The following is a 121896-nucleotide window of genomic DNA, read 5'->3' as shown; positions in this document are numbered from 1 at the left end:
TAGTTTTCGCGTGTCATTTAATCGATCTGCAGAATATTTATTCCTATTTTGATGAACAAAAATATATATTTGGTCAGCAGAAATTGATACTTGGTTAGCAACTTATGGTAACCAAGTCATCGTTAATCAATTATTGTCAAGCAATCAGTGGGTAAGCGAATTATTTAATTTTGGATTACAATTTAACTGTTCCGCAAAAATTGGTTAGCTGAAAAATCAGTTGATCAGCATATGTCTAACCAACCTAACCTACCCTATGCGGATCAGTTGAACATAAGGAGTGGTCCAGTAAAAAAGTAGCTGTGAATTATTATGGTATATTTTTTTTGCTAATTATGAAGCAATTTATTTTTTGTTGCAATTGAGTTAATATACTATAAAATAAAAATATAAAATAAAATAATAGCGATAAATATGAGATTGTTTGAGTTTTCTCTTTTTTATTGCAATGTACATTGTAACTTTTTGAACAGTACAATTTGATAATATTTGTTGGCCGTTTTCTACAATGCCACAAATGAAGTTCCAGTTTCATAACTTTTTTTATGCTTTTAATAACATCATCTAGCGAATAAGCTATTCCAATAAACTGGAATTTATCCTGGGTAGTTAGGAAGTCTCTCCAATCTAATCTATGACAGAGGTTTTTCTATGGAAGACAAATCTCTGTAAAAATGGCAAATATACAAAAGTAGAAAATCCATGAAACTACCTCAAAGTGAAGTCAAATAAAAAAAGTTTTATATAGAAGGAAAAATAATATAATAATGTATTAATTCGCTTATCAAACTTTTAGAAAAAACGATCTGTATGAGAAATACCTTATAATTTCCTTCAAAAGACACTGCCCAAAAAGTGTCATGAGAGATGTAATATAAAACGCGAAAACTCTAATTCACCCTTTTATATTAAATACGAGTGTATTTAATTGTAAAGAATAGTATCCACAGATCACTATAGAAATGAACTGCTTACAAATTATTACAAAATAAAATGAAAAATCCACATAATCTGCTGCTACTTTTTTCCGGACCACTCCTTAATTAAATGTTGGTTTCTGTTAAGGCCGCAGTTATAATCTAACCTAACCCAGTTTTCTAGTAGCAGTTGATATTTGTGAAGGTCGCAGTTCTAATCTTTTTTTTTGACCCAGGGGGAATCCGTTATGGACCCCACTGGCCCGGGAGAAGCAAAGTGGCTATGTCCGACTCCCACGGACTAGACCCCCTGGGGTGTTCCGCCGCGCACTTTGTGGACGGGGTTTCGGGAACGCGACTGTAGGTGTAGACTTCCAATAGCAGTTTTAACCTAACCTAACCTACTTTTCTAGTAGCATTTTGTTTCTGTAAAGGTCGCAGTTCTAACCTAACCTAACCCACTTTTCCTAGTATCAGTTGGTTTTTGTAAAGGTCGCAGTTCTAAGCTAACCTAACCCACTTTTCTAGTAGCAGTTAGCTTCTGTAAAGGTCGCAGTTCTAACCTAACCTAACCCACTTTTCTAGTAGCAGTTGGTTTTTGGGAAGCTCGCAGTTTTAACCTAACCAAACCCACTTTTTTAGTAGCAGTTAGTTTCTGTAAAGGTCGCAGTTCTAACCTAACCTAACCCACTTTTCTAGTGGCAGTTGGCTTCTGTGAAGATCGCAGTTCTAACCTAACCCAACCCACTTTTTTAGTACCAGCTGGTGTCATAAAATGTTATCATCGAATGAAATGTACGCTCACATTTGGCTGCTCGTATCACGTGGACTGACTTCGCTCCGCCTGCAACTCCGCCGATTTTTCAAATCAAACGTAACCCACCTTATTATGTCAGATAACCATTCCTTTAATATGCATACCTCTCAACTAAACTGTAGAAACTAAAGACATGTTTTTTCTGCTATACAATTTTTAAATCTTGCTGACCAAATAATAATTTTGCAGCTCAACTATTTATTAAGCTGATAAATTATAACAGAAGCAGACCGATATTGGTTTATAATGTTGACCGTTTGTGAATTATTTGCTGAACATGAGTTGTAGCTTGATTTTTATTTATTGCCAGCAAAATATTATTTGTCTGCTGTCCAAATGATTTAATGGCTATTTTCTTGCAGATCAGTTTTAAAAACGGCTGATCATTTAATTACTTTCCTTAGTTTTCTATTAAATCGTCACGTGATCACCGATCACCTGTCATTTCATTCCATGATCACATGCCATTTTGAATTTCTTAATTTTTGGTATGATCATGTTGAAATAATTTATCCGAAAACGCGTTTGACGTGATAACGTCTTATAAATCGATGAACATCGGTAGCATGCACGAAAAACCGGGCAAGTGCGAGTCGGACTCGCGCACGAAGGGTTCCGTACCATAATGCAAAAAAAAAACTAAAAAAAAGCAAAAAAAAAAAACGGTCACCCATCCAAGTACTGACCACTCCCGACGTTGCTTAACTTTGGTCAAAAATCACGTTTGTTGTATGGGAGCCCCATTTAAATCTTTATTTTATTCTGTTTTTAGTATTTGTTGTTATAGCGGCAACAGAAATACATCATCTGTGAAAATTTCAACTGTCTAGCTATCACGGTTCGTGAGATACAGCCTGGTGACAGACGGACGGACGGACGGACGGACGGACGGACGGACGGACGGACAGCGAAGTCTTAGTAATAGGGTCCCGTTTTACCCTTTGGGTACGGAACCCTAAAAGTGTCACGTTGTGGACAGATCTCCATGGTAGGTAACGTTACGGCCAAAGTATGCAATTTTTCATCAATTTTTTTCTTATGACGTTATCACGCAAAATTATCGTCCGTAAACCAACTTTACAGACAACCATATTTTTTTTCTAACACCAAACCTTGCTGGTATTGCCATTGAAATTGATGGTCGGTTCCTTCTACATCGAGAGTGGTTTGGCAATCAAAGAAAAATGTATCTCCCAAGGCTGCCAAAATGTATGCACACCTCCTGGAATTGCGCAAACTCGGATTAGGTATACGTAATTAGATTAGAACCAAATGAAGGTATTAAAACGATGTCCAGCTTGCTGGGAATTAATTCCCCGGACCGCATTTTTTGGACATAATTTGACTGGCCTATACCAGGCGTGGCTCACTGCGCGATTTCGTCGCGTCGCTTCAAGTACAAGGGGACCACAATTTTGGTGTCTAGCAGTACCTAGTAGTTGCCGCACACCGCTGTCGTAATAGACGCTTTTTGTAAGAGAGTGAACCTTCTGTACAGTGTACATAGTACTGTAGCCGCCGTGCAGGTCAGGATCTCGACGACTCAAATAAATGCTTCGATTTGAAGTAAACTATTATAATCCTCCAAAGTTACTGATTTACAAGGGTTCCTTACTAAAGGGTTAAATGCAGAAGTGGTGTGTTATTGGTATGGAGGCTGATGAGAGAGTGATTTGCATAGAATAATTTTACGGTTTAGACTCACTTGTTTTTAGTCACTCGCGCGACATGTTTCGCCCAACCTGTTTTCTCGGCGCGCGCGTAGCGTGCGACGCGGCGAGCCGCAGTACGCGATACACGGCCGTCGTGAACGCTGCTCGCACTGTTAGTGCTTGAGAAAGGAGACCTAAACTCTCCGAAACATGTCGCGCGAGTGACTAAAAACAAGTGAGTCTAAACCGTAAAATTATTCAATGTTAGTATGTCTCAAAACAGTTTAAATTCGATGAGTGATTTGCATAATTTGAACAGTAGAAAATGGTGGTTTAGATTTAGGTGCCTCTAATTGGCCGCGATACAGGGTATGTGGAGCGCTCCTATTGGTGCTTTAGAAAAAGCTTCGGAATACTAGCCGAGCCCGACGGCTGCGTTTAGCTACTGCATTAGGAATATTGATTTTATACAAATAAAAGATTTTATACAAAGAAATGAATTATCACCACTCGTCCATCTGGTCCCAGCCATAGTCCCTTGCCCACCAGGTCTGCTTGGGTCTCTTGGTGGTGGTGGTCATGGACACCACGGCCTGGGGCCGGAAGCGGTGTCGCTTGGTGGTCGGCTGCGGGCGTGTCGTGAAGTCGTCGTAATGTTCGAACATTCCGGCCCCTGAAATAATAGGTACATAATAGAAGATAGAATACTCTTTATTGGCACACCTCAGTAAAAACCGGCCAAGTGCAAGTCGGACTAGCGCACGAAGGGTTCCGTACCATTACGCATAAAACGGCAAAAAAATGACGTTCGGTCGAATATTCGGTTGGGCTAAAACTGCCTAAAATGCTGAAGCACAGAATAATTAAGGCAAGTTCATTCACGTCCGCGGTCTGTACTCATAACGTGTTTTTTTACTCGTCGACTGTAATTCTTGAATTAAGATTTCGTATACCAAACTGCATTTGGGTACTTTTAATGTATGGGCTCCCAACTCAACTATAATATTAATTTCGATACAGTTTAGTCAACTATAATGAAATTGACCAATCTCAGCTCGCCGCGGTCAAGAGGACGAAACAAAACCATAGCTCAAATTAATTATTTATTTTCGGTTGTATTAAAGATAACGATAAAAAATAGTTTATTCAAGTAGGCATATTACAATGCGCTTATGAACGTCAAATAAACCTTTACCGGCTCCAACCGTACACCTCTGCCCCGAGAAGATTTAAATCCCCCCTCAATTGGAGGAGGGTATCCCAATATGGGACCGGCAACAAACTCGGCGGGACACATCTTTTCAAAACATTATTACATCTTATAATTAACATGCTTTACGAGTAATTAAGAAAAATACAATTTAAATTACTATAGAATTATTGTAGAAACAATTGCTTCATAAGTCAGAAACGCGCATGTGACACCCTTAATATAGGAACATCCATAGGCGACGAAAACCGCTTAGCGTTACTTGTTAGTCTCCATAGGCTACGGTGGCTAAAATCGCGAAAAAAACTGTTTAATAATTGAATTTAGCGCGGAGCAAGTACCAGGGCCTCATAAGTTACGAGAAGGTGTCGATGACCGGGGCGGAGGCGCGTTCCAGTATACAGTATGAAGGTATCGCGGCTGCTCGCGTATCCTAGCTGTATACTAGACTTCTGGTTTGTTTACTTAGTTTAAAATATTATTTTTGTTGACTCTTAGAAAAAGTATTGTATTATACAATAGTGATATATCTAATCAAGCTTTTCAATCTCGTACCTTTACTTAGGCAACTCAGCAAGCTTCGTTGCCTAAACACGGTACTCGACTGAAAAGCTCTCTATTATATCACGATTGTATAAAATACTATTTTGACCCTTCTCCCGACCAACCGGGAATGTTTATGAAAAGAAACGGAAACGTCTCATACCTACCTGATCGCGAAGTGCATCCGCGCTAACTAGCGGACACCCTTAAAAAATTGTTTATTCGGTAAATAACAGTTCGAACCGAAATATTCGGCCGAATACGAACATTGAAAAATATGCCGAAGACCGAAAAATTACCGAATATTCGGCCCATCTCTAACATTGGGGAGACACTCCTGACTTTCGGGGAAACTCGGCTCCGCTCGGCTCAGCATTGCTCCGAGCAATTAGGGTTGACACAACTTGTCGTCCCTTTGCGTGCACGACCACAGATAAGATAATTACTTGAATTTTGACAACCCTAAATAGCCGAAAGGGATACTTAGTGCCATAAGTTAGAAAGGGATATCATGGTCGACCCTGAATCGCTGTCAAACTTTGGTTTTGTAGGAAGTGTCCTTTCTATACTAAGCGTCACTTGCACCATTCCACTAACCCGGGGCTAACCAGTTAAATCTGGAGTTACCATGGTTACCAGTACAATTTGACACTGGGTTAACAATTTAACTGCTTAACCCCGGGTTAGTGGGCTGGTGCAAGTGGCCCTAATAAGAATGGTACTTACGTTTAAGCATATATTTCTTCTCGATCTCATGCAGCATGTGCTCAAGATTATAGACAAGCCAGTAGAAGTTCTCGATATGCTTAAGAAACATGATGTGGTCCGTAGTGAACGCGTCTAAATTGTACAAGTCCGTGGTTATGGTCGAATTGTAGATGTCCACCATTCGTCTGTAGCACTCCTAAGTATAATCTGATAGTTATTTATTTAGAAATTTAAATCAGGCAACAATGCCCATATTACGTTTACAGACTAACATACATAATGTATTTTATAAACTTAAAACTAAACACTGGTCGACAAAACGGCGTGGCTCCGTTGCATCGGCTGCTCTTTGTGTCGGATTCGGCAGTTTGCCCCGGAACCTCCGAAACACGACACCTTTCGGCCAGAAGTTGGCGCGCTCGATCTCGTTCGGTCGGTGCATGGTATAATAATATACTCCGCCTGGTACTCCATTCCCGTCTTTTCTAGGTCACCTAACTGACACGGGCCTACGTCATCATGCGACAGCGCTATATGATAATATGCGATAGCGCTATATATAGCGGCCATGTTGTTGTGACGTAGGCCCGTGTCACTCTGGGAATGGAAGACCATGATTTATTAGACTATGGGTGTACTCTGTATCTTTAGGTATTTAAATAAAAGTAAACAAACCCTACCCTCAAAATGACTCCTTAAGCCAGTTGAGGGTAGATGAACACATTACCCGATCAAATATTGTAGGTTAAAGTCAGGTCGTTCAGTGACTGATCCAGGCGGTTTTGTAATTTGGTCGGTTAACCAATAAATGTTTTAACTGCCCGAAAGTGCACAAAATGTTTGTTTATTTTTATTTAAATACCTAAAGATACAGACTATAGTTAGGGCCACTCCAGACTAGCGTTGGCGTCTTGCCAGCGCCCGCGTCAGGGCAAGAACGCTGTGCAGACGCTGGTAAGACGCCGACGTTCGAAAGACGTTAGAGACGTCGCGTCGTCGCTGGCGCTCGATAAACGCTGCTGCCGTAGCGCCGACGTTGACGCAACGCAAAAGTTGCGTCGCCCGCTGGCAAGACGACGGTCGAAAGACGCTAGTATGGGGGGGGGGTTTCTGACCCCGTAGACCATGGTATAATAATATACTCCGCCTGGTACTCTCTTCCCGTCTTTTCTAGGTCACCTGACTGACACAAGCCTACGTCATCATGCGACAGCGCTATATGATAATATGCGATAGCGCTATACAAAGTGGCAATGTTATTGTGACGTAGGCTTGTGTCACTCTGGGAAGAGAAGACCATGTTTTATTAGACTACGCCGTAGACAATGTTGTATGTGTGGCATGTGCCAACCCAGTGGCGGATTTGCAGTGTTGGCCGGGTGGATTTCAAAATCCTGCGAAAACTTATGGTTCGGTCTTTATAAAAAAAACTAGTAGGTTGTGCGAGTTGCAACTTTTTTATATGTTTTTAAGAACTATTATCTTCATGTTCCTTCAATTACCATCTCCAATAACTTAATAGTTTTTTTTATATAAAATGTTTTATGTGTCTAAAATCATCACCGTCTACCGGAAAAATCGGAACCTTATTGTTTGCAGTGAAAATTATAGCATACCTATCGTACGATTGCGATTTTTCTTTTACTTATATCTTTTCCATGTTGTTGTTTAACACATGGGAAAATATGCAATAATTCCTTCACCGAGAAAGTACATTTAAAAATATTTAAAATTTTGTCACGAATATTCGTCAACACCGTCATGGTAATGTCAATGTGAGCTTATCTCCGTGTATGAACAACGAAATACCGCTAAAGGTCCTTGCCCTATTTTTCACTTTAATATAGAATGCCAAAAATGATTTCACTATAAAGTCACATCATTGAATCGTGAGAAATATTACGAACAAATTTGTAAAACGTAGTTTGTCACAACAGAGCATCATCACCGTTATGCTTTGGTTTAAAAAAGTTACTAATGATATATTAGAAATAATTATTGAAATGAATGGCAAACTACATGAAGTTTATTGTGTATCATAGACATTAACTACTATTATTCGTATTCTAGAAATAAAAACAAGAAACTCTCAAATCGTCAACACCATACCCATCATCACCGGGAAAAAATGACGACCGGTGATGATTTCATGTGTATGGTGATGACGGTTCTCAGAAACTTTTCTAGTTATTTTGCTATAATTCATTATGAAATTAAGCTGTATGTTTGAAAAACGTTCTCTATGTCTTCTAACACTATATAATGTCTACCTTATAAATGTAGAAGAAGATATGACTATTTTTTTCACACTAGAGGATGGTTAGTTTTAAATAACATTTTGACTGAAGTAGGCAAAATTTAGGTCACTTAGAACATACAAATGTTTATTTTTTATTATCTAATAATGTAAATCGTGCAACTTAGAGTCTGTAATTGCATGTTAGTCGTGTTAAAACAAAGTATTTAAACAAGCAACATATATTAAGTTTAAGCGACCATAGGCTAAGGTACTGGCTCACTATCGTAATGGCCTTATGTTTTTTGATAATATTATATTAATTGATGTATATAATTACAGCAATTAATAATTATACCATTGGGTAGTCACCGGACCCAATACCTAACATTTTGTAACTTATGACATGCATTACAAGTAGGGGTCTTGCAACTTATAAAACACTGATTATATATTAATGTTTAGCTATTAAACAATATATATATGGATTTAAATCATTATAGCTATTTTTAAAGTTAATTTATAAAACAACCAAAATACAAACTTATGCAATGAATCAAATTATCAAAAAAAAGTAATATATCATAAAAATTAAGCTCACTGGTAAGCCAGCAATTTTATAATATGATATAAATACCAAGTTATGCAGTAGATAAAAGAAGATGCGGGTTTAAACTGATAATAAGAGTACAATATTGTTAATATGATTTAACATTGAAAAAACCCAAAAAAATAAATGAATACATAAATTGCCTATTTCGGAATATAAATTATTTAAAATTATACAATAAAAATACTTGTTATATATTTATTTATATGAATAAAATGTATTTTTTATAATTTTCTAAAAATAATTTATGTAGCTAGTCTTATGTTCAAAAACATGTTATTTGTAATGTTTATTAAAGTTCTAAAGCCTTACAATTAAAAAAAGTTTTTGTTTTTTTAATACGTTTTTAATACATATATAAATTCGTTCCCAAATCGTCATTACCGTACATGCAGTGTCATTACCGTCTATAAAAGAGTCATTACCATACCATGATTGTCATCACCATCTTGCGTTTTTATTTTCCGAAAGCGATAACTTCAAATATAAGCCACAAATGATTGTATAAATACCATAAATATCCTCAATATACAGCCCCCTATTACTTTACCCAGCTAGAATCGTGTTAAATTAAACATTTAAAAAAAATATTTTTTTGTATGGTGAAATTTTTGGTGATGAAATCCACCCGGCCGCCCTAAGGCCCCAGGCCCTGTAGCTATGGTTGCCAGATGGTCGGGATTTGGCGGGATTCTCCCGATTTTTAGCATGTGTTCCCGATTCCCGACAAAGTGAAAATTGTCCCGAAAAACAGCTTCACGATATAAAACAATAATTTCAAGTGCCGAACTGTCGTCGAGTGAGCGAGCGACCCGCGTCCAGTTTTTTGTTTTTGCTAGATCTCAAAGAATTTATACTATTTTTATATAAAAAGTTAAAACGTCTATGGGCAGAGCAGCTGTCGTAGTGCCAGTAATGTAAAATATCGTTGTTTTTAATATAATTACTTTAATTTGAATGCTTTTTTTTTCCCCGACCCAAGTCCCAAAATCCCGAAAAACAGATACTTTTTCCCGATAATAGCGCCTTTCGATCTGGCAAAACCCTACCTGTAGCCGCCCTTTCTCAGCACCCATCTATGCGCCTTGTCTTGCTAACCCAGGCCTACTGGGCCTTAGGGCAAATCCACCACAGTGCCAATCGCTAACTTCTATTCTTGCTGTCAATATAAATATTTTATTCCGCTACTTTTGCTTTCGCTCTTTCTCCTTCCTAATTTTATTCATAGAAGTATTGTAAAGGCACGATTACCTTCCACATCTACATTATTATTAACATGTTATTGTGCATTCCGTAAGTATGTCTATCTAATTTGATTCGCCCCTCATCTGCTCGAAGGTTAGCTGGAAGAGATCCCTTATAAGTTCGCCTTTGTACCTTTATTTCTGTATATAGTATGTAAACCTGTGTTGTGTAGAATTAAGTGGTTACTACTACGTATTACTGCTATAGAAGCTATAGTTCGTTTTTTTAGCATTAGAACAAAGGTAAACATTTTTGACGTGTCTTTTTGTTGAACAACACTTTTGAAAAATAAGTCACGGCAAATATGTAATAATTATGAATCATAAATACGATTATTTACATTATTTTGCTTTCATAAATAATAAGTAGTTATAGTTACTGATTTAAAAAAAGGTTTTTTCAATTAAAAGACACGTCAACATCGCGTAGTCTTTACCTAATGCTAAAAAAACTTTGACGTGATAACGTCTTATAAATCGATGAACACCGGTAGCATATGTTGTACGAAAAAGAGTCACGTTGTGGACAGATCTCCATGGTAACGTTGTGGACAGATCTCCATGGCAACGTTACGTAATTTAATGGCGTAATGGTAATGTTTTCTTATGACGTTATCACGCAAAGGAAAATCTCGTCCGTAAACCGTATCACCGTCTCCCGTACCGTATCCGTAAACCGTTTCATATATATCTCTCAGTGACTTAAAGGTTAGCTGGAAGAGATCCCTTAACGGGATAAGCTCGCCTTCGTACACATTTACTGTACGCTCTCTGTGTTATGTACTTGTTTTGTGCAATAAAGTGTTTACTACTACTACTACTACTATACCGATTTTACAGACAACGATTTTTTTTTGACTAACTTACCTCCATAGTCCTCAAGAGGTAGCCAACTTCATAAGCCGGGGTGTGGTGCGAGTTCTGAACTATGGGGTCCGTCCTGTTGTATTCTAGCTCGATATCCCTCAGCGTACCTTCCACGAAAGCTATTATCATGTCCAGAGTGCGCTCCGCGCGCTGCGTCCAGCTTATCGCTGTAATAAATAGTTGATTGTTAACCAAGGGATGAAATTATGCCTTTCACCCGAATTAAACACTCTACTTTTCATTTCGAATACGAGGAAAGTAAAATGCATGTGCTTTTTTAAAAACATTACTAAGTATACATTTTTATAGTATTTTCTGAGGGTACTATCAATTCATAATTTAGGCAAAAGTATCGTTATTTATGGAATGGGGAGTCAAATATCAGAATGGAAATTGTATAACAAATTCATTTATACCCAAATTTCAATTGCTTGTCGTAAAAAAATCATAAAATCGTACTTGGAACCTAAAATGCACTAGTGCAAAAACGTATCATTTTCTGCACACCTTTTAGAAACACAATGACCCTCTTCTTCAGAGCATGAGAAAAGAAAAAGTTTTTAACTTATCATCAACCGACACGGCGTTTTTAGGGCTCCGTACCCAAAGGGTGAATACGGGACCCTATTACTAAGACTCCACTGTCCGTCTGTCCGCCTGTCACCGGGCTGTATCTCATCAACCGTAAGAGCTAGACAATTGAAATTTTCACAGACGATGTATTTCTGTTGCTGCTATAACAACAAATACTAAAAAGTACGGAACCCTCTGTGGGCGAGTCGGACTCGCACTTGTCCGGTTTTTTTAACTCCGTTAACTTCGGGGTATGACTAAGTACATTTAAGGAAATTAAATGGCATGACTTATTCCCACCGAGGGTTCCGTACTTTTTTACTATTTGTTGTTATAGCGGCAACAGAAATACATCCTCTGTGAAAATTTTAACTGTCTAGCTATCACGGTTCATGAGATACAGGCCGGTGACAGGCGGACAGACGGAGAGACATACAGACGGAGTTTAGTGGAGTCTTAGTAATAGGGTCCCGTTTTTACCCTTCGGGTACGGAACCCTAAATAGGACCGATTTCACTACAAAACCAGTTAGGTACTTTAATAAATGCTAAAATCGTTATCAACATAATATGGGGCATTATCTATGAAAAGGGACCTTATTGTCGATGGCGCTTACGCCGCACAGCGTCGCGCGGCCTTGTATTTATATCGAAGCATCGTTTATAATGGCGTAAGCGCCATCGACAATAAGGTCCCTTTTCATAGATAACGTCACATATAATGATTATATCATTATCACTTACAACATAAGCTTAAAATAACGACAGCTCGCAACATGGTTCTTGATTATAGCAGGTAAATAATTACGATAATGTTTATTACGATAATCAAAAACAACCAGGTGTGAAATAGTTATTTAGGGTTCCGTATACATAGTCTGACAAAAAAGAGTAAAAATTAAAAAGTGGCAATACCTACTGTAGCGTCGTCCTTCTCAATTCAATTTTTGAATTTATAGAAGAAAACGAGACTACACTACAATATTGCCATTTTTCAATTTCTACTCTTTTTTGTCAGACTATACCTCAAAAGAAAAAAACGGAACCCTCATAGGATCACTCGTGCGTCTGTCTGTCAGTCCGGCCATTCCCCTCCCCCCCTTTATATCCGGAAATACTGGGTATGAAATTTTGAAAAAAATACACAAAATAGTTCTTCAGTCAAGCGTGAGTCGGACTCAATTACTTAGTTTTTGATCCGAAACCTAAGGCTTTTTTTAAAGACATTTCATTCACGTTCCACATAAAAAAATGTGACGTTCCACGGCAAAAGGTACCTTACGGCGGCTGGCGCTTACGTCGCATAGCGCCGCAATAATATTGGAGCGACGTTAATAATAGCGTAAGCGCCAACCGCCATAAGGTACCTTTACCGTGGGACGTCACGAATACAGTGTAAAAAATTGGGTAAAGTACGGAACACTTGGAACGCGAGTCCGACTCGCACTTGACCGGTTTGTTTAATGCTGCATTTTACTTGATAGTAGAGTCTGTCTAATCTAACTTTGCAGACTTTGCAGTGATGAGGTTGGGAGTGCCACTATTTTACTAATTTCACCTTCCCATACAAACGGAGTTTCGTTCTCATTTTTAGGGTTCCGTATCCAAAGGGTAAAAACGGGACCCTATTACTTTTTTTTCAATTTATTTACACATCTCAAAAACATATACAAAGAACTTAAAACTAAGATGCGCCACAGAAACTTATGAAAGTTTATACGTGGTAAGACTAAGACTAAGACTCCACTGTCCGTCTGTTTGTCACCAGGCTGTCGGCGCGATTCGGGAAATGAATTAGAGATTAACTAGATACGATATAGTAAAGATATGTGACGTCCCACGGTAAAGGTACCTTATGGCGGTTGGCGCTTACGCTATTATTATCGTCGCTCCAATATTATTGCGGCGCTATGCGACGTAAGCGCCAGCCGCCGTAAAAGGTACCTTTTCCGTGGAACGTCACAATAACTTTACTATTTCATATCTATATTTAATTACACAAACGGGTCTACCGCGATATAATTTCATTGTTTTTACCTTTAATTCCGACGTTTCAGCTGAGTTGCACCAGCTGTGGTCACGGAAAGACTGACGTCCTAACAAATGTCAACGGAGATATTAATAAAACACCACTAAACTACCCGAAATTAGTTTATAAAAATGTTCGGGGTAGACAAAGAAATGATTCAGAAATGAATGATGAGTGATTCAAATGTTGAAACCAGCGGATATATCTTCGGACCAGTGTACGGATACTGTGAGTGTTGCGTGTCGTGCCGTGGACAATAAACATTAAACTTTAACGGGTAGCTGCAATTTCTTTGTCTACCCCGAACATTTTTATAAACTAATTTCGGGTAGTTTAGTGGTGTTTTATTAATATCTCCGTTGACATTTGTTGGGACGTCAGTCTTTCCGTGACCACAGCTGGTGCAACTCAGCTGAAACGTCGGAATTAAAGGTAAAAACAATGAAATTATATCGCGGTAGACCCGTTTGTGTAATTAAATATGTGTACAAAACGCGAGAGTTTAAAGTGTTATATTTCATATCTAGTGAATCTCTAATTCATTTCCCGCATCGCGGCGCCAGCCGCCATAAGGTACCTTTTGCCGTGAAACGTCACATATCTTTACTATTTCATATCTATTGAAGCTCTAATTCATTTCCCGAATCGAGCCGTGTATCTCATGAACCGTGATAGTTGAAATTTTCACAGATTATTTATGTCTGTTGCCGCTATAACAGTGGTGGGCAAAGTACGGCCCGCGAATGGATTTTATCCGGCCCGCCGCCGGTCCTATGAAATAATTAGTATATGGCATAGGCCCACGATTATCACAAATCAAAAGAAATTTTGGCTACAATTCTGGCCCTCCACTTAAATTTCCTAAATTTCTTGCCCCCCATGAACAAAGCTTGCCCACCACTGCGCTATAACAACAAATACAAAAAAAATGAATTTTTAACAAGCAGAAACGTCTGCGAACGATGCTATTAAGCTTAGAATATATTTAAAACTGGAAAAATTACCGTCTTGGGTGAGACTTGAACTCACGACCCCTTTTTTTTTTTTTTTCTACGTGGAGTAATTAATGCATTTAGGCATTCCGCCTAGCCGGGGAACTAGGACGGATATGTCGGACTCGTGGCCAAAGGGCCAAATACCGACTAAACCCTCCACGGTATGCCCGTCTCGCAGCAATGGTGACGGTGAACACGGGATCGCAGAGCATTCTACCGCGAACACCGCCTGCTGCCGACAGCCGAGGCTGTCCCCTCCTTGGACCCGAAGGCCCTAGAGCCGAAGCTCCCCCTCTCGAAAGCAGTATGCAGGGCGACACCACACACTGATCCCTCATGACAACCTCCACGCCGGGAGGAGATGGAAAAACAGAACTCACGACCCCTGGATCGATACTCCAGTGCTCTGCCATCTGAGCCACCAAGACCTCATCCATAGCCAGCAAATTAAATACTAAAAAGTACGGAACCCTCGGTGGACACATACATAGGTACCTATACAATTACATAAGGTATATCTATGCCAATAATTAGTTTAAGTATATATATAGCACCAGCATATAAAACAAATTCACTGTAGTTTTTTTAACAATGGTATCTAAAGCTACATTAAACTAATTACAGGACTAGATATACCTTATCCTATTCATGGTATAATAATATACTCCGCCTGGTACTCCATTCCGAGATTCGCGTATGACCTAACTGACACGCGCCTACGTCATCATGCTGTTTACAGGTTCTCAAACTTTGAAATGTGGGAGAATTTTAACCAACGGTGAAAATTATTTTAACGGCATTAATTTTAAGTTATTTATGTAGAAACATAGTAAAATAAAACAAATCTTATGTATTAAATTAAACTTTATTTATCTATACAAGACAAACGTTTAAAAAACTAATTCACAGTTACACATTAATTACCAAGCTTACGACGTGAAAAGTTTGGAAAACACTGCGACTGCTGACACTGAGCGAGAAGGAAATAACAATTAACACGCGTTCGACAAGGATGACGGTCAGGGCATGAAGTTATCTAGATCCGAATTGTCAAATGTGTGTCAAATGTCCACAGCGCTATCCTGTGTTGCCAGTAGTATAAACAGAATTACCCGAAAGTCTGAAATTTCTTTCGTGAATCGGAAGATATTGCTAACGAGTAATTAAAAATGACGTGTTATTGTAAAATTTAAGCTAAAATACATATAAATGAAAATTATAAAATTATAAAGAAATATTTTAACTTATTAACCATAGGTATAATGTACCCATGTAACATGTTATGTTGAAATAAAGTGGCAATGTTATTGTGACGTAATCGCGTGTCACTCTGGGAATGGAAGACCATGTTTTATTAGACCATGATCCTATTGTAAGTACAAAGTTTCAGAGCAATCTAGCTAGTCGTTTTATAATGAAAACGTAACAACTTTTGTATGGAGAAATGAGCTTGCTACGGAGCCCTATACTATATTAAGTACCTTCATACGGCCCGACTAAGGAACTCTTGACCGATTTTTCGTCTGTAAGGGCACAGAATAAATAATAGTACTAGGTACAGAAGACTCACTCTCTAACAAAACGCGTCTGGTTCGATTAGGGTTGCCAATTTTTATTGGTGGAATATAGTATTTTCCAGAATAAGCCATCAAAACTATAGTACCTACATTTCAAATAAATATAGTACTTTTAGATAAAATACTAAACATGAGTGTAATATACGTTTAATCGGAAATATAGTATTTTAGCGTACTATATATTTTTCCAGAAGCATATAGTACAGAGAGCCAAAATATAGTACAATACTATATAATATAGTACGGTTGGCAACCCTAGGTACGATCAGCACAGATATGGCCGCTAGGTGGCGACAGCGCCACGCGCGGCTCATGGCTTTCCCCAAAATTGGGGCGGAAGGGATGTACTTTTAGCCACCTGTAGCAAAGCGACGAAATCGCGGAGTGAGCCACGCCTGGTAAGGGCCACTTGCATCATCCCACTAACCCTGGGTTAACCGGTTAAACCATTAACCCAACCCAGTGTAAAATTGTACTGGTAACCATGGTAACTCCAAGTTTAACCGGTTAACCTCGAGTTAGGTTAGGCAAGTGGCCTTAATATAACCTGTATAATAATACCACCATTTATAATTTACCTTTTGTCCTCTCCGTCACCTTGCAATATAATTGAACTGTTTTTGTCCACTCTAAAACAAATAAAATGAGTTTCTGCGAAAAAAAACCAACTATATATCGTTTTTTTAGCATTATATATAAGGTAAACAATATTGGTGTGTCTATTAATTGAAAAACACGTTTTAAAAATAAGTCACGGCAAATATGTAACAATTATGAATCTAATACGATCATTTATATTCTTCTGCTTTCATAAGTAATAGTTACTGGTTTTTAAAAAGCGTTTTTCAATTAAAAGACATGTCAAGATTACCTTCTTGCTAAAAAAAATGTCTTTAAATAACCCGACTGGTCGGATCAAAAACTAAGTAATTAAGCCCGATTCACGCTTAACTGCACATTTCTAATAGGTTTTCCTGTCATCTTTAGGTATTACCTATTTTGTGTATTTTTTTCAAAATTTTAGACTCGGTAGTTTCGGAGATAAAGGGGGGATGGTCAGATTTTGCCTATATTCTTAAATTACTCCTAAAATATTTGTCTTAAAATTATCTAAAATATATATTTTAGATTCTCACAATGAGCTCTTTCACACGATATAGTTTGCAAAACTTTGTTTTTTGATTGTCTCATTCACCCCCCAAAAGTGCCCCCTATGTTTAAAATTCATTTATTTACGTTACATGTCCGTCTTTGGGTCACAGACTTACAGACACAGAGAAAATAGGCTGTGACAGACGGACAGCCAGACACACGACTGATCCTATAAGGGTTCCGTTTTTTCCTTTTGAGGTACGGAACCCTAAAAACGAACTATATATCGAGATCCAACATAGACACAGAATGTACCAGTGTGCGCCCCCTGTGACTGTAGGAGTGTAGGAACATGTTTCTCTATAAAAAGGGAGTCAGTTATTTTTTTATATTATATACTCTTATGATTAATATTTTTTTGATTTAAATTTATTTTTAATGAGAAGAACTACTTTATTGTGTCAAATAACAAATTATCAAGGGTATACAGGGCGATTCAGGAGACGTGAGCAGGACTAACACTGCGCATTTCGTAAATTATAAGCAACTGTTTCGTGTGAGTATTAGTGAGGTTAACGTTAATTTTCTAGTCGTGTTAAAAAAAAAGTTATTAATTTATTTACGACATGCATGGTCACCCTAAAATTAGAATAATAAACTATCGATATTCTGTGTCAAATTGAATGTCATCACGGTCTGGTTACTTTTGAAAACTCGTATCTCACTCAAGTATGACAGTTTATTTTCTTTATAATCAAAATGCTGTCATTACGGTCAAGACTTTAAAGAGGTTTTATGTTTATTAATTACGTCTTGTAGGGTAACCATGATTGCAGAGAATTAAATTTGTCCTCACTAAAAAGTTAAAAAATAGGAAAAAGTGTGGTTGTTTCACCTAAATACGACGGTGATCGATCAATTATCAGTTACTGAGTGTGCAGGATTAGTCCTGCTCACGTCTCATGAATGATCCTGTATAAAAATCATACAAAAATAACTTAAATATATCTAAATATTAAAATATTTTAATGTAAAAGACCTCCACGAGTTGTAACGTGTGCAAAGGTGCCCATCACACTTGCCGCGTTACCACGTTGCATGGATAGCGATGGCCAGCCTTTGCACCAGGTACGAACCCGCGCGAGCATCAAGTTCAAATCATAAGTATTAAACTGATAAAAAACCGGTCCATGTCCGTCTGTCTGTCACCAGGCTGTATCTCATGAACCGTGATAGCTAGACAGTTGACATTTTCACAGATGATGTATTTCTGTTGCCGCTATAACAACAAATACTAAAAAGTAAGGAACCCTCGGTGGGCGAGTTCGTCCGACTCGCACTTGTCCGGTTTTTTTTGTTTTAGTTTATAAACTTAATGTAGGTAATTTGCTGTTCGAAATAAACAAAGAATCCTAGTTGTCTAAATTATCTTCTGTTTGGGTCTGTCTCTACTTTTCCAAACGACACGACCAAACATCAACATTTCAACGATAATGTCTAGAACGATAATTCGGACACCGTAGGTCACTTTAGGGCATCGCGGTGAGCTAACTTAAGGCGTGTCCAGACGGGGACAATTTTTCGCTAATCTGATTAAATTGTCCGGTCAAATCAGGCTGTGCGGACGCAAACGCCAATTTGGCTCACCGAATTCAACTGCCGATTATGACCGATATTACCGATAAAGTGGCGGACGCAAGAATACCAATTTGTGACGCTAGCATTCGCGTTTGGGGGCATATTTTTAATTTAGAGCGCTCAAATATCACCATAAATATAAAATTGGTGAAAGTTGCCAAATTGGCGTTTGCGTGCGCACCACCTGATTTGATCGGACAATTTAATCAGATTGGCGAAAAAATGTTTCTCGTCTGGACAGGCCTTTAGCCCGATTATAAGTGATTGACTGCACCTCACCTTGAATGCCCTGATAAAATAAATAAATAATAGATGCTAAATTAATAACGGACTTGGTCAGTCGGCGTGCAGTTTTGCGCACAGATAAACCATTCAGTGTGTAATTTACTAATTTATCTTTCAAAAATGTTTCTATCAATCGTGATCGTGGCTGTGATTGTGATTTTATTATTCATGAATTTCCATAAATGTAACTATTGGGCAATAAGGGGGGTCAAACATGAGAAATGTTTCCCTTTGTTTGGAACCATATTTCGGGTTATCACGCAACAAATCTGTTTGTCAGAGTACGTCGCAGAGTTGTACCATAAGTATCCCAAGGAAAATTTGGTTGGATTCTCCATCTGTGGCATGAATGCCCTCGTTGTGAGGGACCCTGAACTCATCAAACAAGTTTTAACGACAGACTTCCAGCACTTTTATCCAAGAGCTCTAAATCCGAACAAGAGGGTTATAGAACCGATGCTCAAGAACTTGTTTTTCGCGGATGGAGATCTGTGGAAGCTGCTGCGGCAGAGGATGACGCCCGCCTTCACGTCCGGCAAGCTGAAGGCGATGTTCCCTCTGATCGTGGAGAGGACCGAGCGGCTGCAGCGCACCGCCGCCGCCGCCGCGGAGCGCGGCGTGGAGGTGGACGTGCGCGACCTCATGGCGCGCTACACCACCGACTTCATCGGCGCCTGCGGCTTCGGCATCGACACTGACTCCATCAACGATGATACGTCGATTTTCCGCCAACTAGGTAAAAGCATTTTCAATCCAACAAAAAAAGAATTCATCATTTCTGCACTAAAGTGGGTATTCCCAGAAAAACTTAAGCATTTTCGTTCATTACCGTTACATATTGAACAAACTACGCTTGCCTTGGTGAAAGGGATCATGATGAAAAGAAATTACAAGCCTTCAGGGAGAAATGACTTTATTGATCTGCTTTTGGAACTAAAAGAGAAAGGTACGATTGTTGGAGAGTCGTTGGAAAGCAAAAATCATGACGGGTCACAGACAGCTAAGTTGGAGATGGACGAGGACCTGATGGCAGCACAGGTGTTTGTGTTCTTCGCGGCGGGGTTTGAGACGTCTTCGTCAGCGACTAGCTATACTCTGCACCAGCTGGCGCTGAACCCTGACAAACAGACCAAGTGCCAGCAGGAGATCGACAATGTACTCGCCAGATATGACGAAAAACTTTGCTTCGACGCCGTCAAAGAGATGAAGTACTTAGAAATGTGTTTCAAGTAAGTTTGATACCACTTTGTAACCGTCTTTATTACTCTAAAGGTCTAAAGGTTGACTCACGCTAGACCGTGCCCGGACCGAGGCGTCCGACATGTCATTTTGACTATGACGGCGATCCGTGATCACGGGGTGCTTTCCATAGAAAACGAAACGCCGGAATAAACGAGGCCACGGCCCGGTCTAGTATGAGTATACGTAAATTCGTAAATCATCGACGCTGTCTCATTAGATAATAATATTAATATTAATATTAATAGCCTAAGACGAATGATGAATAAAGAGTTAATAATAAAATCATTAGGAACTCTCCTCCTTTGAAATAAATTATATAAGGCGTAATCGAGACCTAAAAACATAATTTCTAATGCAAGAGCATTTGTGTATCACGATCGCTGTTTTCTTCTTCCAGAGAGGGTATGCGAATGCTTCCATCTTTAGGCTTCCTCATCCGTCAGTGCGTGAGACCGTACACGTTCCCCGGCACCGACGTGAGCATAGACGCCGGTGTGTACGTGCTGGTCTCCGTGCAGGGTCTGCACAACGACGAGCAGTATTTCGAGGCCCCGGACCAGTTCCGACCGGAGCGTTTTAGTGAAGGCGGTAGCATCCCTAAACATGTTTACTTGCCTTTCGGTGAAGGTCCACGAGCTTGTATAGGTAATAAAATTACTTATTTTTTGTTTATTTCTGAGATCAGTTTGGTTTAGGGGGTGTATAAGGTCGCACCAAGGTGCAAGTCGTCCGATACGTCATTACTAAACTTAGGGCTGATTTAGACAGCGCAATTCGGGAAATGAATTAGACATTCACTAGATATGAAATGGTAACGATATGTGACGTTCCACGGCAAAAGGTACCTTATGCTCATATAATAATATAATAGCGTAAGTGCCAACCGCCATAGGGTACCTTTTGCCGTGGAACGTCACATATCGTTACTATTTCATATCTAGTGAATGTCTAATTCATTTCCCGAATCGCGCCGTTGCATGCGATTTTAGTTATATTGCGGACTGTTGGTTACGTCCAATTCAACCGACCGATCAAAACCCGCAATGTAATGAAACTCGCATGCGAGTTCTCGCATCGTCTAAATGAGCCCTAATGAATATTAAATAGAGTTGGGCGGGACATGTTGCCAGACAGAGTGATGGCAGGTGGGCCAAAATTTTAACAGAATGGTGGCCGCTTTCAGATGAAAGAAATGCCTGGCGTCCGTTTGGCTCGTTAGGTGGACGACATTCTGAAGGTTGCGGGTCACTTCTGGATGAGATTGGCTCAGGACCGGGATAAGTGGCGTACTCGGACAGGACGGACAGAGAGAGGCCTATGCTCAGCAGTGGGCGATAAAAGGCTGATATGATGATATGGTCAATGTGGAAAATAGGCAGTAGGGGAAGCGGGGCAGCTTGGGACACCTTTTTTTGAAATTGATTTTAGGCCCCAAAATTAACTCAAAATACATTTTTTTGTACTTAGTAGATGATAAATTTACTAAGGTTTACAACGTATATCTTTTTTTATTAAATTTATGGCCAGTAAAAGAGATATATGGATTTTAACAAGAAATGGTATTTTTTCAATTGTGCCCCACCTGCAGGGCACTTTGAGTACCTAATACTGGGTAATTGTGATGGCCTAGGTAAGTACTAGGTACTTTGATTTGATTAATTTATTAAATATTGAACCATTAAACAAATAAATATAAATATTGCACTTTGATACATTACGTGGGACACTTTGATACATCATTTTGGGTACTTTGGCACGTGAATCAAACTGCCCCGCAGAGCATACCTTACAGAGATCAACTCAGTTAGCTGACCAGTAGTAAACTTTTATAACATTATAAAACGTCTATTAAGTGCGGTGCTATTAGAACATATACTTCAGTTATTAAGCAGGTGCGCTAAAACTACGAAAAAAAGCTTTTAATGAAATCAATGTCAATTTTTGACAAAAAACTACCTACTTGATTTGTTTTAACTTTTCTTTGTCAATTTTATTTCTTTTTGTACGTTCGGCACTATTCACAAAATAATTTATATAAAAAAAAATCTTAACATAAAAACTGGCAGGGGTACTTAGGTACACTATGGGGCACTTTGATATGTTCAAAACTGCCCCAATCTTTATTGTACCAAAGTACCCCAATGGTCAAATAAATTAAAAATATATAGTATTATTAAGTATTACCTACTTTAAAATAATAAGCTAACTTTATTACTGAATAAACGTACTTAGCGCTCATTATGTTGTTCATCCGATAAAGTCTAAAATTTCGCAACACAACTCGATAAAAAAACATAATTTAAGTATTTACTATGCGACCGCCGAAACACGTTTACCTACACCCTTTTACACGCACCAAGCGACAACGGCTGGCAGGAGAGATGTGCCGAAAGCTGGTGCCTCACTCACACATACAAAGCCACGTTTTAGCATTGTAGAAGGTGAACATAAGTTTTTAGTTAAGGAATTAGTGTGGGTGTTCAAAACTGCCCCTTGTGCATATCTGCCCCGCTTCCCTAATTAGTTACAGATATCCAGTCTAAAACAATTTTCTAGAGTCAGACCAAGAAAAGTCTGCAAAGATTTTGATAGCACACAAACTTCTATGAAATTATGACGTATAAATAACACTTGCACTGCGCGTGCTATCAAAATCGTTGCAAACTTGTCTTGGTCCAGACCAAGACAAGTTTGCAACGAAGTAGAGACTAGTCTCTACTTCAAGGTATCCCAGATTGATAAAAATTTGGTGACCACATCTGCTGATTGAATTCATATTATAAGAATTTTAATTTTACTGCCAGGTGAGCGTCTGGGCCTAATGCAGTCGCTGGCGGGGCTGGCGGCGCTGCTGCGCCAGTGCTCAGTGGCGCCCTCTGCTGGCACCCGCACGCCCCGCGTCGACCCTGCCTCCTTCATTGTGCAAAACGTAGAAGGTGGACTACCGCTCTCATTGGTGCCTCGCAAGATCCAATCAGATATTCATGTGAAGTAATGTGGTTGGCGATGTTTAAATAGTTTTTTTCTGAATAAAAAAAAAGAAGGAAAAAAAAATCAAATTTTGGAAATTTTATATTAAACATTCAGTTTTCAAAGTCAAATGTAAATTTATTTGTAAGCATATAGGTAACAGTATTGGTACAAAAAGTACGTGAAAACGCTATGTTTCGTCGATAGGCATACAAATTTGAGATTAGGTAGACACATACCAATTAAAATACCTACATTAAAATACTTACATTTAAGTTATTATCTACATCTACAGCTCACAGAACCACTAGTTTACATGTTATAACATGCTTTACTTTTCTGAAGTTTACCTACTTCTATAGTCTGTGCGGAAAGCGAAGAGTCGGGAAATGTATGGGATCCAATACATTCTACGACTCTTCTCTTCGCACAGTCTATCAATAGGTATTCGTATCCAATTAGAAAAAGAAAGCTGATAAAATGTGCCTACTTTGCTCCTCACTGGGTAATTAATTATGCTCCAACAGTTATTATTTATTATACACGGTGACTAAAAAATAACTGCACTTCCGTCGCCAGGGAGGTTTTAGGATTATACTGAGCAACTTTTACTATGGGACCAACCCCGAAATCTGGAAAAAAAATTGACTCTCCCTAAAAAAATGAACCAGCCAAAATGTATGAAACGACCAAATTTTTTATCGCAATTCCGGGTTGGTTCCATAGTAAAAGTTGCTCTGTATAATCCCAAAACCTCCCTGGCAATGAGAATGCAGTTATTTTTTAGCCATTCAGCCAGCGTATTATGGATGGCTTTATCCATCTTTATCCACGTGATAAAATAACTGTCACTTTTTAACACCGTGGGATAGAAAGTGACGGACACCGTTTTATCACGCTGTCACGTAGACAAGAACGACCATCATATCCGTACTGTATATGAAAACTAATATCACATCCTCATTATGTTACAACAATTTTGGAGCAAAGTAGGCACATTAGGGCCACCTCACACTAACGTCTATTGAGCGTCAGTGTCTAGTCAGCGCTATGTCGCGCCAGCGTTGCGTCGAGCAGCAGCCATAGAGGTTGATTAGACGCCGATTCTATAGTCTGTATCTTTAGGTATTTAACAGTAGCTAACAAGCTTAGCTACCATAGCTGTATCATTTTTTTCCGTGCAAATTGGCGTTTCCGTCCGCACCACCTGATTTCATCGGACAATTTAATCAGATTGGCGAAAAATTGTTTTCGTCTTGACAGGCCTTTAGTCCGGGCATAAGCTATTGACACCTCTCTTTGAATGACCTGATAAAATAAATAGATGCTAAATTTAATCACAAACTTTGTCAGTCGGCGTGCAGATTTGCTCACAGATAGACCATACATTCAGTGTGTAATTTATTTTAGAAAATGTTTTTACCTGTCGCGATCTTAGCCGCGATTGTGATTTTATTATTCCTGAATTTACATAAATGTAACTATTGGGCAATAAGGGGGGTCAAACATGAGAAATGTTACCCTTTATTTGGAACTATATTTCGGGTGATCACCCTACAGATCTGTTTGTCAGAGTACGTCGCAGAGTTGTACCATAAGTATCTCAAGGAAAATTTGGTTGGATTCTCCATCTGTGGCATGAATGCCCTCGTTGTGAGGGACCCTGAACTCATCAAACAAGTTTTAACGACTGACTTCCAGCACTTTTATCTAAGAGCTCTAAATCCGAACAAGAGGGTTATAGAACCGATGCTCAAGAACTTGTTTTTCGCGGATGGAGATCTGTGGAAGCTGCTGCGGCAGAGGATGACGCCCGCCTTCACGTCCGGCAAGCTGAAGGCGATGTTCCCTCTGATCGTGGAGAGGACCGAGCGGCTGCAGCGCACCGTCGCCGCCGCCGCGGAGCGCGGTACGGAGGTGGACGTGCGCGACCTCATGGCGCGTTACACTACCGAGTTCATCGGCGCCTGCGGCTTCGGCATCGACACTGACTCCATCAATGATGATACGTCGATTTTCCGCCAACTAGGTAAAAGCATTTTCAATCCAACAAAAAAAGAATTCATCATTTCTGCACTAAAGTGGGTATTCCCAGAAAAACTTAAGCATTTTCGTTATTTACCGTTACATATTGAACAAACTACGCTTGCCTTGGTGAAAGGGATCATGATGAAAAGAAATTACATGCCTTCAGGGAGAAATGACTTTATTGATCTACTTTTGGAACTAAAACAGAAAGGTACGATTGTTGGCGAGTCTTTGGAAAACAGAAATCACGACGGGTCACAGACAGCTAAGTTAGAGATGGACGAGGTCCTGATGGCAGCGCAGGTGTTTGTGTTCTTCGCGGCGGGGTTTGAGACGTCTTCGTCAGCGACCAGCTATACTCTGCACCAGCTGGCGCTGAACCCTGACAAACAGACCAAGTGCCAGCAGGAGATCGACAATGTACTCGCCAGATATGACGGAAAACTTTGCTTCGACGCCGTCAAAGAGATGAAGTACTTAGAAATGTGTTTCAAGTAAGTTTTATACCCCTAAATGCTTCGTAAGCTGGCCATACACATTAGGGTATGCCTGCGCAGTTTTACCTGTGCAGTTCAACTGCGCAGTTAAAAAGGAGCGTCTATGGCAGTTTTTTACGACTGCACAGTTGACCTGTGCAAATATGAAAATAGATATTTTTTACCTGTGGGCTCTTGAACTGTACAGGTAAATCTGAGCGGGTATCGTACGAATGTCAATTAGGACACCTATTCGACATGTTTGATCGCGTGTTCGTATGAGTAAAATTCGGTCAAACTTGCGATAACTGCGTAGTTGGGTTGTGTTGTGTTAGGACAACCTCTAAATCATCCACGCCGTCGCATTAGATCATGGATAAATCGAATGAAAGCCTGTTTATTCATATGAGAATAAATATGTTTTAAAACTGAAACAAAACTATATTCCCATAAAGGATGACTCACGTTAGACCGGACCGTGGCCGGGCGTGAGCTTCATTTTCTATGAAAAGCACCGAGTGATCACCGATCAACCGTCATAGAAAATGACACGTCGGACGCCCCGGCCCGAGCATGGCCTGGTCTAGCGTGAGTCATCCTTAGGGCGTTATCAAGACCAAAATACATATTTTAAAACGCAGAAACCATTGTGTTACAAATGCTGTTTTATTCTTCCAGAGAAGGCATGCGAATGCTTCCATCTTTAGGCTTCCTCATCCGTCAGTGCGTGAGACCGTACACGTTCCCCGGCACTGACGTGACCATAGACGCCGGTGTGTACGTGCTGGTCTCCGTACAGGGCCTGCACAACGACGAGCAGTATTTCGAGGCCCCGGACCAGTTCCGACCGGAGCGTTTTAGTGAAGGCGCATGCATCCCTAAACATGTTTACTTGCCTTTCGGTGAAGGTCCGCGAGCTTGTATAGGTAAGAAAATTTCCTATTTTTTGTTTATTTCTGAGATCAGTCCGGTTTAGGGCGTGTATAAGGTCGTACCAAGGTGCAAGACGTCGGATACGTCATTACTAAATTTAGGGCTGATTTAGACGGCGCGTGAACTCGCATGCGACTTTAGTTACATTGCGGACTGTTGGTTACGTTTACGTTCAATTCAACCAACCGATCAAAACCCGCAATGTAATGAAACTCGCATGCGAGTTCTCGCATCGTCTAAATGAGCCCTTAAATAGAGTTGGGCGGGACATGTTGCCAGTCAGAGTGATGGCAGGTGGGCAAAAATGTTAACATAATGGTGGCCGCTTTCAGACGAAAGAAATGCTTGGCGTCCGTTTGACTCGTTGGGTGGACGACATTCGGAAGATTGCGGGTCACTTATGGATGAGATTGGCTCCGGACCGGGATAAGAGGCGTACTCGAAGACAGGCCTATGCTCAGCAGTGGGCGATAAAATACTGATATGTCGAAATCCAGTCGAAAACAATTATCTAGAGTTAGCCTGCAACGATTTTGATAGCACGACACGCAGTGTAAATGTTATTTTAAACGTCAAACTTCTATGTAATTATGACGTATAAGTAACACTTGCACTGCGTGTGCTATCAAAATCGTTGCAAACTTGTCTTGGTCTAACTCTTCTTCTGGTATCCCAGAATGATAAAAAATTGGTGATCACATCTGCTGATTGAATTCATATTATATTATAAGAAATTTAATTTTACTGCCAGGTGAGCGTCTGGGTCTGATGCAGTCGCTAGCGGGGCTGGCGGCGCTGCTGCGCCAGTGCTCAGTGGCGCCCTCTGCCGGCACCCGCACGCCCCGCGTCGACCCTGTCTCCTTCATTGTGCAGAACATAGAAGGTGGACTACCGCTCTCATTGGTGCCTCGCGAGATCCAATTAGATATTCATGTGAAGTAATGTGGTTGGCGATGTTTAAATAGTTTTTTTCTGAATAAAAAAAAGAAGAAAAAAAATTCAAATTTTGGAAATTTTATATTAAACATTCAGTTTTCAAAGTCAAATGTAAATTTATTTGTAAGCATATAGGTAACAGTGTTGGTACAAAAAGTACGTGAAAACGCTATGTTTCGTCGACAGGCATACAAATTTGAGATTAGGTAGACACATACCAATTAAAATACCTACATTAAAATACTTACATTTAAGTTATTATCTACATCTACAGCTCACAGAACCACTAGTTTACATGTTATAACATGCTTTACTTTTCTGAAGTTTACCTACTTCTATAGTCTGTGCGGAAAGAGAAGAGTCGGGAAATGTATGGGATCCAATACATTTTACGACTCTTCTCTTCGCACAGACTCTATCAGTAGGTATTCGTATCCAATTAAAAATAATATTTAAACATTTAAAATGTGCCTACTTTGCTCCTCACTGGGTAATTAATTATGCTCCAACAGTTATTATAATTATATGAAGACTATATGAACTATATCATATCCTCATTATGTTTCAACATTAATAGTACCTACCACAATACAATAGTTTTAAAATTCAAATTCGAATTTTGGAGCAATGTGTCTAACATTAGGGTACCCGCACACTAACGTCTATTGAGCGTCACCCATACAACCATTTCCAGTCGCCGTTACGACGCGGTGTTGACACATCTTGTGTCGACACCGTCTGTTTCGGTCACAATTCCAGTCGCAGAGTCGTCGCCGTGTCGACACAGTTACCAGAAATGGGGAAGGGTCGACACATGACACAAAGTGACATAAAGTGTGGTCGCCGTGTGCACACATTGTTTCGGGTTTGCGACTACTTTATGCCAAAATCATTCGTTCATTCGTTCATTTTGTTCCTGTCAAATGGAAACTGTCAGATGGAAAAATACTTAAATAAAAATAAGTGACATTAATACGCCATCTCTAAAACGGATTACAAGACGTAATTATATATTGTTTGCATTTATATTACAATAGGACTTAAATTATTATGGGGAATTAAACTGCTCGAGTGATTTGATAAACTAAGTGTAATATAATCAACGCGCCACCACATTGTTTTAGTTTAGCCGGAAATGAAATTGTTTACTTCTCAGTGCCTGTGTTCATAACTATATTATTTGAAGCATTTTTAGTACTTCGATGCGTATACTATACTTAAATAACAGAAATAACGCTTTACATACTACGAAACTTGTTAATTATGATGTATAAATATGGTTTAAGGCTGAGAAATATTGCAGTCACAAAGTAGTTGCAATGTTTCGACTTTGTGTCGACTCTGTGTTGACACATGACACGCGCTGTCAAAAGTAATAACAAAGTTACTGGTATGTTACTGGATTTGCAAAATGGCTCCTTGTGTTGATTTGTTTTCAGATATTCTCAAAGTGTAAAAATGCCGTGGTCAGAGATGGGCATTAATCGATTAACTGTTTATTCGACTAATTAATGGAATAAAAAAAGTTAATTCTCAAATTTTAATCGCGATTAGTTTAGTCGACCTAACATAGATTGAAATTGAATTAATCTAAATATTAATCTAAATATTAATCGAATAAATTATCGATTAAATCTCGATTGAAAGTTGACAGGGGGCCATTTTTGTATGTAAAAATAATAGAAATGTCTTGCATGCAGATGGTAGCAAAACACTTTGTCATAAAAGTCGAGATGGGTGTCGATATATAGGTTTTAGGGAGTGCCGATTTCGAAAATAATGACCATTTTAGAATCCGAAATGGCGGCCATGCACTGTGTCATAAAAGTCGTCATGGATGTCGTTTTATACGTTTTGGGGGGCCCCAATTTTGAAAATGATGACCATTTTGGAATCCAAAATGGCGGCCATGCACTATGCCATAAAAGTCGTCATGGGTGTCGTTTTATAGGTTTTAGGGGGCGCAGATTTCGAAAATGATGACCATTTTGGATTCCAAGATGGCGGCCATGCACTATGTCATAAAAGTCGTCATGGATGTCGTTTTATAGGTTTTAGGGGGCCCCGATTTAGAAAATGATGACCATTTTGAAATCCAAAATGGCGGCCATGCACTACGTCATAAAAGTCGTCATGGGTGTCGTTTTATAGGTTTTGGGGGGCGCAGATTTAGAAAATGATAACCATTTTGGATTCCAAAATGGCGGCCATGCACTATGTCATAAAAGTCGTCATGGATATCGTTTTATAGGTTTTAGGGGGCGCAGATTTCGAAAATGATGACTATTTTGGATTCCACTTTCATGACAAAATACGTAGCCGCCATCTTGGATTATAAAATGATCATCGTTTTCGAATTCTGCACTCCCTAAAACCTATAAATCGACATCCGTGACGACGCAAGTTATCTTTATTTTCAGATCTAACAAATTGCTACAGAATACAAAGGACTAAAAAGAAGCGAGGAGGTAATGAAACAAGCAAAAATACAGATGATTCCTCGACGCAATTGGGTGATTCTTAAATTGTGTCCAGATTTTTTTTGTCATAAAAGTTTTTATTTTTCACATATTACTCTCACAAGTTCCGTGACATTTCGACCTTGTAATTTTTTAAGTAAATGTTTTTGTTTATCTATGAGGATCTCACTAGAATAGTATAATCAAGGTATGTTTATATTTGATGAATGAAATAGTAACGCAAAAAAAAATATATATTTGTGTCTTATATTCCTGCCGAAGACTTTTATTTTACCTTTTCCTTCTACACAAGTTTGGCCAAGTAATAAGAATTTAGGGCTCTCAATTTTATTTTGACTTCTACAACAGTAAAGCTACGAGGCCATGTTTGGTATCGTTTTCGTATAAATTCGCAGTACCAAATTTAGTTAAGGTATCACATTGACACCATTCCGAAGTAAAAACATATAAACTTATTAAAATACTTTCTTTTAAACTCCTCTTCACGCTTAAACTGCTGAACAGTTTTAATTTAAATTTGGTACACATATATTTTGAGTCCCGAGACAGGATATAATAAGTTACTTATCTCAAAAATCATCCTTTAAAGGTGTGAAATGAGGTGTAGGGGGGAATTCAGAATTGACTTCTTGAAGTTAATACTGTTTAAGTTTAGGTTTGAAGTCATGTTTTTTCATCATTTTTAACTAAATCAAAGATGTAGACCATCCCAAATTTCATATAAATCGGTTCAGCGGTTATTGATTTCCCGTACAAATTTCCACGCCACTTTTCACACCTTCAAAAGATGATTTTGGTTATAAGATCTATCCTATGTCCTGTTCCGGGACGCAAACTATTTCTATACCAAATTTCAACGAAATCGGTTCAGCGGTTAAGCGTCAAGAAGAGTTTCAAAAAAACCGGGCAAGTGCGAGTCGGACTCGCGCACGAAGGGTTCCGTACCATAATGCAAAAAAAAACGAAAAAAAAAAGCAAAAAAAAAACGGTCACCCATCCAAGTACTGACCACTCCCGACGTTGCTTAACTTTGGTCAAAAATCACGTTTGTTGTATGGGAGCCCCATTTAAATCTTTATTTTATTCTGTTTTTAGTATTTGTTGTTATAGCGGCAACAGAAATACATCATCTGTGAAAATTTCAACTGTCTAGCTATCACGGTTCGTGAGATACAGCCTGGTGACAGACGGACGGACGGACGGACGGACGGACGGACGGACAGCGAAGTCTTAGTAATAGGGTCCCGTTTTACCCTTACCCTTTTTCGTTCTTCGGTTCCGTACCCGTCTTTAGGTTCCGTACCCTTTGGGTACGGAACCCTAAAAACCGGCCAAGTGCGAGTCGGACTCGCGTATTAAGGGTTCCGTACATTAAGTCCGACTCGCGCTTGACTGCACATTTCTAATAGGTTTTCCTGTCATCTATAGGTAAAGAACTATTTTGTGTATTCAGACGGACATACATACAGACGCACGAGTGATCCTATAAGGGTTCCGTTTTTCCTTTTGAGGTACGGAACCCTAAAAAGATTTATTTTTATTTTGTGGAATGGTGTCAATGTGATATCTTAAATGGATTCAGCACCCCAGATTTATACGAAAACGATACCAAACACGGCCTAGCACCTTCACTGATATAGATATATCAAGATAAAATTGAGAGCCCTAAATAAACTTTTAAGAGCGGATATCTCAAAAACTATTCAACATATCGAAAAAATTGATTAAATAAACTTGTAACAAATTAAATTAACTTTCATTTTGTATAAGTGGCCATGTCGCTGAGATGCATAGTTTCCGAGATATAATCGAAAAACGGGAAAATGGGACCTTCAAAGCCCCCTCTCTCCCCCCCGCTCCAGGGTTACGGCCGGGGACTTTTGATATGTTCACCTCCTAACTTGTCAAACCGTGTTACGGAGTCAAAAATTGTGTTCCGAGCATTTCCCCCTACAACTTTTGGAGCATTCGTTGCCTGACCTAAGTAGCTTATTGAATTTCTTTAAAAACTTTTCTGTAAAAGGTTGACGGGTGTTGGGTGTTTATATGGTTTCGGTCGATTATTATCATTTGCATTGCCCATGATGACTTACTAGAATTACGAGCACACGAGACACTAATAGTAGTTTGACAAACCTTGGTTTTCAAGAGGTATTTTATATTGACATTTGCTGTCACAAATTTGCTGTCAGATTTAGTCGCAAACCGCACGCAAAGTGCACACAAATGTGTCGACACCTTGTTACGGAAAAGTGTAGACACGGCGACGACACTTTGTTTCGAAACAATTCTAGACACATTGTGTGGACTCTGTTACGACACATCTGACATTTAGTTACCACTTTGTGATTCTGCGACTGGAATGGTTATATGGGCAGTGTCTAGTCAGCGCTATGGAAAATGGCGTCGCTGCTCAGTCGCGCCAACGTTGCGTCGAGCAGCACCCATAGAGTTGATTAAGCGCCGATTCTATAGTCTGTATCTTTAGGTATTTAATAGTAGCTAGTTATAGTAGGGGTAGTTATAACATTTATTGGTTACCCGACCAATTACAAAACCTCCAATTAAAATTAGGTTCAGTGACTGATCCAGATCAGTCACTCAACCTAATTTTAATCTACTTTATTTGATCGTGTAATGTTTTGATTTACCCTCAACTTAAGGAGCCATTTGAGGGTAGATTTTGTATACTTTTATTTAAATACCTGAAGATACAGAGTATAGTGTGGGGTACCCGTTACGGTACTTAAAGCAGTCTTTTACACGGTACACATTAGCTTCTCAAAGTCAGAGCCAGAGGTATGCCCCCCTTGACGCTCTGTACGATGTGAGCGGCGGGGTCGACGAGCGGTTTCACGCGCGTGTTCTTAGATGGCGCCACTGTGAACTTGTGGAGGATCGCCGCAAGCCCCGCCAGCGACTGCATCAGACCAAGGCGCTCACCTGTGGAAGAACGGGCTTTTGATAAGTTTAAAATTACTGATTTAAACTTTCACGTTTTTTACTCAACGGGTTTTAAGACCATTCACGTTCCACATAAAAAAATACATTGTTAAAATTGAGTAATGTACGGAACCTTTAAAACGCGAGTCCGACTCACACTAAACTTGACCGGTTTTTTATATTGTACTTTTGTGCCAGAGACCAGCGGTCAGGCAGGTGCAATTTTACATTCTCATGAGTCATTGGGTATTATTCACAACGCGAGACTTAATCGCGTAAAATTAAGTTTTAAATTTACCTCCAACGTTTCGAGGAAGGCGTTGTCCCCGTGGTCTCGGAGAAGACTGGCTAAAGTAGGCATCAACATCTAGGCGCGCGAGTTAAATTTAAAACTTAATTTTACGCGATTTTTGAGTACCGTCGTTGTGAATAATAATGAAGTTTAAAATTAGTTGAAATAATAGCATTGGGCAGCTTAAAAAATAGATATTTTAACTCAAACTCAGTCGAATATTGGCTGTTAAGATCAACAACGTATCAGAATTGCGATACAGCGAGGAAATGCCGCCAGCATCATTGGTACAATGCTTCAAGGGCCTATTTTAGATTTAAGCTAATAGTTATTAATTTTTTTTAGTAATACCACTGTATATATCCTGTTTGTAAATAAAAGATCAATTTAGTTTGCGCTCAGTCAACAAGCATCGTGTTATGGCTACGTGCAATCAAAACACTTGTCTGCAACTGGTCATTAAATAGATAATATTTAATAAATTACATGAGAACTCAGGCGTTTTGCGAATTATGCAGCCGTTATCAAAATTGCTTGCATAGTATTATATGATCTGTGCTTGCATAGACATAGCATAGACACTGTTGCGAAAAATAAAGTATTAACTACATAAATATTTAACAAAGTAAATTAAAAAAATGCCAAAATAGAAGCTACTTAAATTGTTAAGCAAGGGATGAAAGGCATCTATTTCTGACGAGATATTTTTCACTCCGAGCGCCATTGTCAAACTACTCGTATTAATGGGTGTTTCCACCAGAGTTAAACGCTCTACTTGTCATTTCGAATATGACCAAAGTAAATCACATGTACAGTACCGTAAAATGGGGTGAGTAGGGTCAAAACTGAAATTCAAACCCCGATAACATTTTATTTTTACATATGAAAACTGAATGGTGTATATAATAAGTGTTCCGGACGTTCTCCCCAAAAATAAAATAAAACTCTCCCCGCGAAACCTACTCACCCCGTTTTACGGTACATTACAAAACATGATTAAGTATAAACTTGTAGTAACTACAGCATTTTTATACAACATTCAATAAACAACTGAGATTAAATGATCGAAAGAAGTATTGAATCGGTGGTTCAATATTAAAACGGGAATTATACGACAAACCCATTTTGAAAATTTGAACCGAATTACGAAAAACATAAAATGTGTGTGCTTGGAAACTATAATTCCCAAGGGTCGACGAACGTATTATTACCCGAACGTATCGGTCGGGAAACATATCACTTTCAACTTTCAACCCGCTTCATAGATAAGAGCTACCCCACACTTACCCATACAACCATTTCCAGTCGCCGTTACGACGCGGTGTTGACACATCTTGTGTCGACACCGTCTGTTTCGGTCACAATTCCAGTCGCAGAGTCGTCGCCGTGTCGACACAGTTACCAGAAATGGGGAAGGGTCGACACATGACACAAAGTGACATAAAGTGTGGTCGCCGTGTGCACACATTGTTTCGGGTTTGCGACTACTTTATGCCAATATCATTCGTTCATTCGTTCATTTTGTTCCTGTCAAATGGAAACTGTCAGATGGAAAAATACTTAAATAAAAATAAGTGACATTAATACGCCATCTCTAAAACGGATTACAAGACGTAATTATATATTGTTTGCATTTATATTACAATATGACTTAAATTATTATGGGGAATTAAACTGCTCGAGTGATTTGATAAACTAAGTGTAATATAATCAACGCGCCACCACATTGTTTTAGTTTAGCCGGAAATGAAATTGTTTACTTCTCAGTGCCTGTGTTCATAACTATATTATTTGAAGCATTTTTAGTACTTCGATGCGTATACTATACTTAAATAACAGAAATAACGCTTTACATACTACGAAACTTGTTAATTATGATGTATAAATATGGTTCAAGGCTGAGAAATATTGCAGTCACAAAGTAGTTGCAATGTTTCGACTTTGTGTCGACTCTGTGTTGACACATGACACGCGCTGTCAATAGTACATTATTGTCGAGGCTCGGAAGTAGCTACTTGCAGGCTGAGGATTCGTTTTAAACGGACGACCTTGGGAGTCCGTTTAATTGAATCCGAAGCCAGCAAGTAGCCTTCCAGCCGAGTCATATATAGTGCTTTTCTCAAAAATGGTGCAACAAATATAAATATAATAGGAATATTTTACAGAAGCAACGTTCTTACATATATATTTTCACAGAAAAAAGTAGAAACAATTGAAAAAGTTTGCTTTGCCGCCTTTTTATTTTTTAAATTTTAAAATAGAAGTGTATTTTTCTGCCGAAAATACGCCAAGCTATTTGAGGCAGCTAAATAGTCGCGATACCAACATTATAATAATTATTACTAATCATCTGTTTGGCCGTTTAATGGGCCTGTGCCTTCATTTGATATGGCCATTTAAACTTTTAAAAAGTTTGGAACTCGACAAATAATGGAATTTGTATGCAACATTGCAGTCCCAAAATCGAGACTGCAATGTTTTTAACTTTTTAATTTTTGACTGACCATAAACTCCGCACTTCGCGACCAAATTTTTATACGGCAACGTCGACTTTGCCGTCCATTTTTGAGAAAAAGTAATAACAAAGTTACTGGTATGTTACTGGATTTGCAAAATGGCTCCTTGTGTTGATTTGTTTTCAGATATTCTCAAAGTGTAAAAATACCGTGGTCAGAGATGGGCATTAATCGATTAACTGTTTATTCGACTAATTAATGGAAGAAAAAAAGTTAATTCTCAAATTTTAATCGCGATTAGTTTAGTCGACCTAACATAGATTGAAATTGAATTAATCTGAATATTAATCGAATAAATTATCGATTAAATCTCGATTGAAAGTTGACAGGGGGCCATTTTTGTACGTAAAAATAATAGAAATGTCTTGCATGCAGATGGTAGCAAAACACTTTGTCATAAAAGTCGAGATGAGTGTCGATATATAGGTTTTAGGGAGTGCCGATTTCGAAAATAATGACCATTTTGGAATCCGAAATGGCGGCCATGCACTGTGTCATAAAAGTCGTCATGGATGTCGTTTTATACGTTTTAGGGGGCCCCAATTTTGAAAATGATGACCATTTTGGAATCCAAAATGGCGGCCATGCACTATGCCATAAAAGTTGTCATGGGTGTCGTTTTATAGGTTTTAGGGGGCGCAGATTTCGAAAATGATAACCATTTTGGATTCCAAGATGGCGGCCATGCACTATGTCATAAAAGTCGTCATGGATGTCGTTTTATAGGTTTTAGGGGGCCCCGATTTAGAAAAGATGACCATTTTGAAATCCAAAATGGCGGCCATGCACTATGTCATAAAAGTCGTCATGGGTGTCGTTTTATAGGTTTTGGAGGGCGCAGATTTAGAAAATGATAACCATTTTGGATTCCAAAATGGCGGCCATGCACTATGTCATAAAAGTCGTCATGGGTGTCGTTTTATAGGTTTTAGGGGGCGCAGATTTCGAAAATGATGACCATTTTGGATTCCAAGATGGCGGCCATGCACTATGTCATAAAATTCGTCATGTATGTCGTTTTATAGGTTTTAGGGGGCCCCGCTTTCGAAAATGATGACCATTTTGGAATCCAAAATGGCGGCCATGCACTATGTCATAAAGTCGTCATGGGTGTCGTTTTATAGGTTTTGGGGGGCGCAGATTTCGAAAATGATAACATTTTCAATTTAAAAATGGCGGCAATGCACTATGTCATAAAAGTCGTCATGGATATCGTTTTATAGGTTTTAGGGGGCGCAGATTTCGAAAATGATGACTATTTTGGATTCCAAGATGGCGGCCATGCACTATGTCATAAAAGTCGTCATGGATGTCGTTTTATAGGTTTTAGGGGGCGCAGATTTCGAAAATGATGACTATTTTGGATTCCACTTTTATGACAAAATACGTAGCCGCCATCTTGGATTATAAAATGATCATCGTTTTCGAATTCTGCACTCCCTAAAACCTATAAATCGACATCCGTGACGACGCAAGTTATCTTTATTTTCAGATCTAACAAATTGCTACAGAATACAAAGGACAAAAAAGAAGCGAGGAGGTAATGAAACAAGCAAAAATACAGATGATTCCTCGACGCAATTGGGTGATTCTTAAATTGTGTCCAGATTTTTTTGGCATAAAAGTTTATATTTTTCACATATTACTAAATCTATGGCAAAAGTTATAATATTGCAATGGATTTCATCGCATGTAGGTATAAGTGGCAATGAGACAGCTGATGCATTAGCAAAACAGGCATGCAGCGATGGCATTGAATTTCACTTGAAACATTATATGGGGGCAATAATGACTGTTTACATTTAGTCAAATTAAAGTGTCGCGAATTGTGGAAGGAATATTTCGACGAGAGATCTAGGGACAAAGGTATTTGGTATAAGACAATACAGCCACAACCCTTTAATTCTCCTTGGATTGATAATAGTGTGTTGTGTAGGCAGGATCTAGTTTTATTATTGAGATTGCGCTCTGGACACATTCCATTGAATAAGTTCGCCTACCTCATGCGTAAAGTGAATTCGGAATTATGCACCTTATGTAATCGCGTCGAGGATGTGTATCATATTTTAATGGAGTGTGTCCGAAATGAGCGACTTAGAAGACAGATATTTCATGACAATGACAGTTCCATTGGGTTATGTAATACCTACCTTTCGAACCCCATGTCTGAGGTTGTTGAAAAGGTACTAAATATTGTTAAGTGCGGTCTGAGGGACAGAAATGGGTCGTTCTCTCATTTCGTGCAAATCGGTGATATTCTCTCGATTTGTAATTTTTCTTTTAAATGGTAAACTTTTGGGTTTCGTCAATGTGTGGATTCATTTATTAACACTTTTCTGCTAAAGGCACCTTTGTAACCTTATTACTTTTCATTTTATAAGGCTACTGGTAATGAACTACGCGCTGGTAATGAAATCGGCCGAGATGGTAATTTTATCAGTGAATGGTAATGAAAAAAACTTATGAAATCGGACATAAAAAACTTTATTTCAAGAAAATTAACACTAATTAAAATCAACAATATTAAAAACATGTGTCTTAAGCACTGCGCAGATGATCAAACCGACTTGACATACACTTGGGGTTTACAATCCCGACTTATAATGTTCATGCTAGATGGTACATTGACCATTTACTTATCATTATAAGTCGGGATTGTCAACCCCAAGTGTTTGTCAAATCGGTTTGATCATCTGCGCACCACATCCCATAAGACATAGTTTTCAAATTTTCAAAAATTAGCATAGAAAAAACATACACATTTATAGACGGGTCTATCGCGATTTATTTTATTACCTTTATTTACCGACGTTTCGATTCAAGTTTCACTGGTCATGGTCGCGGCTAACTGATGTCCCAGCAAAATGTCAAAACAGAGATTTGTGCAACTAAGTTTGGGGTCAACAAACAATACAATAATTAACATTATGTGTAGTGGGTGGTTTGAAAATTTGATGTCTAAACTTTTTCATACACTTTTCGTCGTGTAGTTGCACAAATCTCTGTTTTGACATTTTGCTGGTAATAAAATAAATTCACGATAGACCCTATAAATATGAGTTAATATATACAAAATAGTTTTACAAAACTATGTAACAAATGTAATCATGAAAAGTTGTCATAAAACGTCTTCAAAGAAGGGTTTATTGTATAGAGGATAGTGGACGATGTACGAAAAACCGAATTACAACATTACGAAACACAAAAAATGTCCTCTCTTAATATCAATATTGTAGAAAATAGTTTTAAGTGGATAAATATTAACCATAGCTAAATAAATGTCTAAAATTGTGTAAAAACTCTTTTTAAAATGTTAATATTCTAAACCTCTTAAGAACCAAAATTATTTTGTAGTAACCGACCATTGTGTTACATAGTTCTATACAACTTTTTCCATTATAAGATTAAAATAACAAATATTTTTTTTTATTTAGAAACTACACAAAGTATTAATCAGTCTTTGATCAGTTTGTTATTTTAAACTGTTACATAATTATCATCTCTTGCATATCAATTATTTTAATGGCAAGTTTTGCAAATATTTACCTAAATTATAGATCAGAAAAATACTTAAAACAATACTACCTACGTCGATTAATGTTTGATATTTGGAAAATACACAATATACTTGCATAAAACTATGAAATATTGAAAAGATAGCATAAAAAGTCTCCTAAAGAAAAATATATACTTCTAAATAAGAAGTATTTTGTTACAGCCGATCTTTGTTGGTTATTTAATAGTTTTATACAACACTTTCTCTTAAGATTAAGTAACAAACATAATTATTGTTTTATTCAGAAACTATACTAAGTTTGAATCAGTCTTTTATCAGTCTATTTTAAATCGTTACATTAGCTAAAAAGCTGAGTTTAAGCAACTTATTACGCAATTACGATTAAATGACTCGTAAATCAATTAATTCAAAAATGTTTAAAATGCTTCGTAGTGTCCGATAAGGTTAACCACATAGGTACTTAAAAAGAGTATATTATAACAATCTGACAAGTAGGTTTGTCAGATTTGTTATAATATACTCTTTCTTAAGATTAATATTTATCAGACGAACCCCACACATTCAAAACTTATGTATCACAGAAGTACTCAACACATAACCCAAGTAGAGGTAACAGAGCGGCAAGTTTATGTCATTCTACTGCGCTCGAGTAAATCCAAAAACTCCCCGGTTGGGCTCCCCTATTATCACATACAGTTTTAAATGTTTATAACAACGTAATATTTATTATAACTAAGCCTCTTTCCATAAAATGCACTGCCTCGTATATTATTAGCATTACCTTCTTAAGTCGTTCATTACCTTCCCCAGTAAAATTGGAAGGAAAAGAAGTGAATGAAACCGATATGAATGAAGTTTTGGAAGTTTTTGTCGCCTACATCAGTTGGCATCAGACCTTAATTTTGCAGAATAAACCATCTGAAAGGCAACACAAAAACACTTCATTACGTATAATTATAATAATGTACACTTGGTACTTACTGTATAAATCACGCGATGGCGATGAAGACTGACGAGAACCACACTCCTTCCCGACACGAAAGATCGTATATATTTTCGCTAACAGCGACATACGAGCGTCCGCTACGAGAGCACTCGACCAACTGACTGACGAACATGGTATAATAATATACTCCGCCTGGTACTCCATTCCGAGATTCGCGTATGACCTAACTGACACGCGCCTACGTCATCATGCTGTTTACAGGTTCTCAAACTTTGAAATGTGGGAGAATTTTAACCAACGGTGAAAATTATTTTAACGGCATTAATTTTAAGTTATTCATGTAGAAACATAGTAAAATAAAACAAATCTAATGTATTAAATTAAACTTTATTTATCTATACAAGACAAACGTTTAAAAAACTAATTCACAGTTACACATTAATGACCTAGCTTACGACGTGAAAAGTTTGGAAAACACTGCGACTGCTGACACTGAGCGAGAAGGAAATAACAATTAACACGCGTTCGACAAGGATGACGGTCAGGGCATGAAGTTATCTAGATCCGAATTGTCAAATGTCCACAGCGCTATCCTGTGTTGCCAGTAGTATAAACAGAATTACCCGAAAGTCTGAAATTTCTTTCGTGAATCGGAAGATATTGCTAACGAGTAATTAAAAATGACGTGTTATTGTAAAATTTAACCTAAAATACATATAAATGAAAATTATAAAATTATAAAGAAATATTTTAACTTATTAACCATAGGTATAATGTACCCATGTAACATGTTATGTTGAAATAAAGTGGCAATGTTATTGTGACGTAATCGCGTGTCACTCTGGGAATGGAAGACCATGTTTTATTAGACCATGACTGACGAACAATGTGTTGCATCGGCGGTAGGCGCTATATACCCTTGCTATACAGCAAAATATAGCTAATCCATTTCTCGCGTCGGTAATGAAGAAATTACTTGAACCATCACTTATAAGGCTGTATAGTTTTTATTATTAATTTCTAGCTTTTAATATTATACGATTTAAAACATAACTAAATTAGTCATTTATTGAACAAACAACGAGTTTCCTATTTTTAGTATCTTAAGGTTAAAATGTAGGTCAAAGTTATACCTTGACGCGTTACATGTAGAGATGAATGAAAAAATTGGGTGTTAATTGTACATATAAAGAAAATACCTACCTTTTTAGAATTGTTAATTGGAGAGACATATTCTTTAGGCCCTATGTTACAACCTTGCATTAACAGATATTCGAAAACGCCACCACATTTTTGGTAAATTTCCTAAAACACCGATTTGCACGAAATGCGAGAACGACCCAAATGTGTGATGTAATTAAACTAGATGTAGCTATTTACTTTCTTATTAAGTCTGTTTTTTATGGGGTGACATATTCGTTCAATCGAAAAAGCCCCTTAATAAAGAAAAAAAAAAAAGTTCCGTGACATTTCGACCTTGTAATTTTTTAAGTAAATGTTTTTGTTTATCTATGAGGATCTCACTAGAATAGTATAATCAAGGTATGTTTATATTTGATGAATGAAATAGTAACGCAAAAAATATATATATACACCCGAAACCCGTCTTACCCCACCCGTCTTATATTCCTGCCGAAGACTTTTATTTTACCTTTTCCTTCTACACAAGTTTGGCCAAGTAATAAGAATTTAGGGCACTCAATTTTATTTTGACTTCTACAACAGTAAAGCTACGAGGCCATGTTTTGGTATCGTTTTCGTATAAATTCGCAGTACCAAATTTAGTTAAGGTATCACATTGACACCATTCCGAAGTAAAAACATATAAACTTAATAAAATACTTTCTTTTAAACTCCTCTTCACGCTTAAACTGCTGAACAGTTTTAATTTAAATTTGGTACACATATATTTTGAGTCCCGAGACAGGATATAATAAGTTACCTCAAAAATCACCCTTTAAATGTATGAAATGAGGTGTAGGGGGGAATTCAGAATTGACTTCTTGAAGTTAATACTGTTTAAGTTTAGGTTTGAAGTCATGTTTTTTCATCATTTTTAACTAAATCAAAGATGTAGACCATCCCAAATTTCATATAAATCGGTTCAGCGGTTATTGATTTCCCGTACAAATTTCCACGCCACTTTTCACACCTTCAAAAGATGATTTTGGTTATAAGATCTATCCTATGTCCTGTTCCGGGACGTAAACTATTTCTATACCAAATTTCAACGAAATCGGTTCAGCGGTTAAGCGTCAAGAAGAGTTTCAAAAAAACCGGGCAAGTGCGAGTCGGACTCGCGTATTAAGGGTTCCGTACATTAAGTCCGACTCGCGCTTGACTGCACATTTCTAATAGGTTTTCCTGTCATCTATAGGTAAAGAACTATTTTGTGTATTCAGACGGACATACATACAGACGCACGAGTGATCCTATAAGGGTTCCGTTTTTTCCTTTTGAGGTACGGAACCCTAAAAAGATTTATTTTTATTTTGTGGAATGGTGTCAATGTGATATCTTAAATGGATTCAGCACCCCAGATTTATACGAAAACGATACCAAACACGGCCTAGCACCTTCACTGATATAGATATATCAAGATAAAATTGAGAGCCCTAAATAAACTTTCAAGAGCGGATATCTCAAAAACTATTCAACATATCCAAAAAATTGACGGAATAAACTTGTAACAAATTAAATTAACTTTCATTTTGTATAAGTGGCCATGTCGCTGAGATGCATAGTTTCCGAGATATAATCGAAAAACGGGAAAATGGGACCTTCAAAGCCCCCTCTCTCCCCCCCGCTCAAGGGCTACGGCCGGGGACTTTTGATATGTTCACCTCCTAACTTGTCAAACCGAGTTACGGAGTCAAAAATTGTGTTCCAAGCATTTCCCTCTACAACTTTTGGAGCATTCGTTGCCTGACCTAAGTAGCTTATTGAATTTCTTTAAAAACTTTTCTGTAAAAGGTTGACGGGTGTCGGGTGTTTATATGGTTTCGGTCGATTATTATCATTTGCATTGCCCATGATGACTTACTAGAATTACGAGCACACGAGACACTAATAGTAGTTTGACAAACCTTGGTTTTCAAGAGGTATTTTATATTGACATTTGCTGTCACAAATTTGCTGTCAGATTTAGTCGCAAACCGCACGCAAAGTGCACACAAATGTGTCGACACCTTGTTACGGAAAAGTGTAGACACGGCGACGACACTTTGTTTCGAAACAATTCTAGACACATTGTGTGGACTCTGTTACGACACATCTGACATTTAGTTACCACTTTGTGATTCTGCGACTGGAATGGTTATATGGGTAGCGTCTTCCGAGCGTCGGCGTGTAGTCAATTCTTATGGCCGCTGCTCGATGCAACGTTGGCGCAACTGAGCAGCGACGCCATTTCCTATAGTACTGACTAGACGCCGCGACGATCAAAAGACGCTAGTGAGGGTGACCCTAAACAATGACAAATGAAAAATATTTAGCTTACCAATACAAGCTCTGGCTCCATCTCCGAACGGCAGATACGTGTTCTTCTGAATCTCCTGAAGATACTCTGCATCAAACCTCTCCGGTATAAACTTCTGAGGGTCTTTAAATAGCTAGTTTGTTAGTGCACGACACCTTGCACTTTGTGACTATGCGCTGAAACTTGGCACAGTTGATTCTTAGCTGGTCATGAGCAGATACAGACCGGGAGACCTCGAGAGCCACGTCTCATTTAGTGGGGGGGAGGGGGGGAAGTTCGACGCCGCCGCGCTTCACTTGGAGCAACATTTCTCTAAAACTATACCTATTAGGGAATGTAATATATCATTTTCGGATAAATTAAGGATGAGGAATCTAGTTTTGGAACAAAAACAATGCACTTTCTAACAAAAAAAAAGCATAAAGTAGAAAAGACTAAAAAACGTATTTTTGATTTTTTAATAATTACCAATTTTTTTTTAAAGTATAGCAGGAATCTGAAAACAAAAAATACAGTCGTAAAGCTACACTTATTACGTTTAAGAAAATATGTAGTTTAATATACAAAACTGTTGATAAATGGGAGATAAAAAATAATATTAAGCGTGGGCAAGAGTGATCTCAATACAAAATATTATGAATGTGGGAAAGTTACTTATAATTTGTTCTACAATCGTTTATTTTTTAATAATTTCGTAAATAACTCGTAAACGGTAGCCCACAGCAAAAAAATATCTTTTACGTAAATAATCTGTTTAAGATTTCTTATAAAATAAGTGCTCCTTTTTTTCGCTAAGGTCAATATTAAAAAAAATATTGAAGGGAGAAAATAAATACTAAGGTCCTCTTTTTTAGTCATTCGTAAATAACTCGTAAAGGATGTCCAATAGCAAAAAATATTTTAACACAAGAATAATTAGCATAAAATTTCCTACAAAAAAGGTTATTCAAACTTTTTCGCTAGGATCAATATTTAAAAAGGGGACCTTAGAATTTATTTTCTCTCTTTAATATCGTTTTTAATATTGATCCTAGCGAAAAAGTTCGAATGACCTTTTTTGTAGGAAATTTTATGTAAATTATTCATGTACTAAAAATTGTTTTGCTATTGGCCTTCGTTTACGAGTTATTTACGAATGACTAAAAAAGGGGACCTAAGTATTTATTTTCTCCCTTCAATATTTTTTTAAATATTGATGGTACCGAAAAACAGTAGTACTTATTTTATAAGAAATCTGAAACAGATTATTTACGTAAAAGATATTTTTTTGCTGTGGGCTACCGTTTACGAGTTATTTACGAAAAACAAGAAAAATAAACGATTGTAGAACAAATTATAAGTAACTTTCCCACATTCATCATATTTTGTATTGAGATCACTCTGACCCACGCTTAATATTATTTTTTATCTCCCATTTATCAACAGTTTTGTATATTAAACTATATATTTTCTTAAACGTAATAAGTGTAGCTTTACGACTGTATTTTTTGTTTTCAGATTCCTGCTATACTTTAAAAAAAAAATGGTAATTATGAAAAAATCAAAAATACGTTTTTTAGTCTTTTCTACTTTATGCTTTTTTTTGTTAGAAAGTGCATTGTTTTTGTTCCAAAACTAGATTCCTCATCCTTAATTTATCCGAAAATGATATATTACATTCCCTAATAGGTATAGTTTTAGAGAAATGTTGCTCCAAGTGAAGCGCGGCGGCGTCGAACTTCCCCCCCTCCCCCCCACTAAATGAGACGTGGCTCTCGAGGTCTCCCGGTCTGTATCTGCTCAAGACCAGCTAAGAATCAACTGTGCCAAGTTTCAGCGCATAGTCTCAAAGTGCAAGGTCCCCATACAACGGTGTGCAGTAACAAAGCAGCTAAAAGTACTTTGGGTCTGTCTGGATGGCTTGCAACGGTATAGCAATGTTTACCCCTTCACCGATAGTGACATCTGTGCCGGGAAATTGGTAACTATCCGCGCACTGTCTTACAAGAAAGCCCAGCGAAGGGAACAGCCGCATACCTTCTCTGTAATTTGGAAAATTAATAAACAATTATTGTAATAAACACTTTCATCTGCAAATTAGACAAGATACAATTGATATTAGTACTGTAAAAATGTGCCTACTGCCATAGAATAAATAATAGTACTAGGTACAGAAGACTCACTCTCTAACAAAACGCGTCTGTTACGATCAGGACAGATATGGCCGCTAGGTGGCGACAGCGCCACGCGCGGCTTATGGCTAGCTACCAAAATTGGTGGAACGGATGTACTTTTAGCTATCTGTATTAAAGCGACGAAATCGCGGAGTGAGACACGCCTGCTACTGCACGCAACAGTTTTATATGTGGAAAACTATATCCCAACCTCATTTAAGTGTTACAATATGATAATAGTGATGGTCTACCTACTTTAAATTGGCATGTAGGTATATATGCACATATACCCCGGCACGTACCAATGAGTTTTTCGGAACTTATGTACTTACCTACGAATTGTCATATGATGATATTTACCTGTTGCTTTTCGGTGAAGGAAAACATCGTGAGGAAACCGGACTATTATATAATCCCAATAAGGCCTAGTTTCCCCTCTGGGTTCGAAGGTCAGATGGCAGTCGCTTTCGGAAAAACTAGTGTCTACATCAAATCATGGGTTTAGTTGTCAAGCAGACCCCAGGCTCCCATGAGCCGTGGCAAAATGCCGGGATAACGCAAGGAATATATATGTTATTGGCAGGTAGAATTACTTACTTGAAACACATGTGCAAATATTGCATCTCTTTAACGGCATCGTAGCAAAGTTTCCCGCCGTATCTGGTAAGTACCTCATCGATCTCCTGCTGGCACTTGGCCTGCTGGTCAGGGTGCAGGGCGAGCTGGTGCAGCGTGTAGCTGGTCGCGGACGAGGAGGTCTCGAACCCCGCCGCGAAGAACACGAACACCTGCGCAGCCATCAGCAGCTCATCCATCTCCAACTCTACAATATGTGGTGTTCCATCTGGGTTCCTCTTCTCTACAGACTCCCCCACAATCTTACCCTTCTGCTTCAATTCTAGAAGCAAGTCAATAAAATCATTCCTCCCTGAAGGTTTATAGTTTCTCTGCTCCATGATACCTTTGACTAAAGCTACTGTATTCTTTTCAATTTCTGGCGCTAAATATTCGAAGTTCTTAAACGGTTCCGTAGCAACTTCCTTTAAAAACAACATTAATCCGTCTCTGATTGTGAACGTGAAGATGCGTTTGCCTAGCTTTCTGAAAGTTGAGGTTTCGTCGGAGATGGAGTCGGTGTCTAAGCCGAAGCCGCAGGCGCCGATGAAGTCGGTGGTGTAGCGCGCCATGAGGTCGCGCACGTCCACCTCCGCGCCGCGCTCCGCGGCGGCGGCGGCGGTGCGCTGCAGCCGCTGGGTCCTCTCCACGATCAGAGGGAACATCGCCTTCAGCTTGCCGGACGTGAAGGCGGGCGTCATCCTCTGCCGCAGCAGCTTCCACAGATCACCATCAGCGAAAAACAGGTTCTTCATCATCGGCTCTCTCACTGTCTTGTGAGCGATCAATCCTCTCGGGTAGAACTTATTAAAGTCTGTTATTAGGACATTATTGATTAACTCCGGGTCTCGGATTAGAAGTACTTTTTTATTCGCAAAATAATATCCGACCAGTTTTTCTCCAGGGTATCTTCTGTACAACTCTGTTAGGTACTCAGTCAAGCTTTGTTTTTGAAGAAAAAAGCGCAATGTGCTGCCCACAAAAGGCAGTGGCTTGTCATATTTCACGCCTTTCTTTCTCCAATAGTCGAATCCTTGCGTACCGTATATATGTCGTAGTCAGATCGTATAATCCGCCGTATTACATTACGGCTAGCCGTTTTCAAAAACAGGGGCGTTTTGAAATGCGGCGGCTCGACGATTAGCCGGATTGTCATTGCGATACGTTCTTCAATAAGGCGGCCTACGTTTAGCTGCATCGTACTACTATTTTAGATTGTAGAGTGACCAGTTCTTTCGGTCGCCTACGTAACCGGAGTTTGACAATGTTTGCAATTTAATTTATTTTTACCATGGTCCCACCGCACTACATGTGTTTCTTTTCCAAGTCAGTTCCTTCACAACTTAAATAGACGGAGCCCCGCAACCGGGGCTCCTATTTCTGGGCGGTTTGCCCTTCGGGCATCTGAAGCTACCTAACGAACCTAACCTACTTACCTACCTACGCTTTTTTCCCCAAAGTGTAATGTTTTCACGGACGTCTCACTAATCAATAGGTAGGTAGGTTAGGTTCGTTAGGTAGCTTCAGATGCCCGAAGGGCAAACCGCTCAGAAATAGGAGCCCCGCGAAGCGGGGCTCCGTCTAGTTAAGTTGCGATGGAAATGTTTTTTGAAAAGAAACAGTCCGACGAACTCCAGATTTGATAGACACCCCAGCGTTTGTCAGGCAGCGCCACGGGTGTTAAAAATGGGAACTATAAACTGTCAAAGCGGCGGCTAATGACTCGCTGTATTACATTACGGCTAGCCGTCTTGAAGAACGTATGGCGCCGAATACATTCCGGCGGATTCTCATTCAGCCGCATTCAATCCGGCTAATCGTTAAACCGCCGCATTTCAAAACGCCCCTGTTTTTGAAAACGGCTAGCCGTAATGTAATACGGCGGATTATACGATCCGACTGCGACATATATAAAAGGACCAAATTAGCACTACTATAAATATATAAACGAACATCTTCACGCCAAATAGCTCGCTTTAAAACTGCTTGTAGATTATTCTTTACTTCTGCTTATTCTGAACAATACAGGGTGACCACTCTTTACTATAACCAAAATTCCCTGACTTTTCCCGGTTTTCCAGGCGTTTTTTCAAGTTTTTCCCTGACCATAATCTTAAATGTAATAAATATAAAATATATAATTGGAATACATTTTTGAGTTTTTGCAGAATTATCTGATAGCAAATTACAATTTATCAATACAATGAAATAATACAAAAACGGAAATAATAAGAAGTACCTAGTATCTGAATAGCTCAGTTGGTAAGAGCGAAAGCATAGTTAGACGGAAGTCGTGGGTTCACATCCTACGTCAGGCGACGTTTTTGTACTGTTTCATTGTATTTATAAATTGTAATTTGCTATCACAGTTCATACAATTACCCAATAATTTATTTATTTTTGTTGAAAGCTGTACAGGAAAAACCAATTGAAACAGTACAGAGGACTACTGAATTTATTGGATATTAAATGTATCATATAATATAATCCAGCGAGAAATACTAAAGGGAACACTTTATACCGACCTTAATCGTATTAGTAAGTACTAGACTTCAACGTTTTGCGTATTATGGTACCAAAGCGACGAATTGAGAAACCTAATCTTTTGAAGTCGGTTAAAAATCTTTAGTGTCCGACCGAAACATGTTTTTTTGTCGAAACCGAAAATTTTGTAGACTTGTTAAAATCGTGGAAAAAATGACATAAAACCGCTTTTATACACAAATTAAGGGGCTTTCAACACCCAATGTCCTTGCAATTGATGTTACTTAATACTTAAGCAGTTTATTAAGAAAAACTATTTGTTTTAATAAAGCAAAATAAATAAGAAATTAAAATTCATTATATATTAAAGACCGTGGTCGTACTCGATACATGATTGAACGAATAGCCCGATAAAAAATAATAGGGAGTACTTATTACTGCAATGTTTTGCCGCCAGAGTGCAGCACTAGTGCACAACTGCACATACTAAACCATAAGCGTAACTTATACATACAAGGCCTTAAACAATTTTTTGATATAAAATAATAACAAAATCTATTGCAACTTGGTAATCTGTTTTTCCAATAACGCTTCTTTGGCAGCTCCTTCGAGAATTTTTCGCCTTTTTGTTTCTAGTTCTCTGACCATTTCCGCAGTTTTTCTTTTTTCTGCTCTGATTTTCGCCTCTGGACTTAAATCTTCCATCCTTTTGTGTAGCTGCTCCGTGTACAAGGAGTGAGCATTACGAGCCGCGTGGATCATTTTTTTTTAAATATTTATTTTGTCTATACTGCCGTGGTAGGATATAGCGTTACCTATTATTAACCTATTTAGCGTCAGACTTACGACCCCAATATCATAGAAAACCGCAAATCGATGTACAGGTTAGCCGTTTGGCACACGCACGCATACTAGAGGTAAAAATAAAATTTTTGACCCGCAGTTCCTAAAAAAATTTGCTGAGTCATTGTTTTTTTTATGGGATAAAAAAAAATTTTAGAAACAGATACGATATGGCTTATTATTTTTTTGTACAATATACCACTGATACGTGATATCGATATCCTCATATCTAACCCCAAAAAACCAATTTTAAAAATAATTTCATTTAGTTTTGTTTTTAATTTTTCATTATTACAGTGACACAGTACTACTTCAGTACCTATTTTACGAGACTTATGGAACTGTAGTAAAGAGGTATTTCCCGTTGCATATATGGATATTACGTATCATTTTATGATTAATATGCACCGTATCTGCAGTACAGTTCCATTAAGTTTCGTAAAATAGGTACTGAAGTAGGACTGTATTCACTTAGTATTATTGAAAAATTAAAAAAAAAACTAAATGAAATTATTTTCAAAATTGCTTTATTAGGGTTAGATGTGAGGATATCACGTATCATTTGTGGTATATTATACAAATAAAAAATCAGCCATATCGTATCTGGAGAAGCTCAAACTTGGTATGTTTTGAAAATTATTTTTGTTTTAATCATAAAAAAATGGCTGAAATGTTATGATGTGGTATAGTTTTAGAATCGCATCAAAAAGCTCTTTCATATGATACCACACACAATAAGTTTCTGAAAAAAAAATATTTTCTTTCCCATACAAAAAAACAATGACTCAGCACTCCCCTCCTAAGGGAAATATTTTTAGGAACTGCGGGTCAAAAATTTTTTTTTGACCTCTAGTAGGTATGCGTGTGCCAAACGGCTTATCTGTACATCGTTTGCGGGTTTTTAAAGTGAACAGGTTAGCACATTCACTGCCCCCGACGCAAATGTGCGTCCACCGTAGGGCTTCCAATACCGGGATCCCGGGATCCCGAAATACCGGGATCCCGTCTGATTTAACGCATTTTTCAATACCGGTATTTTTTAATGCAATACCGGGATCCCGGTATTTTCAAAACAAGGAAAATGTGCCGATTATAACGGTTAAAATCCATTAAAATGATTAAATTCGGCTGTATCAAGAAGATTACTAGCCCATTTAATTAAAGAAGATCATTTAATTGAAACAAGATCAGTGCATATGCGTTAGATAAATATTTGGTGATGAATTCTGATGTTCAGGATATGATATTAATATAATAACTCTTAAAATTATACTAGTAAGTAAATACCGTATAGTTAATTATGGGGACATTTACTTAGCTGTTTTTTTTGTATTATATTTTTATTTCAAAATTACACATGTCTTTAATTAGTGCTTTCTTCTAGCTGAGCTTATTCTTCTAGCTGTCTTCGTCATTTCGCTTGCATCAGAAATTGAAGGGATTCCAAAACGTGGGGTGAAAAATCGTTTTTATGTAAAAATGAAAATTCACCACATTTATTCCGCAGCTGCTCAATTGAGCAATCATGAAGAGGACACTTAGATAACATGTTTTGGCAGCTTATTAACCTTTTGTTACTTTAAATCGTACCAAAGAGTCGGTGAAATAGTCTCAAATTCAGCTCGATAGGCTTGTCCGGACTATATTTGCTATACAGTATTAAAAGCATCATAAAGTCCCTAAAAAAAAAAAATGTCAAACCTTCTTAAATCAGATATAGCTTAAAAATACCCTCAGATATTTTACTCTAAGAACATAGCGCGCATAAGTTGTTCGCAGAAATCGCGAAGCGTCTGGTTGACGTAACTGGTGACCGAAGAGCTGGCGGCTACCTCGCACAACGTATCAGCATTGCGATACAGCGAGGAAATGCCGCCAGCATCCTTGGTACAATGCCTCAAGGGCCTATTTTAGATTTAAGCTAGTTATTAATTTCGTTTAGTAGTACCACTGTATATATATTGTATGTAAATAAATGTTTTCAATATTAGAACATAGTAATACAAAATAATACACATACCAACAGTTAGACCAGGTTTTATCTGTCCCTATAATTAACGATACGGTCTTTAAAAAAAATTAAGCAAGGAATGGCAAACGAATTTTTGGTGGCAAATTTGAATATAGTTGGCTGGTTTATTAGGTTGAACTAAAAATGTAACTGGTGAAGTCAACAAGGCGGATAAATTGATTAGCAACCTGGAGGGTGAAATGATTATTATTGCAGTCGGCGATTATTGTTTAATATCCTCAGCTAAGGACATACATATCCGGTGTTACAGTGAGCCTTTTTTAAATAAACCTCAAACATTTTAAGCAATTCATAATCAATACCGGGATCCCGGTATTGATGAAGACAGTTTCGGTATTAATACCGGTATTGCAAGAGGTCCGGTATTTGGAAGCCCTAGTCCACCGTCATACAAGTTTGTTCCTAGGCCACGCCCCCTGGCAGTGAATGCGTTAGACTAATTATAGTAGATATAATATAATGTTTGCAGATGGTAAAATTAATATTTTTTTATTATTTTATTATGTACTTATATTATGTACATACAAAGACAATTTTTATTCCCTGACCTCCATTAAATTTCCCTGACAATTCCCTGACTTTTCCATGACTAGCGAAATTCCCTGACTTTTCCCGGTTTTCCCGGTTTTCCAGAAAGTGGCCACCCTGCAATAATGATGTTCGCAAAACACTGATTTAAACTTTCACGATTATTAAACATTATCAAACTGCACTCGGGACTTAATCGCGTATTTAAGTTTTAAAATTTACCTCCGACGTTTCGAGGACGGCGTTGTCCCCGTGGTCTCGGAGAAGACTCGGAACGTCGGAGGTAAATTTTAAAACTTAAATAAGTAGCAGTTTGATAATAATGATGTTATCATTCAAAATTTATAAGCTTTTTATCTTTTGATAATGCTAATCGATTATTATTATTCTTAATCAATTACTCAACTAATTAATATCAGAAGAGTGATAAAAAAATTCGGACAAAGTTCAGTACCTACTGCCAAAATATAAATTATCTACAGAGCGAAGTGAGGTCAGGGTCAGGGTCTACTTGGGGTGCATTTTTATGTTGGGGTTTTTAGTAAGTAAACTTTAACCTTTTCGACGCCGTGTCAAACACAAAAGCTGTCACTGGGACGCCACGTCACCCAAGGGTCAAAACTGAAATTGAACTTTATGCATATGCACGTGGTCTGTGACCGATTAATCAGTCAGTTGGCGTTAAACCTGCGGTGCGGATATATCGGTCATTGGCGTCCAAAAGGTTAACTATATCGACAGGTGACAACCAAAACTCACTAATTACTAAAAAATAATTAAACGAAAATCAAACCTTATTCATGTATAAATATGGTTCACAGTGGCTATTAACTTGTGGTAATAACTAATAGTGAGTCCATAGTCTAATAAAACATGGTCTTCCATTCCCAGAGTGACACGGGCCTACGTCACAACAACATGGCCGCTATATATAGCGCTATCGCATATTACCATATAGCGCTGTCGCATGATGACGTAGGCCCGTGTCAGTTAGGTGACCTAGAAAAGACGGGAATGGAGTACCAGGCGGAGTATATTATTATACCATGAGTGAGTCTTGGTTGTCACCTGACGAATTATCAGGGCGTTAGAGTGCGTGTTCAGATATTGTGAACACCTTGGCAGCTCCGATATATTTATCTGATGGCGACTATACCTATACAAGATAAGAAATAAATAAAGTAAATATACCTCATTGCACCACAAAAGAAAACAAATGGAAAATAGATTAACAATGTAAACAAGGTCGCAACAGGCGGTATTATCACTGTAAGCGATCTCTTTCAGACAACCTTTGGGTAAAAGGATATAAGGAACAAAAAGCTTTGGTAGAGCACGAATAATAAAATTACACATACATGTAAAACTTATACTAATGCGTCCAAATAGTAAAATACTAATATATTAGTTCAAGCCAATTTAGGCCTATTTACTACCATTTAAGGTTCAATGTTAAAGGCTTCATTTATAATCAGATTTGAAAAAAAAAGTTCAATGTTCATTAATGTCTGTCTGTGATGTGACACCGTAGTTTTTAAACGGGTGAACCGATTTGAATGTAGTTTTTGTAATTGATCGCAACTTTTCTGTGGTTCTCAGATGATCAAAATCGGTTCATCCGTTTCATTGCGATGGGGTTTTAAAAATATATAAATGAAACAAAATCATTGTGGTATTAAAAATATTGCTTTATTTTTCTACTTTACAGTGTTGCGTATAATAAATACTAACATATTATTTACAGTTTAATTCTAATTGAATTTGAATTGTACAAATTCTATAATAGGTACGGTCAGCATCAAATATATACAGTCAAACCCATAGTGATCAAATATATTGCAATGCAGGACACCTATGTTATCATAGGAATAAGGGACACCCCACGCAAGCGTCTTTTGAGCGTCGCCGTGTAGTTAACTCTGTGGCTGCTGCTCGACGCAACGTTGGAGCAACTGCGCAGTGACGCCATTTTCCATAGCGCTGTCTACACCGACGCGTTTGCGAAATATTTGTCTACATAGTGCATAATTATTTTCCTTCGTATTTTCACGGAAACGTGCGTACGTGTCTTGCTATTACAGTCTCGGTACAAAAAGTACTGAGGTTGATTGAAGTAGCATGACAAATACGAGCGTTTCCGAGAAAATACGATGGAAAACAATTATGCACTACATCAGTATTTTGGCTGTCACTGTTTGATGTCGACTAAAATATATAACGAAAACATAACGAAACATAATACTAACTCTAGATTCATTTTAATTAAGATTACTTAATCATAATCATAGTCCTCCAATCCATCAATCTAATTTAAGGTGAGGTATGTATCACCTTAAATATAACATTATATTTGACTATACAGTCACCTGCAATAATATGTTACACAACGAAGGCCGAAAAAATATCTGACACAAATCTTATTTGTAGAGCCATAAGAGTGTGTCATATATTTTTGCGGCCTACCACTAGCTTGTATGCTACGATTCTATAGGAAATACTCAAGCTTGCGTTGCTTGAATAGCTTGTATCGTTGCCTGGACTGTGGCGTGCACAGCTTGTATAGTTGCCTGATTATCCATCTCGTCCTTACCAGCATTAAACTTCTTCTTCGATGTGTCAATATTGTGCCTACGTTTCATATGCTTCTTATAATTCGATCCATTTGTAAAGTCTCGTTGACAGAATATACATGTGTACGGCTTGGCTCCCGTATGTTGTCTTAAATGGAGATTCAAGCGAGTCTTGAAGCGGAATTGCTTATTGCAATATTCACACACGTACGGCATCAAATCTGTATGGACTATGGAATGTGATTTCAGATGCCGTTTCACTCGGAAACTTTTTCCACATTGCTCGCAGACAAACGGTTTCGCCCCGGAATGAAGACTGATGTGAGATATTAAATTGCCACGGGCTCGGAAAGCTAACGGACAAAACTCACACTTATGCGGCTTTGAGTCTTCATGTGTATTCATATGAGTGCTAAGCGTACCTTTAGTGAAGAACATTTTGCCACAGATATGACAAGCGAATTCCCTATTCCGTTCCATGTGTACTAGTTTATGTTGCTGCAAATTACTTCTAGATTTAAACTCTTTATGACAATGCTCACATTTCAAATCCGAATCCAGCGTATCCTGTTTCCGATGCTTCTTTTGACTTCTTGAAAAAATTAAGATGTGGTCTTGTAATTGTTCCGGGGTTTCAAAATTGCTTCCGCAGTTAGAACATGTTGTTAAGTACGACTTTCGGTGAGCGTTAGAGACATGTTTTTTAAGGCAGGATGACGATGAAAAGCGCTTGTTGCAATATTCGCAACACCGTCTCAGACTTTTGTTATGAGTTCGGACATGGTTTATAAAGGATCTGTAACTCGTGATTACTTTATCGCAGTCCAAGCATTTGAAAACACAACAACAAGAATGTATTTGCAAGGAGTGGAGTTGCAAGGATTCCATATTCTTACACTGCGCATCACACTGAGCGCAGCGGCACATGTATTCTTCCCAAGTTAGTGACACTCCCAAGTCGTTCAGTCCATAATCACTCTTTTTGCGTTTAGACTTCTTCTTTTTCTCAACCAATGGAGCATCGCTGTCAGTGGAGAAGCCTTCGGTGTCGATTGAATTGTCGTAATGATCATTATCGCTTAGCTGCTCGGACTTAACTTGAAAATCTATTTGAAGGAGCGTACTGGCGTCTACAGTTGTTATATGCTCCAGCTGGTCACTATTTTCTACTTTAACCTCATGTTTTGTCGTCTGAAAGTCGTCCCAATCCTTGTCCACAGGTTTTATAACGGGAACGTTCTCTCGCGATTTCTTCTTTTGAGAATTTGATGCGCTTTGATCGTCAACTGTTTTCTTCACAAAAATGGACGTTAGTTTCACTTGCGCGGTGCGTGCGTTGTGTAGAAACGCCCAGGTTCTCTCTAATAAATCGAAACATGAGAAACAGATTGTAGTTGGAAGGACAGTAGAAGTAATATCTATGTTTATCCATTGCATTTTTGTTAGAACTTTGGAGCTCACGGCGACATCGTCCTCTGCCGTTATTAGCTGTGTTATTGGTGTTGTTTCTGCACAAAGGCGACAGTAAGTATCTATTTGATCCGACATTATTTATAATCAACTAACTTTCATGCACATTTGATAAGATATTAGTTATAAATCCATAGAATTATGCACTAGAGATTGATAAACAACTATGGCAGTGTGACGTACGAATGCAATGGTGTTACCAGTGGAGATTTATTGGTAACACGTTCGAGTAGCTACTTTGAATAGGATAATCATTGAAGTAGAATCATAGAAGATAAGATCGTATAGAAGTGGTATACGCGTGCCTCCGTGAGGGACAAAACATACGCAAATGCGACACTGTGATTGGTCGAATTCATTTGTTGCCCACCATAATCCATACTAATAAAAAGGTGGGGAACAAACAAAAAGTGAGACTGTGACAAGGACAAGCAATAATACCGCTTTCTCTGCTACTCCTACTGAAAGTTCCATAAGTGCATCTCGTTCGGTCGTTTGGCCCCTCCCCCGTTTCATCTCTATATTCTTGTACCTCTATGACAGCCATTCTCTAAGTGTGTTCCGCGGAACCCTAGGGTTCCGCGACACCCCTGCAGGGGTTCCGTAAGAATTTAGAACACTATGCTTTAGTCGCCTCGAAAAAATTTACAATGCATAAAACACACTTCTAAAAACTATTGTTTTATTGTAGGGTTCCATCAAGTATTTCGCTTTCCAAAAGGGTTCCGTCAAAAAAAAAAGATTGAGAACCGCTGCTCTATGAGTAGAATAAACTTTTTCTTTAAATCGATTTCAATTAAAATGTTTAATTCAATTCTTCTTCTTCAAATTCTAATTCAAAGTTATTAACTCCATTTATATTAGTCGTATTTAAAGCTCCTAATACCTTGACACTAGGGTTGCCAGATCGAAAGGCGCTATTATCGGGAAAAAATATAAATTTTTCGGGATTTTGGGACTTAAGTCGGGAAAAAAAAAACATAAAGTATATAAAGTAATTGTATTAAAAACAACGGTATTTTACATTATTGGCACTACGTTAGCTACGCGCTCGACGCGGGTCGCTCGCTCGCTCGACGACAGTTCGGAACATGAAATTATTGTTTTATAACGTGATTAACGTGAAGCTGTTTTTCGGGACAATTTTCACTTCGTCGGGAATCGGGAACACATGCTAAAAATCGGGAGAATCCCGCCAAATCCCGACCATCTGGCAACCCTACTTGACACAGGCAAAATAGTCCCACTGGACTGAAGCCATTTAATTTTAAAAGAACGAATGAATATGAAAATATGACACACTCCTCACTTTGTTCTATAAATTTTTTAATTTGTCATTTTTTTTATTAAAATTTGTTAGTAGTATAAGGCGCGAAATTCAAATTTTATATGAGACGATAACCCTTCGCGCCTACATTTTTTAAAGCCGCTCTTTTCTACTGACGGAAATGACTTGACAGAGTATAGTTTAAATAGAGGGACTTTAGGCTTTGTGCATCTACAGTAGATCTACATTCTACAGCATGCGGAAGACTCATCCAAGCTCAGATACTATCGGGCATAACATAGTAATCTATTGCAATTCAGAGATACGCAGGAATAACAAAGTTGCTCCTGCGCGGAATGATAATAGGATCCTGTATCGAGCCAATGACCTGAGGCCCTAAACTAAGCAAACCTTGTACTATGGGTACCTGAGGTACCTACTAGGCTATGAGATATATAGGTACATAAATAGATGAATACATATAAAACATCCATAACTCACATGCAAAAGTTCGTGATAAACATACAAAATAAATGGCCTTACCAGAATTCGAACCCTGGACCTTTAGCTTCGTAGGCAGGGTTACTACCAACTAGGCTAGATAAAGATAAAGATGTATTATTTTCCATATTACAATGCGTTAAATATAAAGCTACGAGTAGGTACGAGGGCGTTAAATTTATTTAATAACTAGCGACCCGCCCCGTTTTCGCACGGGTCAACAAATTGTACACCAAAACCTTCCCCAGGAATCACTCTATCAATAGGTGAAAACCGCATGAAAATCCGTTCAGTAGTTTTTGAGTTTATCGCGAACATACAATAGTACATACACACAGACGCGGCAGGGGACTTTGTTAAGGTGTAGTGACAGGGGGTGCGAAACTCCTCGCTTCGGACAAACTCGGTTCCGTTCGGCTCAGCAGGGCTCAGCATTGCTCCGAGAAATTATTAGGGTTGGCACCACTTGACGTCCCTTTGCGTGCAAGACCACAGATAAGATAATGACTTGAATGTTGACAACCCTAAATAGCCGATAGGGCTAGTGCTATACATTAGAAAGGGACAGCATGATTCGACCCTGAACCGCTGTCAAATTTCGGTTTTATAGGAAGTTTCCTTCTGTACGGTAGTACTATTATTTATTCTGTTGTACATTTTCAAAGTAACGTTAATCCAATGTTAAGTTTGTCGAACTTACTATGACATTGTCTATCCATCATTGGCTACGTATTCCGCGCACGTATCTAAGTAGAGTTATGTGTTTTGCCGCTAAAATGTCTAAGATTCGGGGTCGCCGACCGGCGGTTATGTGAAAGAAATAGCTGCTCCGAATTTTGAACCTTTTTAGACATTACATAGTTTTTTTGCAAGTTTTTTATATACAAGCTTTTATCGAGACGATTCTAACAAACCCAAACTCTATCGGATGCCAAACATAAATTTTTCACAAGTTTTGTTAGGCATTTTGATATTTATTGAGATAAAATTTTACAGCATTACAGGGGGCCGATTTTTGAATTTCGACCGCTCGATTTCGTATATTTCGTTCAATAATATCTCCAGTACCCGGCTATTAAATTCTACTAATAGAATTGAAAACGAGTGGTCAATACCACTCGATTCCCAGTTTCTATCGCTCGTATTTCAAAAATACGCATTTCGCCGTTTTCCACCGATTTTCGAGTGACGAAATCGAACACTCGAAATTCAAAAATCGGCCCCCAGCTAAGCGCCAATGCGCTGTAAAATTGGTAAATAATTATTAAACCTACCTATAGGTAATAAAACTATACGATAAATATGACAATAATTTATAAAAACTACCTATGTTGATTCACAAAAACGTAAACAATATTTTAAAAGTATATATATGATTTTTGGTTTTTGATCAAAAGAAAATGGATTGCTTCATTAAAATATTCCTTATTTATGCTTTTTTTAGGCATTCGTCAACAACGTAGGTATTCGTAACTAAGAAAAGTTGCATTTAGATCAACTTACAATAGTGATGTCATTCCAGCTATCCCTTATTTAGTAATTCCACTCATGTACAGTCAGCGCCGGATTTCGGCCGTTGTACAGTTAGACACAGTTACGCGATTGCGATCTGTCGGATTTGCCGATTATTTTGACCGACATTTTGTGACCTTAAATAGCGGAGGTATGTTGCCAAAAAGGTCATTAAAGTAGGCAACGCTATGTGGTAATATCACGTACCTTAATCCTTAATATACTTATGTATCTGTGTACAGTGTGTACATATGTAAAATTATTAATTTCCGTTACCCAAAGGTTGTCGGATGAGATGGCTTTTTAGCAAGACCGCCGGTTGTTTACCTCTATTTGTGTTTCTGTTTTCTTTTGTACTTATTGTTTTCTTTTGAGGTGTACAATAAAGAGTATTTATATTGTACAGTTATGCTTGAGGCGGCGGGGTATTCAGTAAATACACCACTATTAAACAAAACTTACTAGGGGCCCTGTGAACGGCGGACCTCGTTAACCACATACCATTGTTCTCAGAGGCGGATTTACAGTGTTGGGCGCCCTAAGCCCAGTGGCGGATTTTGCAGTCTTGGCCGCCCTTGGCCCGGGGCCCTGTAGTAACAACTAGCCGCCCCTTTCTCAGCATCCATCATGTAGACCAGCGGTCGGCAACCTTTTAGCAGCCAAGGGCCAATAGTAGTTAATGGAGGTGACGCGGGCCGTACTTTGTTAATATTTATGACTTTATGAGACATTGTCGTTTGTCACTATTACATACAAAATAGCCAAGGCGCCTCTCGGGCCGCAAGTGACAGTTACGCGAGTCGCATGCGGCCCGCGGGCCGCAGGTTGCTGACCGCAGATGTAGACTATACCGTGCGGCCCTAGGCCCGGGCCTACTCGGCCATAGGGCAAATCCGCCTCTGCCTAGGCCCCAGGCCCTGTAGTAAGTATAGTACCTAAGTACGAGCCGCCCCTTTTTCAAGAAAATCCGGACATACCCGTAGCTACGATAGCATTTTGCCGAGTCCTTCGCTTCGCTCGGTAAAAAATATACCTCTTTAAATGTTTAGGACCAGCAAAGAGGGGAAGCTTGGAGGGTCTGGGGCTGATTAGTGTCGATTAGTGTCTAAGGCATAGGCGTACCCACGGTGGGGCAAGGTGGGGCAGTTGCCCCACCCTGGTCTCTGACCATAAGCTAAGAATTTCTGTTTCAACCGTACCCGTTACAACGTACCCAGCCTCCTCTACTTCTGCCCTACCCCTTAAAAAATGCTGCGTACGCCCATGGTCTATAAGGGGACATAATAGGGACATTTCCGGGCTGAAAACGGGAGGTCTGTCGCCGCGTCTTGCATCGAACGTGGTGGGGGTGTCGGTCGCAGGGGTTGATTGCGATATCTCAGAAATGTATGAACAGTTCAGTAAATAAACAGCTCAATTTAATTAGCGTTAATCGAGGGAAAGAGACACCGATAGAGAAATTTCGTTCTCCATGTTAAATTTAACATTCGGATAATTTACTTTGTGGGTATACGCCCTAAGACTTTCAGATGGGTCTCTATTGTTTCCCATAAAGTTTTAAGTGATAATGTATCGTTTGTCCGCATTTTCGTTACTCATAATTTGGTTTTTCTCAGAAACGCGTAACTTTTCAGGATTGCCATAAAACAAACCCAACCTAACCTATCTATAGGATAAGCTTACTCGTGGCATTTAGGTAGCACTTAAAAGATTAGTTTAAATAATTTCTTTTTTTTGTGATTTCGTTTTCTCGACTCGTATAGGAAGAACATTGTCACATCACTAGTCTGTTAGAAACTGTCAAGTGCCACGAGTTACCGATGTGTGCTCATCACTAATCTTTTAAGTGCTACCTAAATGCCACGAGTTACCGATGTGTAAGGATAAACCTTACGAAAATCCTGAAAAGTTAACGGTTTCAGAATTATGACTAATGATGATCTGACAATTATTACATTATGACTTTCAATAATTATGTCAAACACGGATCCGCTTTCGGATATATTTATTGATTCGTATCACCATATCACCCAATCGTGTTGGATTGGAATCGATTTGGCGTGCATGATCAAGTAAGTAAGGTAAGTCAAGGTTGGATGTGACAGAATTCGAGCCAGACGGCCAGGGCTATAACCGCGAAAATCGAAGTTCGCAAATTGCGGGCATTTTTCTCTGTCACTCCAATTACGCCTTCATTGGAGTAAAAGAGAAAGATCCCCGCAATTTGCGAATTTCGGTTTTCGCGGTAGCCTCCCAGAATTTGATGCGAGTGTAACTTTCGGTAACGTCAACATAAAAGGATATTTTAGACATTTATTTTAAGATTAGTTTTATTTATTTTTAGATTTAGGTTTATAAGTTTTAGAAGTTAGTCACTTAATGCTGTTATTTGTTATTTCCGTTTCCTTAATAAAGGCCAACAAAGGATATTTTTCTACATATTTTCGTAGAAATTAAAAATTTTTACTATTACATACAGGTACTTTAATTTTTGTTACTTTCTAAATGGAACCTGAACTAAAAGGACTCAAAAATCCAATGGCCATAAAAGCATTAAATATCAAAGAAACCAACTAAAAACATTTAATTTTTTAAGTAATTTGTTAATAAATAATTGGTTAATAAGTAAAAATGGCGGTTAAGACTGTCTAACCTATAACCTAAAATATGGCTTGGCCGTGGCAAGGAAGATTATTTAATAATGTACCTACCCACAGTCAAACCTTGTACTTTAATTACGTACAGTAAAAGTGGCATGAAGGAGCCAGCTTTTAAAATAGTCACATATCGGTAGTAATTTCGTACGAACTTTTTTTAGTGAGAACACTAATAATTCCCCATCACCTATTATGAACAATTAAATAAATCATACAAAATTTGTTACCGACATAAATTTTTAAAGTAATTCATCACTTCAATTATTTAGGCAAAAGGTAGAGTTTGAAAATGAAATTAAAACGCATCGAAAAAAAATGTTGTCTTGTTCTTACGCTACGCTTTAGAACATCAGCGACAGTAAAAAAAGTTACAACAGCCATGTTTTATTGGCAAATCACCTGCTACTATTGCCAGGCGTGGCTCACTATCGCGATTTCGTCGCTTTGCTACAGGTAGCTAAAAGTACATCCGTTCGGCCCCAATGTTGGGGAAAGCCATAAGCCGCGCGTGGCGCTGTCGCCACCTAGCGGCCATATCTGTCCTGATCGTAACAGACGCGTTTTGTTAGAGAGTGAGTCTTCTGCACCTAGTACTATTATTTATTCTGTGCAATAGCTGACGCTACCTAATCCCTGGTCCTTATTCTGCATTCAACACACGGACCCGTTCCGCGTTTATATAAGAGCCAGATGCCAATTTTCGCACATTCCTATTTTGAAAATATACGCGCCAACTATTCTTGTTTAATAATTTGATTTTGGATTTTTTTTCTGACTGTGCTGTGGATGTGTTGAGTGAAAATTAGTATTTGTAGTAGTTTTTGGTGAGTTTCAATATGATTACCCAAGTAACAATTTGTGGTACTATAGTGGTCAATAGAACGTTTCCTAAATACCACCTAAGGTCCTATAAAAGACCTAAGAAGGTTGTATAAAGCCGAAATGGCGCATCTTTAGTGCCATTCAGTGATATAGTAGACCTGTAGCAGTGTCAGCCGTGACGTTTTAGGTCTATAAAAGTGATGTAATGCATGACTCTTGTGCTAATTTGTTGTCAGAAACGCCATTATAGTGTTAATTTATACTATAGTAGCATTTGAGATTCCATTATAGTGCTTGTTTTATACTATAGTAGTATTTGAAATTCTATTATAGTGCTTTTTTATACTATTGTAGAATTCATAGTTCCTTTACTACTTGTTGTGTGTTTACTTCACAAAAACGGTACTAAGTAAAATGGTGATAAATAAAGACGTTATATTAATATGCGCCATTTAGATGTCGAATAATTCGGTCTTTAGTGCAAAAAGTATATGGGACGGAAGTTTTACCGTTAGAATAGTATTGGGTTAATGAGGAATTTTAAATGCCCCCTCGATTTATTTATGTTTTTAATAAAATAATTTAATAAAATATTATGATATTCACCATAGTTACTACTATACAGCCAAGAAGTAAATCCGACGCTTTTATAGGCTAACTATAGAACTTAGGACGAAATATTCACCGCCATCATGATTAAAATTAGGGTTCCAAAAGAATTTTGCTGTGACCCAGTTGCACCTACAAACTCTTTAGAAAGATATAGGATTTTTTTTTAATTTAGATGTAGTCATTACTGTTGTTTCCTTTTTCAATGAGATTGGTAAAAAAAATGTGCTAATAATGGATGTCGATAAATATCTAAACCGTCACGATTTTATGCTTGTATTAAATCATTGATGATAAATCTCACCTACAATCACTAATATCACTGGGGTCTTTTTTATCAATTCATTAAAATATAAAAATATTTTGTACGGAACCACATTATGTGGCTTAGGCCTGAACTTATATAAGCAAGATATAAGTAGCCATTACAGATCAAATTGATCATTTACAAGTAGTCGTTTTCTACCTTTATGTATCTAACTCGGTTTATAAAAGACATAACAACTCAGCTATAACGCTGTTGTCTTTTAAAAGAAAAAACAAAACCACTATACAACAGTTTTGTGATATAAAAGAGTCATTGTGACGTTTACAGCGATGAGATATAATAGGGATTTAAAAACTACTAAAGCGCTTTTTAACGCTATAAATATGTCCCAAAAACGCTACTATAGAGCAAAACAGTTCTATAATAGTGTTCATATGACTACTAAAGTATTATGTACTATAGCAGTGATCTCTAAAGCCACTATATCCTATAATCGTTGTATAGTTGGGTTTTTGTCACTGTTTAAACACAAAACTATAGCGGCTTGCAGGGAACCTTAATAGCGCAAACTACTAAAGTATTATGTACTATAGCAGTGATCTCTAAAGCCACTATATCCTAAAATCGTTGTATAGTTGGGTTTTTCTCACTGTTAAAACACAAAACTATAGCGGCTTGCAGGGAACCTTAATAGCGCAAACTACTAAAGTATTATGTACTATAGCAGTCATCTCTAAAGCCACTATATCCTAAAATCGTTGTATAGTTGGGTTTTTGTCACTATTAAAACACAAAACTATAGCGGCTTGGCAGGGAACCTTAATAGCGCAAATTAGTTGCATAAAAGTGATTCCAAATACTATTATACAGTAATATTGCTCTATAGTGATTATATTTGAACCTGTTATAGTACACGCCTGTAACGGCTCTATAAAATGATGATGTAAACCTTTACATCAATTGCTTATAGAATATATTAGCTGTATAAGCCTATAGAGCAAAAAGGTGTTGCCAAGCGCTTTTATACGACAGGTGGTCATCTCTGAAACCTTAATACGACGTCTATACAAGCTTTTAGCGATAAAAACTAAAATTATAGGACTAAAATGTTACTTGGGTAGTTATTAAGTACCTATTTTTGATATCATTAAAAAGTATTAACGTAAAAAGACACGCTCTTATCAAACTTTGTAGATTTTAAAATTATTTTTGAACATTGGAAAATAGTTTCTTGATTAATTTAATTTTCTTATTTTTTCTTAATTTTCCCGTGTTTAATGTTTTTTTAGTGTTATAATAATAAATAAATAATAATTTAGCCTATATACGTCCCACTGCTGGGCATAGGCCTCCTCTCAAGCACGAGAGGGTTTGGGTTATAGTCCCCACGCTGGCCCAATGGCGGTTGGGGACTTCACATACACGTTTGAATTTCTTCGCGGATGGATGCAGGTTTCCTCACGATGTTTTCCTTCACCGAAAAGCGAGTGGTAAATATCAAATGATATTCCGTACATAAGTTCCGAAAAAACTCATTCGTACGAGTCAAGATTTGAACCCGCGACGCGACCGACCTCGGGATTGAAAGTCGGACGTCAGATCCACTCGGCCACCACCGCTTTTTAATGTTATAAAATTATATTTTACAGTACCTACATATGGTCCTACTTTCCCGCACTAGTGCGGGAAACAGCACTTTCCGTGCGTATGTCAAATGTTTAAAGGGCCATATATATGTACTGTAAAACGTTGTACGATAGGTACACGTGCGAATAAGTAATTCGCAACTCGTGTCGATTTAAAACACTCCCTTCGAATTTCCTCTTTTCCGCACTTGTATCGTAAATAACTATTTTGTTTGATTAGTAAATCTTTCTCATCTTAGTGTGTGGGTATCCCAATTACTTGCACTAACATCACTAGTACCTACTTTACAATATTATGCTTCCAGGTTTTCATCAATACCTTTTAATGTACTGAAGATGATGAATCCAAATTCAAAATATTTATTTATCATATTTCTCTGCGTGACCTGCGCCGGGGCATTAGATGACATTGATTTAGAACTTGAAAATGGAATTATGGGAAAGCTATTAAGGGTAAGTACATCACAGTGTAAAAAGTAACAGTGGACCGACGCCTTTGATAGGCTTTGATGTTTGCGTAAATGCCGACACCGCACATGAACACAGTAGGGTTGCCACAGACTTTTACAAGACTTGCACTTGACGTACTATAAGACACGCTAGCTCTGTAAGTAGTACCGAGCTACTAACAATGGCGATGTATGCAGCTCGGGTGTGCGCGACCCATCCCTCACACCCCAAACAATTGCCCTGTCTAGACGGCTTCGTCGAATGACTGTATTGTTTTATAGAAAGCCTACTTGACCAAGTCATCAACTACAAACATGATTAAATTTTGAGCAACTTACTTATCTGTTACAATTATTAAGTACAACTATTATTTCTGGGTGTTAAGGAATCTGGTAGGTACACTTCATTTACAATACTTTTATTGGAAAAGCTATTAATTTACCCAATACAGATAGAGCCTCTAATACTACACTTACTATATTAAAATTGCACTCGGCTAGCTCTAAATTATAATACACGAGCATTGAACTCTAAACTAAGAAAGAAAAATAAACTGAGAGAGTCTAAAGTAGCATTACCTCTCACGATTCAAACTGTTTGATTTAAATCAAAGACATCTGCAGGACTAATCACAAGTACCTATTTCTTTTCAGGCAATGGAAAACCAAACGAAATCAGATACTCTGAATCTGCCAGCTAATGCATCGTCTATCAGAGAAAATATTACAGATACCTTTAGGTAAGTACCTAGAGTTAGACCAAGAAAATTCTGCAGCGATTCTGATAGCCCACGCAGTGCAAGTGTTATTTATACGTCATAATTTCATAGAAGCCGCTGCTGTTAATATAATAAGCTACAAAAAACATTAGAAAACTAAAGGATTCAGATCGAAGGTCATTGGCGTGGGGTAGCCCCTTAAGCAGTGTTCACTATTTGTTCCAGCTGCGAGAACCGAACGTACGGTTACTACGCGGACGTTGACAACGAGTGCCAAGTGTTCCACGTGTGCCTTCCCTCGCAGACGCCGTCGGGGCGCAGCGTCACGTATAGATGGAGCTTCATCTGCCCTAACGAGACTGTCTTCAACCAGGTATGTGATATCCATACTAATATTATAAAGGCGAAAGTGTGTCAGTCTGTCTGTTACCTCTTCACGCTTAAGCCGCTGAACCGATTTAGTTGAAATTTGGTATAGAGATAGTTTAAGTCCCGGGGAAGGACATAGGATAGTTTTTATGTCGGAAATCATCCATGAAGAGAGTGCAAAAGGGGGTGGAATTGAAAGAGTTAATGAATTGCCTAATAATTGAAGTAAGCAATGCGCGAATGAAGGACTGCTATTATCCAGGCGCTATACCTACTTCAGCTGATGTCACTAATTCCACGCTGACGAAGTCGCGGCCAAAAGCTAGTTATATATATTAAGAACAGGTCACTCATGATCAGCGTTTTTCGACTTAAAATATGAGAGATGAGAGTGACCCGTTCTTAATATATTTAATATGTATGTATCACACGGAATTATTGTTATTAAAACAGGTATGTGATCATTATGAGCCTAAAGTGAAAGATTTCTGAGGTATTTTTTTGGAATGAACCTGCATGAAAGAGACAATGTATTTTGTTTAATAGTTTACATATCAGATTATGGTTAAGCCGAAAAAAACACATAAAAAAATTGCCATACCATAGAAAACTCCCTTAGAATCGGACCAGGCTAACTCTGTTCGAGGTCGGCATTTGCCGTAGCAAAGTGTGGTGATGTCATCATTAATATCAAATTCCTATAAAAATAATAAATAAAATAAATAAATAAATAAATAAATATTATAGGACATTTTTTACACAAATCGACTAAGCCCGACGGTAAGCTCAAGAAGGCTTGTGTTGTGGGTACTCAGACAACGATATATATAATATATAAATACTTAAATACATAGAAAACAACCATGACTCAGGAACAAATATCTGTATCATCATACAAATAAATGCCCTTACCGGGATTCGAACCCGGGACCATCGGCTTCGTAGGCAGGGTCACTACCCACTAGGCCAGACCAGTCGTCATGATGAAAAATAATCATGATGTTGATAATGACACCTCACTTTGTCCTGTTCAAGTCGGCAAAGTTAGCAACAGTAATGATTAAAACAACCTACACTTTCGCAGTTTCGGGATTGGTGGTTCCAAGTAGTTATAATTTTATAGTTGCTACCTATGCATTATTATGTGTATGAAATGTATTTCAATATGTAATATATTATTTACAGGAAGTCCTCGTGTGCACAAGGCCAAGAGACGCAATCGATTGCGAAGATTCACCCAATTACTACTATTTAAACATGGAAATCGGTAAAGAAACAAATGACACTCAATCTGAAGCTGAAGATAACACAAATATAGAAAATATGAATACAGAAACTAATAAAAACACAGAAACGGTTAACCAGCAAACTACCAAGGACAGGAATAGAGAAAGAATAAAAATAAAACAGCAAAGAAAACCGGCTAATAAAAGAAAACAAAATTTGATAGCACAAAGTCTTTTACAAGAAGTCGTTAAAGAAGATTTAGGTGATAAAAATATCGAGATACCTTACATGAATCCGGAAATAATAGAAATTGGACCTAAAATAGAAGATGTCAATGATGAAGTTCCAGTGGCAATTACTGAAGAGGAATTAGAAAACGCAAGGCTTTTTGCAGAAAGGAGTTTGAAGATGAAAAACAGAAAGTTGAAAAGAGGTTTATTTAGGTTTAAAGCTGATGTGTAGGTTAAGTACTTTGGAATATTGACAAAAAATGCAATAATAAAGATAAAACCACTGTTGACTGTGTAAATTGTGTTTAAATAATCACCGAAGTTACCCATAGGTCTACTACTAGGTTATGCTATGTGCAATTTATTTGCATTATTGCTTTGTAACTAATAATAAAATACCGACTTAAACTACACATAGTTGCAAACTAAGCTATACTTGGTCAAGCAGATCTTGTTAGTAGAAAAAGGCGGCAAATTTGAAAAATGTAGGCGCGAAGGGATATCGTCTCATAGAAAATTTGAATTTCGCGCCTTTTCTCCTAACAAGATTTGCTTGACCATCTATATCTTCAAGGTATTCGTACCGTCAGAGCTAAGGGACAAAGTAATTAACGTTAAATATTAACGTTTTGGATGCCTAACTATTCCAAAATTATCTTGGTCTATTACTAAATACATTTATATTGGTTACGCAACTGCTGGGCACTGGCCTTCTCTTGTGTACAAGTACGTTTTCTAAGCTATTTTTGGTCATTACACTGGCCCAATGGAGATTAAGAACCTGATGAGTATTGGTGCTTCGAGCGTTGGGCATGGGGGACAAATGGAGCTCTTCAAAAAATCCCCGGAACTTGTTCGAAGATTACAAAGTTTAATGTGCCTACGCACAAAGTACCTTACCTACATGGGTATATTATTCGTAAGTTTTTGTTTTATATGCAGCAACGTATAACAAACCTATGACATAACTTTGTCTACACGAATTGCATGAAAAATAAGAAGAATTTTAAATTGCCTAATGTCTGTATGTATAAAATAAACTACAAGTAATATAGTAGTTGTACTTTACAATTGATTAGGTATGTGAAAAAGACAGTAGAATACTTTTCTTGATAGACAGAAATTAAAATTATCTGATAATCTGAATTTTAATTACCTATATGATAACTTGGTTATAAATAGCTAATCTTATAATCTGTGTATTGGAAGCAAACATTTTTAATTGAAATTGACTTAAGACGCAAATGAGACAATCCGACACACTTATCTTTAACGAGAAAACTCATGAAATAAAAGCGATTTCATAGCCTTATCAACAAATTTTATGCCTCGATCCGCTTCGCGGTTGAGCGAATAGCTTCAAGCTAGTAGTTTCATTCCAACATGAGAATAAAGTAACAAAATGCTAACTTTATTTCTAATAATCACGTTGACCAACTTCAAAATAATAAGTGGCGAAGAAAACAGTGATACCAAATTTATTAACTCACTACCAGAAAAACAGAAGAAAGAGTTTCTTCAAAAAGTAGAGAAAAGAATACAAAATGAAGTCCCTGAAGTCAAGTCTCCAGAACTGAATGACACAAATGTTGACCTTTACGAAAAACGTTTAGAAGATCAAAGTAAATCTGTTCAAAATATTCTGCGATCCGAAATAGAAAATCTTAAAACTCATCATCGGCGAAATTTAAATGATACCGGAAGAATTGAAGCATCCTATATTGACTTGACCTTACGAACTATAAACGAAAATTCCGAGGCAACAAGGAGAAAAAACCAAGGTAATAAAATAGTAGAAGACGTTAAAAATATTCCCGTAATAGTACAGTATGACAGTAAAGATGATAGCAATCATAAAAATAGCCTAAGTAACACGTCCATTATAATACAAAATACAGTGCCACAAGCTGATAAAAACGAATCGAAGGTAAATGTTATAACGTGGGAAAATACGAAACCTGTAAATCTTAATGACTCTTCAATTGAACACAAAAGAACTGGGAGACGTTCAAATGATTTTGACGCGTTTGAAAATGTTGATAACGCTACCATAGAAATACGAGACAATACCGCTAATTTTAGTTTGGATTCTATAAATGATAACACTACAGTCAACACGGAATCATATGATGTAGACAGCAATAAAACTACGAATTATGCCTTAGGCGTAAGTTCAAACCAGGACAGTGATAACTCAAAAACAGATGTTGATAACGCTACCGTAGAAATACGAGATAATACCGCTAATTCTAGTTTGGATTCCATACATGATACTACTACGGTTAACACGGAATCATATTATGATGTAGACAGCACCAAAACTACAAATTATGCCTTAGGCGGAAGTTCTTCAAACCGGGACAGTGATAACTCAAAAACAGAAAGCGTTGCTTTTGATACCTTAAACCCACAGGAAGACCATAAAACCACAAACACTTCTTCACAAGTTGAAAACAACGCAATGTTAGAAAAGATCACAGAAATTAGTTCAACGTTAAGTTATTCCAAATTTGATGCAAAAATTAGTAACTCAACTGGTAAAAGCTCGCAACCAAAATCGGATGTTTTTATTGATACAACAGCACAATATAATGAAAGCACACAAACACATTACGAAATTAGTAGTACGACGGAATATTATTTCGATGAAAAAACATCTAAGCCGAGTACGATAATAGATAATGGGAATGCAACTATACGTGATCTAGATAGTAGTAGTACAGTATCTGACAATATAACAACTACAAAAAAGGTTGATAGCATTACCGAAATTACAACAGTTGACAGTGCTACTGAAACTACAAATAATATACTTAGGACTCAAATAAGCGATGTTAATACAGACACACGTAAAGATTATAATACTTCTACAACAGGTAATTTTAACGTCGTAACAAATAATTTATACGGAAGTAGAAAACATTTTAGATGTAGACCTGGTGCCAGATAGTGAAAGCGAACGTAATGTTTAATATAATCATAAAATTGCTATCATAATCATTATTCTTATTCGTATACATTAATTCAGTGAATTATGAGAGGTTCTAGAATATTGAAACAATAATAACACTCAACACTCAATGATGATGCTAAGTACAATTCTATAATTGATAGGTACATGGAGGTAAAGGCTTTTACTAAAACGTAATTTATTACATATGACACACATATTAATATTGCATATAGATATACCTACCATGAATACTGTTTAACCTTTTTACTATTTAACAACATTACTATAGGTATCTAACTGATACACGGTAATAAATGATTGTAATTACACGAAACAGATGTTAAAGCCTAAAGTAATCAAGAAGTCTCATAGTATATTTCACTGTTTCAGAGTCGAATAATCCAGAATCCGATTCGCATAGTAAAGAAGACAGTGAAAAACAGCCACATTTAGTACCAGTATATAATTATGACCCCGAAAACGCATATTATAACGCAAACAACCAACAATCTCAAAGTAATGTTGAAGGAGGGTCGATTATTAAAATTAAAGAAACACGTTCAAAATCTAATTTCGATGTTAATACAAATGAAAACAAAAAGAGTTTAAGAGTTAAGGATGTTAAAGAAAGGATTATATCAAATGATAAAATCAAACCAACTTTTGATTTGTACGATGTAATATTAAGCGATGTATCTGAAGAATCGTCAGAAGACAGCGTTTTAATTGAAAAGCCTTTAAAACATACTTTGAAGAAGATACGTACAAAGCTACACAGAAACAAAATGAATGGAAAATCTAAAGACGATGTCAATAATAATGATATTATCACAATAATAGCGGGAAAAGAACATAAAGGTGATTACAGTAGCAATACAAATAAAAATGATAAGCATGGTATTATCGAGCTATTTACAAACTTTGGTGCCCTTTTGCAAAATCTGGTTGATAGAGCTAACGATAATGAGACACCATCTTCTGAAGGAATAAAAGATTCCGATAAGGAAACTTACAAAGAAATAGCAAATTCTTTAGAAAATCACAATAAAATACTTAAAAATCAAGGTCTCCAACAAATAGTAAACATCGTTAAACATATCCAAGATAAAGCTGGAGAAAAAAGACTAAAACAAAACAATAATAAACGTAATAAGAAAGAACATCAATATCGGTTCCATATTAAAGATAGGGATGAAAAGTATAAACAGAAACAAGAAGAAATATATACTTCTTTAGACCATAATGATATAAATTATCCAAATTTTGGTTCCCAAGATACAAAGTTTAATAAATCAGCTTCTAAAATAAATGATGATTACTTGGAGATACATATTAACAATCTGAAAAATTTGATTGATAGAAATGATTTGGGATTAAAAAAATATGACTGGCTAGGAACAACTGTTCTTATTCAAGCTGGTTTAGAAAAAATGCAAGAATTAACGTGAGTATTCTAAAATAAATATTGAAAACCTTATTCTTTCAAATCTGGACTCATTCTACTCAGTATGGACAGCATTCTCCATCCTACCATTAAAAAAGATGTTCCAAAATGTCCATTCCATTACACGTTTTAACGTGAAAAATGTGCGTGACGTAGTGGAAAATACAATTTTCATACAAATTTTTTTTTAGCATCAGCATTGAATATGCTAGTGATTATGAGTTGAAAGAGCCCCAAAAACACCCCTGATCTATAAGAATCAGGTTATCAATATTTATTTTAATAAACGCCCGAAATTTTATTCATCGATTTTTGTTGTAACCGTAAAACCACCCAACTATAGTCTAATACTAGAGTTAGACCAATAAAAGTTTGCAGTGATTTTGATAGCCCACGCAGTGCAAGTGTTATTTATACGTCATAATTTCATAGAAGTTTGACGTTTAAAATGACACTTGCACTGCGTGGGCTATCAAAATCGCTGCAGACTTTTCTCGGTCTGACTCTACAACTATGTTCCCCAGTTTTAAAACATAAGATGGCCTTTTTGAAATCGAATACCTACTGGGCTACTGCTCAAGTCACGATGAGGATTGATTTTGGCAGACTATTTAAAAATAGCACATTTTTCCAAATGTTGTATTTGTATGTATAATTACGGATTTATGCATTTACGTTGAGCACATTCAAAAGTTATCACAAGTATTGATAATTTTATGTAAAATTTAAATTTCAGAGATAAGAAACTACGTGGTAAAAAACTACATCATTTAGATCAGAAACTCCTAGATTTTGTCATAAAACTTTATGAAACAGCAAACGAAATAATCGAATCACAAGCAAATGAGCAGAATTTGTCACCGAGGCGAAGAAAAAAACCCAAAAAGGAGAACTTAGATATATTTAAGGTATTAATTGGCATGGATATATCGACAATATTGGAGTCAAGATCGAAAAGTAAAGCCGAGGATTTTAAAGAGTTCTTGGACTGTCTCGAAATGTGCTTAAATGACGTAAGTATTTCCATAAAGATAAGCACCAAAGTATTTTTATAAGAGTTTCGTATGAGCAGAGGTGAAAACACGTATAGTGCGACATAAAATAGTAGAAATAAAAAAAAAAACATATTAAATTGTTGCCATGTTTAAGCAGTTTACGTCTAAAATGTGACAGTTACGTAGTAAGTGGCGCCCTCAGTAATTTTCTACAATTTCTTGTCGGACTGAACTGCTAGCCGTTTATAGTTGGCCAAAGGCGCCTACTGCCTAACCTTTCACAGATTTTATATACTCGAGGAATAGGGTCGGGTACCGCCGTGACCGAAATGTAATGGCGTTAATCACGTAAGCTGAGGACGCGGGTTCGTTTCCGGCCTCGTCCCCTGGAATTTCAGTTTATATTTTAAAATGTTTTATGTTCATAAAATTAATCACTTCCTATTGATGCAACAAAAATTAGACTTAAATCGTTGTCTTGGATAAAGCATTTGAGTACGTAGTCAAGTACAATACGGATTACGGACAGTCTACCACAAGGTAGTATCCTCGGTACTAAACTATTGTAATATATCATCATCATCATTTCAGCCTATATCCCATCCCACTGCTGGGCACAGGCCTCCTCTCATGCGCGAGAGGGCTTGGGCTATAGTCCCCACGCTAGCCCAATGCGGATTGGGGACTTCTTGTAATATATATTATATTTTAATTTCAGCTCCACACCGCAATAAAACAAGTATCATTAATCACCACATACAAGAAACAGCGTTGGTTTGAAAATATAAAGCAGCTATATCTACAATCCGCGGATGAAAAAGAATACTTAGAACTATTCTTACATCTGGTGATGACACGATTAATAGACCTCATAGACGCGAGAGTCAAAAAGATGAACTCAGAAGGCTATAACTTAAAGAGAGATAAAGTGGAGGTGGATAGGATTGAAGTGGAATTTGTACTGGCGATGAGGATTTGTAATAAGTTAGAGGAATTAAAGCAATAAATAATGATTTAGCATAAATTCAAAAAGAAGAAAATAATGCATTTATATTTTGAAAAGTAGTATCGGCACGAAAGTGAAAAGGTATTCGATGTTATCAAAATAATACAAATGATACTATAAACAACACATGCGATGTATTTTCTTGTACAATGGCTTGTTATAAGTCCTGAGAGACAAATAAAACTCTAAATCAATATATGTACTTTCGTCTTTATTTTATTATTTAAGAAAAATACAGTTGGCTACAATTAAAACTATTTGCTAAATCACAAACGGTGTGTTTTGGTATTTATAATCTTAAAATTCTAATAAATATTAACAATCATTTATACAGCCTCCATAGGCATAAAGTGCCAATAAGCACATTATATGTAACATTAAATACATACCGTAAAACAACCCAAGTATAATACAGTAAGGGGTCATCCATTAATTACATCACACGTTTAGGGGGAGGGACGGGGTCAAGATAATGTGACATGTTGTGACAAGGGGGAGGGGGGAGTCACAAACTTTGTGACGTCACTTTAACTTCATCAGTAACCGAAATTTATTTAGATTACTTTATCCGCTATACAGTGAAATAACAAGTTTTTGGAACGATAATCTTTTTTATTCATATACCTAATTTTCTTACCTTATCAGTTTTCCGTTATAAAATTACTAATATTTAGTTTGAAAAAAATATTTTTATAAAATATTAATGGTAACACTTAATTCGATTTGCCGATTTCGTTGAGAAAATGTGACGTCACACCAGGGGGGAGGGGTTTGCCAAATGTGACCAAGTGTGACAAGGAGGGGGGGAGGGGTCCAAAAACTTAGAAATTCGTGTGACGTAATTAATGGATGACCCCTAACTACAAAATATGGTCCACAATTAAGTATCAATACCAATTTTCTTCCCAGTCAAGAGTCACGCTCAGCAGGAAAGCCAAAAATGCGTTGGTATGACGATATCAAAAAACAGCTGGATCGAAATGGGTACAAAGAACGCCAAATAAAACAGAACGGCAAAAATCTTAGGAGGCCTATGTCTATATGATCGAAAAGGGCTAGAAAGAAGACCATTCTTGTATTTTGTATAATATACATATATATAATATACATAATATACATAGTATGATAGTATTTTCGGTCACGTACGCCGTAGGCCGGACAGCCATCTGGCCAAGCAGGGTCTCCGCTGGCAAGCGGCCGGCAGTAGACGGTCGGGGAGGCCTTGTACAGTCAACAACAGAGCTATGAATACAGGCAAAGTGTCAAAAACATGTATACAGTACTTTATTGCCTGTACATTAAGGTCGTGTATACATATTTTTGGCACTTAAATACAAATACAAATGCGTTTATTTCATTACTTTTTACATAAGTTCTTAGGTATAGTATAAGGGTTAGGTAGGTAATTAGTCCATCTTAGGTATAAGGAGTAAGTAGGTAAGTATTCATCTAAACATTGTGCAACAAATTGTGTAAGTAATGAAAAAGGTGCGGGTACAGCTTGCTGAATTTAAACCCGCCCTTGGTCAGCTAATTGGAATGGTATTAAGATTACATAATACACACTTTGCCTGTATTCATAGCTCTGTTGTTGACTGTATTACATGGAGGCGATCATCAGTTGAGAAAGAGGCGGGCTCAACTGGACTCAGCTGGAAAGAGCTGAAAGTAGCCGCTCAAGATCGCGACAAATGGAGGATTCTTCTGCGAGCCCTATGTCCCATGAGGGATAACAGGAATGCATCATCATTATCATCATGAAAGTATTTTACCTTAGAACGCGATATTCAAATAATAGTCACACCTGAACAAAGACTTTGTTCAGGGTAATTAATTTTGGACCAGTACTTGGAAGCTTGTTAGACTATATTTAGTAGGTTTATATTCCTTTAGCCTGTGGTTGAAAACTTATTTCAAATAAAACTCATCAAGAATTAGAATAGTAGATTGTTAACCAAGGGTTGAAAGGCACCCATTTCTGTCGAGGTAGTTTGGCGCTCGAACGCAGTGAGAGCGCCAATAGTCCGAGACAGAGATGGTGCCTTTCACCCGAGTTAAACACTCTACTTTTCATATCGAATGCGAGGAAACCAAACAAGACAAGGCAATTTCGCAAAATCAGTAATTGAAGTACCTAATAGACCTACGGCCATGATATTTTTCCTTACAACTTACTTACTTGCAATCAGAGACTTTACATGTGTGAAGATTAATAACCCCTAGCGAAAATCATTTAGATTGCAATATTTACGACAGCAAACATTTTTTAACAAACTGCAGTAATTTTAAAATTATTTGTTCATTATAATATGAAAAGCAGCGGGATTGCCTCTTACTTTTTAATTTTATACTTTTTCGTTCTAAAAGCCGCAACAGACTACCGGACCGCACCGCGAACTTGGTGCGCCACACCACGTAATAACATAATAAAAGTATTTTAAATATTAAATAACAATTTAATTAATAATATGAGAAAGTTTTATCTTGTATTTTATTTTATTTTCATGAATATAGTGCTAAATAACTTTAAATACCAATTTAATATCGTAGAAACGTTTAACTGTGGCTGTATAAGATTCTGCCTTTGCTCATTTACGCAAGTGTAAGGTTTAAAAAAATATTTTTGGTGTATTCCTTTTGGTTCCCGCCTTATGAAATCGAGTAAATAGAATTCAACGAAAGAAATCAAGAATAATTTGTTTTTAACAATTTACTTACATCATTTTTTATAAAAAAAGGATCAACGTGGGATTAGTAAAATTAAACAATTACCAATTGTTCCAGGCGAGGAAATAAAGACATTATTTTTCCATTTTGTTTCCACCCAGTCGTTCGTGGGACGGGTACGCAGAGGAGTACACCACTTTTCTGCGCTAGAGCATAAACATATCACTTTCTGCGCACCTTTTAGAACAACAACGACCCACTTTCAGAGCATGAGATATGAAAAGAGTATAGTTGCAATTTTTTTTAGATTTCTAGGTAAAAGTACCTATTCATGTAAAATTTATTAAGTAGGTATGGAACTATGGAGTCACGTATGACATACATACATACGTGACTCCAAGACATTTCGCCAATGACAGAAGGTCCTGGCGCCGCTGCACAAGGAGGGCCGACCCCAGATGAAATGGGAATATGGGCAAGGACAAGAAGAAGAAGTATGACATACATACATACATACATACATATAATCACGCTTATTTCCCGGAGGGGTAGGCAGAGACCACGGATTTCCGCTTGCTACGATCCTGACATACCTCTTTCGCTTCCTTCACTTTCATAACATTCCTCATACACGCTCGCCGGGTTAGAGTGCTCTTGACCTGGCCTTTCTTCAGAATTTCCCCGATATGAAGGAAGGCTAACAAAGAGAGTGTACCTATATTAAGGGAGAAGCAAAAGCGGGAGTTGGAAGGGGTAGGCCTCGGCGGACTTTCTCTGATCACGTAGGTATATAAAACTAACTTAAATTCATTTAAGAGTATACACCACAACGCGGTAATCTCATGAACATAGCCCAGTTTCTCGGGGGCAAAAATGTGGGTACCAGTGCTAGTGATTAATTAAAATATCGAGTCAAGTGCTGTCGATATCGATAGCAGGCAATTTCTAAATCATATAAATATACAAATATATTGTTGGTACACCGATCACGGAGTTAAATATTATATTGAATTTTTTCTACTTCATAATACATTATAGTATACTTTATGTATTAAGGGTATACTTATTTATAAGGCAAACTATATACTTACCAAATATTTACGTAAATCGCTTAATACTACTGGTGAATTATGTACAATAAACCTTTCTAAATATGTTGGGTTTCGGATAAAACCGTTTTATGATGAAAATCTACTGAAAAACACCCCACTTTTAGGTTGGTTTACCTAAATTTTACCCCCGTGACGTCAGTGGCACGGCAAATGGATGCGCCGTTTGGCGTTCAAAAGGTTAAAACGCTACCCATGAGCTCCATCATCCGGCACATGGATATCGGATCTTTCCTAGGGGGTAATTGCACAAAAGATCCCTATGGGTCGAAGTGTATCCGCAAGGGCCCCCGAAAACGATAAGATAAGATAAGATAGTAAAGTATTTGTATGTTCAAATACATTAGTATTTGATGGCAGCGCCATCTCTCTCGCTAACTCGGTATCACATGAGTGATCTAGTTAGAAGGTCCGGACCATACTGTTCTACCTTAGAGATGGCCAGGGGGCGCCATAAGCCTTCAGTAAGAAGTGCATATACTTGGAAAATTCGACCTATGCCGCCGTGGCCCGGTGGCCGAGTGGCTTAGGCACCTGCCGCGATAGCAGAGGACGCTGGTTCGATTCCAGCCTGGGGCACTAGAGGCCTTAGTTACTTTTTCTTAGTATATGACATTTATTTCAGTTTATAAGATAAGATAGGTACTAGTTCAGCGGTGTCACTCACGAATTCGAGCCAATCGTGCAGTCTAACGCAACTAGTCGCGCGTGATGCGAACTCATCAACCAATCGCGTTGTCACACCGCTGTACTGGCCCCACTCATGCCCCATTCTTATTGCCCGTAAGGCCAGTCCTTAGATGTCAATGGCCCACAGTAGTTGACATCCAGCAGGCAGCGACCTTTTAGAGTTGAATTTTTTTAGTGTTACATTAATTTTCAAGTGTTTTTAGTTGTGGTACCTGTCTTATTACGTTTAGGCGACGCACAGACATTTAAGCGTGACGAGCTAAAGGGTAGTACTATTAGTTATTCTGTGCTAAAGGCCAGACCACCTGTGGCCATCACGTATAATTACGTCGGAGGGGAGCTGACCTGCAGCGAGTGTGGCACATTTGCTGCAAAGATTGCTACGTCAGTCACCTGAGAGCGCACCAGCGACGCTCTCAGCGGCAGAAAAACAGTCGCTGTAGCCGAAGACGGATTACGTTTATAATACGAGAATAAGTTTTGTTCTGACAGATTTAAGCTTCGGTCTCCAAGTCGGCCTCAATCTCCTCTGGCGTCCGCAGGTCGATTGCGAATCTTTTCTTTAGGCTGGGTGGCCTCTCATCCAGTTCTGAAAAAACAAATGATATAGGTACCTAATATACACGGTAGCTCAAAAATAACTGCATTCCCGTTGCCGGGGAGGTTTTGGGATTATACTGAGCTACTTTTATTATGGGACCAACGCCGAAATCGCGAAAAAAAAATTACTTCCCCATAGAAAATGGACCAGCCAAAATGTTTTTTTTTTCGTTATTTCGGGTATAGAGGAAAATCAATAACCAAGCAATCGACTTGTTACTATGGGATTTATTTACGAACTGACGTACAAAACATAAAATAATCAAATGTACTTACCTCAGAATTTAAACATGGAACCGTAGAAAAATAACTTAAAACTAGGCATAGGCAATAGTGTAAAAAGTATCGAAACTATATACAAATACACCCTTAACATCGGGGTTGGTCCCATAGTAAAAGTTGCTCAGTATTATCCCAAAACCTCCCTGGCAACGGGAATGTAGTTATTTTTAGCCAACCTGTATAAGCATCATCGTCATATTCAACCTCTACCACACACAAGCGTCTTTTGAGCGTTACACCAATTTCCCGGTACAGATGTCACCATCGGTGAAGGGGTAAACATCGCCATACCGTTGCAAGCCATCCAGACAGACCCAAAGTACTTTAAAGACCCTGAGAAGTTTATACCGGAGAGGTTTGGTGCAGAGAATCTTCAGGAGATTCAGAAGAACACGTATCTGCCGTTCGGAGATGGGCCCAGAGCCTGTATTGGTAAGCTAAATATTTTTATATGTCATTGTTTAGGGCCACCCCACACTAGCGTCTTTTGAGCGTCGGAGTTTAGTCAGCGTTATGGAAAATGGCGTCGCTGCGCAGTTGCGCCAACGTTGCGTCCAGCAGCAGCATAGATGGTAGGATCCTATAAATGTGCTATACGCGTGCGTACGTGAGGGACAAAAAACATACGCAATACCACACTATGATTGGTCGAATTTATTTGTTGCCCACCATAAGTTAAACCATACTAACGGTGGGGAATAAAAAAAATGTGAGACTGTGACAAGGACAAACAATAATAGCGCTTCCTTTCACTTTCACCAGCGCTTGTTTTTGTGCTTTTCTATTCTACATATTTACCTGGAGATGTCTGCAGTTCCTTCACCCTTCTAGAATAGTCCTGGAAAGCAGCCGCCAGCGCATACGTCAGTCTCCTCGCCGCGTTTCTGGAAATAAAAGCAACAAACAGATTTAAGTATAGTATTATTGGAGGAAATACAGTCTTATTGTTTGTTTTCGAGTTACAAAGGTGGTAAAACAAAACGACTAGGTATTTTTTCCGGTTGCAGAGGTCAATATTCATTTTTCGCGTTATAGAGGTAAAAAAATTACTGAATAGTCGTGAAGGGAATCGTTGGTTACTTCGTTTTAATGAGGTTAAATATTTCGAGTTATGGAGGTTTTGGGCTCTGAAGGGAAAATAGCATTTTATTTCGTGTTAACGAGGATTTCGTCTTATCGAGGTTAGACTAGAGCTAGCGAGGTTCCACATAATATATTTTTCACATGTCTGTGTTATCTACGTAAGTATGTTGCGAAAGTCTAATGCTGAGAGCTAAAAGATAGGGAAATGATAACAATTATTTGCCTGTTTTTAGCACTTTGATAGTCCACGTGAGAAACGTATCGAGTAGCAGTTCCCGACTTGAGGGGGCCACGATAACGATAAAGGTAATAACCCAGATTCCATTGGTTATTTCCATGAATCTAGTATGGGGGTATGTTATTTAGTATGAAAGGTGGGGGGAAGTGACCGAACGGGATAGTCTTATGTATCTTTCAGTAGGAGTAGCAGCGAAAGAGCTATTATTGTTTGTCCTTGTCACAGTCTCACATTTTATTTGTTCCCCACCGTAAATTTAGTATGGATTATGGTGGGCAACAAATAAATTCATAGTGTCGCATTGCGTATGTTTTGTATCTCACGGAGGCACGCGTATACCACTTCTATAGGATCCTACCTTCTATGGTTATTTCCACTTTCCGCCACGAACAGTTATAGGGGAAAATGAAATAGTTAATTGTTACAAGGCGGGCAAAGCGTTTTCTTTGTCTCGCGATAATGTTGAGGGTTAAAGAAACTTTGTTACCGAGTGAAACACAAAATTTCCACACTGACTTTTGCGATGAGATAAGATCAGTTTATCTCACCTGGCCTCGCAAACAAACTCGATTCAAGCCCTTAATATTTTAACACTCTCGTGTAGACCAACTCCTGGACGCCGTAGGAGATGGACTCGATGTTGAAGAAGACAGACATGGGCTCGAAGTCTCGCTTGGGGTCTTGGTAGATGTATGACGGATGATTGAGTTTAAATGACTTAATACGAATGAATACGTGTGTGTCAGGAATAGATACCTCTTTGGCTGTTGCTCGATGCAACGTTAGCGCAACTGCGCAGCAACACGGTTTCCCATAGCGCTGACTAGACGCTGACGCTAGGGTGTGGTGTCTCTAAGTGTGACTATTAGTGAGTAAATTTTTGTCAATGCATAAAAGCGGAAGTGAGATCAAGGGAGTGAGTGTGGGTAAATTCTCCTTTCTCCAAGTGAAAACAGTAATTGTAGATCTTACCTGGACTCGCACACGAAGGCATGACATTCGAAGGGATTTAAGCCCTTAACATCAGCGTTATCTTTGACGATGATCATAGAAAACACCCTAGTGTAGACCAAGTCCTGGACGCCGTAGGAGATGGACTCGATGTTGAAGAAGACAGACATGTGCTCGAAGTCTCGCTTGGGGCCGTGGTGGATGCTCTCCATGTGGACGCCTTCCACGGTGATCACCAGTTTCACGATGGGAAGGATTTGACCTGGAAACATTGAATGGAATATAAATTGTTTGACAAACAGAAAGGAAAAAGAAGCGCTGGTGGCCTAGCGGTAAGAGCGTGCGACTTTCAATCTGGAGGTCGCGGGTTCGAACCCCGGTTGTCTAAAATACGCAGTGGAAGCGTGCTGGGCCCATGACCTAATGAAGCAAATGTTCCTCTAGGACAATATTAATGAAGTCTGGTCTGTCAATTATACATTTGAAAAATACAGCAGTTACTTATAAAGTATGAACCTGAGGGTCAGTTTCAATACATCCCTAGGACTTTCTGAAAATTAACGATTTCAAAATTTTACTCTTACCTCACGGAGATCTGCCTCCACTCTATCTGCCCAACGGTATTTAGGAGCTCCGCGTCCGTGAGCTCGGCGTCGGCGAAAGCTGGCGGGATACCGCTCTGGACCGATCAAAGTGGCGTGCTCTTATGTTGGAGGCCAAGACTCATTTTGGGTCACCGCGCCAACCAAGTAAGTAGTACTCTTACCTGGTGGTAAGGCCTTGGCTGCAGCCACCATCAGGTCCACTGGCTTCCTCGTATGCTTGATGCCCCACAACCCTCGTGCATCGCTCTGCCCGAGGTATTTTACCTGGAACATTCCAATTTACTTATTTAGAATATAGAAACTCGTCAAGGGACCCTCAGCTACAAATGTGCCCATTAAAGTACAGTGACGGATTTACAGTCTCTGCCGCCCTAAGCCCCAGGCCCTGTAGTAATATAAGTACTAGCCGCCCCTTTCTCAGGACTAGGGTTGCCAGATGGTCGGGATTTGGCGGGATTCTCCCGATTTTTAGCATGTGTTCCCGATTCCCGACAAAGTGAAAATTGTCCCGAAAAACAGCTTCACGTTATAAAACAATAATTTCAAGTTCCGAACTGTCGTCGAGCGAGCGAGCTGACGTAGTGCCAATAATGTAAAATATCATTGTTTTTAATACAATTATTTAATTTGAATGTATTTTTTTCCCGACTTAAGTCCCAAAATCCCGAAAAATTTATATTGTTTCCCGATAATAGCGCCTTTCGATCTGGCAACCCTACTCAGGACCCACCATATAGACTGCCGCCCCTAATATCTGGCCGCCCTAGGCCCGGGCCTACTGGGCCTTAAGGGGTCATCCATTAATTACGTCACACGTTTAGGGGGAGGGAGGGGGTCAAGAAAATGTGACATATTGTGACATGGGGGAGGGGGGAGACACAAACTTTGTGACGTCACTTTAACTTCATCAGTAACCGAATTTTCTTTTTTAATTATTTCATTCGCTGTACATTTAAATAACAAGTTTTTAAAACGATAATCGTTTTTATTCTTTTAATTTTCTTTCCTAAGCAGTTTTGGGTTATAAAATTACTAATATTTATATCGTCAAAAATATTTTGATAAAATATTAATAATACTTAGGTACTTTCTTAATTCGATTTGGCGATTTCGTAGAAAAAATGTGACGTCACACTAGGGGGGAGGGGTTTGCCAAATGTGACCAAATGTGACAAGGGGGGGGGGGGAGGGGTCAAAAAACCTAGAAATTCGTGTGACGTAATTAATGGATGACCCCTAAGGGAAATCCGCCACTGCTAAAATAATTATTTATTTTACAAGATGGCCCAAAAAAGGAAACCATCGGTGAAGGAAAACATCGTGAGGAAACCGGACTGATCCCAAATAAGGCCTAGTTTCCCCTCTGGGTTTGAAGGTCAGATGGCAGTCGCTTTCGTAAAAACTAGTGCCTACGACAATTCTCGGGATTAGTTGCCAAGCGGAGCCCCGGCTCCTATGAGCCGTGGCAAAAAGCCGGGATAACCCGAGGAAGATGATGACAATTATTTAACTAAAAGAAAATGTATGATCTTCAAAATATTCTCCTTCAAACACGAACGTCTATAGGGACCGCGCGTTGAAGGATCTGCCATCTTGTGGCCTGAATCGGAAACATATGTGCACATGTACATTGCCAAAGCAAGTGCTACCGTTCTCGACGTTTTCTTGTGCATAGTAGGTTGTGCCATCTTGTGGGCTACATCGGAAATATAAACGACACATTTACGCCTCGCGCCAAAAATCTGACGGCTTCTATGCTGCCCCCTATAGTTCATGCACGGGGCCTATTAAAAATATAATTTATGGGCATCCCTGTATTTTGTGACGTTTACTCTTATTTTGACCACTTACTCGTAAGTAGTAGTTAAATGCTGTGGTTTTGACGTTACATTGTCATCGAACAACAACAGCCCTTTTATTCTGAACGAAAATATACCTATTTATCAACTATTAGACCGAAAACGCAGCACACACTGCTTTCTATTGTCGCCTAACGGTCCATATTGTGTGTTATAAGTAATAAGTATGCACAGCGCGTCGCTGTTTTGGGGTCGTCCAGAAATCATGTGATCATAATTTGGCCTATTTTTGACCCCCCCTCCCCCTTGGTGATATTTGACGATTTTAACGCAAACCCCCTGCCACAAGATCACGTGATAATTATGATGCGGGTATCCTTAGACGCTAGCAATCAAGGCCATGGCGCCGATGCGAGCTTTTATTGTTAATGTTTTAAAGTTGGTGCGATAAATGTTTTTCATTGGGTAAACCCGCATATAAAATAGAGCGGATTATTTGATCTGATCAAATTTTTGAGTAAGTAATATTGTTGTTTTTGGCTTTTCCGGTTTGAAAAATATACGTGATATCATTCGTGATATTTTTCTTACCCCCACCCCCCTCTCTCTAAACCGGCGGTCGGCAACCTGCGGCCCGCGGGCCGCATGCGGCTCGTGAAACTGTCACTTGCGGCCTGCGAGCCTCTCTGGCTATGTAATATTGAGAAACGACAATGTCTGATAAAGTCATCAATATTAACAAAGTGCGGCCCGCGTCAACTTACTCATCGTTAACTACGCTACTAAAACTACGCAAAAAAAGGTTGCCGACCGCTGCTCTAAACGATCACATGATTTCTGGACGACCCCTTTGACTTTTTGAGGTGCACTAGCTGCATTTAGGTGCATAAAACGGGCCTTTGCAAAGCGTGCTCGCTAAGGGTTCCTTGTAAATGCATATCTATATCTATCCTATCTATATCTATCTATGCCGATAGCGATAATACCGCTATTGCTACCTTTATTTTCATTGTAAATCTGTTATTGCATTTTTCTTCTGTGGTGCAACAGAGTGTATTTACTTTACTTCAGGGACCGTTACCGGTAAGTATAACTAAAAATCAAAATATCGCATAGATTTCAAATTTATTTCTTTGATATTATATAGTTCGTTTTTTTTTAGCATTAGAAAGAACTTGAAAGAAGGTAAGCATTCATTCATTCATTTTAAATTATGGCTTCAGCCCATTGGGGCTATTTCGCCAGTGTCAAGGTCGTAGTAGCAGGGTAAAACGATTGAAATTGATACGGTTAGTACAAGATAGTGTACGGTGATTTAGCTCTTGTAAAGCGATAGCGGGCTTTACAAGAAACACGTGGACAACCGGCCGTAGACTCCAAAATGATGGTTAAACGTGCTTCAAGATAAATTCTCCATTCACTGCACACTACCACATTAGTTTACTGTATAATAGGCTATCGATATTACACTTTAAACAATATTAATGATCAAAAACTAAAGCAATTGATCCCGACGCGTGCCATCAAGATGGCGCTCGAACCGGAAGTCCCCGAAGGTAAGCGATCTTGACATGTCTTTTAATTGAAAAACGCCTTTTAAAAATCAGTAACTATTACTTATGAAAGCAGAAGAATATAAAAGATCGTATTAGATTCATAATTGTTACATATTTGCCGTAATTATTTTTTTAAATGTGTTTTTCAATTAAAATACACATCAAGATTGTTTACCTTATTTCTAATGCAAAAAAAAACGAACTATAGAATAGTATTTAGGTTAGAATAATGATTGATCAGATTAGCTAAATTAAGTGCAAATATATATATACATAAATAACCAAGATACCGAAATTGAATACCGGTTAATTTGTATGAAAAATATACCGGTATTCGCGCGGTCCCTGCTGTACTTTACTTTTACTGTACTACCGATACGTTAGTATTAGTATAATTGAAATCGTAAAAACCACACAGATATTTATACTGAACTGAACACCATATAGCGGGGTAATTGGACCACGGCTGCCATATTGAATAGGCCGGATGTGACGTCACTGATGCATGCTAGATTAAAACCGTACATCCCAGGAACAAATGTGAGTTTAGTGTGATGACCTCATGTGTGACGATTGTACTTACTTGTGAGGTTTCAAAAGCTTTGTCCCGACTAGGGAATGCAAATCGGTTATAACCTTAACCGAAATATTCGGTTATAACCGATTATTTTGACAAAATTTCATAACCGAATATTGGAAACTCGAATAACCGGTTACGGTTATTTTCGGTTATTTATTTATGACTTGAATTGTATGTTTTTATCATCTAATGACTACAAAATCCTGCCTTTTTTGGCTGTGACGCCTGTGACTATAATTTTTGTCATTCGTGGACTTTAATAACAAAAATATACCAAATTTACTTCCCTTATTTATGAAATATTTTTATTGAATATTGTATCACGTCCAAGGTCATATTTTACTTTTACTGTATTTGGTGTGTTTTATTAAAAAACGAAGTCTTTTACTCACATTCCCTATTAACTGTAGGCACTAAGATAAAGATTTTTGTATTTTTTAAATGACTGCATTGTAAATTTAAAAATTTTTCGTGGAAAATAACCGTAACCGATTATAAATTCGGTTATTTTTCGGGCATAACCGTAACCGAAACCGGTTATGAAGTTTGGCCGGTTATTGCATTCCCTAGCCCCGACAGAGGTGTTCTCCTCGTAAGGCCCAAGGTCCTACCTATACTAGTACTTATTCAATTCGATGAAATTTAAATCATATCCAATTGGAACAGAGTTCCGTTTGTTTTGCGTCGTTCAATTTTTATACAAAGCAAAATCAACTCTATTTCTTACAGTATAGGTTCAAATTGCAGTGGCAAATTTTGGATTATTCATTTGTGTGGCTGGGCCTTAGGAAAAGGTGGCAAGTTCTAATCTTGCCAGAGCTAATCTATTATCCAGCCTATAAAACAATATAGGTAGCCATTCGACGAAGCCGTCTAGACAGGGCAATCGTGCGGGGTGCGAGGGGTGGGGCTCGCGCACCCGAGCTGCATACATCGCCATTGTTAGCACTGAATAAATAATAGTACTAGGTATAGAAGACTCACTCTCTAACAAAGCGCGTCTGTTACGATCAGGACAGATATGGCCGCTAGGTGGCGACAGCGCCACGCGCGGCTTATGGCTAGCCACCAAAATTAGTGTGGAACGCGGGGCGGATGTACTTTTAGCTACCTGTAGCAAAGCGACGAAATCGCGGAGTGAGCCACGCATGTTGTTAGTAGCTGGGTAGGATTTTGACTACACGGTAGAACGCCATCCAACGTTCAATTGATAAACTAAACTAATATTGTATGAGCTTGAGGTCCTTATCCCAAGAAAAATTTTGATAGCGCGATTCAGGATTTTGAATACACGGAACAACGCCATCTAACGATCAATTCTGTAACTAAAGCAATACAGTCGCTTTTTCGGCCTTAGGCCGGAGCTCAAACTACACTGGCTTTCCTAAAAACTTGACTAGCCCCAACTTGCCCAACCCGAATACACACAGGGTGCGTAGCCAACGTGCAAATCGTATACGTTCCGTAGCGCACGAAACGCAACTTTCACTGTCGCACTAATATGGAAGAGTGATAGAGAGAGATGACTACGGAGCGTAAACGATCAGCACGTTGGCTACGCACACAGGTGTGAGCCAATGGGGCAGCAGAGCGGAACGTTTTTCAATCATTTACGCGTTTTAAAACTTAGTCGTATTATCATACCCTTTAGCATAATATAAAGGATGACTCACGGTACAGTGGCTTATGTGATAAAACAAGCGATGTAATATGGCTCAATAAAGTGTTATATTTACTTGTAAGAAAATAATACCTACTAGGCACCTATAAAACTTTTCAAGCCTCAATTAAATACTAAGTTATGTTTTATCCATTTCTCACAGATAGTACAAAAGGAAAAATGACAGAGAAACGATTAATAGCTAATTAGCGATAAGTGTATAAGGGGTTGTCCATAAATTACGTCATCGATTTTTGACGATTTTTGACCCCCCCCCCTATAATCATCCAAAAATCATGCTTCAAATGACCCCATTTCCTCCTACTTCATGCTACCGTCATCCGATGTCCAGACCCCCCCCCCCCCTAATTTGAAATGACGTAATTTATGAATAGCCCCTAAGGGGTCATCCATTAATTACGTCACACGAATTTCTAGGTTTTTTGACCCCTCCCCCCCCTTGTCACATTTGGTCACATTTGGCAAACCCCTCCCCCCTAGTGTGACGTCACATTTTTTCTACGAAATCGCCAAATCGAATTAAGTAAGTACCTAAGTATTATTAATATTTTATCAAAATATTTTTGACGATATAAATATTAGTAATTTTATAACCCAAAACTGCTTAGGAAAGAAAATTAAAAGAATAAAAACGATTATCGTTTTAAAAACTTGTTATTTAAATGTACAGCGAATAAAATAATTAAAAAAAAAATTTCGGTTACTGATGAAGTTAAAGTGACGTCACAAAGTTTGTGTCTCCCCCCTCCCCCATGTCACAATATGTCACATTTTCTTGACCCCCTCCCTCCCCCTAAACGTGTGACGTAATTAATGGATGACCCCTAAGCGGCAGAATATTAACAAAATAATGACGTAATTGTACATTACGGTACAAGTGCGGAAAAGAGGAAATCCGCAACGAGTGGCGATAAATTAAAACACGACCGAAGGGAAAGTTTTAAATCGACACGAGTTGCGAATTACCTATTCGCACGTGTATCGTACAACGTTTTACAGTACATATGGCCCTTTAAATGTTCGACATAGTTACGTAATGTGCAAATTATCGCACTAGTGCGGTAAAGTCACCATAATGTATTGTAAAGATTGTTGAACAGTTTCTAATTGATATAACACACGAAAGTTCTAATTATCGGATTTCCTACTGCGAAATCATTATCAGTAATTAATTCATTATCGATTACATGATTACGAGTGTAATCAAGTGATTAGTAGTTACCACTTGGAGAAATTTGTAAAGAACGGACATATACTGTACTGAAGAAACATATACACGGTGGCTAAAAAATTACAAAGAGGAAACAGGCGGTCTTATCGCCAAAGAGCGATCTCTTCTATAGACCGACCGCTTAAATGAGTCCTCGCCTGCGCGGTACGGGGGCGACGGGGTAGGACGACTAAGGGCGGCGGGGAAGCGCCGTACGCCTGCCACCCGCACCTTCCCCGCCACCCTTAGTCGTCGTACCCCCTACCATGGTATAATAATATACTCCGCCTCATGGTCTAATAAAACATGGTCTTCTATTCCCAGAGTGACACGGGCCTACGTCACAATAACATTGCCACTTTATTTCAACATAACATGTTACATGGGTACATTATACCTATGGTTAATAAGTTAAAATATTTCTTTATAATTTTATAATTTTCATTTATATGTATTTTATCTTAAATTTTACAATAACACGTCATTTGTAATTATTCGTTAGCAATATCTTCCGATTCACGAATAAAATTCCAGACGTTCGGGTAATTCTGTTTACATTACTGGCAACACAGGATAGCGCTGTCACATTTGACAATTCGGATCTAGATAACTTCATGCCCTGACCGTCATCCTTGTCGAACGCGTGTTAATTGTTATTTCCTTCTCGCTCAGTGTCAGCAGTCGCAGTGTTTTCCAAACTTTTCACGTCGTAAGCTTGGTAATTAATGTGTAACTGTGAATTAGTTTTTCAAACGTTTGTCTTGTATAGATAGATAAAGTTTAATTTAATACACTCGATTTGTTTTATTTTACTATGTTTCTACATGAATAACTTAAAATTAATGCCGTTAAAATAATTTTCACCGTTGGTTAAAATTCTCCCACATTTTAAAGTTTGAGAACCTGTAAACAGCATGATGACGTAGGCCCGTGTCAGTTAGGTCATACGCGAATCTCGGAATAGAGTACCAGGCGGAGTATATTATTATACCATGCTCCGCCTGGTACTCTTTTCCCGTCTTTTCTAGGTCACCTAACTGACACAAGCCTCATCGTCAACGTCATCATGCGACAGCGCTATATGATAATATGCGATAGCGCTATATATAGCGGCCATGTTATTGTGACGTAGGCCTGTGTCACTCTGGGAAGAGAAGACCATGTTTTATTAGACTATGCCCCCTACCCCGTCGCCCCCGTACCGCGCAGGCGAGGAATCATTTAAGCGGTCGGTCTATAGACAACTTATAGGTATTAGGTAGTGGTGTTTTATAGTGATGTATCTCTATCTAGATATTTACCTGGAATGAGATCGGAAGGTCGTCCACGACCACAGGGCCCTCGTTTTCCGCCATTTTGTTTCAGTTTTGCTTGTAACTTACGGGAAGTATATCCGAAAATCCATTATTTAATACCTGAAAACAATAATTACAGGATTAGGCTATAATATAAACGTTGTGAAGCATAAATTAAAATCTGAAGTTTAGGTAGAGTTAGACCATGAAAAGTCTGCAGCGATTTCGATAGCCGACGCAGTGCAAGTGTTATTTTACACGTCATAATTTCATAGAAGTTTGAGTTTGAAATGACACTTGCACTGCGTGGGCTATCAAAATCGCTGCAGACTTTTCTTGGTCTAACTCTATGCATTTTTCACATTAGGTTAAATTTTATGTAAGGTAGGTCAGTATAGTACGGTTACAATTTTATGTAGGTAAGGTATGGTAAGATAAAAAATGCTTCGCAACCTTGTCTGGCAACGTCAGTCACACTCAATAAACTTAAGTAACAGCGCGTTTACTTGGCGAACGTAAGTTGCAAAAGCCAGTAGAATCACTGGACTGGATCCATAAGGGTCTCGTCCTAAAGGCCAACTTTACCGTCCCCGTGGGAAAAAATAACTGGTTTTATGACCTGTGTCTAGACATACAAGACACCCTGGTATGTATACTCTGTATCTTTAGGTATTTCAATAAAAGTAAACAAATAATTTGTACATTTTCGGGTAGTTATATAGCATTTAGCCCCACTTGCACCATCCCACTAACCCGGCGTTAACCGGTTAAACCGTTAACCTAGTGTCAATATGTACAGGTAACCATGATGGTAACGCCAGGTTTAACCGGTTAACCCCGGGTTAGTGAATGGTGCAAGTGGCCCTTATTGGTTAACAAACCAAATATAAAACCGCCGGGATCTGTCACTGAACGACCTGACTTTAACCTACCTACATTATTTGGTCATGTAATGTTTTCATCTAGCCTCAACTGGCTTAAGGAGCCATTTGATGGTAGATTTGTACGCCTTATGGTGCAAGGTGCAACATAAGTGATACAATGATGAAGTATATGGGACCTGTACTTATGTAGGTAAATATAGGTACATATGTTGGACAAATAAATGCTTTTGACTTATTTTGACTTCCATTACTTATATCATACACGAATTTTTCCCCCTCCCCATTTGTCACACTTTTTCATAGGAAAAAGATAGGTTAATATGTAGTTACTGTTACACCATGGTATCATAATATACTCCGCCTGGTACTCTCTTCCCGTCTTTTCTAGGTCACCTGACACAAGCCTACGTCATCATGCGACAGCGCTATATGATAATATGCGATAGCGCTATATATAGCGGCCATGTTATTGTGACGTAGGCTTGTGTCACTCTGGGAAGAGAAGACCATGTTTTATTAGACTATGTGTTATACTTGGCATGACCCCCTTCTCCCCGTTGCTGTGCCGTAATATGTGGATGAACCCTTAGTGAACGTACTAAAACCGCAAACTTCAAAATCTTAACTTGATTTTAATTGAACTTCGGGTAGGTATTGTCTGTTAGTCAATATCGAATTGGGTTTCGAATTTTAAAATTGGAACGTGTCTACGCATTCATTACGCACCTGTCTACCAACGGTCGCACAACTGTTCCAACCCCCAGCAGGTGGGTTGTTACCGAAAATACTGTGATCATTCTTTATTAGAAATGGTGCGTTCAAGTCTCACCCAACACCCAAAACAGTAAATTTTCCCACTTTTAATTAATCTCTAAGCTTAATAGCAACGTTCGCAGACGTTTCTGCTTTATACAAAATTAATTAATTTAATTAATTATGAAGTCCGAATCTAAGTACAGTCAAGTGTAAAAATATGGGTGTAGACAACTTACCCATAAATATGTCCCATAGTTCTTAATTCGCTGACGTAAGAGCTATGGAACATATAATAATAATAATAGGGGTGGAAGTGAAAGATGCATAAGACGCGAGTTGGCACAGTGGCTGGTAACAGCCACTGGGTAGAAAGCGGCGCACACCTCTCGACACCCCTGAGCCGCTCACACCGATGTTGCTCCTGGTCGTCTTTACGACGGCAGTTTCAGGGGCCCATCTAGTCAGCGGCGAGTCACCGCCTGCCTCGATGACTGTGTTAACATTGTTATGGCAGGTGTCCGGACCTCTTTTACAATAGCCCAATCTCATTGTCCACCCAAACATCAATCCATAGACCGGTATACTGTTCACTTTTTCTACAATAGTCCCAATGCCTGCTGAGACCGGTTCATGGGTGTCTATTGTTGCGCCTGTGAACGGGTTCCAGCAGGCGTTCTACATGACATTAAAGCTCTCCAAAGGGCCTCTACGTGTTGGATCTATATCCCCACGCAAGCCTATCAAAAGACCGGGATTTATAGGCCCGTGATATCTAAGGAGATACAAATAATAATAAAATTCTTTATTGTGCACTACTAAAGTAAAGTACATAATAGAAAAAAAAGACAGGACTTAAATGAGTAGGTAACAACAGGCGGACTTATCGCTATAGAGCGATCTCTTCCACACAAAGACATATAGTTAGTTATACTGGGCATTTTCCGCAAGTCGACAACCATTGTGCCTATTTTGCGTGAAAACGAGGTAGCACTACTCTAGCCACCTCAGCTCCTCCATGAAACCTAGCAGTGTCTTCATGGAGGAGCTGGGTATTGCCTGGATGTTAATTAGTTATACTGGGCATTTTCCGCAAGTCGACAACCATTGTGCCTATTTTGCGAGATAACGAGGTAGCACTACTCTAGCCACCCCAGCTCCTCCATGAAACCTAGCAGTGTCTTCATGGAGGAGCTGGGGATTGCCTGGATGTTAATTAGTTATACTGGGCATTTTCCGCAAGTCGACAACCATTGTGCCTATTTCGCGTGAAAACGAGGTAGCACTACTCTAGCCACCCCAGCTCCTCCATGAAACCTAGCAGTGTCTTCAGGTTGCTAACTGCCTCCTTCAGTGTGCACGGAGTCCCTAGGTATTGGTTCCTGTATACTTCTACCTGTTTACAGTGTAGGAGGATATGTTTTGCTGTTTCTTCTTCCATGCACGGTCTGCACATGGGGCTGTCTGTTTTACCCATATTATGTAGGTGTTTGTTTTGTGTTTTATGTCCTGTGATTAATCGTATGCTATGGGACATATTTTTGAGTATGATTTGTACACCCATTTTTTTACACTTGACTAATACAGTGTTAAAATAAAATACATCACAGTGTATGAGTGTAATAAAGTCAGTAAATCATAATACGTTCTTGGATTCTTATCTTTCGCTTACTTACTGTAATAAATGTATGCATTTCGCAAAAGTGACACACATCTCTACTATGTAGTGAAACACTTGAGCAAATACTTAACAATTTAAAAACGGACAATCATAGTCTAATAAAACATGGTCTTCTATTCCCAGAGTGACACAGGCCTACGTCACAATAACATGGCCACTATATATAGCGCTATCGCATATTATCATATAGCGCTGTCGCATGATGACGTAGGCTTGTGTCAGTTAGGTGACCTAGAAAAGACGGGAATGGAGTACCAGGCGGAGTATATTATTATACCATGCGGACAATAGGTAGGTACTTTGTTGTGTTCGCTAGTTAATAATTTTACAAACTGTGTTTAGTATAAATTCCTAGGTAGGTAGAGTAAAACCAAGAGAAGTCTACAGCGATTTTGATAGCATATGCAGTGCAAGTGTTATTTATACGACATAATTTCATAGAAGTTTGACGTTTAAGATAACACTTGCACTGCGTATGCTATCAAAATCGCTGCAGACTTTTGTTGGTCTAAAGCAGTGGTGGGCAAAGTACGGCCCGCGGGCCATCTGCGGCCCGCGAATGGCTTTTATCCGGCCCGCCGACGGTCCTATGAAATAATTAGTATTGGCATTGGTCTATGATTATTGATTATCACAAATCAAAATAAATTTTGGCTACAATTCTGGCCCTCCACTTAAATTTCCTAAATTTCTGGCCGCATGAAGAAAGTTTACCCACCACTGGTCTAAAGTGTTTGGGTAATTTTGTATGTCGGATAATTAATAATAATAATAATAATATAAAGCTCTCCAAAGGGCCTCTACGTGTTGGATCTATATCCCCACGCAAGCCTATCAAAAGACCGGGATTTATAGGCCCGTGATATCTAAGGAGATACAAATAATATAATAAATATCCTGGGCCGGATGGATTGCACAACTTCTGGCTAAAATGGTTCCGATGCTCGCACTCCTACTTAGCAGCACAATTTCAACAAGCCCTCGAACTTGGTTCTCTCCCACCTTCCTTAACAACTGGTGTCACCTTCCTGCTCTATAAGTCCGGTAGTACCACGGAAGCGAAGAACTACAGACCCATCACATGCTTGCCTACACTCTACAAGCTCCTTACATCCATTTTGAGAGCAAAAATCAACGCGCACATTGTCGCAAACAATATTTTGGCCTCTGCTCAAAATGGATGTAGGGTTGGGTCCCGTGGTACTAAAGAGCTCCTCCTCATAGACATGACCATCTGCCAACAAATCCGGCGGACCAGGGGGGCCCTCTCAGCCGCTTGGATTGACTACAAGAAGGCCTATGATTCGGTGCCTCATTCATGGCTGGGGAGGGTCTTAGAGCTGTACAAAGTTGATGCAGCTTTGAGAGCCTTCCTAAGCGCGTGTATGGGGCAGTGGACCACAGTCCTTCGTCAACCAGGAGGCGGGGATGACCGACCTGGCCCACAGGATTTTATAAGGATTGAGCGAGGAATATTTCAGGGCGACAGTCTGAGTCCGCTATGGTTCTGCCTAGCTCTGAATCCCCTCAGCACCTTGCTGAAGGATTTGGGACTAGGTTGCCGGCTTCGGAGAGAGGGTGAAGTTATTTCTCACCTTCTGTACATGGATGACCTCAAATTATTTGCACCAAATACCCAAGGCTTGTTGGAGCTACTGAAAACCACCGAAGTCTTCAGTAGTGCCATCAACATGGAGTTTGGTGTCGATAAATGTGCGGTTATGCATGTACAGCGGGGGAAGGTTGTAAATTCAACAAATTTACAACTTTCTGAGACAATGTCTTTCAGGTCTATCTCTGAATCAGAGACCTATAAATACCTTGGTATGTCACAGTCGTTGGGTATTGAGGACGAGGGTATTAGACGGTCGGTGAAGGAGCGCTTTTTCAGTCGGCTCACAAAAGTCCTTAACAGTCTTTTGTCAGGAGGCAACAAAGTGCGCGCCTTCAACGCCTGGGTAATGCCTCTTCTCACATACTCCTTTGGCATACTAAGGTGGACTCAGACCGAGCTGGACGCCCTGGATCGGAGGGCCCGGTCACTGCTCACCACACATCGCATGCTACACCCACGCTCGTCAGTTATGAGATTGTACATCCCACGGAAGTGTGGAGGCCGAGGCTTCCTAAACGCCAAGGATCTCCACAACCGCGAGGTGTACAATCTCAGGAATTATTTCCTTAACAACGAGTGTGGGATGCATCGTGATGTGGTGGCAGTAGACAGGAACCTCACGCCGCTCTCCTTGGCAAACGAGAACTGGCGCAAACCTGTGGTACTAAGTACTGCGGATCGCAAGGCGGCATGGGAGAGTAAGGCGCTACACGGGCGGTTCTACAAGGCCCTCACGGGACCCGATGTGGACCTGCTCGCGTCGGTGAACTGGTTACGATTCGGGGACCTCTTCGGAGAAACCGAGGGTTTTGCCTGTGCAATTGCGGACGAAGTGATGATGACGAACAACTATCGGAAATATATCCTGAAGGACGGTACGGTCGACATTTGTCGGGCATGCCGCCGTCCCGGAGAGTCACTCAGGCATATCATTTCCGGTTGTTCTCATCTTGCTAACGGTGAGTACTTGCACAGACATAATCTCGTAGCCAGGATTATTCACCAGCAACTTGCTCTTCTATACGGCCTTGTGGACCGCGAAGTACCGTACTACAAGTACTTACCTGCGCCTGTTCTCGAGAATGGTCGTGCCACGCTCTATTGGGATCGATCTATCATCACTGACAGGACTATTGTCGCCAATAAGCCTGACATCGTGCTGATAGACCGATCGCAGCGCCGGGCCGTGCTCGCCGACGTCACCATCCCCCATGATGAGAATCTCGTGAAGGCCGAGAAGGACAAGTCCAGCAAGTACCTAGACTTAGCTCACGAGATTACCGCCATGTGGGATGTTGACTCGACGATCATTGTTCCGATAGTTGTGTCAGCGAACGGTCTCATAGCGAAGAGTCTCGACCAACACCTAGAGAGACTCTTGCTGGGTGGTTGGATCAAGGGTCAGATGCAGAAGGCGGTAATATTGGACACGGCGCGTATAGTACGTCGGTTCCTCACTCTGCGGCCCTGACCACCGGCAGCTTGGGCCAAGCTCCGCTGCCGGCGGCACCCTAGGTTAGGTTTTTTATAATGTGTTTATATGTATTTTTTATTGTTTTGTAAGTGTTTTTTTATATTTTACTTTTATATTCATATTATAACAAACCTAACTTAAGACGAAAAATAAATAAAGAGAATAATAAATATTATAGGACATTCTTACACAGATTGACTAAGTCCCACAGTAAGCTCAAGAAGGCTTGTGTTGTGGGTACTCAGACAACGATATATATAATATATATATGTACTTAAATACATAGAAAACAACCATGACTCAGGAACAAATATCTGTGTCATCACACAAATAAATGCCCTTACTGGGATTCGAACCCAGGACCATCGGCTTCACAGGCAGGGTCCCTACCCACTAGGCCAGACTGGTCGTCTGATGAATTCCGAAAATCAGATGAATATCACCCATAATACTATCGTAATAATTAAGAGTCTCTTTTCGGAACTATCCGACGGTTTTCGACTTACGGAATTATCCGAAATATCCGAATACACCTTAATTTTTTTAAAATGACAGTCTTGCAGATACGGGGGTTTTCAGAAATAAGTGTACCGTTCACTTTTTTTTCGAAAAAATAACAACTCAATGGGTTATTTTTATTTTTATTTTAAAGTATTAAATACACATTTTAAAATACCCTAACTTCGCCACCGGTCCCTGACTTCGCCGTATAAACTTTTGGAAGCTAAAAAAAAATCTGAATTGATTACTTTTAAGTTTTATGACATTGAACGTCATTTTATATTTCGCAAACTCTGTAATTAGTTACGATAAGAATAAAATTCATGACACGATAACACGAAAATTGTAGACATAAACTTCATAGGTATAAATGTAACTATTACTTTATCAAAATCGCCCAATCAAATATGTACTTTATTAAGCTGTTTATAAGAGATATATTAAGTTGAATATGATTTGTTTTCATAGTGATAGCAGGTGATAAGGCAGATAAGCCTATCTTTGTGGGGTTAGTCAATGATTTTATATGATAAAACAATAGATAATATAAATAAAATGTCCTTTAGTCTACCTATGCTACCTAGGTAATATAATAATATATAAGTAGGTACTTTTCATCACACTCGCTCAGTAAATGTGGAATTGCACGCAGGCTTAGCGGGATTAACAGAAAAAATTAAGCGTTCTCCCTAGGGAGTTATGAAGTTTCTAGTGCCATAATTACCGGTTTTTTGTCTTTATATTTAATTTTTGTATCGCAAGTGTGATGAAAAACACATTGTGTGTAACTCGGGGCGTAAAAATATTGCAAACGAGAGTAAGTTAAATCGCTCCGGCAAGCCGTCGCGATTTAACTTACTCTCGTTTGCAATATTCAACTTACGCTTCATGTTGCACAGTGTACTATAACATGTAGGTAACTATTGCACGATCATTAATTAATTAGTTAGAGATTTGTAAACTTGACCAATGTATTTTATCTAGAATTGTAAATAACTATATCATATTTCATATGTACCTGTGTGACCTGTAACTCGCAGTGCAAGTGTTATTTATACGTCATAATTTCATAGAAGTTTGACGTTTAAAATAACAATTAATTACAGTGAGACGCCTCATTCTGCTCTCGTATGTTTCTTTTCTCTTAATGAATGTATTAATTATACAGGATATTGACTCTTGGAGACCCTATACATCTCTAAGGATAACTTGATAAACTATATAATCTTATAGTTCTGACACCTAGAGACATTTACACCTCTAAATATTATAAAAAATTTTTTGTGTTTTGTATCTGTATTTTTTATGTAATTCGACATTAAGAGACCATATACATCTCTTAGTAATTGTAATACGTTAGATTGAATTGTTAGTTTTATTTTATCAAATTGTTGATGTTATTATTTTTCCTTGTATGTAAATTCAATGATGACGTGTAAAAGTGCCCTTGTGGCCTATTTGCTGAATAAATGTTGATGTTTGATGTTTGAACACTTGCACTGCGCGGGCTATTAAAATCGCTGCAGACTTTTCTTGATATAACTCTACCAATAAAGAAACTGAACTGAGAAGCTACCGCGAAAACCGAAATTCGCAAATTGCGGGGATCTTTCTCTTTTACTCCAATGAAGGCGTAATTAGAGTGACAGAGAAAAATGCCCGCAATATGCGAACTTCGATTTTCGCGGTTACAGCCCTGATCTGAACTGTATATCTATGTTGAACATGTTTATATGGAAATTAAAATTTTCTTTTGTTATTATATTATTATGTTCATTATGTATATTAGAGGTAGGTTAGGTACCTTTAAGATAAATTATTTATGGCAAATACAATAACTAATATTTTGTTTAAGTTACTGTTTTTTTCTGATGTTCCGTATGTATATGTGCGTTATTATAATAACACCCCCCTCCCCCTCTCCCATCCCTTTTCTTCAGGGAAGATAAGGTTTTATTTGGTGTACCTACCTAATAAAAAAATAAATAATTTTTAGGTAGAAAATGTCATGATTTTTTATCAAATTAAAGTCAATGCTTTCAAAGCCCTGGCATAAAAAATGAAATAATTAGACATAACAACTTTACATATGCAATACCGATTTACCGAATCGTGATTCCTATATGCAATACTGAATTTAAAATACCCTATATAACCTACAAAAGCAATAAACGTTAAGTTGACGTAATTTACGTGTTAACTGCAAAACACCAATAAAATACTTACATTAAAAAAAAAACAATCCAACACTAAAACTTCTTAAAACTATAAAAACACTGGCCACCAAAAACACAAAAAAGTAAAAATTAAAAACAAAAGTTCACGCGGGAAACGTCCACTTCGCTTCGCGGTACAAAAGTGAATACGAAATTGAATTTTCAAAATCGGAACAAACACTAGCCGATGTAAATTGATCTGTGAAATTGTATAAAAATCGACCTTTTCTCTCTACATTTGTACTAAGATAGAGCGGGAAGGAAGACCAAGTTATAATGGCCAGTGCTTTACGTGCTAAAATGTTGAATGCGGTGGTGTCATGAAATTGAATCGTGATGCATTGAGATTAGATTGTGTTTTTATAAATTGTGTGCATAGATAAGTTTGTCGATTACGTATATGTTTTAGTCCAGTAGTGATAAGATATACAGTGTGATGTAAATTTTGACAGGATTAGGTACGTGCAAGTATTTTTGATTAAAACAAAATGTAAATAATATTATACTTTAAATAAACGTACAACTTTACCGATTATTTGTACATTAGTGTGACCAATTCTCAGGTGCTTATGAATAAATTATAAAACATAATGTATTCTGTGATGTTTGCATAAGTGTATAATTTTAATTATGACACCTGAGTTTTAACTCTATTGCAGCACCTGATCTCTATTGCATATCATTTATTGATATAAGTAATGGAAGTTATCTCAAATGTTTATAGAATTTGGTTAGGTAGGGAAGTTACTTACCTACCTAATTATATTTTAATGTTTGGGTTGTTTTCTGTTTTCTAAAATAAAAAAGTTCCTTTTATAAGTGTAGTTTGAGTACTTACCTAAGTAATATACCTTGAAGTTAAGCGCTCCATGTCTTCCATCAGGCGGGTCTCTTCTTTGCTACCAATGTGAAAATATAAAAATAAATACATAGCTACATAAAAACGTCTGAAGTGAGAGACCTATGAAAAAATCACCAGATTACAGATGTAGTGCATTAAGTGCTTAATTGTTTTCCATCGTATTTTCTCGGAAACGTTCGTATTTGTCATGCTACTTCAGTCAACCTGTTCTTTTTGTACCGAGACTGACAGAAATAGCAAGGTTCGTACGTTTCCGTGAAAATACGATGGAAAATAATTATACACTAGATCTGTACAAGTAATTACCGGGGCTGGGATTCGAACGCAGAACCTCCTGCTTCGTATTCAGGATCCCTTCCAAGTATCGACAAATTTATCGTCTATTACCAGCCGACAAACCAGTCTGTCGACCAGGCGGCTTAGCACGGTTGCGTTTTTATCCCTTGTCACCATGCCTGTCACGTTCTAACAAGTATGTAAGTGCGAAAGGGACGCGCGTAGTGATAGTCGATAAAAATGGAACCGTGCTGAGCCCGCAGTACGGTTACCATCAGTTTGTCACTGACATAAACGCCGTCGAGAACGTAATTTACTTTCTATACATCCCGTTTGCACTAATATGCGAGTGCGAGCGAGATGTATGGAAAGTAAATTACGTTCTCGACGGCGTTTATGTCAGTGACAAACTGATGGTAACCGTACAGGTGACCTAGTTAGGTCAACCTAGTTAGTTTGTTGTTTTTTTTTTCCTTACTGTCTACCTGGTTGATTGTTGATATTTTTTTTTCTTTACTGACTACCTGGTTAGTTTTTTTCCCCCTTTTCTCACTTTTTCCAAACCCCCTGTACCCCATATTCGCACCTGTGTGCGTGCCCACCTGTTACACCCGTGCATGTGTGCGTGCGTATGGATATTGTGTGTCGTAGGTGATGCGTGAAGGAGGGAAGGTTGCTCTATTTTATAATGCTATACATTGTAGCGGCCGTTTCCATGTTGCTTATTTGAACTCTAGTGACATGGCTGGCATGTCACGTCTATTGTCATGGCACTGTGGCATTCGTCCCTGAATCACTGTGTACGGTAACTTAGTACAGTCGAGGTCAGAGATATGTTTACAATTTTGCACCTTACTCCTTTGTAATAAGGCGAAAAATGTAAATATAATCTTTGACGTCGACTGTACATAGGTACTAGGTCGCACCAAGAAAAGTCTGCAGCGGATTTGATAGCCCGCGCAGTGTAAGTGTTTTTATACGTCATAATTTCATAGAAGTTTGACGTTTAAAATGACACTTGCACTGCGTGGGCTATCAAAATCGCTGCAGACTTTTTACGGTCTGACTCAATTATTTATTCAGTACTCACACCTCGTTCACAATTGTGTCAGATAGGTATCTTACTAATAATAAGCGTCTTGACACAGTTTCACTTTTTGGACATGGGAAAATGATACTTAAGTATCGTAGAAGGTTAGAACGAAGCTATGGGAACGGTAAACTTTAGGTACTTTATTATTATGAAAAATAATAGTCACTAATTGGGCATTTCTATTTAAACTTGCATTTTAGATTTTGGAAATTTTATATTAGTTCCACTCAGAATCACGAGCCCTTTCGCTCTAATGCAAGAAAAAAGTGTCCCCAAAATTTCATACAAATTTTTGTTGTCAGTTTTGTTAGGGGCTATTCATAAATTACGTCATTTCAAATTAGGGGGGGGGGTCTTGACATATAGGAGGAAACGGGGTCATTCGAAGCATGATTTTTGGATGATTTTAGGGGGGGGGGGGGGGGTCAAAAATCGTTAAAAACGATGACGTAATTTATGGACAGCCCCTTACGGTCGTAGAAGGTTGTATTGAAAACCGTAACCAAATGGACCAACAATTTTGGGGATACGTTTTTTCTCAGTAAAAATGGAAAAAGCTCGTGATTCCAAGTAGAAAAAATATAAAAAATCCCAATTCTAACACAAAAAATGTTGGTACTTTAAATAGAAATGCCCTATTAGAAGCGTATAATAACTATGCGATCGCTAGCACCAAACTTATCAAAGAGGACAGAGGGCCTAACATAAACACTCAAGTTCGCAAATTGGCTTCTTTCTCTGTCACTCTAATTAACCCGAAACTGTAGTAAAAGAAAAAGATGCCCGCAATTTGCGAACTTCGATTTTCGCGGTTATACCCCAGAGTTAGTCTCTCCCTAGTCCCTTTAACGTTTTCGACGCCGTGTCAAATACAAAAGCTGTCACTCCACACGTCACCGAAGTGTCAAAACTGAAATTGAACTTTATGCATACGCACGTAGGTCTATGTTGCTCTGTGGTCTGTGACCGATTAATCGGTCTTTGGCGTTGAACCTGCGGTGCGGATATATCGGTCATTGGCGTCCAAAAGGTTAAATGGGCGTTTCTAAAATAAATATCGAAAACCTGATTCTCACAGATCCTGGTGTTTTTGGGTTCTTTCAACTCAGAATCACTAGCGTATTCAATTCTGATGATAAAATAAAATGTCCCAAAAATTTATATGAAAATTGTACGTTCCAACTACGTCACGCACATACAAGTGAAAATTTTTTTCATACTAAAACGTGACGTAATGGAATGGCCATTTTGGGACATCTTTTATTAATGGTGGGATGGAGAATGCTATCGATTCTGAGTAGAATGAGCCCAAGAACGTCCAGATTTGAAAGAATCAGGTTTTCAATATTAAAATATAGGTTTTATTATTAATATTTATTTTAGAAAACGCCCAAATCCCTGATGGAAATTACTGCAGGGTGGAGAAAGGTAGGTACTATCTAGATGCCAAAATTACTTAATGATTCAATTTTATTTTCGAAATATTTAAATGATGAAATACCTCAAGGAAACTCGACGGAATTAGTACTTCAGTACCTTTTGACAGTTCATGACAGCTTTAATATCGTGACATTGTTGTGGCAGGTATCACGAAATGGGCCATCTACTTTTACAATTTTCCACAAAAAAATTATGGTCACGACCATGAAATATTGTATACTTAGTGCACTTCACCACACTTTTGCTGATCAGTCAGGAAATTAATCGAATATAAAGTTTCGTGAGACATATTTTAAAATATTTATATCACAACGGTTACACTCCCTTGTATTTTTATTTTTACACCCTCATAAAATAAATAAATATCACTTATGGACAACAATAATTATATTATGTCTCTGTTTGACCCAATGGTTGACTGGTAGAGAATGCCTTTTGCCATTTGTTATTTTTTTTTGTGTAAGAAAATTTAAATAAAATAAAAAAATTTGCTTCTACCCGCCGATTCAGCGGTTTAAGCGTAAAGAGATGACAAATATACAGTTTCTTTCGCATTTATAATTAAGTAGGGATATTCAATAAAATGACAACAACATGTCTTCCTCGTAAATTATGTCAAAAGCCGAGTACGAACCATTGTGTGAATAACTATTTAACATTTGACCCCTCTCCGTTTAGAGAGCGAATTAACATTCATTAACACGATTGTGTAATGCGTTGTGTCATTTCAACTGCGTGCATATTTAGGTATACTCATAGTCTAATAAAACATGGTCTTCCATTCCCAGAGTGACACGGGCCTACGTCACAACAACATGGCCGCTATATATAGCGCTATCGCATATTATCATATAGCGCTGTCGCATGATGACGTAGGCCCGTGTCAGTTAGGTGACCTAGAAAAGACGGGAATGGAGTACCAGGCGGAGTATATTATTATACCATGGGTATACTAGAGATAGGTCGAATATTCGGTAGGTAATTCGGTACTAGGCAAGTTTTTAAATATGCTCGTAATTCAGCCGAAGTATTTCGGCTTAAGTGTCAATTACTCGGCATTTTATTTATTACGTAGGTATGTTTATCTTGTTGCAACACTATAAAATGTAAGGGGTCATCCATTAATTACGTTACACGAATTTCTAGGCTTTTTTACCCCTCCCCCCCTCCTTGTCACATTTGGCAAACTCCTCCCCCCTGGTGTGAGGTCACATTTTTTCAACGAAATCGGCAAATATTTTTGTCAAAAGAAATATTAGTAATTTTATAACCCAAAACTTGGAAAGAAAATTATAACACAAGGAAAGAAAATTCAACAATTATCTTTCCAACACATTTGTTATTTAACGGTACCGGTACAGCAAATAAAATAATTTTAATAAATTTTCAGTTACTGATGGTGTTAAAGTAACGTCACAAAGTTTGTGACTCCCCCCTCCCTCTTGTCACAACATGTCACATTTTCTTGACCCCCTCCCACCCCTAAATGTGTGATGTAATTAATGGATGACTCCTTAAAGCTCCTCCATAACTTTTCAACTACCTATAAGTACTCCATTCCACGATGGCATGTTGAATCCTAACGAGGTTTCGATTAGGTATTTGGCAAGTTTTGAGAATTTGTTTCCGAATCAATTGCCTTATAACCTGTTTGTTCATAGGGGATTGGTTGGGAATCGGTTTCTCATTAGCCGCTCAACTTGTGCTGCTGACTAAAGCACAGAATAAATAATAGTACTAGGTACAGAAGATTCACTCTTTAACAAAACGCGTCTGTTACCATCGGGACAGATATGGCCGCTAGGTGGCGACAGCGCCACGCGCGGCTAATGGCTAGCCACCAAAATTGGTGTGGGACGGATGTACTTGTCGCGGAGTGAGCCACGTCTGACTGAAGTGGAGTAACTTCTTGTCGCACCGGTACGGTTCGCGCATGGTCCAGTTACCCCCGCGCGGTTCAGTGGCTACACCTAATCCTCCCCGGGGGTTCAACGCTCTTCCAAACCCGATTATGTGATATTTGCATGAGAGCACACAATAGTTCTACAGTGATTTTTTGTCTAATTTAACACATTCAGTGCCGAAAACCCGACTATCGGGTATTTTATGATTTCGTTCCCAGGCCGGACGACCCGATAGTCGGGATCGTGGTACTACTGCTATATAATGACGAAATTGTTGTGGCCTGGCGCGGACGTCTTGTTTGGCTGGGTGGCAATGAATGTGTTAAAATCATATTATTTAAAAGTGGAAAAATTACTGCCTTGGTTGAGACATGAACTCACGATCACTCTGGATCGATACTCCAGTGCTCTGAGAACTGAGCCACCAAGACCTAATCCATAGCCAGCGAATCTTTCCACCATATGGGTTAGGGGTTAGCGACATCTATCGTAAGAGCGTTATACTTCTTTAAACAGCTACCAGAGCTTCCAAGTCATATAAAAAATTCACCAGTAATTTTTCCGCTTTGAACCTTTTGAACGCCAAACGGCGCATCCATTTGCCGTACCACTGACGCCACGGGGGTAAAATTTAGTTTTGTGATTAAATAATGCCAACCTAAAAGTGGGGTGTTTTTCAGTAGATTTTCACCAAAAAACGATCGACGTCAAATGCCGTCTTTGGCGTCGTTGTCACGATTTTGCGTTGACGTCAATTGCCGTCTGTGGTGTTCACAAGGTTAAAATTCTTCGATTGTTAATAATTAATTTAATTTAAAATCATCGAGATTTGATTTGGACTGGTTTACATTTAGTATTTTCCTTGTTATTATGGTAGCAAAGTTTGTTTAATCCTTGCCTAGAAACCCTCGCAACTCCTAACCCTAGTAGCATTTTCGTTGGGGCCCACGGTGCCAACGGTAGGGAAAACGTTGGGATGAGGTTCGTTCCGTAGCCAACATTAATTTTGTATTGGCCCACCATCGCATTTACCAACATTCGCTGTGGCACAGATGCCCAACAATGGGCCTTTGTGTATTTTGGTACCGTTGGCTAAACAACGATAATATTCGTTGGCCCAATGATGACATATATCGCATTTACCAACATTGGCAGTGGCAGTGATGCCCAACAATGGGCCTTTGTGTATTTTGCTACCGTTCGCTAAACAACGATAACATTCGTTGGCCCAATGGTGACGAATACCGCATTTACCAACATTGGCTGTGGCACGGATGCCCAACAATGGGCCTTTGTGTATTTTGGTAAAGTTGGCTAGTCAAGGATATCATCCGATGGCCCAATGATGACAAATATCGCATTTACCAACATTGGCTGTGGCACTGATACCCAACAATGGGCCTTTGTTTATTTTGGTAACGTTGGCTAATCAACGATATCATTCGATGGCCCAATGACGACAAATATCGCATTTACCAACATTGGCTGTAGCATTGATGCCCAACAATGGGCCTTTGTGTATTTTGGTAACGTTGGCTAGTCAAGGATATCATCCGATGGCCCAATGATGACAAATATCGCATTTACCAACATTGACTGTAGCATTGATGCCCAACAATGGGCCTTTGTGTATTTTGGTAACGTTGGCTAATTGCTAAAAAAGTTATCAGCAATTTAGAATCAGACCACTTAGGTCAATTAATGGTATTTGAGGCATTAAGGAAAAATACCATGAGAAAACAAATAACTTTTGTACCAGTAACCTCGGACCGCGTGGAAAGAATGAAGCTAAGTTTAGTTCAGGCGCTACCCTTTTTGTCTTCCGATATGAGTCCTAATAGTATGTATAATTCATTCTTTCACACTTTTATGGATCATTATAATGCGATATTCACCTCAAAATCGGTCGTAGTTAGTGGTGCATCAGTTTTTAGTGAGTGGGCTACTGCGGACTTACATCAAAGAAGACGTGAACTGTATGCCTTATATGAGGAACGGCGGTTTAATCAGAGTGATGAATTTAAAGAACATGTGAAGGAGTATTCGAAGAAGTTTAAAGTAGATTGTCATATAGCTAAGCGAAATTATCTAAGTCAGAAAATAAAAAGTAGTTCCGACATTGTTAAAGCAACCTGGAAAGTTATAAATGTGGAGACTGGTCGCTCGAAACATACAATTAAAGAACTTAAACTAAACATTGATAACAAAATTATAGATTCCAATTTAGAAGTAGCTACAGAATTTGAAAAATTTTTCACCGAGGTACCAGTATCCACAACTAAGGATTTAAATTCATCACCCTCATCTGCTGTTACATTATTAAAACATAACGCTCCAGAGTGTTGTGGAGACCTTCATTTTGAACATGTTTGTACCTCAGATGTAATAAAGGCGTTTAAATCAATTAATGTCAAAAAAACTAATGACCTCTGGGGAGTCTCTGTCCATGCTGTCAAATCCTTAGTAGAAATTGTAGCGCCTGACTTGGTAGTTATATTTAACAACAGTGTTGATTGCGGCGAGTTTCCTGATCTAATGAAACATAGTAAAGTAATTCCTTTATTTAAATCTGGTAGCAGCTCTGACCCCACTAACTTTAGACCGATATCTGTGCTACCAACATTTAGCAAGATTTTTGAAAAATTAGTTCTTTCTCAATTAGTACGACATTTTAACGTTAATAATTTGATGCATAATAAGCAGTTTGGTTTTACACGGGGTCGCTCAACAACCGATGCTGGTGTTGAGCTAATTAAGCATATTTTCGATGCCTGGGAGGAGTCACGAGATGCTTTAGGTGTCTTCTGTGATTTATCTAAGGCCTTCGACTGTGTTTGTCATGAAACATTAATCAGGAAACTTCATTATTACGGAGTTAGAGGATCGGCACTGAATTTACTTAAGTCCTACTTAAATGGTAGAATACAAAGGGTCGATGTGAATGGACAGCGATCACCTGGGTCATTGGTCTCTATGGGTGTTCCACAGGGGTCAATATTGGGGCCTTTCCTGTTCCTTATCTACATAAATGACTTGCCATTCCTTATTAAGACCCACCATGATATAGTATTGTTTGCAGACGACACCTCACTTATTTTCAAAGTCAAACGACAGCAACAAGCTTACAATGATGTAAACAATGCTATTTCAAAAGTAGTAAATTGGTTCAATGTTAATAATTTACTGTTAAATGAGAAAAAGACTAAATGTATTAAGTTTGTCACTAGTAGTAACGTAAGGCATGTGCAAACAAGTGTCATTGTGAAGGATGAGGAATTGGAATTAGTTGATAGTACAGTTTTTCTTGGTATAACTTTAGATTCTAAACTCCAGTGGGGTCCCCATATTGCTACTCTTTCGAATAGACTGAGCTCTGCAGCTTTTGCAGTGAGCAAAATCCGTCAGTTAACTGATGTGAAAACAGCTCGATTAGTATATTTTAGTTACTTCCATAGCATTATGGCATATGGTATTTTACTGTGGGGCGGTGCTTCAGAGATAAATACCATTTTTGTTCTGCAGAAGAGGGCTATTCGAGCAATATACAAAATGAACCATAGAGACTCACTTAGAGATAAATTTAAGGAAATTGACATAATGACAGTGCACTGTCAATACATTTATGAGAATATTCTGTACGTACATAAAAATATTGTAAATTTTAGGAAAAATTGTGAAATTCATAATATTAATACTAGAAATAAACATAAGCTCGCAGTGCCCTTCACTCGGCTCCATAAAATTAAAAAATCATTCATGGGTAATTGTGTAAGATTTTATAATAAACTTCCAAACCATATTACTGAATTATCTATTAATAAATTTAAGAATTATGTAAAGCGTAAACTTATTTCTAAAGCTTATTATACCACACAAGACTACATGAATGATATTACAACGTGGGATTAATTGTTATTCGAAATGATGATTTATTTATTAGGTATATTTGATTATTGATGAGGAAATGGATATTCCGATGTAATACTATCTACTTCTTTTGTCACTTATGCTTTTTTTTTTGACATTTAGATTTTATTCTAGAAATTCTAGACTAGTATTTTTTTATACAATCTTTTTAATGTTTGACGATCCTTTTGTGAAATTTTTAGTGTTAAATTTGATATGTATAATAATCCAATTTTATTATGGAATAATATTAACATCAATAAATTGCTCTGATAATTAGATTAAGATTAATTACGATTCATAAGAGCTTGTTGCTAGGCCTACATGAATAAAGTAAATTTTGTTTGTTTGTTTTGTTTGTAATCAACGATATCATCCGATGGCCCAATGACGACAAATATCGCATTTACCAACATTGACTGTAGCATTGATGCCCAACAATGGGCCTTTGTGTATTTTGGTAACGTTGGCTAATCAACGATATCATCCAATGGCCCAATGATGACAAATATCGCATTTACCAACATTGAATGTGGCACTGATGCCCAACAATGGGCCTTTGTTTATTTTGGTAACGTTGGCTAAACAACGATAACATTCGTTGGCCCAATGGTGACGAATACCGCATTTACCAACATTGGCTGTGGCACGGATGCCCGACAATGGGCCTTTGTGTATTTTGGTAACGTTGGCTAGTCAAAGATATCATCCGATGGCCCAATGATGACAAATATCGTATTTACCAAAATTGGCTGTGGCACTGACGCCTAACAATGGGCCTTTGTGTATTTTGGTACCGGTGGCTAAACAACGATAACATTCGTTGGCCCAGTGAGCACAAATATCGCATTTACCAACATTGGCTGTGGTACTGATGCCCAACAATACCAGTTCAGTTTGCTTGTGGCGTCACTAGATGGCGTTACTGTCTCCAAACATCGAAGTTATAGTTATTTTCTCGATTATTCCGGATATAATCATAATATTTTTTAAAAGTAACTTATAAATCTAATAGCTATAACTATAAAATTTATACATAAATTTAAAAAAATGTATTTTACCAACATTTTCTCAATTTAAATCTCAAAAAACATAAATCTCGCTTACGAAGTTTCGAAGTGCGGTTAGTATATATACAAATTAGAGTGTATAGTAAGTGTACTTGCTTCGGCAGTACATATACTAAAATTGGAACGATACAGAGAAGATTAACAACAACTGCTGCCTAGCCTAGGGCCTTCATGTGGATACAACCAATGCCTACCGTAGTGTAATTGTAATATTTATCAGCAAAGGCCCAACGTCGTATTACACAACCACTTACTTAACGTAGGGTAACTGTAGGACTCGTAAACAAAAGCCCATTACATAATTAGACTGTAGGCACACTATAAATTACACAACTATTTACCTACGGTAGTATTGTAAGAATCCTACACAAGGCCCAACGTTAAAGTTACAATGTTGGCCCTTTGTAGGACAAGCTGTGTTGGGCCTTCAACCTGGTGCACGACTACCTACCGACCTACCTGACTTGCCGTTGGGTAATTGTTGAATTTGCAAACAGAAGCACAACGAAAAAATTGCCCTTTTTTATTTTTTTGCAGTTGGCCCTACAGCAAGCCATACGGCCAAATGTAACAATTAACCAACCATCAAACAAATGTGTATAGGCCCAACCACGGCCCAACCAAAACCACCACCGTTGAATAATTGTATGATTTATTTAAATAGGCCCAACGAAAAAATTACTCTAATGGCCCTCTGTTGGGAATCTTCGGGAGGGCCTTTGTCGAGGGCCCTCCAGCAAATCGTACGGCCGAATGTAACAATTAACCAAGCATCAAACAAATGTGTATAGGCCCAACCACGGCCCAACCAAAACCACCACCGTTGAATAATTGTATGATTTATTTAAATAGGCCCAACGAATAAATTACTCTTATGGCCCTCTGTTGGGAATCTTCGGGAGGGCCTTTGTCGAGGGCCCTCCAGCAAATCGTACGGCCAAATATAACGGTTGTCCAACTAATACGTAAACAAAGGCCCAACAAAATCCCTACAAGAAAATGCTATTAGGGAAGATTCCACTTTTCGAACCACTCGCTTCGTTCGTGGGTCAATTTTGGAATTTAACACTTGCTCGGGAATCAATGTTAGCACGAGGGGTTAAACAACAACTTTGCCAACTTCGTGGTTCAATTTTGGAATCTTACACTTGCTCGGGAATCAATGTTAGCACTTGGGGTAAGTATAACAACTTTGCCAACTTGAAAACTTTCGTTCTTGGAATAGAATATACCGTTCTTCACTTTCTTCAAAAAGTGTATCTGTAACTACTTTTAAGTTATTTCGCCTTTACTGAACTCTGACGCGGTGGGCAAAGTTATGTAAAAGGGCAACGTTTTATACTTTTACGGTCCTAAAACAAACAACAAATCGAATTATAATATTTATTTCACAACATTATTATCTTATCAATAGAATAAATTGCGTCACATTTGACAAAATTTGATCTTTTCAAGCTTAAATAAATACTATACAACATACATTAAGAGAGAAGGTACCTATTGTAAACTTGTCCTATAATACCGTGTCCTATAAATACATATTTATTTATTTTTTATTTACTTACCTATTATTACGTATCTACTAAAATATTACAAAACGCTTTTACTAGAATCTTTAAGTGTTAGAACAATTCATAGTTAATATTTTCTTATGAACGTTCTAAGGTTCCTTATATCAAACTTATATATAGGTACATATTTCAACAATATTATTTACTATTAGGAGGCGATTTTTAGGGTTGAGGGTTAAGTATCATGAATATTTTATCAAAATATTTTTGACAAAAAAAATAAGTAGGGTAACTTGTTGATCAATGAAACACTAAAAGTTCAAGCCTTTCTATCTCTGGTGTTTTTAAAGTTATGAGTGTGACATTTCAAATGAAGATAAACAATTTCGTTGGCTATCATATGGCATTCTTGGTTTCTACTTATCTGTAACAGTTCCTGTGTTATAAGCCTTTTTTTGAAAAATTAGTTTTGTTTCATTGTGTACTTGTGCATGTTTTCAATGAAACACTCTGATTTTTACAGTGAAACAAATGTAATAATTATAGTCTACCATGAAACATCGTTAATAAACATTGAAACGGTGTAATAAATAAGTGACATTAATACATATATGCTTTCACTCAATTAATGAGAAAGGATAGGAGAAAATAGTGGTAGGCTGAAATTAGTTATTTAAAAGGTTTCCGACATATGCAATCATTATAAGATTGCTGAAATATCTAAAAGCGAAAGACTTGTTTCATTGTACACACACCTGAGTTTCATTGTGAATCGAAAATCTGGTCGGCAGGTACGGCATGCTGCGAAAAAGGCGCCTTTTATGTCCACGGAGCATGATTGCCGACTAGGTAGACGCGGGAGGGTTTTGAGCATCTCCATGCTTGATTTCATACACTTTCTTGCAACATAGTGTTTATACACGACTGTTTCAATGTAAGACATGTGTCCTTAACCTTGCCATCAATGAAACATTCAACATATAAGCCATCCTATCTCAGCCATTCCTAAAGTTAAGTATCTTATATTTTGTCATATGATAGACAAATTATTACCAATTTTCATGGTATTTTAGTTTCACAAATTTAGCACATAGGTTTTAATTATTTAAAAAAATAATGAGTTTGTTTCATTGTGTGCTGGTACTGGTGTTCAGTGAACATCATGTTTCATTGTATACTACATAAAAATGTTTCATTGTGAGACTAGGGGGTGTTTTTTTAATCAATTAATAAAAACTGCACCAAAGAGTGAAAGAAATTTAAAAATATTTAGCTCCAAATAAACTTTAATACACATAGAACATAACAAAAACTTAAAAAACGCCAAACTCGAGTCTATATCTTGGTAAAAAATTGCGAAACTTAAATGAAAAAATTTACTTTTGTTGCACGAATTCACAATAATGCTCGTAGCAGCGTGCTCCTTCTCCGAGGCGCGCTCGTGTTTTGGGGAGGTGCTGGGGGTCCCTGAGCCTGCCCTTGCTTGACAGACGGCACTAGCTGGTAACACCTAGTTTCCGAGATATCGCAAAGTTACACTGTGTCCGATTGTTTCAATGTAGAACAACTGACCCTACTTAAGTACCTATTTGTAATTTAATAACCCAAAACTTGGAAAGAAAATTAAACGATTATCATTCCAAAACATTTGTTATTTAACGGTACAGTTTGTTATTTAACGGGCAAACTCGGCTCCGCTCGGCTCAGCATTGCTCCGAGCCATTAGGGTTGACACAACTTGACGTCCCTTTGCGTGCACGACCACAGACAAGATAATGGCTTGAATTTTGACAACCCTAAATAGCCGAAAGGGATAGTGCCATATTGAAAGGGACAGCATGATTCGACCCTGAACCGCTGTCAAACTTCGGTTTTGTAGGAAGTTTCCTTTCTGTACGGTAGTACTATTATTTATTATGTGTCTTGGTGCGATTGAAGATCACGATCTTGAAGATCAATCTTTCACAGGCCTTGCTCGTAGATTCAGGTAATATTAGTATTCGAAGTCGAGATCCACCCAAGGGCATTTTGACTGAAAAGAAAATAATAGTAAATCAACAAGTTACCTAAGGTCAATGTGGCTAATTCCGTCATATTATTCCGGACTATTCGGACTATTCCGGTTGGTATATGATAAGTAAAACAGTGTATTATTTACATAATAGATCACGTTTTAAGTTACGTTCCTATTCACCCCAGCCATCCCTATTCACCCCGGTTGACGGTATATAAAAGTTAAACAGTGTATACCCTCATGTCGTAGGGCACTTTGGTCCTCCTTAGCCGCAGGCGCAGCGGCCGCGCGCGCCGCACCGCGCACTGCACCAACTCTGGTGACACCTGCACGCACCCCTGCACGTCTAGAACCTATAACAATAAATAATTATCCCCTTATTAAATTTACCAAACCTCTATTGAATGGTGTCCCTTTCTAGCATAGAGAAATATAAGTAGGGAAAGAGTGGTAACTCCATACATCAGTTTTCTTACCAACGTTATTTCGTACACGGTATCGTCAAGTAGTAGGTTTATAAGTATCGCTACTTGACACCAGATGTCACGACTGTCGCACGCGACTGACGAAATAGTTATTTGTTTTACAAGGGGGCAAAGTTGTTGTTTAACCGCTCGTGCTAATATTGATACCCGAGCAAGCGAAAGATTCCAAAATTGAACCACGAGCGTAGCGAGTGGTTCGAAAAATGGAATCTTAAGCGTTGCGAGGGTTTCAAAGCACGAGGGTTAAACAAGATTTGCCCCCGAGTGAAACACAAAATTTTTCACCACACCAATCCGAAGCAAATATTAAATGTAAAATATCAAATAAAATCAAATCCAAATGAATATTATTACATATTTATCATCCAAAATTGTCATTTAAAACTCAATTCTACAAGCAAACATAAGAAATCGACTCAAAATTTGCATTTGATTACTTTGCCTCACATGTGAATAAAATGCAACTTTGCTATCAGTTTTTGAAGTGCAAAGTAAGCCTTGCCGAGTTGGTGTGGTGAAAAATATATTGCTAAAACAATTTACAACTAACAAGAAAGGGTAGGTACCCAACTGTCCGACTCCGATTTGATATATTTTGATATATGTTATAGAGTAGTCTAAAATAACGGACACGTATTTTTTTTAGCTGCCCAAACTCAACATGTTAGGTGAAAATGGCCTTCAAAGTACTGAAAATTGACCAAACCTTCTAATTTCTGAGAAGAGATTTGTTCTTAAAAATTGATAATTAATTACTGGTTTCGTTATATGTTGGAGAACATGAATAAAGAATGGGGACGTGTTTAGTCATTTCACCACAAACTCATTTTTTATATAAAAATATATTTATTATATTTATTTATTATATATTTTTTTAAGTACAGGTATATTCGGGTAATTCCGAATGTCGAAAACTGTCGGACAGTTCCGAAAAGAGACTTTTATTATGATGGAATTTTGGGTGATTATCATCTGAATTTCGGAATTACCCGAGTAAACTGAGTTTGTGGTGAAATGACAAAACACGTCCCCATTCTTTATTCATGTTCTCCAACATATAACGAAACCAGTAATTAATTATCAATTTTTTTGAACAAATCTCTTCTCAGAAATTATAAGGTTTGGTCAGTTTTCAGTACTTTGAAGGCCATTTTCTCCTAACAGGTTGAGTTTTGGCAGCTAAAAAAAAATACGTGTCCGTTATTTTAGACTACTCTATAACATATATCAAAATAAATCAAATCGGAGTCGGACAGTTGGATACCCTTCCTTGTAAGTGTGTGTGTGTGTGTGTGTGTTTATGTGTACTACATATATCAAGAGATGAAGGTTGCACGTATAATTAAACCCTTTGAACACCCCATCTATTGGGCATGGCACACTGCGTCCGGTTCGCATGTTGCTCCGAAGTTAGAGCGAGACAACGCTATGCGCGTGTTATAGCGACATCCCGCTCGCACGTCGGAGCGACGTGTGAATCGGACGCGGTGTACAATTCTCCTATCGTACGCGGCGCGTCGTGCTCGTGAACCTTGTCGGGTCGGTATGCACGGCCAAAGGGTTAAGTAAGCGGGTGTTACTAGCCATCCCGTGTTTCGTTCGATTTGGCCCCGCTGTATGGCGACTGCTAAGTTCTTGTGGTTTTTAATGTTTTTACGCTTTAATATTTACCTCTAGATTAGGGCAGTATTTTAAACACGCTGCAAGGTCGCTGTCTGTAAGCTCAGTGTTCCAAGCCACCCCGAGCTCTGTTAGATTTGGCCCCGCTGATCGGCAGAGAGTGATTACACTACTCGCTGTAACACCTGTCAAAAATAGAATAGAAGACTGATATGTATAGTCTAAGAATACGAGTATATTCTACTATTAATAACTACAAAGAGAATAAAGTGTATAGAAGCGGATTGTCAAAGTAAATTATGTAGCCACTGTAAATTTACTGCCATCTTTCGACAGAAGATTAAACCTGTTAGAACGCCATTTGACTTCGATCATTATTCTTTCACTGATATGTGTTAATTTGTTAAATATTGAAACTAACGCCATCTACTCGACTGTAGGCCAAAGGTTATGGCGCCATCGCTCGAAAAGATGGCACCATACCTTTGGCCTACTCTACACCGTCAAATGGCGTTCTAACAGGTTTAATCTTCTGTCGAAAGATGGCAGTAAATGCACTGTAGCTACATAATTTTACTATGACAGTAACTCTCTATTTCAAATTCTCTTTGATAACTATTTATTTGCAAGTAAAGAAGCGTATATTGTAAAAATCTGTTAAGAATTTGACTTAGGGAAATCTTAATAATATACCTAATCTTAAAAATACTATATAATATCAAATTAATATAATATTAACCATTTATAAGGCAAAAGTACGTCAGCAATTATGCAAAATTGAAGCTTATCTCTTGGAAAAAATTCAAAATCATGTGGGAAATATATTCCCTCTTGTCTATAATACTTACCCGTACAATTCCCAATATCCAAAGTCCTCAACTCCTTACACCCAACGGCGACGTCTTCCAGCCAACCTTCGTGCGAATTATTAATATATCTCCCATAGAAATGTTTAAGCTTACTTAAGTTACTGAGAGCGTCAGAGAACTCGCTCCCTACGTTGATCTTCTTGTCGAAGGATACTAATTTTAGATATTCTAAGTTTGGTGTGTTGCGGAGAAGTAAATGGACATTTCTGTATACCTGAAAGAAATATTTAAGGTTTAGTCTTAAGATTTGTCGCTAGATGGCGGTTTTTAGTAACAATGGAAACTTGACATAATGTTTCGCGCCAATAAATAGGGGGCTCCTGTGCACGCTTCCTATAAGTATATGAGTATCAATCTATCTTATTTCTCTAGGTTTGCCCGCGACTTCGTCTGCGTGGAGTTAGTAATTTGGGTAGCTTATTTTTTATCCAATCTGCTTTTTATCGATTCCCCATACAAACTTCCACCCCCCTTTTCACCCCCTTAAAGGGTGATTTCTGTGATAAAAACTACCCTATGTCCTTCCTCGGGACTCAAACTATCTCCATACCAAATTTCAACTAAATCGGTTCAGCGGTTTAAGCGTGAAGAGGTAACAGACAGACAGACACACTTTCGCATTTATAATATTACCTGTATACATATATATTAGTATGGATTATAATACACACCTCAACACTATTAAGAGTCAACTCTAACTTCGTCAACTCATCCAAATCCACCGCCGTCCTAAAAAAGTCCGTCATCAGCAAATAACAAGCGGATATCGTCAGGGATTTCAGTTTGGTGTTCTTCGGCTCAGATAGAAACATGCCAGATACGTAGCTCGCGTTGTTTATCACTAGCTCTTCGATGGGTACAACGCTTAAGACCTGGCATATGTATTCGTCCGGTATCTATGTATAAGAATAAAGTTTTTACAATTTAATTTTACTGTATTTTTTTTACAGTCAAATAGGTTATTTTACGTGACATTTCTATTAAACTTGTCATTTTTTGCAGTAATGGGCAGTAAAGGCATTATTGCAGCACGAGATTACTACCGAGATTTTATTGCCAACAGTGTTTTTTTTATAAGTCAAAAAGATCATTTTATCGTGACATTTATATCAAACTTGACATTTTTTGCAGTAATGCAGGCATTGTTGCAGCACAAGATTACTGCCGAGATTTTATTGCCGACAGTGTTTTTTTTGATAAGTCAAAAAGATTATTTTATCGTGACATTCATATTAAACTTGACATTTCCTGCAGTAATGCAGGCATTATTGCAGCACAAGGTGACTGCCGAGATTTTATTGCCGACAGTGTTTTTTTTTTCATAAGTCAAAAAGATCATTTTATCGTGACATTAATGTTAAACTTGACATTTCCTGCAGTAATGCAGGCATTATTGCAGCACGAGATTACTGCCGAGATTTTATTGCCGACAGTGTTTTTTTTTTTCATAAGTCAAAAAATCATTTTATCGTGACATTCATATTAAACTTGACATTTCCTGCAGTAATGCAGGCACTATTGCAGCACGACAACGACATTACTGCCGAAAATGTCAAAATCGAGGTTACTGCCCGGATTTTTGATATTAGCGGCAGCAATGCAGTCGGCGGTTATGTCGCGCTGCAATACTGCTGCAGTAATGCTGGTATAATCCGAATGGTACCTTTACATGCAAAAATTAAGTTTTTTTTTTATCTAAGTATCTGAACTACATAGTTTAAGGTGTACAGTAAGCTGGTGTTGCTAGCCACCCCGAGTTTCGTTACATTTGACCCTGCTGGTTGGCGACTGCTATGTTCTTGTGTAAGTACATACTTACTACTCATCATCTTCCTCGCGTTGTCCCGGCATTTTGCCACGGCTCATGGGAGCCTGGGGTCCGCTTGGCAACTAATCCCAAGAATTAGCGTAGGCACTAGTTTTTACGAAAGCGACTGCCATCTGACCTTCCAACCCAGAGGGTAAACTAAGCCTTATTAGGATTAGTCCGGTTTCCTCGCGATGTTTTCCTTCACCGAAAAGCGACTGGTAAATATCTAATGATATTTGGTACATAAGTTCCGAAAAACTCATTGGTACGAGCCGGGGATTGAACCCGTGACCTCCGGATTGAAAATCGCACGCTCTTACCGCTAGGCCACCTGCTTACCAGCACATACTTACTACTAATAGGTAAAAAGCTAAATACTAATAATCGGGCCTGAAAATGGGATTTTTAGTAAGAATAGTTTGTATAAGTACCGTGCATGTATGCAAAGATATTCGTTTCAGGCGTTTGCAGAATTTCAGCTGGTCCAGAGGAAGATAGTATTCTATGCTGCAAAGCTGAAAATAAAGAGAAAATGAAGAAATAGTAACGAGAGTCAAAAGTAAATTATGCTTTTAAGTATACATACATATAATCACGCCTATTTCCCAGAGGGGTAGGCAGAGACCACGGATTTCCACTTGCTACGATCCTGACATACTTCTTTCGCTTCCTTCACTCTTCTTTTTTAGGGTTCCATACCCAAAGGGTAAAAACAGGACCATATTACTAAGACTTCGCTGTCCGTCTGTCTGTCACCAGGCTGTATCTCATGAACCGTGATAACTAGGCAGTTGAAATTTTCACAGAGGATGTATTTCTATTGCCGCTATAACAACAAATACTAAAAAGTACGGAACCCTCGGTGGGCGAATCCGACTCGCACTTGTCCGATTTATTTAATTATATAGTAGTAATTTGCGTATGGCGGCAGCTAGGTTCGTGTCTAAGGAAACGGTTATAAGTCTATGGATACTTACCAACAGAATCTCAAGGTTAGGACAATGCCAAGTGATATTAGCAATATCAAAGTCAACAATCCTATCCGTGCCGATAAAAACTATGTTCTCCCCAAGCTTGGTCAGCATGGCCTCGAACCACCGCTTCCCCGGCTGGTCTTCGCGGTCTAGGGTCAAGTGCCTGCTGTTTGGGTGCCGGTCCCAGCTTAATATGTTGATTATGCAGGGTCTTAAGTATTCTACAGAGAGATTCACACCTGAAAATGTTCAATTTTAAGTATTTAATGATTTAGTGTAGTGGATATAGGTTTTTTTTTGTTGCATGATTTGTTGCATATTCAGGTTTAGGCAGAAAGAAGACATTATTTTCTACCTACAAAGAAATTCACCTATTCTTTTCAGAGGAAACGCTATACAGGGCTGCGGTGCGAAACAGGGCCATTAAGAGATTAATATTAGGAATGCAAGTACCTTGCAAATATTCTATCATACGGTCCCGCTATCTCCGACTGACGCAGAAACTACATATACCTACAACATGGAAATTAAGAGTCGGCCAGACAAATCCAGCCTTACTCTTTACCCAAAAACATATACATACTTACAAAAAATCTAAACCCTCTTATACCTATCAGAGAAAAACAACGATAGCGCGCATCATAAGGTAGAGGGAATATATTTCCCACAAGATTTTGAACTTTGTTTCAGGTTCAATTTTTAATTTCTGGCACCCTTATGCCTTATAAACGTTTAAAGCGCCATCTAGTGGGCAATTTTAGAAATAGTAAATCACCTTGCATATATTCTAGGGAATTATTTCCCACAAGATTTTGAACTTTGTTTCAGGTTCAATTTTTAATTTCTGGCACCCTTATGCCTTATAAACGTTTAAAGCGGCATCTAGTGGGCAATTTTAGAAATAGTGAATCACCTTGCATATATTCTATCATTCGGTCCCGCCATCGCCGACTGACGCGCTCAGATCTGATTATTTCTTCAACAGGTACATAGCCTAGTATTTCGCGCCAACAATCTGCGTTTAGCATGTCTAGGATTGTGTATTGATAGTCTGTTGAAACCTGGAAAAAATTGATTGAAAGAATTAGTCGAAATGGGGTGAAGTTTATTATCTTACTGTGACCAAAGAGAATTTAAATAGTGGCGTATTGTCAAAGTAAATTTTTAAGTCACAGTAAATTTACTGCCATCTTTCGACACGTAATTAAAACTTCTAGAACGCAATTTGACTTTGCTCCTTAGGCTTTCTCTGATATGTGTTAAATTGCGAAATATCAAAAGGTGTCGCCATCTACTCGAGTATAGGCCAAAGGTCTAAAAGTTCAAAAGTTCAAAAGTATTAAAAGTTTTAATCATGTATTGAAAGATGGCAGTAAATTTACTGTGACTACAAAATTTACTTTGACTGTTCCGTGTGTTCCAATATTTTTGGGCACCTCAGTTGCTCATATATATCTGATGGCTACCGTACTGT

General features: G+C 38.2%; 8 protein-coding genes and 1 pseudogene across 10 annotated transcripts in view; 4 read left to right on the top strand and 5 right to left on the bottom strand.

The window, feature by feature from the left end:
* Positions 1-3881: 3881 nt before the first annotated feature.
* Positions 3882-12160, bottom strand: LOC134802815 (uncharacterized). The gene is made up of 4 exons (XM_063775541.1): positions 12121-12160; positions 10805-10971; positions 5866-6043; positions 3882-4059 (listed from the first exon to the last, which is right to left on the bottom strand). The coding sequence occupies exons 1-4, from the start codon at positions 12152-12154 to the stop codon at positions 3890-3892; spliced, it is 549 nt and encodes a 182-aa protein (XP_063631611.1). The 5' UTR covers positions 12155-12160; the 3' UTR covers positions 3882-3889.
* A 6912-nt stretch (positions 12161-19072) lies between these two features.
* LOC134802605 (cytochrome P450 6B2-like) lies at positions 19073-23229 on the top strand. Its single transcript, XM_063775241.1, has 3 exons — positions 19073-20221; positions 20632-20879; positions 23039-23229. Exons 1-3 carry the CDS (start codon positions 19113-19115, stop codon positions 23227-23229), a joined length of 1548 nt encoding a protein of 515 aa, XP_063631311.1. The 5' UTR covers positions 19073-19112.
* Positions 23230-24575: 1346 nt separating this feature from the next.
* On the top strand, positions 24576-27583 carry LOC134802604 (cytochrome P450 6B2-like). Its single transcript, XM_063775240.1, has 3 exons — positions 24576-25726; positions 26387-26634; positions 27393-27583. Exons 1-3 carry the CDS (start codon positions 24618-24620, stop codon positions 27581-27583), a joined length of 1548 nt encoding a protein of 515 aa, XP_063631310.1. The 5' UTR covers positions 24576-24617.
* A 5247-nt stretch (positions 27584-32830) lies between these two features.
* On the bottom strand, positions 32831-47563 carry LOC134802602 (cytochrome P450 6B2-like; annotated as a pseudogene).
* A 6512-nt stretch (positions 47564-54075) lies between these two features.
* LOC134802745 (gastrula zinc finger protein XlCGF57.1-like) lies at positions 54076-56636 on the bottom strand. Its single transcript, XM_063775428.1, has one exon. It carries the CDS (start codon positions 56520-56522, stop codon positions 54903-54905), a length of 1620 nt encoding a protein of 539 aa, XP_063631498.1. The 5' UTR covers positions 56523-56636; the 3' UTR covers positions 54076-54902.
* A 9411-nt stretch (positions 56637-66047) lies between these two features.
* LOC134802791 (uncharacterized) lies at positions 66048-69008 on the top strand. The gene is made up of 4 exons (XM_063775503.1): positions 66048-66179; positions 66830-66915; positions 67120-67267; positions 68449-69008. Exons 1-4 carry the CDS (start codon positions 66063-66065, stop codon positions 68950-68952), a joined length of 855 nt encoding a protein of 284 aa, XP_063631573.1. The 5' UTR covers positions 66048-66062; the 3' UTR covers positions 68953-69008.
* A 917-nt stretch (positions 69009-69925) lies between these two features.
* On the top strand, positions 69926-75391 carry LOC134802719 (GATA zinc finger domain-containing protein 14-like). 2 transcript variants are annotated; one of them, XM_063775364.1, is made up of 4 exons: positions 69926-71596; positions 72064-73117; positions 73854-74130; positions 74831-75391. In XM_063775364.1, the coding sequence occupies exons 1-4, from the start codon at positions 70123-70125 to the stop codon at positions 75116-75118; spliced, it is 3093 nt and encodes a 1030-aa protein (XP_063631434.1). In that variant the 5' UTR covers positions 69926-70122; the 3' UTR covers positions 75119-75391. The 2 variants fall into 2 exon arrangements, with proteins under 2 accessions (XP_063631434.1, XP_063631435.1); XM_063775365.1 differs by having other exon boundaries at positions 69931-70501.
* Positions 75392-80022: 4631 nt separating this feature from the next.
* On the bottom strand, positions 80023-91584 carry LOC134802810 (uncharacterized). Its single transcript, XM_063775533.1, has 5 exons — positions 91471-91584; positions 83505-83607; positions 82760-83000; positions 81265-81350; positions 80023-80173 (listed from the first exon to the last, which is right to left on the bottom strand). Exons 1-5 carry the CDS (start codon positions 91522-91524, stop codon positions 80079-80081), a joined length of 579 nt encoding a protein of 192 aa, XP_063631603.1. The 5' UTR covers positions 91525-91584; the 3' UTR covers positions 80023-80078.
* A 22437-nt stretch (positions 91585-114021) lies between these two features.
* Positions 114022-121896, bottom strand: part of LOC134802766 (F-box and leucine-rich repeat protein 13-like) — a 10032-nt gene continuing 2157 nt past the window's right edge. The window contains exons 1-8 of one of the 2 annotated variants that reach the window (XM_063775463.1): positions 121198-121206; positions 120426-120661; positions 119880-119963; positions 118310-118534; positions 117618-117852; positions 116821-116954; positions 114901-115017; positions 114022-114682 (exon numbers count right to left, since the gene is read on the bottom strand). In XM_063775463.1, the coding sequence (XP_063631533.1) occupies positions 114644-114682; positions 114901-115017; positions 116821-116954; positions 117618-117852; positions 118310-118534; positions 119880-119963; positions 120426-120661; positions 121198-121204 (1077 nt within the window). In that variant the 5' untranslated portion in view covers positions 121205-121206 and the 3' untranslated portion in view covers positions 114022-114643. Of the gene's footprint in view, positions 114683-114900; positions 115018-116820; positions 116955-117617; positions 117853-118309; positions 118535-119879; positions 119964-120425; positions 120662-121197; positions 121207-121335; positions 121484-121896 lie in introns of those variants that run through there. The other variant, XM_063775460.1, reaches the window with a different exon arrangement.

The sequence above is a fragment of the Cydia splendana genome, chromosome 25 (genome assembly GCF_910591565.1).
Source record: "Cydia splendana chromosome 25, ilCydSple1.2, whole genome shotgun sequence".
Lineage (NCBI taxonomy): Eukaryota > Metazoa > Arthropoda > Insecta > Lepidoptera > Tortricidae > Cydia > Cydia splendana.
Note: the sequence above shows the minus strand (reverse complement) of the source record. Positions and strands in the feature narration are given on the sequence as shown.

What these genes read in the sequence shown, in the direction of transcription:
- LOC134802815 (XM_063775541.1), bottom strand. Translation starts at nt 12,154, where the DNA reads ATGTTGCGAGCTGTCGTTATTTTAAGCTTATGTT. An exon ending in CGTTATTTTAAGCTTATGTT is followed by an intron (nt 10,972 to 12,120) that starts GTAAGTGATAAT and finishes TATTTATTACAG; the next exon opens with CGATAAGCTGGACGCAGCGC. An exon ending in ACCTCTTGAGGACTATGGAG is followed by an intron (nt 6,044 to 10,804) that starts GTAAGTTAGTCA and finishes GATTATACTTAG; the next exon opens with GAGTGCTACAGACGAATGGT.
- LOC134802605 (XM_063775241.1), top strand. Translation starts at nt 19,113, where the DNA reads ATGTTTCTATCAATCGTGATCGTGGCTGTGATTGTGATTTTATTATTC. An exon ending in TACTTAGAAATGTGTTTCAA is followed by an intron (nt 20,222 to 20,631) that starts GTAAGTTTGATA and finishes TTCTTCTTCCAG; the next exon opens with AGAGGGTATGCGAATGCTTC. An exon ending in AGGTCCACGAGCTTGTATAG is followed by an intron (nt 20,880 to 23,038) that starts GTAATAAAATTA and finishes TTTTACTGCCAG; the next exon opens with GTGAGCGTCTGGGCCTAATG.
- LOC134802604 (XM_063775240.1), top strand. Translation starts at nt 24,618, where the DNA reads ATGTTTTTACCTGTCGCGATCTTAGCCGCGATTGTGATTTTATTATTC. An exon ending in TACTTAGAAATGTGTTTCAA is followed by an intron (nt 25,727 to 26,386) that starts GTAAGTTTTATA and finishes TTATTCTTCCAG; the next exon opens with AGAAGGCATGCGAATGCTTC. An exon ending in AGGTCCGCGAGCTTGTATAG is followed by an intron (nt 26,635 to 27,392) that starts GTAAGAAAATTT and finishes TTTTACTGCCAG; the next exon opens with GTGAGCGTCTGGGTCTGATG.
- LOC134802745 (XM_063775428.1), bottom strand. Translation starts at nt 56,522, where the DNA reads ATGTCGGATCAAATAGATACTTACTGTCGCCTTTGTGCAGAAACAACA.
- LOC134802791 (XM_063775503.1), top strand. Translation starts at nt 66,063, where the DNA reads ATGATGAATCCAAATTCAAAATATTTATTTATCATATTTCTCTGCGTG. An exon ending in TTATGGGAAAGCTATTAAGG is followed by an intron (nt 66,180 to 66,829) that starts GTAAGTACATCA and finishes ATTTCTTTTCAG; the next exon opens with GCAATGGAAAACCAAACGAA. An exon ending in ACGAGACTGTCTTCAACCAG is followed by an intron (nt 67,268 to 68,448) that starts GTATGTGATATC and finishes TATTATTTACAG; the next exon opens with GAAGTCCTCGTGTGCACAAG.
- LOC134802719 (XM_063775364.1), top strand. Translation starts at nt 70,123, where the DNA reads ATGCTAACTTTATTTCTAATAATCACGTTGACCAACTTCAAAATAATA. An exon ending in TTATAATACTTCTACAACAG is followed by an intron (nt 71,597 to 72,063) that starts GTAATTTTAACG and finishes TCACTGTTTCAG; the next exon opens with AGTCGAATAATCCAGAATCC. An exon ending in GAAAAAATGCAAGAATTAAC is followed by an intron (nt 73,118 to 73,853) that starts GTGAGTATTCTA and finishes TTTAAATTTCAG; the next exon opens with AGATAAGAAACTACGTGGTA.
- LOC134802810 (XM_063775533.1), bottom strand. Translation starts at nt 91,524, where the DNA reads ATGGCGGAAAACGAGGGCCCTGTGGTCGTGGACGACCTTCCGATCTCA. An exon ending in ACCTTCCGATCTCATTCCAG is followed by an intron (nt 83,608 to 91,470) that starts GTAAATATCTAG and finishes GGAATGTTCCAG; the next exon opens with GTAAAATACCTCGGGCAGAG. An exon ending in GGAACTGCAGACATCTCCAG is followed by an intron (nt 80,174 to 81,264) that starts GTAAATATGTAG and finishes TTGTTTTTTCAG; the next exon opens with AACTGGATGAGAGGCCACCC.